Source organism: Coptis chinensis, chromosome 1, assembly GCF_015680905.1.
Source record: "Coptis chinensis isolate HL-2020 chromosome 1, ASM1568090v1, whole genome shotgun sequence".
Taxonomy (NCBI): Eukaryota; Viridiplantae; Streptophyta; class Magnoliopsida; order Ranunculales; family Ranunculaceae; genus Coptis; species Coptis chinensis.
In genome coordinates this window covers 11,387,801-11,531,979 of record NC_141456.1, presented here as the reverse complement: position 1 = coordinate 11,531,979, position 144,179 = coordinate 11,387,801, and the positions used below count along the sequence as shown (strand labels likewise).

Genomic DNA, 144,179 nt, shown 5'->3' with positions numbered 1-144,179 from the left:
GACCAATAGAGAAGTGTTGTTGATGCATTGGGCAAGGCCATTGGGATCATATTCAAAACAAATGGTTGACAAAGTTAAGTTATGTTAATTCTTGATATCATTATTGTCTTCCCAGTTTATATTTGTTTAGTTCTAAATAAAAGTATCAATACATAATATATTCTTATTGTTTTCCATTTAATTTTATCTAATTTTCATGTCATTTTGTGGTGCTTAGGTTGTCAGTATAGAAATAAAATCTTTAGCATTTTAGATGGTTGCAGTCTAAATTTATTCACACTTCTTTTATTCTTTTAGTGCCTCATATTGGTTGGCATTGTAAACACTTGGAGAGCCTACTAGGATTTTTGAGAGAATTCAATTTCAATTGTCAATCTCATGACAAAGAAGACCAATTTTGGGTGAATTTGAGGGTTTATTGTCCTACCACTGTTGGACTCTTTGGCACTTGCATTTGCTCTTTGGAAATTGCAAAGCATAATATATTTTTTTCTCTTTTAATGGCACAGATGATATCATCAAGATGATCAAGAAATCTACTGCAAAAGTGCCAAAAAACACCTCCGGTTAGTGTGGTTTTAACGTAAGTAGTCATAATCCCTTTCGACTCAATTTTGTTTCTAATTCATTCATCACAAAAATATTCCAGGTATAATATTTCACCCGCTTTTGTCCAGTTACATATCTATCATTATATTGATTGTTTGTTATTTACGGGAATCGAAATGTCATTTGAATATTGTCTATCATGAAAATCAATCTATTACAACATTGTTTGAACTTAATTTGATTTTTTGTTCAGGAGGATATTCATAAGCTTCTCTTGAGTTTCACATAAGTTGGTTAGAAATCCCCTAAACCAATATTTCAGGTATAATATTTAACCCGCTTTTGTTCTCAGAACTCCCCTTATTAAACCATCATTTCAATTATTATACCATTTAACTTTCTGCATAATTTCCTTCCTAGGCAATCATGGTGAAAGAGCGAATTCAAGCTGTGCAAGAGCGAATTGCAACAGTATGAAATACTATTATATGTGATTTCACTTTGTCTATCACACACATATATTTGTTCACACATATATATTTGTCCAGTTACATATCTATCATTATATTGATTGTTTGTTATTTACGAGTACAACTATATCAACATATTAACGGGTGTATCTTAGGTCGCTAACTTCATTACCACAACCGGAGAAATGAAAAGAGGGGAAAGGAGTCGTTAATTCACATAGTCAATTCCACAGCACGACATCCTGTTACGCCTCCCAATCCGATATATGTGCCTCCCCATCGAAGATATGCTACGCCCCCCAATTTAGTATATGTGCCTCCTAATCGAAGATCTACTCCTTCTCCATCTGATGTGCCTCATAATCGAAGATATACTCCTTCTCCATCGGTTGTGCCTCATAATCGAAGATCTACTCCTTCTCCATCGGTTGTGCCTCATAATCGAAGATCTAATGCAGCTCCTAATAGACTATCTGTTGTGCCTCCTAATCGAAAAATTTATCGCAGCTCCCAATAGGCTATCTGTTGTGCCTCCTAATCGAAGATCCACTGCAGTTCTCACTAGGCTATATGTTATGCCTCCTAATCGAAGTTTTATTACGGTTCCCAATATGTTATCTGTTGTGCCTCCCAGCCAAAGATCTATTGCACCTCCTAATCGGAGATCTGTTGCACAACGCCTCTTGAAGAGAAAGGGAAATGCAAGTGCCTCTAAATCACGATCAAATTACTATAGCACAACAAAATCGGAGACAGAGAGAAAAAGATGTTATGTCTGATTACATTGCAGATTCCTTTAAGAAGACGAGGTCAACGTACGAAGTTGGGTCATCTTCATCAATGTATGATATCTCTTACGAGAAAGCCACCTCGATCCACAAAAGATGTAACAATGCAAAGTTGTGAGAGAATAACATGTATGTTAAGCGGCTTAAATTCTCACTCTTATGTTAGGTTTCAACATATCGTGAAAACGTGATATATCATAGGTCTATTTTTGCAAAGTGATCATGATATGACTAGATTTGTGAAAGTGAAGAAGAAATTTTAATTCTCATAGAGGTCATGCGCTTCCAGTTCCAAATCGCCGTCACTTTTTGGGAAAGATGGATGTTCTTTGTCCATTTTGTTCGGCCCTTCATTGGAAAGATGAAGCGGTTATCGAAATCAAGGCGTAACCGACCTTTATTTGGAACTTGCTGTTTACAAGGAAAAGTTAAGCTACCGCTTCTTTCTCCACTGCCTCCGGCACTTAAATCTTTATTCGAAGGATCTAATAAACGTGCAAGATTATTCCGTGAGCAGATTCGGCAATACAATGTGTGTAATGCCTTTACCAGTCTTGGTTGTAAATTTAACGATCGTGTGTTACATGGACGTGGTCCTACCTCATTCATCGTTGTTCATGGAGAGTTCGCGGCATCAAATCGGTTCATTGTTGCCTGATCCAGGGATGGAACCTAAGTTTTCACAACTTTATATTTATGATCCCCTAGCTGCTTTGGATCACCGCCACAATCGTAATCCGAATTTGTCAAGGGAAGTGTTGAAAACTGTACAAGAAACTCTTTTGCGACCCACAAGTTTTGTGATATCTATAAGCAAGCATTTGAGGTTTTAACTGAAAATGCTTCGAGAATAACAATGTTCGGTCCATCTACACTATGATCCGCGTTGGATAGGCGAAGGTACAACCTTCCGGACAAACCGATGAGATTGCGGTGATATTGCACGGAGATGGGAGTAAGGTTGATGCCATGCGTGATATTGTACTTTCGGCTTGAGAGGAGGGCATGAGTTGGAACGGATAAGCGAATGTCATCCCGCTTTATTTGCCTTTGCATTATGTTCTTCGTTTCCTTATGGGGATTTGGGTTGGTCACCGATTTAAAGTTGTGGGACGTCAAGAGAAATGCTCCAAGCAATGCAAGACTCACCCAATTATTGTATTACGCCTACCGTTTGTTTGAGCGACCTACCGAGTACTCATCTATCTTCTTTGGGGTGTAAATTGTTGCATGAATTTTTGGTTGATGCTTGGGCTGCATATGAACGTAACCGCTCTGCGATACATTAGACTAAATCAAGACACCATCCGTTCGGATGTGTACAAGTGCTTGACAGATGTTGCACTTGAGGGATTAAGTCCGATCAAATTGGCCAACGGTTCATTTTGCCTTCCTCGCATGTTGGAAGTCCAAGGCACATGTCACGAGATTTTTCAGGATTCAATGGCTATCACCCGGCACTATAAGCACCAGATATTTTTCTTACGGTGAACGCAAACCCTAATTGGCGGAAATTAAAGATGCGCCAAGGAACACCAAACCGACTTCGCCCTGAAATAGTTGCACGGGTATTGTGAAACGAAAAGCAATTATGAAAGAAATCTTGAAGAATGATATCTTCGGTCGGTGGTTGCATATGTCTATACCATTGAATTTCAAAAGCGCTGGTCTTCCACACATGCATTGCCTTTTATTTCTTAGCATGATGACAAGATCCGAAACAGTGAGCAAGTTGATAAATTTGTATGTCTTTGAATTCCCTGACTCGACACCCACCCCGCATTGTTTGAAGCGGTGAAGAAGTGCATGGTTCATGGCCCCCATGGTGATCGAGATCCGAAAGTGCTTCATGTATGGAAAATGGTCGATGCACTAAAAGCTATCCAAAAGAGTTTGTGGAGGAAACAATTATGGATAAAAAGGGTACTCCATTTACCGATTATTAATCGGGCAAGAAATATTTTGTGAAGAGGAAGAATAAAATGGTTAAAGTTGATAATGGAGATGTTGTTCCCTACAATGCATATCATGCGAAATGTTTGATTTGCCATATCAATGTTGAAGTTTGTGCATCGTGTCAAAGTTGTTAAATATATTAACAAGTACATCTACAAAGGTTATGACAAAGCAACAGCGGTGGTGGCGGAGGGAACAAATGATGAGATCCAAAGAATATATCGATGCAAGGTACATTGGACCAGAGGGTTTGCATGGCATCTATTTCAAAATCCAATGCATAAAGAGTTTCCAAGTGTCCAACGATTGGGCTTCATTTGGAAGGTATGCATAGGGTTGTTTTCAATAAGCAAAGAGCCCATGGATGCAATTCTTGCCCGAACAAGAGACCAAACTTCAACAACACCGTGACTTTCTTTAAAGCGTTGGTGAAGATCCGATCTGCATGCATATACCTATCAAGAGTTTCCACGACACTATGTTTTCCACAAAGACTCTCAAGAGTGGACTCCTAGGACTCGGGGACATTCCATTGGTAGGATGTATTTTTGCAAGCCCCCCAATGCCGGGAGAGGTTTTATCTACGTTTGCTACTTCATCGTTGTAAAAGGGCCTACCTCCTTTGCATATCTTTATAAAGTCGGTGATACCGTACAGCACATACAAAGAAGCATGTATTGCCCGTGGGTCATTTGGAAGTCGATGATGAGTGGATACAATGCCTAGAAAGGGCGATAATGAAAACGGATATCAACTCACGGAGGTTGTTTTGTGTAATTCTTTTAGAGTGTCATCCGTTACGACCAGATCTACTTTGGAGCAAATTTGCATCGAGTATATGTGATGATCTTGGACACTGGCTTCGAACAAAGCACGACATCCCAGATCCAACTGATGAGCAAATAACAGATTACGGCTTATATCCGGTGGAACAAATCCTTTTAGAATCTGGGGAAGACATTGGAAGATTTCCCGCCCATGCCAAAGCAAAAGGAGGATTGGAGCAAAATTGTTGGCAATAGGCTCATTTGGGAGCAACGCCAACTTCAGCATGAAGGCATAGGAGAAGAGGCTGCAGTTGATGTGAGTCGTCTTAATGCCGAACAACTTCATGCTTTATATTTGTGGTGATTCGATTTATATGGTGACAAGGGCAAACTTTTCTTTTTGAATGGAGCAACCGTGCGAGGGAAAACTTTTTGTATAATACAATTGCAAAGGCACCGCCGAAAGACGGGTCTTATTGTCATCATGGTGGCATCATCAGGAATTGCATCTCTATTATTGTCGGGTGGACGCACTGCTCATTCTACATTTAAAATTCCAATTGATGTGATGGATACCACTTTTTGCGGCTTCACTAAACATTCCGACCTTGCTGACCTATTTAAAGAAACAAAACTAATTGTTTGGGACGAGGTGCCCATGCAACATAGATACTGTGTTGAGGCTGTGGATAGAACACTTCAAGATATTTGTGGAAACAAGAAGATATTTGGTGGTATCACTACAGTTCTTGGTGGTGATTTTCGACAAAACTTTGTTATACCGTTAGGCAGAGAGCAATTTGTTGGTGCATCACTTCGGCTTCTTTCCTTTGGAGTTATTTAGAAGTTTTGCACTTGGTACAGAACATGCGGCTTGAAATGGCAGAGTCCGAGAATGTCGAATTCGCCGATTTTTTGTTGGAGGTGTGCTACTAATGCCTTCTAATTAGAATATTTTTTTCTCCATTAGCTCCATATATAAACGAACTATTTTAGAAACTAATGAATTCATTTTTTGCTTTGATTCATTTAGATTGGTTCAAATCCCAAAGAATGCGTACAATTGCCGAATGGAATACGCAAGTGTACCAATATCCAAGAACTCATCTTCTCTGTCTATCCCCAATTGGATGTTATGGACACACCGTCTCCAAATTTCTTAACTGATCGCACTATTCTTGCTGCCCGTAATGATGATGTGAGTGCAATTAATGAGGTTGCACTGAATTTGTTTCCTGGTGAAGCGCTTGAGTATTTGGCGGCAGATAAAATCATCGAAGATGATATTGATAATCCAAGTGGGGCTCACTATCCCACCGAAGTTTTCGAACTCCTCGACCCTTCTAGCTTACCACCTTTCAATCTCAAGTTAAAACCTGGATGCCCTATAATGTTGCTTTCGGGGAACATAGCACCTAAAGATGGGCTTTGCAATGGGACACGACTTATGGTGCTTCAATGTGCGAAGTAAAGTCCTTCAAGCCAAAATTTTGACCGAGAGAAATGGAAATCGGTACTCATCCCAAGAATATCTCGGCTCCTCAAATGCGAGTTGCCTTTCAAACTATCAAGGCGACAATTCCTGTTCGACTAGCTTATGCCATGACAATTAATAAGTCGAAGGCCGGTCGATTGAAATATGTTGGCATTGATTTGAGGACACCGGTTTTCAGTCATGGGCAACTCTATGTGGCCATGTCCGGATGTACTTCTTCAAAAGAATATCGTCTTTTTTCTTCCACCTAATGCAAGAAATTGTACTACAAATGTCGATACCCGTAAGTTCTTCTCTAAGGACATCGATACCAATGAGAAAAGGCAAGTGAGAAATTAAAGAATGTTATTTTTATTGATTTAGAAAATAAAGAATATATTGTATCCATATATATGCTATGTAAGTTTTTATGATAGTTTTTTTTTGTTGATGATAGCGTGGATACTTAAAAATAAGAATAGAGATTATTTTATTTTGAAAACCATCTCTTTTGTAAACAATATGCTAAATGTATCAAGTCTAAAAAAATCATGTGTATGTGGTTTGTTTGCAGGTACCAAGTTAAATTGCCATAATTTTTCAGCGACATGATTGTAGTCTTTGCTCCATGGCGGATTTATCCATATGGTAGCAGAATGGTGTGAACAGTATGCATAGAGAGGAGAATGAGAGAAATGAGGAACTCGATAAGTGGGCGTGGAGTATTTATTTTATTTTATTTTTTCCTTTCGTTACTAGAATTAGCCCCATGTGAAAAATTATGCAAAGTCTTCTTTACTGTTTAATGAGTTGTCTTTTAGTTTTAGAAGTAATTTGTGTTATGTATAAATATGAAATTATATATTTTGGTATGGTTGATCTATGAGAATTGTATTGTTTGATTTTCAGGTTATGACAGGATTTAGGTTTTTGAAATGTTGAAAATACAAAGGAGACTCTGCTGGATTTTTTTATTTTTTTAAAAAAAAAATGATGATGCTCTTAATTGAAGACTCTCTCCCTTTATTTTCATCATTCTCATTCTGATATGTATTAAATTAATGAATGTATAAGAGTATGTGTAATGAGTTATTGGTTTGTGAGAAATGAAATGCATAGAATTGCAATAATTAAACTCACTTGAGTATGCGTATGAAATGATTATGAAGTATAAAACTGTTGGAAATGGTTATATCATCGATACAATGCTACCATAGAGATGGTCTCTCTTGGGGTGTTGTTCAAAAGCAATGTGTCTAGAGTGCCGACTGGCACGGGCATTCACTAATACGTATACATGCTATAGCATTCGATATGGACATGGTCACGAACATGCTATACGTATAGTTGCATCCATGGTCACGAACACTGTTGGTTTGCTGTTACATATACTGATCGATCAAGTTCGCTGGGCAATAAATCTCAATCCAGTTTATTTGTTAAATACATAGAACAATAAAGAAAACGGCTTTCTCTTCTCTTTCTATTCACCTCAATATATATAGATACAATAACAAAGATCTAGCTAATCTAGGAAACTACCAAACTAACTCCTAAACTTATGCTAAGAATATTTCCACAATATACAAGAATATCCTATTACTCCCCCTCAAGTTGGAGCATGCAAATCACAAATGCCCAACTTGCGTAACAAATAACCAAACTGCTGACGCCTAAGGGACTTTGTCAAAATATCAGCCACCTGATGACCAGTAGGAACATATGCTATGGAAATATTCCTAGCTTGCAACTCATCACGAACAAAATGACAATCTGCCTCAATATGCTTTCAGTGCGGCTCATGAAAGGCGGGGTTCTTCGTGTAATGCGGGGCGATGATTATCACAAAATAACCGTGATAGACTGAGAATGAAGAACACCAAGAGAACGTAACAATGACTTTAACCATTTAAGCTCACAGGTTGTGACAGCCATAGCACGATACTCTGCTTCGGCAGACGAGCGGGACACCGTATGTTGTTTCTTGGTTTTCCAAGAAACAGGAGACCTACCAAGAAGTACAAAGTAACCAGACAATGACCGACGGTTCAAGGGACAAGTCGCCCAGTCACTATCACAAAAGCATGCAACTGCATATCACTAGGACGCAATAAAATTCCCTGACCAGGGTGTCCTTTCATATACCATAAAACACGAATAGCAGCATCCCAATGAGCTATCTATGGGTTGCTCATAAACTAAGCGAGAGTATGAACAGAATAACTCAACTCAGGGCGAGTAACAGATAAATATACCAAACGCCCCACCAAACGCTGATACTGGCCCGGATGCTCGTAGGGATCACCTGTCGCAGACGCAAGACGATGATTCTGCTCCATCGGAGTATCAATAGGTTTACAACCCAACATATCTGCTTCCGTCAAAATATCTAAAGCATACTTGCGTTGGGAAAGAAATAATCCCTCATTACCACGAGCCACTTCAATACCCATAAAATATTTTAACACACCAAGATCCTTCATATGAAAACAAGAACTTAAATATTTCTTGAACCGTAAAACCACGTCATGAGTGGAACCGGCAATTATCAAAACAAGAACATGCAGAGAGACATTACCCCGCTGATAACTGAACAAGGAGTAATCTGCATACAACTGTACGAACCCAAATCTTCTCAAAGCATCAGACAACTTAGCAAACCACTATCGAGGCGCCTGTCTTAAGCCATATAAAGACTTACGTAACCGGCACACCTTCCCTAGAATAGGACTACTGTACCCTAGAGGGAGCTGCATATATACTTCCTCCACCAAATCCCCATGAAGAAAGGCATTGCAAACATCCATCTGATGCAACTCCCAATTTTTGGTGACAGCAACAACAAGAAAAAGACGAATTGTTCCCATTTTAGCAACAGGAGCAAAGGTTTTATTATAATCAATACCGGCTACCTGATGATTACCAAAAACAACGAGACGTCCCTTAAGGCGTTCAACATCACCATTTGCATGATATTTAATTTTATACACCCAACCACTACCAATCGCCTTCTTACCAGGAGGTAAGTGGTCCAGAGTCCACGTACCACTATTTTCAAAGGCATCAATCTCCTCTTTCATAGCCTGACGCTAACCGGAATCTTGAACTGCTTCTTTGAAGGAAGTAGGCACTTTACGCTTAGTAATTGCTGCCAAAAAATGTTTATGTCTTACAGAAAATTTATTATAATCCACATAACAAGCTATATTGAACTGTTTACCTGAGGAACGAGACGAAGCAGTAGATGATTCAGGGGGTCTATCTTTCGAACAACAGTGTTGGTAACAAAACTACGAAGGCGTGTAGAAGGTTCTTTAACCCAATGACCCCTACCAATTTCCTCATTATTTGGCAATGGAACAGTAGTCTAGCTCCAGCTTCAAGAATTTTTGGACTCCCCCTTAAATACAAAAATGTCGTAGTGTCACATGGTACCTCACCAACCATCACCGTACTTGGACTCGGTGGAGCCATCAAACCATCACGATATGTCACAGCACCCCCAAGAACCTACACTAGCAGACACCATACTCCCTGACGGAGCACCACCCATGTCTACAACACCGTCACCACTTACTCCAACACCACCCACGTCTTCAGCACCACCTAACTCACTCACGGCATCAATCCAAGTATTAGGTGACAAATATTTTTTAAGCTGTACAGGAGTAAAATTATGTGCAGGTTCAAGTTTGGAAAAAGGAAAAACATGTTCCACGAACTTCACATCTTTACTAACAAAATACTCATGGGTATCTAAATCATACAATCTCCAACATATTTTACCAAATGGATATCCCACAAACACACACCTCCTAGAACGGGGTCCGAATTTATCTTTAACACAAGGCCTATTGGCAGCATAACATAAACACCCAAATACCTTTAAAGCAGTAAAAGGAGTTGGACTCCCAAAAAGAATCTCATAAGGGGTTTTACCATCCAAAACAGGGGTTGGTGTCCGATTAATAAGATGACAAGCAATCACAACACATTCACCCCAAAAATCAATAGACAACTGAGCTTGAAAACGCAAATCACGAGCAACATTAAGAAGATGTTTATGTTTCCGCTCCACTCGACCATTTTGTTGTGGAGTATCCACACAAGAAGTGTGATGCAAAACTCCCATTTGAGCAAAAAAATCTTGTAAACATAAAAGTTCTTGCCCATTATCACTCTGTAATACCTTAACATTCTTACTAAATTGAGTGTTGACCATTGCACAAATTTTTTTAATCAATTGGCCAACTTCATACTTTCCAACCATCAAATACACCCATGTAGCTCGAGAACAATCATCAACAATGGTCAAAAAATAATGAGCACCACAACTAGAAACAACACGATACGGCCCCCAAATATCGCAATGTATCAAATCAAACAAATCAGAAGCTTTATTCGTACTTAAAGGAAAAGAGTTACGAGGCTGCTTAGCTAAAAAACATACTTGACAATCGTCATCAGAAAACTTAGTAAAACTACTAATACTTAGTACTCCAGGTAAAGACCGCACAACCTTCATAGATGGATGACCCAAACGCTTATGTCATACCAAAGCGGAGTCTGCAACTGTTGAATGATTTGCTTGAACACAATGAACTGGACGAAAAAGATAGACCCCATTACACTGCTCCCCCGCTCCAATTAGGTTCCTCAAACTCCGGTCCTGAATAGTACATATATAGCTTGTCAGTGAAAAGGAATATAAATTTATGTTTTTCTAAAAATTGAGACATAGACAGCAAATTACAATTTAGAGCTGGAACATATAACACATTGTCTAGAATGAGGTGTTCACTTAGTTTAATACGACCTTCTTTAGTTGGAGTAGTATGTTTACCATTTGGAAGGCCAACAGGTTCTGAAGAAATATCGTGCACATCAAAAAATAAATCGAGGTTACCGGACATATGGTTTGTTGCACCTGAATCAATAATCCATTGGTCTAGATATTTCTTACCATGCAACTGTGGAGTTGAAGTCGAGACTTTAGAAGAAGTTAAAGCAGCTACCAATTGCTGTAGTTGGACATCAGATAAGGTAGGCACACTTCCACAATCCACCCCACTAGCACCACTGTCCATAGCAGCAGCAAAACCACCTCGCCCACGGCTTCCTCCACGACCATAATTTCCTCAGCCTCCTTGGCCACTCGACCTACCACCACACTACGACCACCATTACCAGCCCACTCGGCCACCCAATCAATTGAAAACACTTGTCTTTCTCATGACCTTTGCGGCCACAATGAGAGCACAGACGAACATCAACACTACCCTGCACCCTACTTTGCACCACACCATCAATCACAAACCCTACCACATCATTGCGAGAATCTTGAGCAGCAGTGATAGATTGATGTCTCTCTGCAGAGAGCACCTTACCATGCGCATAGGAGAGCGAAGGCAAAGGATCAAGCATCAATAGACCAGAAGCAACGTCATGATATTTTTTAGAATCAAGACCCATTAGAAACTGATGAAATTTTTCATTTTCTAGAAGAATACGGTACTCACCAGCAGCGAAACACGTACAAGAAGGCAACTTTATGGCACTCGCCAATTCTTCCCACAAAGTACGCAATTCACCATAATACTCAGCAATAGATCTACCCCGTTGTTTGCAATCAGCAATTAGATTTTTGAGTTCCTGAATACGAGGACCATTACGAAGAGAGTATCTATCACGCAGATCATCCCACAATACTTTAACTTGATCAGGAAAAGGAACAGTTTTCCTAATTGAAGCATCAAGAGTGTTAAAAATTCAAGCCACAAGCATAGAATTAACGATTCCCCATTGACCAGAATCCGGAGAATTTGCATCCGGTGCAGGAATAGTTCCATCGACAAACCCTAATTTATTTTTAGCACACAAATTATTACGAAGGGAACGTACCCACTCATCATAATTATTCCCTTGCAATAAAATAGGACTAATCACATACCCCGTACCTTCCGATGGATGAAGATAATAAGGGGTAAACGGTTCATATCGAGAGACAGGCGTTGGAGATTTATCAGTACCAGACATGATATGGTATCACAACAAAAAGGAAAAACGAATTGAAAAAATAATTACCCACCCTCACAGGATTGAATATAGCTCCGATACCATATTAAATACAGAGAACAACAGAGAACAATAGAGAAAAGGGCTTTCTCTTCTCTTTCTATTCACCTCAATATATATAGATACAATAACAAAGACCTAGCTAATCTAGGAAACTACCAAACTAACTCCTAAACTTATGCTAAGAATCTTTTCACAATATACAAGATTTCCACAATCTACAAGAATATCCTATTATTACTCGCCTTAAACAGTTAAACCACACACATTGAGTTGAACTGTATTGAATTTAGTTGGGTTAGACTTTACATAGACATAATGTAAGCCGTTTCTGGTTTTCAGTTCCAGCGGGCAGGAAAGGATTGAATTCTCGTTGATTTGCAGTTTTGCACATAGCCGAGTCATGAACCACCCTGGTTAAAGCCATGGTCTATGTACCCAGGAGTACTTCATACCCTCCATACTCTATTTCTAAGATTGGACTCAGCTTACCTTCAATAGCCTACTGTTTGGCCATGGCATTATTAGCAAGTTAAACTTGGTAACGAACTTTTACTTCTAGGTCGGTTATGGCCTGTAAGGGAGTGATATCCTCCTTCAAGAATATCAGGTGCGTACTCAGCATGATGGAAATACCACACCGACCTGTGGAACCAGATTGCGTCTACAAGCTAAAAGAACGCTCCAGCACAGTTCGTGCCAGCACGCGAATCAGGCTATAACGTGATTCAGCTTACCTTCTAGAAGCAATCATGAACAGAGATGCACATGCACAAATCACTGCCGCCAACTACTAACCACTGTCGCAAGCTACTAAGCCAGGCTACTAATCCCCATCATTACAGCAGACCTATAAACACAGTTATCACACGCCTTCACAATCTTGACCCTACATTTGTGCTGTCCTTTACACATGTCGGGTGAGGATACACTGGGATCACCTATAAATACTCTCCATACGAACTACGCCAGACCTGATTCTTCTCTCCCCTCAGAATCTAGAGAAAATACGTAGGCAGTTCACTCCTCAACGAACTCGGTCTCAACTATAATTTAAACCGTTCTCCCCCTCCCTTTGTATGTAAAGGAAATACCAAAACGCACCTTTACATTGGCGCCGTCTATGGTCTCGATTTCTTAAGAAACCACCTAACAAATCCAAACTCCAAAAACCAAAAGTCTCAAGCCCACGAAGCATGGCAAGCCTCGAAGCTCAAATCCAGAGTTTAGTTGGTCAGCTAGGAACGATGAACGAACAAATCACCCTGCTTAGGCAGGAGAACGTTCAGCTGCGCACGCAAGTCGACACTCAAACTCCACCTCCTCTCCTAGCAGAGGACGACATCAATGAAGTTAATCAACAGATTAACGAGTTGTCACAACGGATCGACCAGAGTGTTGTCAAGAAAGACGCCACCTAGATTGTCCAAACAGTGCTAAAAACATACAGCACGTCTCCGTTTACTGCCGAAGTACTAAGCAGAGCTTCTCCTCCCGATTTCATACAGCCACGCTTTCCAATGTATGATGGCAAGTGTGTCCTAGCCAGCATGTAGCCCGCTACATACAAAGCTTGGCACTCTACAATGCACCTGAGTATGACCACCTTCACTGTCGTCTGTTTCCCGCCAGTCTCAAAGATGGCGCACTCGATTGGTTCTTTTCACTTGAGTCTAACTCAATAAAGACTTTCGAGCAACTCACTGACTTGTTCGCTAGTCAGTACGTCCACAACCGACGTAAAAAAGCTGATCTCGATTCATTGTTCCGGCTCTCACTAGGTGAAGACGAAACCATTCGGGAGTTTCTGGACCGATTCAAAGCAGAACTACTATGCATGGAAGCCGGCCTGAAAGAATCATTTGCCACCTTGGCATTCTCCAACGCTTGTCGCGAGCGCAACACGGCACTTGCCAGATCGTTGATGAAGGAACGCCTCGAAACCCCGCCTTGATCGCCACAACGATCAAACTCGGTCTCGTAGCAGAGGACATCCCAGAGACCGTTCTCGTCACGAGCGCCGCCTGCACTCATCAGATCGCGAAAATGAAAGAACTATTCATATGATCACTTTCCCTGAAGACTCAGTTAGTTCATCCAGAGAAAAAAGAAGGCGCGTGGGTGCCCTTCAAGAAGTTTACCATTTCTCCTCACAAGCAGCACCGGCCCCCCCGAAGTTCAACACGCAGCACTAGAGACATCATTTTCACAGCAACCGACTTCAACAAAGTCTGTCTCCCCCATAATAACGCGCTTGTAGTCCACGTCAAGATCAGTGATTGGACAATTAAGCGTGTTCTGATCAACCCTGGTAGCTCATGTGATATTTTGTTCTACCACACGGTCCAGGAGATGAACTTCCCCAAGTCAGTCTTCATAGATCTTATTGCTCCTCTTTATGGGTTCAATGGCTCCAAAGCCAACCCAATCGATGATATCATACTCCCAGTTTTAGTGGGATCACGAGAGGATAAAGTCAGCTTCAATACGCGCTTCAGCGTTTTAGATATCAAGTCGTCCTACAACGCCATCCTAGGACGACGTTGGATTCATCAAATGCAGGTCGTACCGTCCACACTACATCAAGTCCTTCGCTTTCCAGGCCCTAGGGGCATGATGGAGCTTCGCAGCAACCAGCTCGAGGCCTATCATTGTAATCAAATCATTTCAGCGAACAAAACAGCTGAACCCCCTGTCAGCATAAGAAATGAGCCCACCAGCTATACTATGGCCAAAGACTTGGTCGCTGAGGTCGATAACGCAATCAAACTCGAACTGGGGGCTCCAAAGAAGAAGGTCTATTTATCCGCATTGGACCCGAAAGTCGCTAAAGCAGTTATTGATTCAGTCATCAGGACCCCAGAGGTCGCTCCTGCAGTTAGTGCTCCACTCGGTCAGGCCCCAGAGGTCGCCCCTCCATATCACATACAACCAATACAGCTTCAAACAAGTACTCCAGCCTCTGTTGTTATGACCACAGAAGTCGTCCCAGACCCTGTTGTCGTTACCATAGAAGACGCTCCGGTTCCTGCAACAACTCCTATCACTCATCAGACCGACAAAGCAACTACCGAAAGCAGTCCCCCACAGGACGTTCACACACCACATGCCACAGTACAAGCTGAAGAGAGGTAGAAAGTGAACTTAGGAACAGACGATGATCTTAAGTTCGTCTATATAGGGGCTAACCTCAACCCCACACTCAAAGCCCAGCTTGTAAACTTTTTATCTATGAATAAAGATGTTTTCGCTTGGTCGTATATTGATGTGCCGGGTATAGATCCTAGTGTTGCATGTCATAGATTAAATGTTAATCCTAATGCTCGACCAATTCGACAGCGACCTAGGAGACTATCATTACGGTTTCAGAAAGCAATCAATGACGAGGTCGACAAGCTCAAGCAAGTCGGTTTCATCCGCAAGGTCGACTACCCCGATTGGATCGCTAACATAGTGGCAGTCCCAAAGAAGAATGGCACAGTTCGCCTTTGTGTTGACTTCACCAATGTCAACCAAGAAACACCTAAAGACAGCTTCCCCTTGCCTAGAATCGACCGACTTGTGGACCAGACCTGTGGCCACGAGCTCCTCTCCTTCATGGAGGCCTATAGTGGATACAATCAAATACCACTTGCTGAGGAAGACCAAGAGAAGACGTCTTTCATTACAGAACAGGGCATTTATTGCTACAACGTCCTCCCGTTCGGTCTCAAGAACACTGGAGCGACGTATCAACGACTAGTAACTGACATGTTCTAGGACATGTTAGGAACCACCATGGAAGTTTATATTGATGACATGGTCGTCAAGAGTAAGAAAGCAGGCGACCACCTCACTCACCTTAAGCAAGCGTTCTCCAGGTTACGCCGCACTCGAATGAAGCTCAATCCTGAGAAATGCCTGTTTGGAGCGTCCTCCGGGAAATTTCTGGGCTATCAAGTCTCACAACGTGGAATCGAAGCTAATCCAGACCAAATCAGGGCGTTCTTGGATATGCCCGACTCGCAGACAAAGAAGCAGATACAGAAACTGTCAGGCATGGTCGCGGCACTCAACCGGTTCATATCCAGAGCATCAGACAAGTGTCGACCATTCCTACAACTTCTCAAAAAAGGCGAGCAGTTCTCATGGAACGATCAATGTCACCAAGCGTTCTCCACCCTCAAAGAGTATCTCACAACACCTCCTGTCCTAGCTAAACCAACAGATGGCGAAACGCTGAGGCTTTATCTCGCAATCTCAGACTTTGCTATCAGTTTGGTTCTCTTCAAAGAGGATCACAACTCCGAGAAACCTATTTACTTCACAAGTAAGACGCTAACTTTGGCCGAAAAGAACTACTCTTACATCGAAAGAGCAGTACTCGCATTGTTATACTCTGCAAGAAAGTTTCGACTTTATTTCCAAGCGCACCCTATCAAAGTACTCACCGACCTCCAGTTGAAGAAGATCCTCCATAAGGAAAACAAGACAACTCGCATAGCTGTATGGGTCGAAGAACTCGGGAAACATCACATCGAGTTCGTCCCCCGTACCTCGCAAAAAGGACAAGCCGTGATAGACTTCCTTGCTAACTTCCCTGTCGACGACCTGCATTGGGAACCAGAGGCGGACATCTTACCCTCAAAGCAAAGCGACAAGATCGTCTGGTCTCTCTTTGTGGATGGCTCTAGCAACCCCGGAGGGAGTGGAATAGGAGTTGTCTTAGTGTCGCCAGATGGAGCAATGGTGGAGAAATCCGTTCGCATCGACTTTGCGACCTCCAACAATGAGGCGGAGTAGGAGGTATTAATCATGGGGCTCAAAATGGTGCTACAGCTCGGTGTACAAGATTTGCAGGTCTTTAGTGACTCGCAACTGGTCGTTCGCCAGATTGCTAAAGAGTACACTACCCATGAAGGTAACCTTTCTAAATACCTTCAAGTTGTTAATCAGTTACTTCCTTCTTTCAAGAGAGCCACCATACACCACTTTTTGCATGATGAGAACCATTACGCAGACAGTTTAGCTTACTTGGCCACTCAAACACCGAACTGCACCCCGAGACAACTATTGATTGAGGTAGTTAACCGACCTGCATACCAAAAGGACTATGTTTTAGAAGTCAGCGACCTATGCCCACTCTCTGAGACTCAGATGAGGCAGACATGGATGTAGCCCATCATAGAGTACCTCCAGCACGGTACACTCCCAGAAGAGCGTGCCAAAGCCAAACAAGTTCCATATATGGCTCACCGTTATTGCCTGGTTAATAGGAAGTTATTCCGCAAATCATCTGGCGGACCTCTTTTGAGGTGCATAAGTCCAGAACAAGGTCAGTTAATTTTTGCAGAAATTCATGAAGAAGAGTGTGGCAACCATGCTGGCGGTCACTCTTTAGCTCATAAAGCGATCTCCCAATGATACTTTTGGCCTCGCATGCAGATCGACACCAAAACTTATGTCCTCAAGTGCCTCAAATGCCAGACCTTCGGCCATAACATCATCCAACCAGCTCGCGACCTGATCAGCATTGCGAACCCTTGGCTATTTCACATGTGGGGTATGGACATCATGGGACCATTCATCCCACAGAAAACCGGTTTCCGCTTCGTCTTAGCTGCAACCGATTACTTCACTAAGTGGGTCGAAGCAATTCCATTAGCACATGTCAAAGAGTCACATGTCAGAAACTTCATCTGGACTTACATTATCACCAGATTTGGTCTGCCGCACACCCTGGTGATGGACAATGGTTCCCAGTTTAAGGACAAAACAGTCAAAGAGTTTCTAGCCAAGTGGAAGATAGTTCATGCATTCTCCATTCCCCAGTACGCTCAGAGAAATGGCCAAGTAGAAGCCAGCAACAAAGCAATCTTAGAAAACTTAAAGAAAAAGATTGAAAAGAACAAGAGCCAATGGCCAAACCAGTTAGAGAACATACGTGGGTCGATCGCACTTCGCTCCGCTTCCAAAGATCGGGCGAAGTCACCATTCTCCCTATGCTATGGCACCGAAGTCATTATTCCCACCAAGCTGACAGTCACCACGACTCGCTCAGAACTCGTCGAATCGGGACGCAACGACTCCGTTCTGGCTCGTGAGGTCGATTTACTGGAGGAGCGCCGCGACCTGGCAGCTATCAGAGTGGCATCGTATCAACAGATTCTAAAGAGGTCCTACAACAAACGAGTGCATCCTCGATCCTTTCAACCTGGTGATCTAGTTCTAAAAAAGACTCAGGATGACTCCAAACTAGCACCAACATGGGAAGGACCATTCATAGCAGACCGAGTTGTGGGCAACGGGGCTTACTGGATCAAGACGCAAGAAGGGAAACCACTACCAAAACCCTGGAACATTTATTTGTTAAAGAGATTTTATCAATAAAGATGCAGTCTTGTACAAGTCATGTTTTTTAATCCTTGTCAATTCAGGTAGTTTAAATTATATTTGTATTGTCAACCACTCTGTTCAAATACATCTACGACAAACGCACACCTGCCCCAAGTATACCACCGGTACAGGCGCACTTCCAGCACTCCCATAGCCTCTCCGAATCTCGCTAAGTTAAGGACCTATACTTCTAGGATCAACTCCGTGAGAACGCTCTCAGTGAGCAGTATGCCTTTAGAGGCTAAATACGCTCTCCACGAGCAGAACGCTATCAGGAGCTTACAGGCTCATAGCCTCTCCGAATCTCGCTAAGTTGAGGACCTATACTTCTAGGATCAACTCCGTGAGAACGCTCTCAGTGAGCAGTACGCCTTCAGAGGCTAAATACGCTCTCCACAAGCAGAACGCTCTCAGGAGCTTATAGGCTCATAGCCTCTCCAAATCTCGCTAAGTTGAGGACCTATACTTCTAGGATCAACCTCGAGAGAACGCTCTCAGTGAGCAATACGCCTTCAGAGGCTAAATACGCTCTCCACGAGCAGAACGCTCTCAGAAGCTTACAGGCTCATAGCCTCTCCAAATCTCGCTAAGTTGAGGACCTATATACTTCTAGGATTCTAGGATCAACTTTGAGAGAACGCCTCGATGAGCAACACGCCGAGGAGGCTAAACACGCTCCGCGAAAGCGTAACGCTCTCGATTGAGCAAGACGCCCGAGGCTAAATGCACTCTCAGTGAGCAGTCCGACTTCTTAGGCTCAAAACACTCTCAGTGCGCTATACGCTGTCACAAGTTAAATACGCTCTCCACGAGCTAGCAGGCTTCATGGCCTCCCTAATTCTCACTAGTCGATGACCTATACTTCTAGGTTCAGCTCAGTGAGATCGCTCTCTTGAGCAATACTTAACAAGCATAACGCTTTCTTAAACTAAATCTCAGGATACACAAACACTATATACAACAAGCATCACAAACGAAGCACTCACTACAAGAAATCAAGCATAAGCAAAAGCATGTATTCCATACACATTCATCAATCCAACCGCTGGCCCAAAGCCCGGAAACTAATTCGCGCAATCAACGATCTGCTGGGTTTACCCAGGAAATCCAGATCGGTAGCTCTTACAATTGTTGAAAAACATCGAGTTGCCACTTTCGTGGAAACCAGCTCGTCAAGTATATAAACAGAAAGACGAACTGCCCAGGTTACCCTAGGAAACCAGCTCTATTGTTTCAGGCCAAAGGCCACATACAAACACCGGTTTATATAACCATTTTTTAAACAACGTGGTCAAAACTTTCACTGACAAGAGCATCCAAAACTTGCAACGAGCCCGGGTCACCAGAGGTCGCTCCAGCTGCATTAGTCACGATCGTATCTAGTTCATGTAATACTGGAGGCTGTTCAATCACCACATCAGTAGACGAAGGAAGCACATCTGTAGGAACAGTACTCGCATCTTCGAGCGCTTCACCCTCATGACCGCCCAGTGTCCCGCGTTCCTGCTCCTCTTGAAGATCATAATATTTCTTCTCTAGCTCCTTTATCTCAACGCGGATAGTAAGATAAGCGTCCTTCGCCTGCAACGCGGTAGTTTTACACCTTTCAGCATAAGCATTTGCGGTCACTACCTTCTTCTTCAGGTCGTCCACCTCATGTTTCAGCCTGACCGCCTCATTGATAGCTGATGTCTTCTCTAACGACAGCGTTATCAGTTTCGTCTTCACAGCATCCAGCTCTTTCTTCTCCGACTGCGCCATTGCTCGAAGAGTCAAGAGCTTGTCCCTCAGCGACTCGACCTCTGTTTTTTCTAACTCAACGATCTGGGCAGCCGTCTTCAATTTCTGATACCCAGCAATCAGCTGCGACAACTCGCACAATATATCACGTTAGCATCAAACAATAGCATACAACACAATAAGTCAGACAAATAATAGCACAAGAGTTACTCACCATGCACATCGCCTTATCCATCCCCCTCAGATTCGACTCCAGCTCCTTCGAATCCAGGTCTTTCCTATCACCGTCTAGCGTCATCCCCTCCAGCAAACAAGCAGCTATCGGTGCGGACTTGTAGCTACAATCCGACCTCCTCACATAGCACTTTTTACCAGTTACTTCATCTACATACATTAGGTTGTGCTCCAGCTCATCTTTCCCAGCACTGGAGTGCACTTTACCAATCTCTTTCATACCAGCCTTCCCCTTCATCTTGCTGGAAGTATCTCCAGCAACCCTGGTCGGAGCAACCTCCGTGGCCTCCTCACCCAGAACGCTGAAGTCGGGCATCGGCCTCGCCCTCGAGCTACGAGCCACCCTTCCCCCGGTTCGCCCTTCCCCACCCCCCAGTGCGGTCTCGGCTACCCTTGCAATCTTGGAAGGTCGAGACTCTGGGTCGTTACCCTTCCTTGTTGGCACGCGAGGCTCAGGGATTTCAAAGAGAACGTCCTCCAAGTCGAACGAAGCGTCCTCTTGACCCTTCCCAACTCCAGACCCAGACGCACCAGCTCCTCCGGCGGGTCGCTTCACCCCAGTACGGCCTCGGTTCTTATCTTCCCTCGTCACCAGATCACTCCTATGTTTATCCATCATAGACTTTCTCGATGCTTTCCCACTCACCTTACCCTGCGCCCTGCTCTTTTGCACTTCCCTCTTCTCTCTAATTGCAGGTCCTCCCCGTTCTTTAAAGAAATGCGCGACTTCCGAAAGCTTCGCTTGTTTCTCAACTCGAGTCAACCTAGCGAACTTCTCAATCACCTTTCGGCTCGTCTCCCTTTCTAGAGCGAGATCTGCACAAACAAAGCAATAGTAATATCAGTACAAAATCAGCCAACGCAAGATCAATATTCTCAGAGAGTGTACTGGTACCCACCAGTAAAGTCGCATATTTTATTTTCCACACTGAACCCACTCGCACAGTAGTTTCCAACAAGCAGCAACGGTCTTTTATCCCAAGACTCATTACTCACACCATCCAGAATGCTCGACAGCTTAGCTCGGGTTTGCAAGCTAAAGTTAAGCGACCGAGATCGCTTTAATGAGAAATGCTCAATAATATCAGCGACTTCTATCCGGTATTCACCGCTGGCGTTCAACAGGTCAAACACCTTGAACAACCGCCACGTGTTACCCACAAACTAAACAGGCGCTTTGCCACAGCAGTTTAAGAACTCACAAACCAGCTTCGAGAATGATATCATCATATACGCCCTCAGCTGCCCCTCACAGATGATAACCCCATAGTTCGGTGGGGTATACCTATCACTATAGACCAGAGCATTCTGATCGGGCTCATGGATCTCCAGACCGCTTACGGTTATCCCATATTTTTCTCTTAAATAGGGGAACGCCCTCAAAGCGTGTCTATCCACGGCCCTAGGCGGTAGCCCACTAGAAGACAACCTCTCACAGCGACCTGAAGTGCTCGCTTCAGCAACCACAGACGCAGATCGAGCCTCATCTTCCCCACTTCCAGCCTCCTCAACTGCCTCATCTTCATCACCACCCTCAATCACCCCACACACCGACTCATCTTTCTCTTCCTCATCATCATCCCAACCAAGAGAAACTTCGCGAACCTCATGAGATCGCGTATCATCTGAGTCAAACATCTCTCCTTTAGCCCTAACAGTTCTAGCCACTAGTAACTAATCGAATGTCCTAACAACTCTAGAACAAAGACTAAGCACGAAGCAAGAAGCAGGAGTTCAACAATGGTAGAAAACTAACCTAAAAGTTGTTGCTGTAGTGAAGTGTTTTCTACAAGGCGAAGCAACAAAATGATGTTTCAAGGAGCCAGCGTAATCTTTGAACAACCACCCCTCCAGTTTCCAAGGCATCATGATTACACCCTAACCCTAGCCGCACACGACTTCCAACAAACTGTCCTGTCTTTTCAAATCCCAAAAAACGGGGCGGCACGTTTTCTCTGCAACTGCTCAAATCCTCTCACGTGTCAAACACGTGTCAAACATCTACGCCCACCAGCTCACAGGACAACACAGATCGCTCTCCCCAACTCGTTGGATATTTTCACATCTAACATGCTCCACACGCGCTACTGTTTTCTCTCAGCAAGTCGCTTCCATGACCGGCACACCCTACTGAGATGGGGCTGTGTAAGGGAGTGATATTCTCCTTCATGAATATCAGGCGCGTACTCAGCATGATAGAAATACCACACCGACCTGTGGAACCAGATCGCGTCTACAAGCTAAGAGAATGCTCCAGCACAGTTCACGCCAACATGCGAATCAGGCTATAACGTGACTCAGCTTACCTTCTAGAAGCAATCATGAACAGAGATGCACATACACAAATCACTACCGCCAGCTACTGACCACTGCCACAAGCTACTAAGCCAGGCTACTAATCCCCATCATTACAACAGACCTATAAACACAGCTCTCACACGCCTCCACAATCTTGACCCTACATATGTGTTGTCCTTTACACATGTCGGGTGAGGATACACTGGGATCACCTATAAATACTCTCCATATGAACTACGCCAGACCTGATTCTTCTCTCCCCCCATAATCTAGAGAAGATACGTAGGCAGTTCGCTCCTCGACGAACTCGGTCTCAAGCATAATTTAAACCGTTCTCCCCCCTCCCTTTGTATGTAAAGGAAATACCAAAACGCACCTTTACAAGGCCTCCAGCAGGTGGCTCAATGGACCAGCAACATCAAAATAAACCAAAAAATTCTACAGCCACAGATGACAGATCTCATGGTTTCTTAATTTCGGTCAGCTTGAATAATATTAATTCAAAGAAATATCTATCCGAATGTCAAATATCTATTCTAGCGCTTCTTGGATTGTAAATTAATTTGTGACAACACACACAGTCAGAACACACACACACAGTCACAGATAACAAAATAAGACTTATAATGACATCTGCTGGAAAAATAGAAAGCAAATATATAAGATAATAAAGTAGATACATCGCAAGGATCTTGTTGAAAAGGGGGCATGCACTCTTGCGAAAAAAAAAGAGAGATCTTATTGATAAGCAAAATAACACACATACAGATTAATGCTTCTGTCAAATATCTTTATTTATTCAACTTGCTGCATGACTGCATCTAGCTGTACGTCGGGACATAACGGACAGGTCTTACTCTTTCCTAAACATCTTCTGTGGAAAAGATGTTTGCAAGGCATGCGTTCAATGCGTTTCTCCTTCAACAGTCCATTATAACATAATGGACACTTGACTTCCACCAACTCTTCTTTTTCGAATTTTTTCCCCATAGATTTATGCAGCGGTCTTGATGCTTCCTGTTTACCATCATATCGTACTGCCAGTACTCTCTTCAGAGCCTTCAACTCTAAAATCAATTTGATCTTGTCAGGCTTAAACTTGTCTTCCAATGCCTTCACTGCAATCCTGTGAGAGCGACCTGTTATATAATCGCGAGAATCATCCCAATCCTTTTCACAGATGTCGTGTCTAATTACAAACTCATGGAGTTTATCCTGCAGCTGAGTTTTACAACCCTCAAGCGTCAACATATCGTTAAAGTCCAAAGAAAACTCATCGGTTTTTTCACTTTTTTGTGAACCAAGTGTCACCCAAGAATGATCTTTGGTCGTCGTCATCCATCTTATATCCTCAATAATGTGAACCTCCACAAGGAATATTATGTCTTTGGACTTCTCTTTGCTGTGAGAATATAGAACGTGTATTTTCTTTGTAAAAACAGGATAGAATGTACGAATTATTGCACTATCACGTTCTGTTCCATGAGGGGGAGGAACGATAGTGATTTTGACGCTTGGTGGTGAACAGTACTCATCCATCTTCTTTGTAGATATCATGAAGTTGAACTAGCAGACTAGTAGCTCTACTTGGAAGTTTGAATATCAGTACCAAGCAAGGTGTTGAGAATGGTGTAATATGTGCAATTGTGTATATATAATAGCAAGTAGCAACCATGTGGTTTCCAATTTGGATTAGAATACTCTTTGGGTTATCAGTTGATGTCCAAGTTGGACTTGGATTTCGTTTGGTTATCTGAATTGGATTTATTCAGAAAGACCAAACTTGGAAGTGGATCGGAAAAGAATATTGATGTCCAAATGAGAACATGTCCAATCCAAAGTCTTCAAAAAAACCAAGCCCAAGCCCAAGCCCAAGCCCAAGCCCAAGCCCAAACCCAACTTGGAAAGTAACTAACAAAACAATTTAAAACCAAATAGGTCTCTAACCAAAAAAACTTGGAGCTGAAGATGGTGGTTCAAAAGGTCAACTAGTGCACCCTCATTAGAAACCAGCCTCCGATATATGTTTTAACTAGATTTTGGACCCGGGCATATGCTCGGGATCTATTAAATATTTTGTGTGCTTAAAAGGCTTTACAAAATGTCACATACAAATTTTCGAATCAGAATATATTTTTATTGAAAATAAACCAAAATACGTTAATGAGCAGCGATTATGGTGCATAAGTACTTGGGAACTAAGGGATCAAATTGAGATAGCCTATTCACTTTGTGGTTTAGGATATTAATCCATAATTTTCAAATAAAATTATCTCAAACTTGATCTAGCTTGTATAATAGTTTTCTTAGATTTATAGTAATTTAGTGGCAAATTTTCGAATCAGAATAGATTTTTATTAAAAATAAACGAAATACGTTAATGAGCAGCGATTATGGTGCATAAGTACTTGGAAATTAAGGGATTGAATTGAGATAGCCTTTTCACTTTGTGGTTTAGGATATTAATCCGTAATTTTCAAATATAATTATCTTAAACTCGATCTAACTTGTATAATAGTTTTCTTAGATTTATGGTGAGTTAGCGGCAAATTTTGAATCGGGATATATTTTTATTGAAAATAAGCGAAATCGTAAATGAGCAAGCGATTATGGTGTATAAGTACTTGGAAACTAAGGGATCAAATTGAGATAGCCTCTTCACTTTGTGGTTTAGGATATTAATCCGTAATTTTCAGATGGAATTATCTTAAACTCGATTTAGCTTGTATAATAGTTTTATTAGATTTATGGTGATTTAGCGGTAAATCATCACCGCATTAAACTTACGATTAATGTGTACAAATCTCTAAAACAGATTGATTGTTTCCATATCTTCAAAGAATACACTACTCCCACTTGAAAAGATTTATCACATGAACGTGTCCTACGAACGGGTGCCGTTATATTAAATTATTCTAAAAATTATATTAATTACTCATTTAAATTTCTTGCACCACTTTCTATAAAAATGAAGCATCAAACATTGATAAAATTCGTCGACTTTTTTTTATTACTAGGTTTAACAATAGAAGTTTTGTGAGAATATCCATTGTGGCGAAGATAATATTGAAGCTACTTGAATAGCAAGACATTCCCAATCACAATAAAAGAATTAAGATAAACACTACTTAAAATGCAAAACTATATTTGTCGAGACATTTATTTCCCCTACATATAATATAAATATGTTTTAGGGTTATTAGTTCAATACATTTGCATCAAGTTTTTATTTTCCATTAATTATTCTTTGAGGTTAGTTTAATGTAATAATACGTTGCATCCAGTTTTCAATTTCTCATTAATTATTCTTTGAGGTTAATTCAATGCAGGTTGCATCAAGTTTTCGATTTCCGTTAATTATTATTTGAGGTTAGTTGGTGCAATTGCATCCACTTTATGATTTTTAGTTAGTTATTCATTAAAGTTAATTGATCTGATTGCATCCAGTTTTCAATGTTTAGTTAATTAGTATTTGAGATTAGTTCATTGCATTTGCATCCGGGTTCAATTTCCGTTAATTACTCTTTAAGGTTAGTTCAATACATCGCATCCGGTTTACGATTTCATCAATTATTTTTTAGGATAGTTCGATAGTTTACAATTTCTATACAGTTTGCATACATGTAAGAGTCCTGTTTTTTATAAACTCACATTCATTTTGGGTTCCTAATTACTCGTATTTATGCTTTGAGGTCGGTCGCGATGCGAGTTACATCCGACTTTTCGATTTCAGTTAACTATTTTTGAGGTTATTTCAATGCATTTGCATCCAATTTTTGATTTCCCATTAGTTAATCTCGATTTTAGTTTAATGCGGTTGCATTCAGTTTTTGGTTTTCCGTTAATTATTTTTTGAGGTTAGTTCAATGCAATTTCATCCAATTTCTGATTTTTTTTGTTAATTGTTCTTTGAGGTTAGTTCAATGTATTTACATCAAGTTTTCGATTTCCCGTTAATTATTTTTTGAGGTTAGTTCAATGCAGTTACATCAAATTTATAATTTCTCGTTAATTATTCATTTAGGTTAGTTCAATGCAGTTTCATCCATTTTTCAATGTTTTGTTAATTAGTCTTTGAGATTAATTAGTTCATTGCATTTGGGTCCATTTTCCGATTTCCCATTAATAACTCTTTAAGGTTAGTTTAATACATCTGCATCTATTTTCTGATTATTTATGCTTTGAGGTTAGTTTGATGCAATTATATTTGGTTTCTGATTTCCGCTAATTATTCTTTGAGATTATTTCAATGCATTTGCATTTAGTTTCCGATTTCCCACCAATTATTCTATGAGGTTAGTTCAATGCAATTGCATTCGGTTTTTGATGTTATGTTAATTATTTTTTGAGTTTAGTTCAATGCATTTGCATCTAGCTTTCGATTTCTCATTAATTATTATATGAGGTTTGTTTGATGTATTTGCATACCGTTTCCGATTTCCCGTTAGTTATCTGACGTTAGTTTAATACAATTGCATCAAGTTTCCGATTTTTAGTTAATTACTTTTTGAGTTTAGTTTATTGCATTTGCATAAAGTTTTCGATTTTCCGTTAATTACTCTTTGAGCTCAGTTATGTATTTGAATCTAGATTCCAATTTCATTTTAATTATCCAATGTGGTGTGTAATACCAACTTCTACTGAACTATCTGTAGTGCACAAACATGATATAAAAAGTAAATTATGCTTGATTTACTATGTGAGATCATCGAAGATTATCCAGTTCTCGATTTCCCATTAATTATTCTTTAAATTATGCATGACTCACTATGTGAAATCTTCAAAGATTATCTACGAACGGGTGTTGTTATATTAATTATTCTAAAAAAATATTTGCAAATATGCATAACTATTATATATTAATATTATATTTATCACTATACCAAATTTCTTATAACGTGAAAACCTCACTCTCCATTAAAAAAAAAGAACACACTTTTGATAAACCTTTCAACTTCATTTTGTTGTTTATAATTAATAAAATAAGTTTGATTGAAGTTTTCTGAGATTGCCTAATAAGGTAAAATTCATATATATTGAAGCTACTTGAATAGCAATGAGTTCTCAATCATACGGAAAGAGATAAGATAAACACCATTTTAAATGCAAAACTATACTTATTGAAATATTCCCACAACATATAACCCAACTATATTTTGAGGTTAGTTCAATGCATTTGCATCCAGTTTATTTTTTGAGATTAGTTCAGTGCAGTTGCATCCGGTTTCCGATTTCCTATTAATTATTTTTTAAGATTAGTCCCACGCATTTGTATCATATTTCCAATTTATAATTAATTTTTCTTTGAGGTTAGTTCAATGCAGTTGCATCCAGTTTCTGATTTTTCCGTTAATTTAATCTTTGAGGGTTAGCTCAATGTATTTGCATCAGTTTCCGATTTTTCGACAATTATTTTTTTTTATGTTAGTTTGATATATTTGCATCCAAGTTTTGATTTTCCTTAAATTATTATTTGAGGTTAGTTTAATGCAGTTGTATCCATATTCCATTTTTCTATTAATTACTTTTTAAGATTAGTTTAATGCTTGCATTTGCATCCAATTTCCAATTTCCCGTTAAATATTATTTGAGGTTAGTTCGATGCATTTACATCCAGTTTTCGGTTCTCCATTAATTGTTTTTTGACGTTAGTTTCATTCAGTATTATATATTTTTTAAAATATTTATATTTGTCATTATTGCTTTGTTTTTTTTTTTTTTTTGTTTTCATTTTCTATTATATATTTTGTGATGTTATTTTTTGTATAATTGTTTTTAACTATGTTTTGAGACTATGTTAAGGATATATTTGAAATAAGTTGTTGTTTTATCATAGACACTAAAATTGTATGATTTGTAATAGGGAATTAGTTTCTACAAATCACATATTTTTTAGCAATTTTTTTATTTGATTAAATATATAAGAATTGGAGCACTAAAAATGTTTGATTCGTAATAGGAAATTAACTTTTACAAATCACCTATTTTTTAGCAATTTTTTTTATTTTATCAATTATATAAAAATTAGAAATACACTTAAACTCTCCAAATATAAGAATTAGAAATATAATCAAACTCTCCAAACTCCAAAGAGGTTCTATGTATGTGGGATTGTACACTATTAAAAAAGATTATCTTTCATATTATAGTGCCATATAGGAGAGAGCAAAAAACTAACTCTCATATTAGAGTGCCACATAGGAGAGAGAAAATCCTCCATTAGAGGTCTTTGCTTTAGTATATAGATAGTAGATTTGTCTCGAGGTGCATGATTTTTAACTTTTTAAGTGAACATAAATAGGAGAGACATGTAAATAAAGAAGAAGAGACGTGAACTTGAAGGAATAGTTATAGCAAACGTAGAAGTGCTTTTTGAATTTTGATAGAATGCACGCACCAAAATTTAGTTGGTTCCAAATGTGAGGCAGTTGGCGTTTTTTCTCACTAGACCCCATCAATACTCCTCAATAATGCATTTAATGAAACATCAAATTTTTTTAATCATCTTATACATTTTTTTTTTTTTGGGTAATCAACATTTATATATATATATATATAGATTTTGATGGGGTCTAGTGAAAAAAAAGCCAACTGCCTCACATTTGGAACCAACTAAATTTTGGTGCGTGCATTCTATCAAAATTCAAAAGCATATATATATATATATATATATATATATATATATATATATATATATATATATATATATATATATATATATATATATATATATATATATTAGATATATATTATAGTTATACCCTCTTTGCTCTATTTTTCAAGGCCACGGAGTCTCTAATTTTTTGTAAACTCTAATACTAATTACGAAAAAAAAAATCCAAATTCTTAGATATATATTATAGATTTATAGTTGTACCCTCAAAGCTAGTATATATCTATATAATAAAACAGCTTGGTCTTTAAGCTCTTTGTGTGAAGCCTACATCGGACTGCTAGCAGGTTAATCTGATCAATTACATCGACACTCATAGATAGTGGTACATCTGACGACTCATAGATAGTTAATACAGTCAGTACATCTGACGGCTCATAGATATATATATTAAATTATATCTCATATCTTCATTCCGATATATATCTACAGGATTATATCTCATATCTTCATTCGGATATATATCCACGGGAAGGCTATATAAATCTATCCAGACTGACATAAAATCTATCCAATTACCACAAAGCACAAGCCCTGCGTAAGTAAAATGAAGCCTACATCGGACGGCTAACAGTTAATACAGTCAGTACATCTGACGGCTCATAGATAGTGGTACATCCGACGGCTCATAGATAGTTAATACAGTCAGTACATCTGACGGCTCATAGATATATATATTAAATTATATCTCATATCTTCATTCTGATATATATCCACAGGATTATATCTCATATCTTCATTCGGATATATATCCACGGGAAGGCTATATAAATCTATCCAGACTGACGTAAAATCTATCCAATTACCACAAAGCACAAGCCCTTCGTAAGTAAAATCGGAAATCATAAAAAACAACATCCTAGAATCTTAGGATAATGGTCTTTAAGCTCTTTGTGTGAAGCCTACATCGGACGGCTAACAGTTAATACAGTCAGTACATCTGACGGCTCATAGATAGTGGTACATCTGACGGCTCATAGATAGTTAATATAGTCAGTACATCTGACGGCTCATAGATATTTATATATATATATATATATATATATATATATATATATATATATATATATATATATATTATATTAAATTATATCTCATATCTTCATTCCGATATATATCCACAGGATTATATCTCATATCTTCATTCGGATATATATCCATGGGAAGGCTATATAAATCTATCCAGACTGACGTAAAATCTATCCAATTACATACCACAAAGCACAAGCCCTGCGTAAGTAAAATCGGAAATCATAAAAAACAACATCCTAGAATCTTAGGATAATAGAGAGTCCTAGAGAAATTCTAGGTAATATATTAATACTTGAAATAGAGAGTCGGAAGAGTCCTAGGATAATAGAGAGTCCCAGGAAATAGAGAGTCCCGCACTCATCTTCTATATAGATAAAACAGCTTGGTCTTTAAGCTCTTTGTGTGAAGCCTACATCGGACGGCTAACAGTTAATACAGCCAGTACATCTGACGGCTCATAGATAGTGGTACATCTGACGGCTCATAGATAGTTAATACAGTCAGTACATCTGACGGCTCATAGATATATATATTAAATTATATCTCATATCTCCATTCCGATATATATCCACAGGATTATATCTCATATCTTCATTCGGATATATATCCACGGGAAGGCTATATAAATCTATCTAGACTGTGTGAAGCCTACATCGGACGGCTAACAGTTAATACAGTCAGTACATCTGACGGCTCATAGATAGTTAATACAGTCCGTACATCTGACAGCTCATAGATATATATATTAAATTATATCTCATATCTTCATTCCGATATATATCCACAGGATTATATCTCATATCTTCATTCGGATATATATCCACGGGAAGGCTATATAAATCTATCCAGACTGACGTAAAATCTATCCAATTACCACAAAGCACAAGCCCTGCGTAAGTAAAATCGGAAATCATAAAAAACAACATCCTAGAATCTTAGGATAATAGAGAGTCCTAGAGAAAATCTAGGTAATATATTAATACTTGAAATAGAGAGTCGGAAGAGTCCTAGGATAATAGAGAGTCCCAGGAAATAGAGAGTCCCGCACTCATCTCCTATATAGATAAAACAGCTTGGTCTTTAAGCTCTTTGTGTGAAGCCTACATCGGACGGCTAACAATTAATACAGTCAGTACATCTGATGGCTCATAGATATATATATTAAATTATATCTCATATCTTCATTCCGATATATATCCACAGGATTATATCTCATATCTTCATTCGGATATATATCCACGGGAAGGCTATATAAATCTATCCAGACTGTGCAAAGCCTACATCGAACGGCTAACAGTTAATACAGTCAGTACATCTGACGGCTCATAGATAGTTAATACAGTCCGTACATCTGACAGCTCATAGATATATATATTAAATTATATCTCATATCTTCATTCCGATATATATCCACAGGATTATATCTCATATCTTCATTGGGATATATATCCACGGGAAGGCTATATAAATCTATCCAGACTGACGTAAAATCTATCCAATTACCACAAAGCACAAGCCCTGCGTAAGTAAAATCGGAAATCATAAAAAACAACATCCTAGAATCTTAGGATAATAGAGAGTCCTAGAGAAAATCTAGGTAATATATTAATACTTGAAATAGAGAGTCGGAAGAGTCCTAGGATAATAGAGAGTCCCAGGAAATAGAGAGTCCCGCACTCATCTTCTATATAGATAAAACAGCTTGGTCTTTAAGCTCTTTGTGTGAAGCCTACATCGGACGGCTAACAGTTAATACAGTCAGTACATCTGACGTCTCATAGATATATATATTAAATTATATCTCATATCTTCATTCCGATATATATCCACAGGATTATATCTCATATCTTCATTCGGATATATATCCACGGGAAGGCTATATAAATCTATCCAGACTGACGTAAAATCTATCCAATTACCACAAAGCACAAGCCCTGCGTAAGTAAAATCGGAAATCATAAAAAACAACATCCTAGAATCTTAGGATAATAGAGAGTCCTAGAGAAAATCTAGGTAATATATTAATACTTGAAATAGAGAGTCGGAAGAGTCCTAGGATAATAGAGAGTCCCAGGAAATATAGAGTCCCGCACTCATCTTCTATATAGACCTCCAAATGTCCACGCACATTCATCAACTTTAGTTGCTAATGTTAGTACTACTGCTATTGGTGTTGCTGCTTCGTCTCTATTTATTTTAAAGCTTCCTGCCTCTCTTTCTTTACTGCCCGATCGAAATATTTTCTAGGTCTCTGCGCCTGCCCCATCGAAATATCCACGCACATTCATCAACTTTAGCTGCTACTGTTAGTACTACTTCTCCTGCTATTGGTGTTCTTTTCGCCGTCTGTTTATTTTGAAGCTTGCTGCCTCTTTTTCTTTACTACTGACCTCTGCGCTGCCCATCGAAATTTGCTTCATCTCGTTTATTTTGAAGCTTGCTGCCTCTCTTTCTTTTCTGCTCTCCTCGTACTGCCCCATCGAGGTATTTGCACTTTTAATTTGTGTATACAATTCCGATTATATTGATGTAAAGTTGGCGTCCACAATGTAACATAGAGAGTGTTTCCGTTTGGTGTCCGAAGGGTCTCTTTGGTATACTACGAAGACCAAGCTTGCTACCTCTCTTTCTTTCTTTGCGGTCTCTGCGCTTGCCCCATCGAGGTATTTGCACTTTACTGATTATATTGAAAGAATCAGGCCTGAGTCTGAAAGCCCTGGGCCAATATTCCCATGGGTAAGTCTTCTTACTTTTCATATTGTTACGTTATCTTGAATGAAACTTTTATGCATATGCATTATTAGTATCTAATGAATACATGAGATATCACACCAATCAATGAATATATTTGAAGTGAGAATCATGTCCTGTGAATAAACTTAATCACGGACACTTCACATTGAAAGGTTGAGACTTGGGAGTGGGTAGGCATGAATTTTGCGTTGGATTACTGATGATTAATTTTATTTCACTAGCTATTCAATTGTCAGTGTCCTAAGAAATAAAAATTGTCACACCTTTTTATCATTTTTCAACTGCAAGTTGGTTCAGTACATCGACTCTTGTGATCCACCACTAAAAGGATTGCAGGAGGACCTTAATTTTGTCAGCCCACGTCTTGGAGACCGAGCTTTGTCATCTTTGCAGCCATTAATGTATGTATTCTATGTTAATGACTAAGTTACACATAACTTTGAAACAGATAGAGTTGCTAAAAGTAGAGGTGAAGATTTGCAGATGGAGTGCTTGCTCGAGCTTTATGGACTTAAGGTAAGTTTATGAAGCCTATAATAAACATAATAACATTAATAAGCCATTTTATTCCCATATATGATATAGTTTTACTCATGAGATAAATGGAAGTTTGTGAGTAAGGTATGGCTGATTATATCACTTTTTTATCGTTAACTCTTAGTCTGGGGTTATTGATGTTCAACTGAAGCAAAATGTTGAGCTTATGGACCAAGTTGCATAGAGCCACATTGTCCTTTATACTGCTGTTTGAGACTTAAATTTGATCCTCTCTCTTAGCTAATGGACAGGGCTTGAGTTCGAGATATCTTACAACACTGCACAAGAAATTCTTGATTTTTTTTTATCAAGTATCCTTCTCCTTCCACTCGGCACTACTTTCTTTTAGTCAGCATTTTTAGGTTTTTTATATCCATTGTATATGTTTGGTATCTGTGAATCTGCAATACATTTAATTAAGTATGATTATGACTTCAAATAAAATAACTCTTTATTACTAAGCTTGGTCGCTAACATGACAAGATGAGTCTAGATTTACAATACACCCTTTGAGGTTGAAAAGGCGATTAATATATATGTGGTGATTAAAGGATGAAGGTTGGTAATATAGACATCTCCCGTATATACTCATTTTCTTAGCTCATATAGGAAGGATACTTATAGGTCATAAGTCACAATGGTAGATGAAGTCTTGAATTGATAGACAAATACCTCATCACCTATAACGACATTTTACTGCTGCCTAAACTAAATTAGAAAGTTTCATTATTCTGTTCATCTCACATGGTCCCTATTACTTACCGTTTAACTTAGCATGGTATGAATGATGATTCCCATGGATTCTTTGCATTCCGTAAACATAGGAGTGAAGGTTGACAATGAGTGTATTTCTATTCAGTTTGTTATTTTCCAAAACTTCTAGCCTTCATTTGGCTGAGTAGAAAACTAATATTTCTTGGTTTAAGTTGTTCATTGATCTTTAACATTCAGTTATCTTCTACCAGTGAAAGTGTCTTCTTTAACTCTTTGCAGTCATATTTATTTTGTTTTTTGCTCAACAAGTTATTAATTATCAATATTTTGTAGTATGTCATGTTCTCATAAATATTTTATTGTTTTCCATTTTCTCCTCAGCATGGATAAGACACAAACTATTTCTACCAAATTGAGCGTCTTTGCATTTCTTGAGGTATTTTTTCAAGTTTTTTTTTTATCTTCTTTTATTCTTTCATGTTTTTTTTTTCTTTTATTCTTACATGAATTGTAAAACTCCACAATCTATACAATGTTTGTTTTATGCTTACGTTAATATTGTTAATTTTAAATGTATTTAACCTTCCACCAATTACAAAATAAAAGTTATGAACAAACAGCTACATGAAAACCATCAAGTCCAATCAGCTTATGAGGTTGTCGAGATACCTCCACGGTCAACTCTACTTAGTGTTACTCCTTCTAAGCGCAAGTTGGCTCAACGCACAAGAAGGAGAGAGAGCGCATAAGTGCTAATTCGTCAACCTCAGAAATACCTTCACATCAAGTCCAATCAGCTCATGAGGTAGTAGTCACACCTCATCCACAGTCAACTATTACAGTTATTCCAACCAATCCTAATGCTAAGGTATATATGTATTATATTGATATATACAATATTTGTTTTCTGTCGTACGCTAATTTTGTTATGTACAGGTTATTAGGTTATTAAAAAACAATTGCATGAGAACCACCAAGTCCAATTAGCTCAAGAGATTGTCGTGACACCTTCACAGTTAACTCTTGGAGTCAGTCCCACCAATGCTTTCTTACCTTCGCAACTTTCTAGGCGCAAGTTGGCCCAACACACAAGAAGAGAGAGAGAGCGCATAAGTGCTAATACGTCAACCTTAGAAAAATGTTCGCATCAAGTCCAATCAGCTCATGGGGAGGTGGTGACACCTCCACAGTCAACTATTACTGTTAGTCCGACCAATGCTAAGGTATGTATTATATTTTCACAATATATGCAATATTTGTTACGTTCATTTGTGATGTCTTTATTGTTTTATCAAATACAAAATACAGGTTGTCAACAAACAGTTGCAAGAGAACCATCAAGTCCAATCCGCTCAAGAGGTTGTCGTCACACCTCCACAGTTAACTCTTGAATTCAGTCCAACCAATGTTTTCATACCTTCCCAGCTTTCTAACCGCAAGTTAGCCCAATGCACACGAAGAGATATAGAACGCAAAAGTGCTAATTCGTCAGCCTCAAGCTTGAGGAAACACACTCAAAAAGTGCCTTCCGATCGAACATTGGCACAATGGACAAGAAGAGAAAGACAACGAGCTCAAAATGTGGCATTAAATGTCACTACTCCACTTCCTATTAGTGTTTCTGAATCAAGAGAATTCCCCTTAGTAACAAGTTTTAGGGTGAGGAGCAAAAGAAAGCAAAGGGTCAATGATGATTTGACTATAATTAAAAAGAAGCGGACTAGGAGAAACTTAGCATCAAACTTTCAGAATATTCCAGCGGTGTCTCACACGTAAATTCATTTATCTGTCTATTTTTTTTTAGTTTGTTTTTTTTTCTCGATCAAAAATATTATCTCGACATACTTTTTATTTCTTTCCGACTTAACAATTTTTAGCAATGTTACGACTCATCTAGAGGAATCTTTCTCGATATGCATATTCACTCCCGACATTATCTTGGAAAGATGGATGTGGCATGTCCCTTCCGTAAAAGCAGCGACCTTTGGATGGATGAAAGACTTGCAAATTCATCGCTTAGTAGACCTCTTTTTGGGACGTGTTGCAAACAAGGAAAAGTCAGTCTTCCTTTACTTAGTCCATTGCCTCATGCGATTCAAGATCTATATGATGGTAGTGACGCCAAAGCCAGGTCTTTTAGACAACATCTTCGTCAGTATAACTTGGCTAATGCATTTACCAGTCTCGGTTGTCAACCGGATGACCGAATATTCAGCGGTAGCGGTCCTATTCCATTCACCGTTCATGGTGAGTTACGCCATCAAATTGGATCGTTACTACCCGAACCTGAGAAAGATCCGACTTATGCTCAACTCTATGTTTATAACCCAGCCAACCCTTGATGTGCGTCATCGCCGAAATCCAGAATTGAGACGTGATGTTTTAGATGTCATTCGAGTAGTATAATCGCCGGATTGTAATAGATTTGCTGAAAAATTTCGTCAGGCATATGATATATTGAGTGCTCGCACAACTGAGGAAAATGACATGGCAGCTTATCTCCATTATAATACATCTACTGACCGACGTCGATACAATCTTCCTTCAGCAAATGAAATTGCAGTTGTTATACCTGGGGATGGAACTAAATCAGAAGCACAAAAGATATCATTCTTCATTATAGATCAGGCAATGCACTGAAGCAGATTGATGAATGTAATCCCGCTTATCTACCCCTGCATTATCCTTTGTTTTTTCCTCGGGGTGAGCTTGGATGGTCAACCGAAATGAAACTTTATGATGTCAATGATGACGATTCGAGGCGATTGACTCAAATGGCGTTTTATGCATATCGTTTGTTTGAACGTCATACTGAATATTCAGCAATACTCCGTGGTGGAAAATTATTTCAGGAGCTTCTGTGTGATGCTTGGGCTTCTACTGAGCAAAATCGGCTATACTATCATTATACCCACCAAAAGGATCTTCGTGCTGAAGTGTACATGAGTTTGACAGATTTAGCTGAGGATACGGATCCTGATCAGGTTGGTCAGCGGTTTATTTTGCCATCATCGTTCATTGGAAGTCCAAGGTACATGTATGAGATCTTTCAAGACTCAATGGCTATAACACGTTACAATAAGCATCCAGATATATTCATTACGATGACAGCTAATCCTCACTGGCCAGAAGTGCAAGAACCCCTTTTAGAGAACCAAAATGCATTTGATCGACCTGATGTTCTTGCCCGTGTTTTCGAACTGAAGAGAAGAGCTTTAATGAAATTTATCAAGAAGAAAAATGTGTTTGGCCGTGAAGTAGCTCATGTGTACACCATTGAATTTCAGAAGCGTGGCCTCCCGCACATACATGCACTCTTTTTCCTCAAGCATGAAGATAAAATTCGTACCGCAACCCAAATTGATCGAATTATATCTGCAGAATTTCCCGACCCAGATAAGGATCCCTTGCTCTTGATACAATAAAAAGTTGTATGATCCATGGACCGTGTGGTGTTAAAAATATGAACTCACCGTGTATGGAAAATGGCAAGTGCACAAAGCATTTTCCACATGAGTTTAAAGATGCGACAACCATACAAAAAGACGGTTATCCACTTTATATGCGTCGCAACACGGGACGTGTCTATATGATGAAAGACAAAGAGGTTGACAATAGGAACGTTGTCCCATATAATCCACAGTTGGTGAGGATGTTTAATTGTCACATTAATGTCGAAGTATGTGCGGGATTGCAATGTGTTAAGTACATCCACAAGTACATCTACAAGGGCAATGACAGAACAATAATGGTGTTGGACGGCGGAAATGAGATTAAACAGTACATTGATGCCAGATATATTGGACCACCAGAAGTAGCTTGGCGGCTATTTGGGTTTTCCTTACATGAAGAGTTTCCAACTGTTGTAAGGTTATCTCTTCACTTGCCAGGTATTTAACACCTAATTAAACAAATTTCATCAATATACTATTAAGTTATCTTTGGAATGCCATACTATTAAGTTATGATTTGTTGCGGTATGCATCATGTTGTGTTCAACCCTAAGGAACCGATGGAGAATATTCTTGAGAGGCTTAAACAACAAAAGTCGAAGTCTCATGCATTCTTATTTGTTGTGCTTCAAATCCAGATGCTCGGCCCTATACTTACCAAGAATTTCCCGAGCATTTTGTTTGGCACAAAACAGATATGGTATGGACTAAAAGAAGTAGTGGTTATGCTATTGGCAGGATGTATTTTGCCAAGCCCAACGAGGGAGAGAGGTTTTACTTGCGTCTACTATTGACCATTGTAAAGGACCCAACATCATTTGAGGATCTACGCAAATTTAAAGGTATTCCTCATCTAACATTCAAGGCTGCATGTGTTGCATGTGGACTTCTTGAAGATGATGGAGAGTGGATACATTGTTTAGAAGAAACGGCGATAATGAATACTGGATATCAGCTAAGGAGATTGTTCGGCATTATTCTATTGGAATGAAATCCAGTGCAACCACATTTGTTGTGGGATAGATTTTCAACAAGTATATGCGACGACTTGGCGCACAAATTACGAACTATCTTCAACATTCCTAATCCATCAAAAGAGCAGGTGACAGATATTATATTAATGCCTCCTTCATGTAGCCTATATTATATTATTAATACACAATTTTCCTGCAGGTGACAGATTACGGGTTGCATCTATTGGAGCAGTTTCTCATGGAATCTAAAAACAAAACTCTAGAAAACTTTCCTCCAATGCCCTGACCACTCAAAAAATGGAACAAATGGATTGGAAATAGACTAATTTGGGAGCAACGCCAACTCCAGTTTGATTTACAAGATGAACAAATCAACCGTAACATTGATCGTCTTAACAATGAGCAACGCCATGCGTTTGATACCATGGTTGATTCAGTCATGCAAAATGCAGGGGGAATTTTCTTCTTAAATGGAGCTGCAGGTACAGGAAAGACATTTGTGTATAATACGATTGCAGCTAAATGTCGTCATCTAGGACATATTGTGATTGTAGTTGCTTCATCTGGTATTGCGTCGCTTTTATTAGATGGTGGTAGAACAGCTCATTCAACTTTTTCTATTCCTTTTGATGTATTGGAGAACTCTATGTGCGGCTTCAAAAAGGATTCGCTCCAAGCAGGTCTGTTTAAAGAAACAAAATTGATAATTTGGGATGAAGTCTCGATGCAGCATAGGTTTTGTATTGAAGCAGTCGACCGTTTACTCTGGGATGTTTATAACAATGAAAGACCATTTGATGGAATCACTGTTGTTCTAGGCGGTGACTTCCGACAAATTCTGCCAGTTGTACCACAAGGTGAACGTGAGGATATTGTAGGTGCATCACTGAAAAGGTCTTTGCTCTGGAAACACGTCAATGTTTTATCTTTGGTGCAAAATATGAGATTAGACAGTGACTTGCTAGAGAACGTGTTGTTCTCTAATTTCTTGATCGAGGTATTACTTAATTTCTTGAAAAAAATAATGTTTTTTGCTGACCATTTTAAATTATACACAATCACTCATCTCATATGCTCTCATTTGAAATTTTCAGGTTGGAATAAAACCAGAAGAAAGTGTTCAATTGCCGCCGGAGATTCAAAATTGTAGCAATCTTCATGACTTGCTAAATAATGTATATCCCGATCTAAGTGAGCAGTATGAAGCTGACCCAAACTATTTGACCAAGCGGACTATCCTTTCAGCACGCAACGATGATGTTAACACTATAAATGCTAATGCACTAGATACGTTTCCGGGAAGAAATTGTTTGCTTAGGTGTCGACAAAGTTAGGCCGGTGTTGTTGTTAGTAGTAACGCAAATAGCTATCCAACAGAGTACTTGAACTCACTCGATCCTTCTAGGTTGCCTCCATTCAAGCTTATGCTCAAGAAGGGATGCCCAGTAATGTTGCTGAGAAATATAGCGCCAACAGATGGACTTTGTAACAAAGACTACCGATGATTGTGTGCACAAAGCCACACGTGGTGCAAGTTCTAATCTTAACTGGAGAAAAAGCAGGGAATGTACGCTTTATCCCGAGAATATCATTAACGCCTTCAACCAATGAAATACTATTTCAAATGACCAGACGACAGTTTTCGATTCGATTGTCGTTTCCAATGACGATAAACAAATCACAAGGACAGTCTGTTAAGTACGTTGGTATTGATTTGTGAAACCCGGTGTTTAGCCATGGTCAATTATATGTGGCGTTATCAAGATGCACTTCTTCAAAACGAATCAGTGTCATCCTCCCTCCTAATTCTTCAAACCACACAACTAATATCGTGTATCCTGAAGTCCTGCTTTAGTTTGAGAGAAGGTATATTTCGTAACTTTTGAGCTTTAAAATTTATACAAAATTACTTCTAAAGTTATTAATATTTTTCTTGCGGTGGAATTATCTTATTATGCCGCATCATTAGCGACTTTGAAGGTAATTAACATACTACGACAAGCATAACTATTTACATTCATTCTTTGTTCAAGGTTTTCAGTGACATCCTTTTCTTTGAGGCCAAACTCTTCAATAAACTTCTTCATATTGTCGTTTTAGTTTGAATAGAGGCCAAACTCATGCAAAGCAACTGGAAATGTGGCCTACTATATATGGAGAAAACTGCGCAGACAAGTGGGGAAGCATAGAATGGGTGATGAGTGGCATGAGAAGTGGTGGGAACATTCACGATGCCTGCCTCGGCCAAGCTGAGAACATTACTATACATTCGTATTGTAAAAATGTCATTCAAGTTAGATAAATTCTGTACGATTATTTGGAAACATATGCAATTTTTTATCGCCTCCACGAAGACTAGATGTAATTTTTACATCCATTATGACTTGAGTGGCATAGCCACGGGTTAAATTCTAGTATATATATATATATATATATATATATATATATAAAACTGGTTTAGGAGTTACAACTGAACGATCCTCCTCCAAAGCGTCCATCAACCAAAATGGTGGCAATGTAATCCACTCCGAACGTGGAGGGAGAGTTTGCCCATGTATGGCTAACATATGGACTACTCTATTTGTTGTTCTTGGTACCCAATTTATTACATATATAGTCAAAACAGAAAAATAGTTCAATTGCATCAAAGAGCATAATCTCTGACTTCCAGGAAATATTTACTCTCTTTTTGTTCAAAAAGTTGCATATGTTTCTTGCATCTACTTCCACTTCAAGATTGGCCGTCGTGAATTTTCTGCTCCATTCAATAGCCCTGAGTAATAATCCTTGGCTTTCTGCCTCTTCTGCTGTATTCACATTTCCTCGATCTATTCCTACAGTCACAAAAAAACATTTTGAGTCTCGTAATGCATATCCTAATCCACTGAATTTACCTTGTTCTTTAAAGCTAGCATCAATGTTTAACTTCATGCTATTTATTTTTGGTGGCATCCAGTATATATTTTGCTTCTGTTTTAGAGTGTTAACTTGATTTCCAAATTTAGTCTGTTTGCTGAAAAAGCCTTGAATATGATTAGATAAATGGTACCAGTTTGGAGCAGAGTTATTATGTAGAATGTTGCACCTTTCTAACCAAATGATCCAATATATGAACAAACAAAAGCTTGTCCATAGATTGGTTTCAACTAGCCAGTTTGACGATGGTTTGTACCATAAATCAATCCAATCCTTTACCTGCAAATTCTCAAACTCATTTAGTCTAAAGTTCCAAGGGGTGGAGAACCAGAGTGACCTAGTCAAAGGACAAACTAAGAGAATATGGTGCACAGATTCCATGCAGGAGTTACATAACATGCATTTTTTGATAGGCACATACAATATAGTACTAAGGTGATCTCTTGTAGGGACGACAATACTATTATAGCATTTCCAAGCAAATAAAGAAGCCCTTGGATTCAAATCATTATGCCAAAAAGCCAAATTATTAGTTTTGTTTAAAACAACAGATGCATTTTTGGAACTGAGTTCATTGTGCGTAGATTTAACTGAATGTTGTCCATTTTTATTGAGTTTCCACTTTAATTTATCTACTTGGTTGAATCTAGGTAAGTAAATTTTTTGGATTTTAAGAGAGGTGTCCATATCAAAGAGAGAGTTAAGAGCATTTATATAACACCCCGGCTTTTTCTTTTGTTTTCCTAGTATAAAATAATAATAATAATAATAATAATTAAAACAAAAAATAGGATAAACTCTATTAAGGATAGGAAACCCCGTAGGTTAGGAGATAAACCTTCCTTCCTTGTTTTTCGCGGGGGTTTAAAACAAAAAGGAGTTTGCACGGAGAGTTAGGAAAACACAGAGAGTTTTAAACAGAAAAAGGGAGAATTTTACTGAGAGAGGAAAAGGAAGTTTTTATAGAAATCTACGGATAGCTAGCTGACAGCGGGAGCTAATCACGGGTGAGTAGATATTTTTGTTTAACTCATGGATTTTCTTCGTTACTATTGTCTTTCTAAATTTTTATAAACTTCCGTCATCTGCTGGTTCTGTGCCGTTCTATGCATGCTCTGTAAACTTGTCTGCGCGATATGTCTACGCAGTGATTGAACAACAGAAAAACTTGTCTGCTATATGTTTATGCAGTGATTTTAACAACAGAAAAATTGTCTGCAATCAATTTGTTTGCGCACTGATTGAACAAAGTGTGTTTATAATAATTCGAAGTATTAACTCTAATCACATGATTACATACTGTCGAAAATTGTTAGATTATAGTGATTTAGTTTTCCACATGTTTTATACTGCCGGTTGTTTTGGTTGTGAGAACCAACCCTTTTTGGTTGGTTGAAGGGGGTGGTCAGTTGATATCGAGTGATGGGTAGAGGTTGGTGGTTTGTTTGGAGTACTGTGAAGCAGTCGGACGGTGGTTAATGGCGTTAATGGAGGCGCGATCTGGAATCGATACTATTTAATTTTGTTGTGTGTTTTGATGGGTTGTACTGTGGTTTTAGTATAGAACTGTGTTGGTGAAATGAGAATTGATTTCATAGGGGGTTGGGGGCTGTTGAAGCTCAAGAGAAGCCATTAATGGCGTAGAACGCGATTTTCGCAGTATAATGGAATTGAGATTTGAGGGTATCGGTGGATTGGGTTTTTTGTGATGAATCCAACCGTGGGATTTAAATTGGAGATGGGTTGGTGGGTTGTGGTGGTCGGCTGGTGGAAGTTTTGGTGAGGAAGGAGATGAACAGTGCCTTCCGATTTGGGCTTGGGCCAAATCGGGATGGGCTTTTATCTTTTTACTTTTGGATTTTAGTTTTTGGGCTTAAGTTAGCCTATGGGCTTTAGACTTTGGGCTTTTGAGTTAGAAGAGTTTGTGGACTCTGACTTTGACTGTTGACCAGAGTGGACTCTGACTTTGACCAGAGTTGACTTTGACTTTGACCAGAGTTGACTTTGACCAGTTGACCCGAAAATTTGACTTTTCCTAAAATTATGATTCAGTCTAATAGGATAAGTCTAGGACTATTAACGTGCTTGGCTTTAGGCTAAGACCTTTCTATATATACGTGTGTACGTGTATTAACTAATATGTGATTGTGCAGTATTTTATGATATACAACGTTGACACTTAGACATTCATGAAATTAATAACGCGCGTAAAACCTAAAATCGTGAATCAAGATATTTCGTGGATTCTCGAAATAATAAATACAATAAATTTCAATAATCGTAAAACAATTTACCTCACTCTTTTAGAACTCTCCACGCCTAAAATTTTGGATATTGAGTTTTACGACCGTTGATGTCATATGTTAGGTGGGCATTTATTGAATGTGCCATAAATGGCCCGTTAAGCGTTATATATGGGTATTCATTGAATGTGTCATGAATGACCGGGTATTATTCGAATGAATGCCATGAATGCCCGGATTGTTTGGGCCTGCTAGAGAGGAACTAAGGTATTAGCCTTGTGGGTTAGTTGTATTATTTGATTATGCGAAAGTGTTTGGGTTACTTTTTGAATACATAGGATATCTACATATGTTATATGCAAGTTCTAACTTTCTTTTGCGAGGAGGGTAGGACTTAATAACATTTTGTCTTGAGGACGCCGGTCCTACCCTTAAACAAAGAACGAATATCGGTAAGTTTTAATTCGGTATTTAGATATTAAAACGAGTTATTATAATGAGTTATATAATGGAAGTTTTGTTTTGGGAAGAAGTTATGCGGTTGAAATGGCCGGAACTACCATCTTCCAAGTTGTGAATGATTAGGATTATGATAGAGTTAAAGTGTTAGTGGGATAAGAAAAGTTTTGAATGTTTATATGTGTTTAGTCTACTCATACCAAGCCAAATTCAATTTGCTGACCCATGTTTGCTTTGTTTTGGCAACGTGGGTGTGTTCTTGGGAACATAGGTGGAAGGCAGTGGAACCGCGGCGTGTGATTTGGATTCTTGCCTGGAGCAGTCCGGGAGTTTATTTTTATTAGGTCTGTTTTATTGGACGGATGTAATAACGTAGGTTACATTTTTATATGACATGAGAATATGATGTTGAGGACCTGTTATTCTTAGAATGTTATAGTGATGATTTTTGGATGGGAAATAAACTTTCATAAAGTAATAAAGAGAATTTTGGAGATTTTTGTTGTTGAGTTGATCCTGTTGTGATGTGGGTTTTAGGGTTTGACATGTGTTGTATCCCCCCGTCATAGCCTGGGTTTTTAGACAATTGAACCAAGTGATGGTTGAGATATTTATATTTCAATTATTCATTTTTTTAATTGTTTAGAAATTCGGGCTGTGACAATTTATATTCCATGTTATAGTAGTAATATTTATAAGATCAGAAACTTTAGTAAATAGAGGATTATATACAATATAAGAAGCAATCCTGCCATTAGGACATTCAGAGAGCCAAGCATCATCCCATATGTTTATATTCTTACTTGAACCTACCTGCCATATTGAGTTGTCTTTGATGATAGGGCCTTTTGCATTCCTTGCCAAAACCATGATGTCCCTTGTTTTAGTCTAGAGTGAAGAGCATTACTATTAGGGTGGTACTTACCTTTCAATTGTTTGGATAGTAAGGAATATGGTTTAGTTATAATATGCCATAAAATTCTGGTAAGGTGAGATAAATAATTTGTTTCCATATATCTTATCCCTAGTCCTCCATTCCTTTTTTATTTACAAATGAATCCCTAATTCTTCAAATATAGAGCTGAGGATGGCTTTTACCAGTATTTGTTCCCCACGAAAAGTCTCTTTGCAAAGCATTTAGGGTAGATGTTACAGCTAGAGGTAAAAGGAAAGTGCTCATAAGAAACACTGGAATAGCTGATGATACTGATTTAATTAGGACCGTTATTGCTGCTTGAGAAAACAATTTACCTTTCCAACCTGCAATTTTTGAGTTAACCTTGTCAATTATTAGATGGTTGAAGATCTCAAATTTTGGTTGTCCAAGGAAGAGGGTTGAACCTAAATATTTTTCTCCAATTTGTATAGTTTTCATTTTTAACAATGGCTGGATACCTATTGCTTCATTTGATGGCATATTATGACTAAAATGGATTCCAGACTTTTCATAATTTATTTCTTGACCAGTAATGTCGCAAAAAAGATTTAATGCATCAAGAAGTTCTTTAGCTTCCTTAATATTTGCTCTACATAAAATGAAAGCATTATCTGCAAAAAGAATGTGAGCTATAGGACAACTATTCTATGAGATTTTTATTCCATGTAGTTTATTTTTTTGAATTTTTTCATTTAATATTCTTGTCAAGACTTCCATACAAAGGATGAACAGAAGAGGGGACAGGGCCCTTGTGTAAGGCCTTTTTTGGATTTGAAAAACCCATGAGGAGACCCATTGACCATGATAGAAAATTGAGGAGATGATATACATTGAGTTACCAAATTTACATATGATGCATTAAAACCTAAGGAGCTAAGGATGGTGGTAATAGTGTTCCAGTTAACTCTATCAAAAGCTTTTGACATGTCAAGTTTGATTGCCATTAAACCTGATATGCCTTTCTTGTGTTTCAAAGTGTGCATAATCTCATGAGCTAAAATTATATTGTTAGTGATTTGCCTCTTTGGAACAAAGGCACTTTGAAAAGGTGAGATTCATGGAGCAATGATATTTTTTAGTTTGTTGGAAAGAAGCTTTGAGATGACTTTGTATGAGATGTTGCAAAGGCTTATGGGCCTAAATTCAGAACAAGTTTTTGGATTTGTACATTTTGGTATGAGAGCTATATTTGTATGATTGATATTTATGAGTGTGTGGCCTGTTCTGAAGAATTCAGACACCATCTGATAGACTTCCAATCCTAGTAAATCCCAAGAACTATGATAAAAGAGGGCAGGGAACCCATCAAGGCTAGGAGACTTTAGACCTCCAATACTAAACATGACATCTTTTACTTCATCTTGAGTTACAGCTCTCAAAATGTCACAATTATCCCCTACAGATATAGCTTTACGAAAAAGGGATGTTATAGGAATCAGGTTCACATGCTTGTCATCATTTAAAAGGTTTGAGAAGTGATCAACTAAAGCCTGTCCTATGTCTTTAGGGGAAGAAATCCATTGATCAGTTGAAGTTTTAAGCCATTCAATCCTATTATATTTCCTATGTCTTAAAGTTTTTATGTGAAAAAACTTTGTGTTTCTATCTCCTTCAACTATTTCTTTATCTCTCGATTTTTGTTTCCACATCTTTCCCTCACAGGCCAGAAGGTAATCAAGTTGATCCATGGCTTTTTTTTTGAAAGATAAATTATATTTAAAAGGAACAAGATTATTAAAACTTTCAATGGTTTTGTGAGATGCAAATATTTGTCTCTGTATGTTTCCAAAAGTGGTTATGTTCCAAGTTCTCAAAGCTTTTTTGGTTGAGGAGAGGTGGAAAGGAAGAAGATGTATAGGCTTAGAAGAGGAGTTTGGTGATTTGAGTTTTGGCCAAGCTAAATGGACAGTTTTGTAGTAAGAGGGATGATCCAGCCACATTGAATGAAACATGAAAGGTTTTGGTTAATGATGGATGGATGGTTGTGTGTTGAGAAGAAGAGCACAATGGTCAGAGGATATTGCTTGTAGGTGTTGCAGATTAGAATCAGGGAACAGGAGGTTCCAATCAGAATTTGTTAAGGCCCTGTCTAATCTTTTTTGGATGTTGTCTTGTCCAACCCTCTTGTTAGACCAAGTGTATGGGTACCCTTTGAAACCAAAATCTATGAGCGCAAGATCTCTAATAATATCATGAGCCGGTTGTCCATCATTAAATTCATAATCTTTTCCTCCAATAGATTCATCAGGTGCAAGAGTGACATTTAGATCACCAATGATCAAGATAGGGGAGGTTTTGTTGTGAAGGTTACGGATTGGATTCCAACTTGTATCTCTAGTGTTAGGATAAGGACTACCATAAAAGAAACAACCAGTCCAAGGAAAAGAATTAGGACCCCAAGAAAATGGAAGAAGTGATGTGATGAAAAGAAGATGAAGTTATTTGTACATTTATACCAGCTTTCCACATTAGGCAAAGGCCCCCTGCAGTATTGATAGCTGGTATTTCAAAATGATGTGGATAATTAAGAATTTTGACAAGTAAGTTAATATGGTTTTGTGAAGCTTTAGTTTCTGATATGAATGATATGTCTAAATTGTTACTGTTGATCAAGTATTGTAAGTGTCTAACTGTGGATGCGTTTCCACATCCCCGACAGTTCCAACTAAGAATCCTCATATTATCACTATCTATATCTCTACTATATATCATCAACCCCCAAAAAGACAAAAGTACTTTCAACAGATTTTGGGCCCAAATTCATACAAAGAAACACATACATAGACACCACATAGGAATGTCTCCTTTTAGATGGTATAGTTAAAATGACTAGCATATAAAAATCATCATTTGACATGTGTGGATAATGGATTATACGATGCAAGGAAAAAGGATGGTATGCGGTGGAGTAGCGGATGTGAGATGAGTAACAGTTTTCTAGATTAAAAAAACATGTATTCAGCATGAAGCATACTAGAGAAGGGTTGTAAGAGAGAATCTTATACATACATACACCCTAAAACTAGTATACTGCATTGCAGTGGGGGCGTGAGCGGAGAAAGGGTGGAGAAGAGAGGGAGATATGGGTATTGGTGAAGAAGGACAAATCTTTAAACAAAAGGAAGAAAGAACCAACTTATCTATCCAAGTACCACCTCAAAGAACATCACTCTCAAATGAGACTATGGTGCCATCCGATGGATGTAAGAATAGTAGAATACTGATACTCTCCCCTATATACTGAACACCCAATGCACGTACTACTCCCACAAAAGGATTCTTCCGATTAACTTGCGCATATAAGTAATTCACTAAAAAATAGTTCCTCTGATCTACACACTCTTCTAAACAACATTCAAAACAATGGATAGTGAAGAAAAAACACTTTAATAGAGGTACAAACAACAATGTCGACCCAAAACCACCAACCCACAATTAATTGAGTTATGCTTCCTTCATTCTTAGTTTCGATACCATTTTTCATCTCTTGTGATAAACTAACAAAAAAAATATTCAATAAAATCCAAAAGTGAGATTTATTTCAAAGAAAACCCATAATCAAGTATAAATCACAAAGCACAACTGAGATACAATCAAAAGGAAAACTAAAAACTTTATGAACAGATGAAATAGAAAAGGTAGAACTTTGGAACTTGCCTTCTTTAATCGCATACCTTGCTGTCGGGACTGTTGAGAAAGTTACCCTGCTGCGGTTGTGCCAATAGTTGCACAGAAAGTAATGAAACCTGATTCCCCACCAATTTTCCAACGAGAAAGAGAAATATTGTGGGGTGTTATGAAGAAGAGATAGAGAGTGTGTGTGTGTCAGGGAGTGATGGATTTCGGCAATCGAGAGTTTTGGGCGAAGAAGATACAGAGAGGAGCTAAGGGAGTTTCTGGCGCGAGAGATCGAGTGAGGAGAAATTAGCAAAGTTTGTGCGAGAATGAGGACAGACAGACGGATAGAAACCAACCAAATCACCTTTTGGGCCACATACCCCACCCCGCCGTAACATTCGCTCCACTCGATTATTTTCTAGTTCCGCCACCGCATTACCCATCATCATCTTGCATACTTCATACTACCTAGGGTATGCATACACGTCCTTAAATACATACTCTAGGTATATATGCATACAAGGCCAGCCCTGTATTTGAATGGGCCCAATGTAAGGTCCGCAAAATGAGTCTTTTATTTCCTTTTCTTTTTGAGAGAATGGGCTTTTTGTATTGATTTTAAAAACTATAGTGGGTTTTTTCCAAATTTAATGGCCCTTTTGTTTTGGTTGGGGTCATATGCAAGGCTTTAGGCAACATTGGCCTAGGGCCAGTATGCATACTACCTAGGTATGAATAGTTGCATATTTGTCTTTATCAATAATCACATTTAAAAACCTAGGTTTTTTAGTAGCTAAAACCTACTGGCTGACCTTATTAGAAAATTGAAAATTGAACTGTATTTTGTTTAGGTAATTAAAGCTTGTCTTTTCGATCGACCATTTTCTTGTAAAACATATTCTCAGTTAGTGTTCACGATTCCAAACGGAATATCATAATTCCATTCGATATTTCGGTTTTTTTTTTTAAAATAGAAAAAACAACATAGGGTCTGGTCGAAATAATAATGATTCCGAAATTATTATAAATCAAAATATAACATGGGTTGAAATATTGTGAATTTCGATTTTCCAAATTTTTGGAATTCCAAAATCCCAAACTATGCTCTCAGTATACAAGTTTTTGGCGATTATCTTAATGCACGTACAGTACCTCCTGATAGCCTAATACTGAATTGCAAGTTGAAAATAAAAATTATAGTAAATACTAAAATACTACCTGCTGATAGCCTAATACTGAATTGCAAGCTGAAAATAAAAATTATAATAGTAAATACTAAAATACTAATTCGCACCAAATTATCTGATTAAACAGAAGAACAAAGAGATATAATCATATAATTTCTTCAAATACCTTCACCTATGAACTTTGCATATATCTCATAGCGACACATCGGGAAGGTGTTCTTTGAGTTCTTTTGGAACCATGTGTAAATTGCATCTTCTATGAAACACATGTTTGCAAGGCATACGTTCACATCCCATTTCCATCAACAATTCATTATAACATATTGGACACTCAACTTTCAACATATCTATTGTTTCGAATTTCCTTTTTCTAGACATATGATTTGTTGATATTGATGCTGATGACCGTCCTTGAATAATCCACTGCTCAACTTCGTATTCATCATCATACTTTACCTCTATTTTTACAACAACCCCTAAGAATAAAATCAATGTTATCTTCTCAGGCTTGAACTTATCTTTTAATGCCATTGCTGCAATCAGGTTAGAGGAAGTTGATAACTCACCGCGAATAGCTTCCCAAGTTTTGCTATAGATATCATGGCTGCATGTAGTACTCACCGAGTTTTTCTTGGACTTCAAGTTGACAACCATCAGGATTCAACATTTTGTTCAAGTGAACCTTCATGATATCATCCATTTAAATTCCCAAATAACCAACCATAATTATTATTTGTCGCAACAAAGTGAACCTTCGTGATGAACGTCATGTCCTTGGACTTATCTTTGTTGTGAGAGTATAGAACGCGCATCTGTCTGCGAAAACTAGGTCTTGCGGTATAAGGGATGTTCCTGCTTGGTCGTGAGGGTAATTCATCCATGTTTTGACTTAGTAACTAAAGGATGAAATTGAACTAGCAGACTAGCAACTTTTTTTTAGAAGATCAGAGTATCAAGACTAGCAACTTAATGTACTTGATCGCGTGTTGATAATGGTACAGGCCTACAAACTTGCAAAGTGACTAATAAGTATTGTGTTTTTTTTGGTAACCAAACTAATATTATTAATTACACCAAACGGTATCTACAAACGGATGATATTCTACTTAAATAAATGTAGTTGCTGAAAACAGTGAGAGAAAGACTGAGTTTGAATATTTACCAAGGCATAAGGTATGTAGGTGATGTAGTTGTTGTTGAAACCGAATAGCACGTGCAAAAGGGCATTGCAAGAATATATGGTAATGAGAATCATCACTGCGATTATACAATGAACACGAGCTATTTACTACAAAACCCTTGGATGCAAGTAACTCGGAAGTAGGAACAAGTCCTTTAAAACACTGCTAGGGAAAAAACCTAATTTTGAAGGGAAAATTTATTTTCTAAATCATTTTTGTCAACGGAAATTCATTTGTATCATGCTAATGTGTTTTTGCGTGCTCTATATAATGACCGACTGTTCTTTGTCGACTTGGTTTTGGTTTGTTAGTTTTAGAAAGGATTCAACATTATATTGGGCCCCTACTTGAAGTATAATTGGGCCTTGTTTATCAAGGAACTGTTTATACCGACTAAAAATTAAAGCATTAGAGCATTTCCAATAGGTGGTGTAAACCGTAATACCGTATATATAGAGTGTAAAATTTACACCCTAAGTGTCAAAAAACTCTTTTAAATGGGGGTGATATATTATAGATAATAGCTAATTAGTTAATAGAGGGGGTGGGGAATTCTCCATCTCGCTATTAGTTAATAAAAAACTCTGGCAATACTTGAACACACGTCTGAACAAAAAAAACGTTCGGATCACAATTTGAAAATTTTAAAATCAGACGACACTTAAAGTGACGTCCTAATTTAAATTATAGAGAGACGTCACTTTAAGTGTCGTTTGAGTTTAAAATCAATTTTTTTTTACACTTCTCTGTTAAGAACAATAGAGAGTGGATATTTATAGGCTATACAATAATTTATAATTGGAGTTATAAAATCCTAATAGCACCTAGGCGGAACCTATGTGGAGGTGTAATTTTACACTCCTATTGAAGATACCCTTACCAAAAAACTGTTTTACTAGTAAAATAGTGACAAAGGGATTAACCAAAAAAGATAGTAACCAAGGAAACCTATTTTTACCGCTAACACCTTAATTATCTTGACTACTTGAGAGAATATAATCTTGGTCTTCTTATACATTTACGTCAAAATTCCAAATATACAAAATTGTTGTTTACATTTTGAAGTTCATAAGTAGTCCGGTGCCCTTGTGCCCTTGGGTTTTGCTCTTTAGTACTAGTTAGATTCTCCTCAAGCTCACTAGCGAGGAAGTACCCGGTCGAATTTATAACTATGTCCTTGGGATTTGTTGAGGTGCGCGTAAGCTGCCCAGACACCAGTTAGCCCCAAAAAAAAAACTACTATTTTCTAAAATCTGCCTGTTATATGAACTCTACTTATACGAACTCCAAAAAAGCTCCACTATGAAAACATTGAATTAGAAGCTGATTTTTGGTGGAGATGTTCTCCTCACAATATAGATCATTCTTAGAAAAAACCAGTACATTTGAAGATATCTAGACATATCAAAATTTGCTTACAATGTCATAAAATTATCCAGCGGTCAAAAAAATTCAAATTTCAAAACAACTTTTGATAATGTTAAACATTTTTGTTTTGGTTGATTTTTTGTAGGAAGATTATTCATTATGAGAAAACTATCTTCACCAAAAATCAGCCCTCAATTCATCTTATAAATCTACTTTTTGTGATAGAGTTCATATAACGGGCTCGTTTCTAAAAATACAAAATTGTCTCCACAAATGGGATTAAGCTTTGGGTTTGTATGCTTGCAACTCTCTAAACACCCTAATATAGGACAAGGCCCAAAATATCGAATTCGGTGAATATTTCGGTGTACCTAAAAACCGATATATATCGGATATATCTATTTTTTTTTTGTAACCTATCCAAACTATCTAAAATATCGGAAATATCATATATTTATATTAAAAAATGGTCAAAAAGTCAAATGATATATATCGTAAATATCGCACATATCGGTTATATCGATGATATAAAGTTATATATCGGAAATTCCAATATATATCAGGAAAAAAAGAATTCAATATTCGGTAGATATATATGGATGTCGGCACCAAAAAATATATATATCGATAATATATCAGATATATCGGCGATATTTTGGGCTTGATATAGAAGCAAGGCCCAAAATATCGATATCGATGAATATATCGGTATACTCAAAAACCGATATATATCGGATATATCCATTTTTTTGGTGATCAGTCCAAACTATTTAAAATATCGGAAATATAATATCGGGAATATCAAAAATATATCGGAAACATATTGGAAATATCGGATTTATATTAAAAAATGGTCAAAAAGTCAACTGACATATATCGTAAATATCGATTATATCGGCGATATAAAGTTTTATATCGAAAATTCCGATATATAAAAAAAAAAAAAAAAAAAAAAGGTTCTATATTCGGTGGATATATATTGGAAATATCGATATCGGTGTACCAAAATACCGATATATATCGGCAATATATCAAATATATCGGTGATATTTTAGTCCATGTATAGGAGTACAAAATTCAAACTTACAGAAATTCCCCTACACTTTTTATGTATTTTAATTCTGTATAACGAACAAAATACCCTTTAGTGACTCTTACATGAGAAGACGGCAAGTGTATCACTCTGACTGAACTGAACTCACCTCGTTGATTCCTAGGAGATTGTACTGCGTTGGACATATCTTAATCCTGCTGAAATGACCAAAATACCCTCATTAACTGAAAATGTTGGAATCAACTGCAATTGGGAATTTGTTCCTAAAATGCCCTTATTCCCACTTGCTCCACAGTTAAGTAGTTCACAACCTTTTGATGACTTAAGATATTTTTTTGTCCTGATAAGGACTTAACTAAATGCCAAGCTTTCTCAGTATTTTTCCACTTTGGATAAAGCAATTGCAAGTGCTCAGGCCAGCTACACTAGTGCAGCAAGTAAGCAACTGAACTGCAAGAAACCAAAATTCAAGAAAGAAAAGATGGTTCCTATCTCACTTTAGTAGCCAGGTCTAACAAGATGAGGTGAGGCTTGTGGTTCCTACCTTGGCTTACCTAATAAAAGAGATGTTATATTAAATTCACTATCACTAGAAGAATGGAAGTTATGAATTGAATTGTAATTAAGGACCATAATGCATTTCTTTGTGGTTGTTTGTTGTCATTGATCTAGCATTCCGAAAGACCTTAAGCGTGAGGCTTGGTTCGTGACTATGCATTTTTAGGAGCTCTATTTGATTTTAATGGTTGAAGACTTGAAGTACACCATCAAAGCGGCCTTTGCTGAATTTGAGTCTAAGCGTATAACTCACTTCATCACTTGCACAGCAACTTCTCTGCTACTCTGAGTAGCGTTACACACTTACACCTCGACTAAGATTAGGTGGGCTTTGGTTCGTGCTGGTGCGCCCTACCGCAGATCTGACTTCAACTAGTTGTACTTTAACCATACTTCTTCCATGTCTATGTGCCATTGGAGCATTTAGACTTGAAAATAAAGAATCTATGAGTACACTTACTCTATCAAGTTAAAGAAAAGAAAGGCAAAGGCAAGAAAGAGACATCAACATTAGAAGTGAGATGGGTTGTCATGTTTTATGGTAGGTGACTAAACAACCACCTTGAGCTCACATGCCATCTTGTATATTTATATAATGTATAGAGAGGGTCATTACCTTTGTTTCCTCATGACTTCACATAGCCATCATTTCGATTCAATCTTCAAAGTCCAGACATGAAAGTAGTCCAACCACTTAGTAATGTCTCTTTAGTCACAAGAAAAATGTACTAACCTCTATTGTATTTTAAACTTTAACAAGATTGGTGCATCCCCTTTTTCACTCAACTAGCTAAACCACTGCTAGAACAGACAAAGAGGATATACTACTTAACAATTAATAAGTAAAGAAAAACAATGTGAACTAATTGAACACACTAAACATCAACCAGTACCAAGAAATCTGAGATCTGAGGTTTTTTCTGAGTTCATCCATATATGTTGATTAACAAAAAAAATAAAAAAAATTCACTACAGATTTGAGTTCACATTGATAGGTTTGAACTTTGAACATACAAAGATGAAATGCAAGTAGAAACATCAAACTAAGTTAATAGTATCAATGTTTCTAAATGAAACATACCAATGACCTGTAAAAGTTTGCAGCAATTGAGATTTATTCTCAGGATATGAAAGGAAACAATAACAAGAAAAAAAATCCAGAGCTTAAAGAGGAAACTGCTACCTAGAGACGGTAAGCACTAAGCAGCAATGAAACTTTTTACCTCTTTAGCTCATATTCTTCAAGTCTGTAAAGAATTAATCAAATAATAGCCACCAATATGTCTGTACACTCCTGCACCTTCAAGGTAACCACAGCAAGACTCGGGTTCTTCAGTTAAAGATCAGACCCACTGCTTGCTCATGCTTGTGATTATTTCCAGCCCACCATGGCTTGAACCCAATGTGTGCACTGGTGTCTTCTTCGACCGGAGCAGGGAGATTAAGATCGAGAAAATCGCGTATCTCAGGAAGTTGTTGCTGAATGACAATTGTGTGGTTGCCTCTGGCTTCAGAAGCTTCAAGCACATGAGACCTTTTGTGACCACCTAGAGCTTGTCCTGATGTAAAAACTTTGGAGCAAATTGGGCACTCATGCTTATTCTTCTTTGAACCATAGCTAGTTTCAGTCCAGCTAGCCGCCTCTTTCTCAATTGGGATCCCATTGTTGAACGATTTCATGAGCTTACCATCAGTTTTAGAATCAGCATTGAGCTCAATGATGGTTTCACTGCTTTCGGTGCTAGGTGCGCAACAACCTTTAATCTTCTTGTGGCTCGCCCGATGACCACCAAGTGCTTGGTAAGAGTGAAAGATCTTGTTGCAGGCAGCGCATTGATACTTGCTTTTGCTTGGGGAATCAGTAGCATCAAATTTCATTTTCTTCGAACACTCTTCCACAATTTTGGAATCAGAAGCATTGTGACGACGAGCTCTCTTGCCTGGACTACTATACTTGCCACATTCTGAATCAGTTTGGTCATCTCCTTCCTTAACCAAATCCTTCCTTAGTTCAGCTTCAGCACACTTCACTCTACTTTTAGTATACACACCTTTCCCCAATTTGGCATTGGACACTTCAAATCCCTCTTCATTGTCACTCTTTGGCTTCTTAAACCTGCATTCCCCAATAGACCCATTGACAGAATCTTCTGCTGATTCAAGCTTCTTAACTCCATTTCTCGACATCCCATAGTTAGAATTACCAAATTCAGATCCTTTAGGCTCGAATAGAGCATTATCCGAGTCCAAAAGAACACATTTTAACTTCTTATCTTTCAGTTTCTTAGTCTTCACAATTTGATTAACATTGCTATCTTCTTTCTCAGAAATTCCCTTTACTAAACTTGATGATTTAACTTCAACAACAACAGAATTATTATCCGAAGATTCAGTCAATCCACCCCAGTGTCCTACATCTCTAGATAACATCATCAAACACATAGCTACTTCTTCTTGTTCATGCTCAATTTCAGAAACAGAACTAGAACCATTATTTGCTAAAGACAAAGACGAAGAAGCAGTAATAGTAGTACTAGTGGTAGTGTAATTCTTGTACCTTGTTCTTTTCGATCTCCTTCTACGCCTTGGTGCTGCAGTTTCAGTATCAGATTGACTATCCATGATCCATGAATCATTTTCCAAGCTATCAGAAACTCTTTCCTTTTCAGAATGGCATTTCATATGACCAAACAAAGCTTTCCAAGATTGAAATTCTTTACCACATTCTTTACAAATTTTCTCCTGCTTCAAACTACCATCATCATCAATTGAATCAGAAATCCTCCAAGTCTTCTTAGGGTTCTCTCTAAGACCATAACCAACATGACCATTCACATCAAATTCCACCAAGTAAATGTTATTAGTATTACTACTACTTCCACCATTAATGGAACAAGAAGTTTTCTTTTTTTCAAGCTTGTCTTTTTTCTCAATGTTTCTCATATGAGACCTCATATGTCCACCTAATGATCTTCCACATGGGAAATCTTTCTTACAAAACTTGCACACATGCCTCTGTTCTCGATCTTCTTTCATTGCTCACTAAACACAAAACCCGGATCAAAATCACAAAAACAAGCTCAAATCACTCAATCACTCAATCACTTCCAACACTCTAATGCTATAAAAAAAAATAGACCCCAATGCTAGAAGAAGAAAAAAACAGAGGACCCAAGATCAGATATTCTAGTAAAAACAAGTAACAAACTCGAATCTAACAAGAAACCAATTCAGATCATGGTGTTTGAACTAAATGAAACAACAGCCCAAGTTAGATTTCAGTGTTTTAAAGCAAGGACAAGATCTAAAACAGTAGAAAAGAAGACTAAAAATTTGGTTACTCTTCTTTCACTCTTTCTTGGGTAGTTGAAGAAACTTTTACACACACACACATACAAATAAAAATGAAGTGGGTGTATAAGAGTATAAGACCTTTTGAGTTACTAATGATAGCATGTATGAACTAGCCAAAGATGCAAAAAATGAGAGAAAGACTCAAAGAGAGAATTTTTCTCTCATACTAACACACACAACACATACTGTTTATTTCTCTCTCCTTCCTTCTTTGGAGCTATATTTGGAGGAGAAATCCATGCATGGAAGCAAAGATAAAAAAGTAGGAAACAAAAGATAGCAGCACGTGTACTCAACTGAGAATGCTACGCTACTCTATCGAACGGTTGTGATTTGTTTTTTGTTGTTATGATCTCGAGGTGTTAAGATTGTCTACTTGGACTGAACTCTTTTCCGAACTATTCCTTCCTTTGTCTTGCTCCAAAGCAAAGCCCCACTCATAAGTTGAAAGGTTCGAATCTCCAACCGTTATTCATATGGACTTTTTTATCCTGTTTCTTTTCGTTATTCTTTTTTTTTTTTTTTTTTTTTTTTTGTGAAAATTTATTTACAACCTATAATTAAGCAATAAGAATTGGCTAATACATGGTTAATTTAAGGTTAAGGAACATGGGAAAAAGCTCAAATTTGCCACATGGAATTACACTTTTTGGGTCCACTGACTTGGCCCACTTATTGATGAATTCTATGCTTGAGATTTGGATATTTATTTTTGAATTTATGGTGTTTTTATTTTTTAGCCAATGGCAGTTCAGATTTCAGATTTGTTTGTTAGGTATCATTTTTCACATTACATTTTGGTGTTTGTGATATATTCACCATTTAATTGGATTGTTTGTATTAGTGAGCTACTGAGCTTTTTTGGTTGAAGTGTTCTTGGTGATCTTGGAAGAGAAATAATATCCAAAGAATTTTTGAGAGTTACACACATTACCATATATATATTGTGCATAGGTTTCAGAATAAAGCTTGCTCTTAAATTTAGTTTTAGAAATCAAATCAGAAAACCGATCTCCAATAACTGGCCATTATGTCCTCCTAATTAAGTGGTGTAGCCTGGCCAAGAGCGAACCACACAAGTGACGACTGACGAGTACCTTTTTAGTTTAATGTATACCTGTACTATTCATTATTTATTGGTACGTTTTCAATTTTCATACCATCTTTGACATGAAAGAATGAAATAAAGAAGAATACAGGGAGTCAAAATGCAACTTCCCGTGGCACGTTAGCTAGCTTAATTAGTAGCCATTGTCCATTTGGATCTGTAGATGTCCACCTAAACCAAATATTCATTGAATTAAGATGGACCAGCTAGCTCATAACCATGTCACAACTTTGTCAAGTGTTGATTGTTCCGTTAAAATCATTATTGTAATAATGTAATACTCATGTAGGTAACATGTTGATTTAAGAAATTCTGAAAGTTGAACCACAAGGTCCATGCTTCATGGCTTCATGCTGATAGTTTAGGTAATTGATACTGTCAAGCATATGCTTGTTACATGGTCAGTTACTATAAAAGCATAGAAAGGGAATGGTTAGGAGAAATTCACTTTTATACTCGCACCTAGCAAGTTGCTAATAGCCTAGTACCATGTAATCACTAGCATTTCCTTACTTAATTCTATGGAGATATCTAGGGATGAGTAGTCTACCTAGGGGTTATGGAATGCTTTAAAGTATTTAATTGCGGTTAGTGTTTGGATGCTAGTTCATGTTCACTATAAGCTTGTCACAGGTTGGATCATATCCGAGTGAGGTGCCGGCCTTGCTCTACATGAAGCCGGCTCTCATCGCAGTGACCGTAATGGTAGTGTCGTATTAACAACTGTTGTTACACTGATCGAAATTATGCCAGTACGTAATTCCCTTCTATGCCATTTTTCGCCGGCAAAATTGAGCATTGCATGTACAAATGTTATATTTTTTTACATCTCCTAGTGTGTGCATGCATGATTGCTGTGTATTAGATTCGATGCTTCGAAATCGACGAGTTTGATCTTATATTATATTGTAATATTGTAATTTTTAATATGGAGAAGTGTGGGAGGATCCCTATGGGGAAGCAAAATGATTAAATGAAGAATGCTATGTTCATATATGTGAATTCATTAATCTTTCTAGATTCTATTGTGATTTGGCAATATCTGTCCAAATTTTTGCATTATATGTAGTATTAATACGTACACTGGACAAATTTGGATCATATATTCTTTCGAACCAAACATTAGATATATTGGAGATGACCTTTTTGTTACATCAAGACAATCTTTTTGAATGGGAAATAAAGTAATCCTTGTAGCTTTTTACATAAAAATGATTCTACAAGATAGAAATGAGATCTTGACCTGTGCAAACTGCTATGGATCCCTGTTTAATTTGGTTGCTTATTATTTCACTAATTAAAATAATTAAGATTAACCAACCAAATTGTTGATTCGATCCGGCCACTATATATAGAATTCACACGTTTTTCCTTGCAAGTTGCAACACGGAGCATAAACTTAAACCTGGGTGCTGAAACCATGACCGCCTAGTCAAAACAGCATTTTCCCATCGGAAAAGGACCTCGTATTGGTGGTCGCGGTACTCAAAACGAGTTTGGTGCTATTAGACTGCGCATACAACTTGGAACTCGAATACTCGATCTTTTATTTAACTTGTACTCTGATCATCAGTTTACCCTGAGATTCGTGTAATGATAGACCTGTGCAAGGTTAACATGAAAGTACTTCTTTATATGCGTACATTGCACATTTGCTGATCATCCAAACACTAGTGGACCATCAGTTAGGCTTGTTAGATACATCCCAAGTTCCCAACCATACAGCAATCTTTGCTAAATGGTGGACCATATTTTTGACTATCCAAAAGAATGCCAACAAACAATTTAGATGTAGACTTGAGCAAATCTGAACAGTGATTTTTCAATGGGACAGCCAAACAATTGGGAGGCCCACAATTGCAGACCAAGCATGCCAAGTGGCAAACACCCCCTCTCACTTTTTCCTCAGTGTGTGCTACTGTGCTAGAGCATAACCTAACATCCAATAAAAACTTTACTCAAGCTTTACCGAAAAAAAAAACTGTACTTGAGAATTAAACCCTCTGAAGAAAGAGGTGCTTAAATTGACAACTTGACTCCTTACAAGGTAAGGTTGGCCACTCCTCTCCTTTGTCCTCTACCAGGCTCTTTAACATCAATACTACTAATATTAGAAGATGCCCAAGCTTGGCTTCTGGATAGCAAGTCCTATTTTTTGGCTAGGTAGCAAGTCCTACATAGGCCTTCTCGACCTAATCTTAGAAGCACCAGGGAGCACATGGGTTGCTCTATAATGAACGAATCTTAACCGTCCCTATAGTTGCGCCCACTACCATTACCCAAATAGTATATTATTTTTTGCTTTCTACCCTCCTCTTGTTAGCAAAAATATAACATTATAACCACCTGCCTAACTTAAAATCATTAATTGTCAAATTGTTACACTTTTCTTCCTTGCTACATTAGGGTCCCGAAAACATATCTCAAAGTCTAGCTAGAAGGTTAACTAGTATCGCATTCTTTCTGTGCGGAGTTCAAAATCTGTTTTTACCAACAATAGTCCATTTAGCTTGCAATTTCAATCAACCATTTCGAATACAATTAGGCTTACACAGCGAAATTTGATCATCTATGCAGGAGTAGATTTGACATTCTATTAATCATGACTCACGCAAATCACACTTAATGGTAGGCGTGGAATGGAGTAGTGTTTCCAGTGCAGTGTGCAACAATATAATGTTCCAATACGTCATTGTTGTCAATATGATTTTGCCTAACCTACCAAATCAAGAAAGGAAATCTATGATGGTACTGCAAATATAATTCAATGGCATGGTTTGCACAAATATAGGATTGGAATTGAATGAGAAGATGTGTGGGAAAAAAAGTGATTAACCATTGTACCAGGGTATATTCTATCTATTGTCTTCGCATCTTGCATTCATTAAAAGAATTCAACTTTAATGTGATCACCACTCACCAATGTTGTAAGGGACATCTTATCAAGCAGGTGATGTATACACAGTCCACACACAACGATTCCACAAGATCAATTCTAAGAACACGAGCACTCACTCACTTGTCAAAGTATCAACGACTTGATCGATATCAGATAACATCGATGATTCGTTACTCGACTCCATCTCGTGACATCATCACCTACTACTCTCATCATTGCTAGCATTAGCATTAGGCTTCCATCCGCCGTAATACTCAAATCATTACAGCCATTTGTTAGGAACCATAACTCAAATATACTTACTCTTTACCAATTACCAACAATAGTACAAATCTTTATCTATTTTGTACCAAATACGAAAATTGCAATCCGAACCTAGTGAAGATTCACTATGTCCTTAAGACAGATTTTCCCTCTCATGGTGCTTCAAGGTTGGATGAAAAACTTTCTCCCAAAATAGAACGGATTTTTCCTTCTATGGAAAGCAGTATTTCAATTCCACATAATTAGTAAACTCAACATTGTGTTTTGATTAAGAACAGAGAGGAGAAGAAATGTTGAAAGAGTTGTCTCTTCATGCAACAACGTCTGAAATATGAGAGTGGTGCATTTTAGAAACAACACAGTGACTGTTCAAATAGTCACACTTTTCGAAAGGACGCATCTTTTTGGTATAATGCAACGTTTCGAACCATTGTACCATTTCGGAAAGGTTTTCTCTTTTTAATGTTAAGCCTTATGGGCCCAAACGGATTGGGCCTTGTTAAAAATTGGTTGTCCAATGATTTGGACAAATTCTTGTCGTTTAGAACCTGCAAATCAATAAATATATTTCTAAAAAACCTGCAACAATTAAAAGAACAGTGGCAAGTTAGAGTCGAACCACATCTTGAAAGAAAAAAATTAGATATAAAAAATTTGATGAACCAATTACTAACTAGAATGATTTTAAAACAGTTTGTTGGATTTTACGTAACGAATTTAAACTAAGAATGAAAATTTAATTCTAAATATTTTAACTAATTGAACTAAATAATTATTTTTCAATAAATTAATGAATGAAGAAATCATAATAGTGAAAGACTTCAACCCTAATTAACGAAAAGATGACTTTTATATTTCTAAATGTTCATTCTCCAATATTAAAATTACATCAAACTACATACAACGCTAGCCAAAAGTTCGATGAATAATTTTCAATTAATTAAAACAACATTTATAGACGCTAGTCTCATTTTAATTTCTAAGATGTATATGTCCTCCAATTCTTCTAGCACTGATATTTTCGCTATCTAAGCATGGAAAATCACTTCTTAAAAAAAATGCATTAACCATCAAGGACAGTGAATTAAACAATAATGAATCATGTTCTAATTAATATAAAGAAATAAATGAACTATGAGAAATACCCCAAAGTGGTGATAGAATTCATGAAAACTTATGTCTCAATATATTAAATAAGAAGAACATCATTGGAACGCATTAAGCACAAAAGAAGTATGGGAGAATTGAAACATATATATAGAAATATAAAAATTAATCTAAATTTTCATGTTGGGGTATTCATCTTCCACCACTATGATGGAGATTTTAGCCCGACATGTTTAAAGAATGCATAAAGGAATAAAATAAAGTAACCATTGAAGCTTGAACCGATTCCTTTATTGAATTGTACATCAAGAGCAAATTGTACACACTCCAAACTCTTCCTCACTAATTAAATGAACTAAAACTACAAAGCAAAATTTATACTAATTGAATACTAGAATGGAGATAGAATGGATGTCTCTTCAATGCTAATTCTCTTCTATATTTATAGCTTCCACAAACAAGATCTTGGTGCATATAATATCTTCACACAAAATATAAATGATATTTAGGATATGGGAAGAAAATATAAGATAAAAGAATTTAGGAAATTGAATATGGAAGAGATATTATCAAAGCATGAGGAATGAATGAAATATAAATTGGTAATCAAATAAAGGATAAAATATAATGATATGGTTTTGAATTAGGAATGAAGTGTGTAAAGGTTATATTTCGTTTAACCTTACTGGAGTAGGCAATTTGGGGGAGATGGGTTGATTGATCGATGGGGTTATTTGACCGAGTTCATTTGGACGAACTGCCTACGTATCAAGTTCTCTTTGCTGGGGAGAGACTTGAATCAGATCAGACATAGTTCCTCATCCTCTTTATATAGGCAAGGTGCCCACGCTTACTGCTTTCCCGCGTCAGGTTAGATCAGGTTTTGCGAGCCATGATGCGAGTTAAGGGCATTTACTGTGATGCGTACCTGAAGCTTCGGTCTTGATGGCAGTCATAAAGGCATGTGTTACTAGCCATTGTGGGATGGGGAGAGTGTGTTCTGGGGAGATCGTCTACTCTACTGAGTCGTTTTGAAGCGAGCTCTCTGGACGAGTGTCTGAGATCGATTGGTGGTGACATTGCTCTTGGGAATTGCATAGGTTGCTTGCCTGAGTCGAGTCGCTATGAAGCGAGCTCTAAGGACAAGAATATGAGGTTGGTTGTTAACTCTACTGTGTTGGACACGTGTTTGATATTCATTGGATTGTGAATATTACTCCCTCACAGAGTGATTAGCAAGAATATGGAGGATATGGGAGTATATATGGTGGAAAAAATATAAGGTATTAATGAATGATTTGATATAATAAAATCAAGAAAATAGATAATTAATGAAAATGAGGATATTTAATGTGGTGAAAATGGTAAGAATATATGGTGATAGTTGCAATTATCCTTTTTTTATTTTCTTCTATAATTATCAATTCTCTAACATTTTCTTCCATTCTTGAGAGTACAATTTATTCCATGAGCTCTCATTTATTCTTTAAATGATCCTCTTTGGCTCATAGGCTCGGGCTTTGATTGAGCTTTGACCAACATCTTATTTTTACAAAATATTAAACCAAATTAATAAAACATATTTTGCATGAGATTTTTATAAAGACATGCACATATATGCAAATAAACATTTATGACCAAAAAATGTGCATAATGTCATGGAATAAAGCAAATATATGGTGTTTACGTCAAAAATAGGTAATTAAGCATAAATGATATTATAAAGTGTCTATAAAACTATATATAAAATATACAATTTTAGGCACTTATCATCCAAAAAGAATATACACTACACACCACCTAACCATGCCCAATCCCAGCCCAGCCCAATTGAGCTGGCTGGACCGACTGACCAACCGATCTGCCGCGGCGTGCGCGTGTGTGTTTCTTGTTGAGCTTGATTGTGTTCTATCTCTACGGAAAATTAGTCGTACCCCTTGGGGCCCAACCCAAGTAGCCACAATTAGGCCTTATAAACTCAACAACTCTTTGATGTTCTTCCTATGTGGGACTAAGTATAACAACCCCAATTTTTAAACAACATAAATTACATTATTTGAATTGAAAATAACTATTATATTATGAAGTCTAGCTTGTTCTAGAATTTATTTGGTTGTTGTTGATTTTTCAAAATTATTTTTACATGAATTGTTTGTTAGAACTTGTGTGGGTATTTTAGAATCATTTTTGGGCTTGAAAACATTATTAAAATATACCCATTCATATAGGTATGGACCTTGGGTGTTTTTAGACCCATTTGAGGCCCATAGGTTAACTTAAACAGACTTAAAACATTGAATAAACAATACCTGCGAATTTCCTCTGTAAAAATCTCATTATTCAAAAATAAAACCCTAGCCTCCATTAAAAAGAATATTTTTGATTGAAAGAAATAAAGAGAAGGGGAAGAAGAAGATAATGGATTGGAGAAAATGGAGCATATATGGGTATTCTTTTGCAAATTCAATTTCGGGTGAGTAGTCTAAACCTTATTTTCATATAATTGATTTATTACTATAGTTTAAATTAGTTGTGTATTTAATTCTCTATAATGATATAGAACTTTGAGATCGAAATTATTTGTTTAATCAGAAACTTTCGGTATATTGAGTTATTGACACCAAAAGTTTAGCTTTGATATATATGTGTTGTTGTGTTCAGGAGTACTTGTATATGGTAATGAGTAAACCATGTGTTTATTGATTGATTGGTAGTATTATATAGGCCTGCAACTGTTTTGAATTATGTGAAGTCATTGGATTCATGTTATATGGTTTTGATTTTCAAAATTTCAGAACTGTTATTAGTAATTTAATCATAGAAAATTCTTTTTTCATCTTTTTGATATGAATCTAACGCCTTTCTACTGTAGACACGCATATCTACAACTTTCGTGTTTTGTAAAATTTCATATCTAGTCGTTTTGCATACTGAAATTTAAGTTGAAGTCTGACGCAGAAACTGGGACTAAAACTGAGCAGTCTGCAGTAATAAAATCATATAAAATAAAATATTTACTTTTTTGTGTTGATTCCAAAACCATTAGAATCTAGACTTACAGAGGTAAAACCTCATACTTTGACCCAAGTTCATACTTGTGTTTAAGATTATGAAAACTGACTTCAATATATGATAACTGTTTGTGCACATATTCTGGATATGTTGCATTATAGGAAGTGTATAGGACACTATACTTTGTAGATTTGTGCGAAACCAAAACCTAATGAAACCTTAGAGAGTCGTTTATCCGACGCAGTGAACCTTACTTAATTTGGATGAGTGATGGAAAAGATATGACCTCGACAATTATATGCGTCAGAAATTCTATTCGTCAGAAAACAGTTTTCTACATAGGATTTGATCACAAATTGCATAAAGCTAGGGGGAGAGTTAGAGTTTTTGTAAAACATGAAAAGGTGAGTTTTATAAGTCTTCTTTCTAAATCAATTGGCCTCATCATATTCTGAGGTCTGTGGAGGTAAATATGATGTTTGGAAGTTTGACTGGCAGAAAACAGTGCGTCAAAAATCAGTTTCTGTGCACTGTGTTCTAACCTAGTTTTTGTATACTTAGAATGAGATTGAGTATATTTGTAAAACATAAAAAAAAAAATAAGTTCCGTGTGTTAGCTTTTCAAAAAAAAAAGCCTCGATGTATTTGGACACCTATGGAAAGAGTTGTTCCATTCGGAAGATAGTCCGTTAGAAATCCAATTTGGTAAAATTAGGATTTTTACCGTTTTCAACCTAAGTTTTCTTTTAGATGGGCTGAGGTTGGGACTTCAAGTTATGCATGAAAAAGTATGTCTACATATCCTAGTTTCTAAATAATTAAGTTACATGTCATTTGGATGAATGTAGGAAAAACTATAGCATTGACTATGTGGCTGATAAGAACTACGAAAGCTTGATTCCAATCTTGAAAGATTTGGATACGTAGGCAGCTTTGAGCAAAAGTGCAGCCACTACATTACACTATATTATATATTATATATTAGTTATTAGTTATTGTGATAACTATATGTGAACAATGTTAGTACTTAATTGTGGTTGTTTAAAATGTATTCACGAGACATTTAACTAATACGTTATTCCTGATTGAACCTTTTTATATCTATGATTTATATAATTGATAATGAGGGGAGTTGATTATTTATTGTGTTTGGAATCTTTAGTAATTATTCTATTATTTTAGATGATGTTTGTTTTGTAATGAAAATATTATAATAAATGAGAACTCTTGAGTGTTAAAAATCCAGTGTAAAAGTGTCCGATGAAAATTTAATGTGTTGCCCACATCTTTAGATCTCTCCACGCCTCTGTGATGAAAATAAATAAAAATAAATGTTTATGACTAATGATGTCATGTGAAAAGCCGCCTTAGAGAGGAACTAAGGCATTCGCCTTGCGGGTGGGCTGTATTCCTTAAATGTACGGGAATGTAGGTGGGTATTCCTTGAATGTGGCGGGAACAAGGTATTCATTGAATGTGTCATGAATGACTTGTTAGTATTATGATGGGAATTCCTTGAATGTGGCGAGAATGACCCAAGGTATTCATTGAGTGTGCCATGAATGATCTAATATTTTGTTATGCCCAAAGGAGGCTTTGTAATTATGTGTATGGAAGCCCAGAGATGACTGCATGTGACTCACAAGTTACGAGTTTACAAGATGAAAGTATGTTTCCTGGAGGCGATATCCCGCTTGGGACATATGTCTTGTAGTGGTACTCAGTGTGAGTGAGGCACACGGATATGTCTGATTTGGCAAATGTATGTAGTGCAAATCGTGGAGTAGGAACTAAAGGTTGGGCTGTGTCTTTTAATAAAATAGTCAACGAGATAATTAATAAGCAAATTAAAATATTAATTTTACTTGTGATGGAGTTATTGCATATGAATATTTATATATTATGATGTACATGATTTCTTATGAGAAATGTTTATGTGGTTTGTGTGAGTTGATACTCACGAGGGATAAATGTACTCCCTGGTTGTGATTCTTCTCGTTCTCATAAATAGACAAGTGGTTTTAAAGAAAAATATTGGCTTTATGTATGAGCGAGTTATTGGATATGATTGGTTGTGTATTATGATATGATACATATGATTTCTTACGAAGGAATGTAAATATTGTTAACGTGATATAATTGATACGGTGGGGTGATATATTATGTCAGATTGTATATTCTCATGGTTATGGTGAGAGAAATAGATGTACGAATTAAATGTTTAGGTTTGGGAAACCTAACTTTGTTTTGTAGGAGGGTAGGACTTAATGATATTTTGTGTAGGGACGTTGTCCTACCCTTATACAACAATGGATATCGGTAAGATTTAATTCAATTACTAAGTTATTATAATGAGTTAATATAATGGATGACTTGCTTGGAAAAAAACTATGCCGATTGAAATGACGGAACTACCTGTCTTCCAAGCTGAGAATGGTTAAGTTATGGGTACATATAAAGTGTTGTTTAAATAATTAAAGTATGAAACTATTTTATATTTTTAGTCTTACTCATACCAACAAATTCAATTTGCTGACCCATGTTTGCTTTGTTTTGCAACGTGGGTGTGTTCTTGGGAACATAGATGGTGGAATGCAGCGGATGAAGACGCTTGATTGGGATTCGCTCTTGGAGTCTTACTGGTTTAAGTTTTATGAAGTATAAAGTCTTGATTTGAAATAGATGTAATAGAGTGGTTTAGTAAATTCTTGAATTTGTACATTAAGAGTTGTTCGTTTGGTTTTAATTTGATCTCATATTTTAATATCGTGGTTGATAATGGGTTATTAGAATTTTGTTTCATCCTGAATTTTCAGAAGATGGAATAGGGTGTGGATAATTCCCTATTTTTAATTTTCTGTAAATTTGGGGTGTGACACTAAGTGTTTTTCACACTCATTTTCCAACAATTTCATCTCAAGTGGGGTAATTTGGAAGACAAATTACTCGTTCATTTCTTAATGGATTTGTGCAAATCAAAGTTCTATGTGTTCACTACACTAGTACACTTTGAACTTTCAATTGCACATCCATTTTTCTAACACCATTTACCATCATTACGCCCTATACCAGCTCAAACAACCTAACACCTATAGCTATTGCATACATGCTCATCTTAACCACACATCTGTCCAGACCACCACACGTGTCCTACTAGATGTACACCTCAATTCCTATAAAAACCACATTTAGAACTACGTTGGCCCTATTCCAGCACTCTTGATTCTACTCTCACACATAGTGCTCGATACGTAGACATCTTCTTACTCACGAAGAGCAGCCATTTCCATCAACCAAAAACATCCCCTTCCTTCACCAAAACTAGAGCTAAGTCTTAAATCATTGGTGTAATGTCATATTAATCCCACGGGATAAAATTAGACATTTACATTTCTATTTCTTGTTGGAACAATCAAGGTTTAAGTGTTTAACGAACTAACACTTGGGATTAAGAAAATAAGCAAGTTCCAAAGTGTCACACACCAAATTTCTAGACAATATTTAAAACAATTATATTCAATTATCTGGAAACCCGGGGTGAAACAAAACCCAAAACCTTGTTATCAAACACGATATATACAAAACTGAAATCAAAAGAAAACTAAAGGAACAATCCTTAAATCACATTATTAAACTACAAAGAAACTAACCAACTCTATTACATCTGTCTCAAAACAAAACCGTACCCTTCAGAAAATCTCAAACCAGAAGAATCCAAGAGCAACTCCAAATCACGTGTTCTTATCCACTGCACTCCACCATCTATGTTCCCAAGAACACACCCACGTTGCAAAACAAAACAAACATGGGTCAGCAAATTGAATTTGCTGGTATGAGTAGACTAACAACAAAATATATATAATAATCTTTCAAATTAATAAATATAACATTACCAACCATTTCAACTTAGAAGACAATATAGTTCCGTTTTCCAAAATGGCGTGTAGTTTCTTCCTAAATAAGATTTCACCCCCAATATACAAATTCCAAGAATCTCATATAACAGTACTCATCATTCTCACTTTCCAAAATAACTCACAACATAAATACCACTTACATTCGATTTATTAAATGCACATATGATAACCTAATTAAATATGAGTTTGGTATACCTTACCTTTAAGCCAACACGTCGTCTTAGGGTAGGATATTTACGTCCCTGCAGAAAAGATTAATAGATCCCACCCTCCTGCAAAATAGAGTTAGACATCACAATAAAATGATTTATCTCAGCCAGTCCAATTTCCATTCATAACCAAACCTCATTTAAGACATTTAAGTCTAATTGATATAACCTGGTTCGTCGCGCATATTCAGGGAATACCACTTATCATAATACATATATCAAGGGTAGTCATTCATATGACATCATTACGTCATAAAGTTTCTGCGTGCATAACCATAGATCTCAGACTATCACAAGTCATTAATATTTTCATAATAACATATCAAGTTATAGTCATTTCGCAGTCACATAGAAATCACAATCATTTACTAATATTATTCACAGTCACACTTCACATCCATAACATCACACAATTCATATATTTTTACTTAAAACCACTCGTCTACTTATGAGAACGGGGAAATATCACACCCAAGGAGTATATTCATCCCTTGTGAGTATCAACTCATACAAACCACGTATATATTTCTCATAAGAAATCATATACGTCATAATATATAAATATTCGTATGCAATAACTCAGTCACACCTAAAAATCAATATTTCACTTTAATATCACTCGTCTACTTATGAGAACGAGGAAAAGTCACAACTAAGGAGTACATTCATCCCTTGTGAGTATCAACTCATACAAACCACGTATATATTTCTCACAATAAATCATATACATCATATGCAATAACTCCATCACACGTAAAATCAATATTTTTACTATGCTTATTAATTATCTTGTTGACTCATTTATTCAAAGACACAGCCCAACCTTTAGTTCCTACTCCATACTCCATGATTTGCACTACACACATTTGCCAAATCACACATATCCGTGTGCCTCACTCACACCGAGTACCACTACAAGACATATGTCCCAAGCGGGATATCACCTCTAGGAAACATACTTTCATCTTGTAAACTCGTAACTTGTGAGTCACAGCCATCTCTGGGCTTTCCATACACATAATCACAAAGCCTTCTTTGGGCATAACAAAATATCAGGTCATTCATGGCACATTCAATGAATACCTTGGGTCATTCCCGCCACATTCAAGGAATACCCATCATAATACTAACAGGTCATTCATGACACATTCAATTAATGAATACCTTAGGTCATTCCCGCCACATTCAAGGAATACCTATCATAACACTAACAGGTCATTCATGGCACATTCAATGAATACCTTGGGTAATTCCTGCCACATTCAAGAAATACCCACCTACATTCCCGTACATTCAAAGAATACAGCCAACCCGCAAGGCGAATGCATTAGTTCCTCTCTAAGGCGGCTTTTCATATGACATCATTAGTCATAAACATTTCATTTATTTTCTTTTCATCAAAGAGGCGTGGAGAGATCTAAAGATGTGGGCGACACATTAAATTTTCACCGGACACTTTTACACCGGATTTTAACACTCGATCAAGAGTTCTCAGTTATTATAATATTTTCATTACAAAACAAACATCGTTTTAAACAAAAATTCATTACTAAAGATTCCAAACACAATAACTAATCCACTCACCTCATTATCAATTAAATAAATCTTAGATATCAAAAAGTTCAATCAGAAATAACGCATTAGTTAAATGTCTCGTGAATACATTTTAAACAACCACAATCACATACACAATTAAGTACTAACATTGTACACATATAGTTATCACAAAAACTAATATATAATATATAATATGTAATATAGTGACTGCACCTGTACATAAAGCTGCCTACATATCCAATCTTTAATATTAGAATCAAGCCTTACGTAGCTCTTAACCAATAAATATCAACATCTTTGTATGTACTTTTAAGGAAAACAACAATTTATACTATATAGAATCACATACAATAAGTTTCAAATACTCCCACAATCATATACGTAAAGTTTCATATCCAGAGATACACTATGAACCTTTAAATCCAAAAACTCACAAATGGATATTTCTCTACTTTTGATTCTAAAAAAATGATCTTATGAACCATGTCGGTTCCAAATAAAGCCACAGTCTAAAAGTTTGCTACAAACACTATATAAAATACCCAAGAAGAGTTTAAGAGACTCTTAGTTCATTACTAGACATATTTTCCAAAATAGGTTCATATACATAAAAGATAACACGGTAGGTTTTCTAGCCAACTTGTCAATACTATAGTTTTTCCTACATTCATCCAAATGACATGTAACTTAATTATTTAGAAACTAGGGTATGTAGACATACTTTTTCATGTATAACTCGAAGTCCTAACCTCAGCCCATCTAAAAGAAAACTTAGGTTGAAAACGGTAAAAATCTTAATTTCAGCAAACTAGATTTCTGACGGACTATCTTCCGAATGACACAACTCTTTCCACAGGTATCCAAATACATCAAGGCTTTTTGTGTCGAATTTTGAAAAGCTAACACACAGAACTTACTTTTTTATGTTTTACAAAAATACTCAATCTCATTCTAAGTATACGAAAACTAGGTTAGAACACAGTGCACATAAACTGATTTCTGATGCACTATTTTTTGCCAGTCAAACTTCCAGATATCATATCTACCTCCACAGACTTCGGAATATGACGAGACCAATTGATTTAGAAAGAAGACTTATAAAACTCACATTTTCATGTTTTACAAAAACTCTAACTATCCCCCTAACTTTATGCAATTTGTGATCAAACCCTATGCAGAAAACTGTTTTCTGACGAATATAATTTCATATGCATAGAATTGTCGAGGTCACATCTTTTCCGTCACTCATCCAAATTAAGTCAGGCTCACTACGTCGGATAAAAGACTCTCTAAGGTTTCATTAGGTTTTGGTTTCCCACAAATCTACAAAGCATAGTGTCCTATACACTTTCTACAATGCAACATATCTATAATATGTACATAAACAATTATCATATATTGAAGCCAGTTTTCATAATCTTAAACACGGGTATGAACTCGGGTCAAAGTATGAGGTTGTACCTCTGTAAGTCTAGATTCTAATTTTTTGGAATCAACACAAAATAGTAAATATTTTATTTTATATGATTTTATTACTTCAGACTGCTCAGTTTCCGTCCCAGTTTATGCGTCAGACTTCAACTTAAATTTCAGTATGCAAAACGACTAGATATGAAATTTTACAAAACACAAAAGTTGTAGATATGTGTGTCTACAGTAGACAGGCGTTGGATTCATATCAAAAAGATCAAAAACGAATTTTCTATGCTTAAATTACTAAGAACAGTTCTGAAATTCTGAAAATCAAAACCATATAACATAAATCCAATGACTTCACATCATTCAAAACAGTTGTAGGCCTATATAATACTACCAATCAATCAATAAACACATGGTTTACTCACTACCATATACAAGTACTCCTGAACACAACAACACCTATATATCAAAGCTAAACTTTTGGTGTCAATAACTTAATATACCGAAAGTCTCTGATTAAACAAATAATTTCGATCTCAAAGTTCTATATCATTATAGAGAATTAAATACGCAACTAATCTAAACTATAGTAATAAATCAATTATATGAAAATAAGGTTTAGACTACTCACTCGTGATACGCTCCTGTTGTCAGCAAATCCCCAACAAAAAACCTCCCTTTTCTTCTTTGAGTAAAACTCTTTCTCTCTCTCCACTGTTTAAAACTCACTACACCATAATAGCCATTTTCTAACGGGCCTAATAGTAACGGTTATAATGGATATATTCGTTAGTAATGGAAGCAATCGTTAGAAAATATCAATAATAATATTTTTAATATTTTTTAGTAGCTTGGTCACGGTTATTCTAACGTTTACATCTGTGAGATAAATACCAAAAAATAAAATAAATTAAATTAACAAAAAAGAAAAAGAAAGAATGACAAATAAATGAAGCAGGCAACATTGGCTTAAGCTCAAGTTCTATTTTCATTCTCTCTCTCTCTTTGTAAAACCTTTGTAAAACCCTAACTAGTTGAATCAATGAATTTTCGTCTCTCCTCGCAAACCCTTTCAATTCCCTCTCTCTGTTTAAACGAATTCAGAGTTAAGTCTAACCCTTTCAATTCCAACTCTCCATGTAATCGGTTGGAGGAGGAAGACAAACATCTCGATATGCTCACTTACTGTAAAAACCCTAACTTGATTGGAGGAGAAAGGCGACAAATCGAGCTTGGACAAGCGGGTTAACGAGAGCTTGACGAAGGAAGACGAACTAGGTAAACTCGATCTTAGACAAATTTGTGTCTCCTCTAATTCTTTGCACGACCTAATTAATTGCTTTTCTTTTTGGGTTTTTAATTTGGGGATTAGTGTATCTGACCCCTTGCTAAAAGGAGGTATCTTTGAAATTTGAGGTATGTAACGTACGTTATCTGTCATTTTTCTTTTGTTGCAACAACTCTGGAATAATTAAACCAAGACTTGAAGAAGAACTGAAGAACTATATGTATGTATATTGAAAACAAAATGATGTGTTTGTGTTGAAGGGTGGATTTTTTCATGCTGTGACACGATAGGGGTCTCAAAACACGACTAAAAAGTGTCTGAATTACTTAACTTTTATACAAGCTAAGGTTTTATTTTGATGTAGTAGTGTGAAGAATAGGTGTGAAATTATGTGAAGTTTCCTGGAATATTGTGAACGTAATTGTTTGTCCTTAATTTTTTGTTTGGGTGTTAAACCTGCTTACTCAACTAGTATTCTATATTAAACCAATGAGCTTAGTGTCAACCTAGTAGGATGAATTCTATATATGAGGAAGGTTTGATCAATACTGGATGACGCACACATCTGTAGAAATATATGCATTTATGTGAGATACATATTTGTATCACTAAGTTAGCTTCCTTGTATTTAAGGTTGTAGAGCAGATGACAACTTGGGTATAAATGAAGGTGACTTGGAGCAACTAGTAGTCAACCGGCCCTGGTTAGTTTTTCTCTTTTATCGATTTTAAATTAAACTTTTCATTTTCGTTTATGTCACTAACAATGTGTATTTGTTTGATGATTGCAAGGTTCACAAAATTATATTGAAACTTTATTGTTGCTATCTATCGCTATTTGTGATTACGAGAACTCTGGTACATACTATCTATCCTTTTTGCATTTTTTCTTATTTGACCAATATGGAGTCATGCATGGTATCCTTTTGTTTTCGATTCGATTGAGTGCTTTGCTTGTTGTATTGTGTTTGTATCCGATCATGTGTAGAACAACCACCCCCTTCTTCAACTTGAGTTACTTTCTCGCTATGTGCCCATGAAATTGCTGTCAAAATCGTGTAACAATCTCAACATTAATTTTATTTGCATGTTACGGGTCCTTTGTTCAGTGCTTGTTCCCACGACAACATAACAGGATATTTGGCAGATTCATATTTGATTGGGGTTACAACATCATATCTTTTGACATATTTTGCTTAATGAAATTTTGATTGGGGATACTTGTTTAAATTTATTTGTGTATTTTTCTCCCTTTGCATCTACAATGTGTTAATTATTCAACACAAACGTGCTTTCTAAGTGCTTGATTTGTGCCAGATAGTATGTTTCACACTTGTTTATGGCGTAATTACTTTTGTGATTCGTCTAGTTAATTCCTTATGAAAGTTAACACTTGTAGGGAGTTGGTTAATTTATGGAGTAATGGAGAAGATGGTGAATAGGGTAGCCAATAGGGTGTTATGTAATCTTTGTAGTTGGAAGGGATCCATTTGAATGAAACCGTAGCATTGTACAGTGGCTGAATTTAGACATTAAGTCATGCCAAAGTAAGTGTTTTCATATTTTTTTCCCCTTCACTTAGTCAAGTATTAATTCATGGCTGGCGTAGTTAGATCTAACTCTTTTTTCTGTTTTCCTAGAGGTGGATGGAGTTTCTGGGAAAACAATTCCCACCCCAAAACCGTTTCCATTGAAATTCCATGTTGAAGAATTATGTTAGTTTCTTAAGGAAAGGTGCAATCATACACAACAGTCTTGACCGAAAGTATGTTAAAATTGGTGCTAGAGATATTTTGACCATTCCCAAAGGGGACTTAGTTGCAGTTATGGTTTGCCATCATTTTTGATAAGTAATGAGTTTGCTCACAATCATTCCCTTGGAGGATGAGGTTAAGTGCAAGGCTTGAGCCTGTCATTTGTTAAAGGTACCGAGTTTTCCTTTTAATTTTTATCAGTTCAGTTCTTCACTTTCCATGTTCCTACTTACATTGGTTTTAGACTTGCTTATTCTTCGACATATACTCTTCTTATGGTTATTCCAAAGCTAACCGTCATTTTTTCTTTATCGAGTACAGTTTAATCAAATATCATACTTCGATATCAGAGAAATGAGAAGAGGCCTAAAATTATTAACAAGCCACCTAAGTCTCTCTCTCCCAAATTATTCATTACATGAAAGGATAGGTGTATATACATACTTTAATTTACTAAATTCATTTCTCTTGATGGGGTTGCTTTGGAGCCAAACATGGTTGTTCGAGGGTTGAGTAACATAGTTCTTGGTTGTGTACATGCCCCCGCTGGAAGTTAAAATTTCATAGAGATATTTTAGAAGTTCTCTACTTAATATATTATCATTTGTAGGCGTAATTATATTAAATATATGTGGGGTTGCTGAATTGGAAGTGGGTAGTTTGTTGTTGAAAGGGATTCTCTTGTTGGGGTTGGATTGGATATTAAATTATTGAATTGATCTTTGGTGCAGATATAATGATAGTACTGATTTTCTTTGATCCTTTTTGTCTTTCTCTATTCTTGCTTATACATTTATTGTTGTGCGCATTGTTTGATACACTTGCCAAGATTATCTAATATGCCCCATATGCTGTTTAATCGTCTTTGTTTTTCTGCGTTGGTATTTTGGTTGTGTTGTGCTTGTTAGGTTGGGGGTTTGTTTCAGGCTTGCTTCTTCATCAGGAACTACAGTGCAAGTACAGATGGGTTAGGGTACAATAATCACAGTATGCCGAGGCTTTAGATATGATGCAGAAATTTCCTCACTTACGTAATGATTGCTTAAGGGTAGGTAAGTGGCTACTTTCATCAAATTTTTACCAGCTATAAAACAAATGACAAGCTTGGGTTTCCTTTAGGTTTCTTAAATAAGTGGTCGGCAATTCTGAGATTCAGTTTCGTGTTACTAAAGACAAATGCAAGGTTCTTGGGTTTGTGAGAAATTCTTGTTATATTGTTTCTTTGTTTCAATGTCAAGGATGGAAAACATTTGGTAAGTCTTAAATATCGTTTCACTTTTTCTTTGGCCCAAGTTGCATTGCTTATTAAAGGTTGTTGCTTTGCTGCAAAAAAATTCTTAAATTTTTTATGCCAAACTATCGATTTCAGTGGTGGTTGCAATTGTGGAGCAACCCCTTCTTTTACACGTGAACAAATCAATCTCTAGTTGAGGATAATATGGAAGACTGTTGAAAAGCTAGACTATGCAATTTGATTTTAGTTGTTAATGTTTGTTGATATGTCTATTTTGTATATGGTTGAAATGAATTAAGGAAAGAAGTAGAAATCATTAAGAGTAGGATTTGTTTATATGTATGTAAATTGGGATTTGGATTGGAAGCTTTGTTTCTATGTAAATTGAGATTTGGATTGGTGGCTATATTTTTATAATAATGTTTAATTGATTGGTGGTTTTGTTTATTGTTATTCATTTATTGATCAAGTTTGTACAATGTGATCTTTATAAGTGAATAATCATATGTGCTAGTGCTAGAGCTAGATGTGCAGGGAGGAAAACAATTTTACCCAGGAAAATAAAAATATTATTTTTTAGTTGGCTATACTTTACTAACAGATATTTCCATTACAAAAACAGTTACTAACAAAGTGGCACATATATTACTAATGGATATATCTGTGACATAGCAAGTAACTAAAGCACGCTAAACTTACTAACACTTACATCTGTTAGAAATTACAAATTTAAACAAGCTATCAATAGTTGGCTATCCGTTACAAAGAATTATAGTAACGGATATAACTGTTACTAAAATTAATTTCAGTAACAGTTGTATCTGTTACTAAATTTGGCCTAAGTGACAGTGACACCCCAGAGCTAACGGATATAACCGTTAGTAAAAATATAAGTAACGGATATAACTGTTAGTAAGTGCCCTTTCTGGTGTAGTGACTCTCCGTGTAAACTCCTGTGTAAACACCATTTTTTTCAAAAACACCTTAAAAATAGGGAATGGGGTTTATCCTCTTTACCTTATTTTTTCTAATATTTATCCTTTTATTTTATTTTATCTCTTATTATTATTTTTATTTATTGTACTAGGAAAATATTAAATAAAAACACGGGGTGTTATACAAAGATTAAGCCAATTCTTATTAAGCAAATTGTAAAATATATGCAGATAGACATAGAGTTATATACTTGTGTCAAACTGAGGTCGATCTTTCCTCCTACTGAACTTCTACGTAGAAAAAGATCAGATCTCTTGTTGGTTTATTTTGTGGGCCGGTTTAAGAATAGTACGCCACTTTGAGTGACTGCATTGAGCATAATAGATAGAATTTTCCCTCATCTCTCACTGATATCTTGGGTATACTAGCTTGGAGTTGAGATCTCACAACTTCAACAACCTAATGACGAATGTAAGGATGAGTTAGTTTGGATGCACACACCAACTGTAAACATCTCATTTGCTTCAGCTCACGAGGAAATAAGGAGTAAAAGGGATAAGCCTTATTGGGCGAGTTTTCTCTGGGAAACAAAGCTACATCTAAGAACTGTGGCAATTTGATAGAAAATTTTGTCGGGTGCAGTTAATACTGATGATAGGATGCAAATCATGAAATTCATATTGGCCTTGAGATGTATAACATGTAAGGACAACATGGATACTCAGTCACACACTTTCTATAAGTGTGGCTTTGCTAGGCAATGTTGGAATTATGCTACACACACATTTGCGATGCAACAGATTCCAGGTAGTCACACTGAGCTTGTAAAGGTTGGGGCTAACCTTGATCCGCAAGCTAAGGCTCTTTGGGGAGCAGATGTTATCTCATGTCTAATGGCTATCTGGAGATATATGAATAAAATTATTTATGAAGAGGAGAAACCTAACTTCCCATATGTTTGTCAAGCAGTTTGAAGAGGCATCAATTTTGCAATAAAAGAGAAAAGGAATAACCTAATTCAAAGTCAGCGCCCATCTATTCCTTTAACTCTAGAGTGTTATTGGCTTCTACCACCCATTGGAGTGTTAGAGGTTAGGGCAGCTGGAAGTACAGGAGGTAGTTTTGGCATCATAGGATGGGGATTTTTTTGTAGAGATCATACTGGGAGGGTTCATGGTGTTGGGGCTGGAGGAATGGGTGTCGATACAACCCATAATGTTAACTGCCAAGCTATTCTTGAAGGAGTTACGCAAGCCACCAGTATGGGATAGAGGAATATATGGGTTGAATCCCAATCAAAAGTAGCAGTTAATGTTTTTCAATTGGATGAAGTCCACTGGATAATCAAAAGTGCATGACACAAAACAAAGAGTAAAGTGGAATGGTTGAGCATCACTCATACTTGGAAAGAGATTAATTTCTCAATGGAGACAAATGCTCGACAAAGATGCATGCTGACAATAGAGACTAAAGCTTGGTGGCATGACAAACCACTCTTCCTGACGTGAACAAAAGACGCGGCGGCAGCCTACTACAAACAAGTTTAATAGCTTAAGTGTAGTAGCTCATGGAAATCCATTCTAAAGACCTAAAATACAAACTTTAACTCTTTCCTTTTTTATTTTTTTTTAACATCTCTCTTTGTACAATTTTCCAGTTATAATCAAAATTATCCCTTCAGCAAAAATATATATATATATTTTGTGGGCCGGTGAAATGAGAAAAAAAATGGAGGAAGAGTTAAATTTTGGATTGTACTGTAAATGCATATACCAGAAATTCCTGTTTCTGCTTACCCGGATTGCTAGGTGAGCTAAAAATGAAAAATAACTACATTTACCAAAAAAAAGTACTGTTTAAGAGAATAAATATTCACAAGGGTACGAAAAGTACATTGGTCATTGTGGAATGTGATGTATGTATGAACATTGCGATAAATGTAGTCGAAGTCTAGAAGATGTAAACAAATATAAACACAAGTCTCTTTCTCTCTCTCATTGCCCCTTGACAATTTCACGAGCCATGGCATCATTATCTACATTCTAGCTTAGGGGCAGACACTCGGCAAATGTTTTTCGCTATTTTTAGTGCGCGCTTTAGAATGGAAGCTTGTGAGCAAGAGAAGTGGAACTTATAGAACACCGATATTAGCATGGAGAAAAATAGCTAGTGGACAGCCCCAAAAGATATAAAATCTCTGTGTGCAAGCAACTACAAGTCCACAAACATATATAATATGTGATCTAATCATAAAGATGCATGTGTTCCTTTCCATAGGTAATAATGTTGCATGTGTTAGTGAGCAAAGTTCCACCAGCCATGCTTGAGGAATACTCAAATGAAATAGAAGCGAAGATCAAGTCCTTGTTGTGTGACATCATGGGCCCATTTCTTACCTAGTCTTTTGGATGGATGAGGTGGATTGGGTGAGCATGCATGCTACCACTTTCACTCTATATTTTTGTTTATTCGCTCTTTTAGTCATCTAGAACTACATTGAACCATTCATAATTCAAACTCCTGAAGCATGTGGTCTCAGAATCCAATATCGTCTTACATAAGACAGAGCTTATTTCCATCTCACTAGGGAGCAAAATCGCAGGAAACCCATGACTTCATTTGTTAGTGGCAGTTTTTCCGAAAAGAAGGTAACAAAATTTTCAATATCGAGTCCGGACTTTGCTTTTTTGCATTTAAGCAGCCTTTTGTAAGAGTCCGGCCCGCGACTATTTAACTTTACCTATGGTCCAGATCATTACTGTTTGGGCTTATTGCTTATTAGGTTATACAAGTATCCAGATTGTTGTGAACAAGTAAAAAACAGCTAAACTTTGTAATGTTCTGAAATTCACTGATCGATTTCAGGATAATAATCCGTGAGTGGAAGCGAACTCTTGGGTTGGGTTTGCACTATAAAACAAAATGGCAAAGGCGATAAAGACTGAAATTAGGTCGAGACTTTATGAAGGAAGAGAAAAATAAGAAGAAAGGAAGTGAAGGAGAATTAAAATGAAAGGTATGCAAAGTTTTGGTGGTTAGTTGAGAGAAAAGTGAAGAAGAAGAAAAAAAAAATGTGTGGGGGCAATTTTGATGGTTTTGGTTGAGAGAAATATAGGAGATTTTGAGGGAGAATAGAATGAAGAAGAAAGTGTTACACTCACGTTTGTGGCATTGAAATTTTGATGAGCCCGTAGACCCAAAAGACCTCCGGTAAAAAAGGGTGGCTAATTGTAACTTGGTTACTCTCACACTATCATATCCCCTCTCTCTCTCCTTCCTCACCCCATACCTACCTAAGGCTGTCAATGGGTTTTGTTAACTTGATAATGGACCTGAACCAAACTGAAACAAAAAAATAAAATAAAAAAATAAAAAAAAAAAAAACGGTTTGGATTTTGGTAATTTGGTTTGCCCTCCACCGACACAAAACCGAACCGAATCGATAAAATATTGGTTTGATTTTGGGTTTGCCCTCCACTGAACCGATATGAACCCGGACCAATAAAATGACATATTAGTAATAATTATGATTAATTTTATATATGTTTATCAATTGTGTGGTTGAAATTAATTGATTTAATTTAGGATTTAATTGATTTTATAGTTTTCGATTCAAGTCAGTTCGGTTTTGGTTTGCAATATATTTTATCGGTTTGGTTTCAAATGAAATATAATATTATCGGTTCAATTTCGGGTTTCCAATTTTCTTATCGATTCGAATTCGAATTTTTCATAACCCAACCCAAACTGATCCATCCGCCTACCCATACCCACCTCTCTCTCATTCCCTCTCTTCTTGCTATGGGCAGTAATTCTTGTTTTGTAGACTCTCAATGGTGGATCATTGGATCTATGCCAGAAAAGAAAACAGGAATTAGAGCATTTCCAATGCAAGTTACTATGAGGGGAAATTGAGAGTTTTTACATTTGTGGACCAGAAAACACTTGCCCAATGCAAGGGGTGACAATGACATTGACTTGTAACTAAGTCACAATGAGGGTAGCAATTGCTATCGAGATTGTTACTGAGTTGTGAGCTTCAGACGGAACATTTTATTCCGTCTCGTGTGTTTTTTTTTATATTTTTTCGATTTTTTTATTCCGTCCCGCGTGTTTTGTTTATTTTTTTTTTTTTTTTTTATTTTATTATTATTTTATTTTTTATTTTTTCATACGGGATGTTTTATTTCCATCCGCCCATTTTTTGATTTTTACATTCAAACAAAATCAAACATTATGTTCGAAGTTTAAAGTCACCTCTGCATTGGGCAATCTTTTATTGATTTTCACCACAAAGGTAACAAAGAGGGAAAATAGTCCTACATAGGGGTGTCAAAATGGCCCTCAAACCCTCAGCCCACCCGCCCCCGCCCATGGGTCGAAAAAGCCCTCAAAATGAGGCCCTCACACATTCGTGGGTTGGGCCTACCCAGCCCTCAAGCCTTTGAGGGGAGGGTAAGGGCCTAGATTTTGAAACTTAAGCCCTCTCTTAAGCCCGACCCTCATTAGGCCCTTAATATTTATTACATATATTTTAATAAATTTTTTTAGAATATATTTCATTTTAGCATTAATATGCTAAAAATCACTTAAAATAACGTTTATCTATTAAGTTTGTCAACCTTATAATTTCATTATAATATTTTATAAAATGAATTTAATTGATCTTAATTGACTAATACAACTTTAACAAGTTTTTTTTAGTAGTTTGAAGGTTTAATTGTGAAGTGCATTCGATTTTATCATTTTTAACTAATGTTTATAAATTTATTTTGTAAATCAAATGTATAACACAGTATCCGCCCTTCATTTGCCCCTCAAGCTTGGCCCTTCAAGCCCTCTCGAGAGGGTTGAAGGGCGGATAAAGACTTCGAGATTTAAGTATTGGCCCGACCCGACCCATCCCTCGAGGTAAATGAGGGTAGGGCTGGCCCGACCCTCAAAGCATGAGAGTTTCATTGTTTGAGGGTCGGACCAGCCCGACCCATTTGACACCACTACTCCTACATGGAGGTGAAAAAAGTGACTTGCATTGGGAATGCTATTGCAGGTGAAAAAGAGGGAGATGTGAAAATTTTCACCTCCTTTTGGTGCAAAACTAGTGCCCAATGCAGAAGTGAAAAAGATGGTGACTATTTTCCCAAGTCATTTCCAAGGTGAAACCTTCAACCGAGATAGTGGCTGCCTTGTGAATTTCGGACAGAATGTTGGATTCCGTCTCGTGTGTTTTTTAAGAAAAAACCGATTTTTTTTCGGGGGGAATGTTTCATTCTGTCTCATGTGTTTTTTCAATTTTTTCCAGTTTTATTTTAACTTCAGACGAAATACTAGACGGGATGTTACATTATGTCTCGATCAAAAAGCCTCAAGACGGAATCAACATCCCATCCGATTTTTTTTTTTCACCTTTGCATTGCGCAGCTTCACCTTGCTTTTCACCAAAACGGTGATGAGAAGGGGAAAAACTGCCTACGTGGAGATAATAAAAGGGGAAAAATTCACTTGCATTGGGAATGCTCTTAGGCTGAGTCCAATGGCTCCCTATCCCTTTAAAAATAGTGTTAAAGTCAATAAAGTAGAGCTAAAGTCAACAAAATAGAGCTAAATCATTATTTTTCTATGTATATATAGAAATGATTTTACTCTCTATATAGAGAGTAAAATAGAGATAGAGAGTAGAATCTTTTGTATATATAAAGAGGAAATTAATGATAGAAGTAAAATATGTTGATTTTAGCTCTACTTTTAAAAGGATAGAGAGCCATTGGACTCAGCCTTAAGCAACCATTGAAAAACTTTTGGTTCAATACATATGGATAGGATTAAAATTAAAATTAATTGAATTGGACCCATGGGCCAGGGTCCATAGACTTGGGTCGGTTTATTTTAGAACAACCCACACACTCTCTCCCTCTGCTTCTTTTTTTTTTTTGTTTGCTCCTTCCTCTTTTCTCTTCTCTTTAACAGACATTTAAAAAAAAAACATACTCCCAACTCAAATCCCCATTTCAGTTTATGCATATCAAAATATTTGTTTACTGAGGTTAATGTACGCGTGGCATTTTGTTTTGTGCCAAAAAAAATGGCTGAAGATAGAGAATTAAAGACATGGGTATCTGATAAATTAATGTCATTGTTGGGTTACTCACAACCCACACTTGTTCAGTTCGTTATTCGTTTGGGTTAGTATTTTTTTTTTATATATGTTGCATTGGTTTAACTAACTTTTAAAATAATGAATGTTGTGTGGTGTGTTCTGTAGCTAAAGAAGGGCTTCACCTGCCAATGTTGCAGAGAAGCTTGTGGAAAGTGGGTTGCCTTCTTCGACTGAAACACGGTCTTTTGCTAAAGAAGTTTTCACTAGAGTCCCTCGTAAATCAGCTGATTTAAGTAGTTATCAAAGAGAAGAAAGAGAAGCGGCTATGTTAGTAAAGAAGCAAAGGACTTATCAGATGTTAGAAGCTTCTGATGATGAAGAAGAAGTATCGTCACCCAAGAAAGAGGATTATTCTCGCAAAAACATTTCAGAAGAAAGGAAGAGAATCAAGAGGATGTGGATGTGGATGATGAGGCATGATGGTTTAGTTTTATTAATAGATTTTACATATGTGTTAATTTGACTTGATTTTACACTGCAGGTAAGTGTACATGTAGAAAAAGAGAGAAGAGTTCGAAGACGTGTCACTGAGGATGAAGATGACATAGAGGTACTTGATAATGAACAGTGACTTACCTTGTTTGTTGTCACATTACTGATTTACTATTTTTAATGAAACATTTGCCTTATTGTTAAAAATAAAGAAAAATATATTGAAATGTAAGTGTGTCTGTACAGAGACTTTCTACTCTGTGTATATATAAATTTTTGTTGGATCACCAAAACTTAGGATTCGTAGGAAGAAATGTGAGTGATGATTTTCTATTAAGAACATAGTACCTGTATATGATCCATTTACTAAATCACAATTTTTCCTGCATGAATCGGCAATAGGGTATCGGAATTTATAAATATTCTTTCTTCGCATCTGAATACTTTCTGAACTTTTAAATATTCTTCATGCGCATCAGAATACAAATTATCCAATTTTATGTTCGCAGTATGTATCTAAAAGTGTCTTCAAACACTTCTCTTTATGTGATTGTTTAGAGTGTTTATGTGTGTCAAAAATCATATAATAGATGATTTGAGCTACTGGAATTGCTTATTATGACTTTTTTATTATGTTATGCATGTCAGTGGAAGATCCTATTTATTGCATTAAATATTTCATTTCACTGGACCTGGTCTACTGGGAAAGAGATCTGTTGTTCGGTATATATGCTGATTTTGGGTTCCCTCTTTCTACCTCTATGCAGTCGGAGGAGAGGTTACGTGATCAGGAAGAGAGAGAACAACTGGAGCGGAACCTAAGAGAAAAGGATGCTGCAGCAACACGAAAGGTACACCCTTGAAATCAAGATGGACATCACTGAAATCACACACTTTTTTACACTCAACCAGAGGTCATGTGCCAATACTGTAAATTAACATGCTTGTTAATTGGTAACTGATATAATGAAAATAATCTTATCGAGGAATTTGATTGTCCGTGATGATTCTTCGATACCCCCTCCCAAACCAAAAAATAAATGACTGCAAAACCCTCCCAATGAGCAGGGATAAAAAATGACCTTCAGTGATTCGACGGTGCCAAGTGATAAGAAGAAGAAAATAAATAACATTAATGATTAGTCATTGGTTCTAATACTTCTTTAATACATTAACTCAGTACTTTTAGTTGAATTAACCTCATGGTTTTTTCTTGTTGGCAGTTGACGGAACCAAAGTTGTCAAAGAAGGAGCAAGGTATTGATCATTACTAACTGATATCCTTAGGTATTTCGATTATTATTCCCTTGTTTAATCTATTGTGCTTAATCTGATAAGCTGTTGTACACCAGAGGAAGCAATCCGAAGGTCTAATGCCGTCGATCAAAATGATAGACAGACTCTAAGGTTTGACATTTTACTTGAAACAATTTAGTTCTTTGTTAAATCTACAGTGAATTCTGATTTTTTGCTTATGGTAGTTCACCTGATCTGATTATTTCAAAGAGATTTAGTCAGTAACTATGTATGTGTATAAGATCTGATTGTTTGGTGCTTGCTTTTAGCCTTTTACTATTCTTAAATGATCGGAAACCTATGTTACATGGGCACACCATATTTTGAAAACAATCCGTGTCGGATACGTATCTATATATCCAATACCGGACACATATTGTATGAAATATACCTCAATTTTTGATATTTTGCCATATCAGACACTTCGTATCCGTGTCGGATACGGACACACCTAGCCGTGTCAATGTAACTTAGTCGGAAACTATTTGTGGGATTTGGGAAATGCGTCCCTTGAGATCTGGTAGGAAAGAATAAAACGGCATAAGCCCATAACTGAAATTGTGTAGTGGATGTCAAATAGTTTGAACTTTGGAGATCTTCTTTGGTGGGGATGACTGTCCTTAAAGGAGGATGGTAATTGATAGAAGAAAAAAAACAATTTTATTAGGAGTAGCTTAGGGCTGGGTTCACTAAAAATAAGTTATGAAAAGAAGCTGTGGGAGATGCGTTGCTTAAATTTTGAACATAAAGAAAAGAAAAAATTGTGATTAATAACTTAGAGTCTTTACTGACCTTTTATTGTATGATTTTAAGTGAACTAAAAACCATGGTCATTGGTTTGCGTATAAGCAGTTAGAAGATTAAGATTACTTTCTGAGTGAAAGGAAGAAATCTTTTTGTAGCGCAAATCAGTTCATTTTTCAGTAAGATCATTTAAACTTCTAAACTTTTTTTTTTTTTTGTTTTGTGGCTCTGTTATTATTGTTTGTTATTATTAAGATGGAGAATATGCAGTTATATTTTGAGACATTTAATGCACCAAAGACCACAAGGACTGAAGATTATTGGAACTTGTGTAGGTTGCTTAGTTACTGGCAGTTTACTGATATTCTGCTGTGTGTTACTTTTCAGGAAGGTTTCAAGACAAGAATATCTTAAGAAAAGGGAGGTAAAGAAGTTGGAGGAAATAAGGTATAACAGAACTTGTCGTACTTTACTGAACTCCTAGAATTGTTATCGTTTTCTGTCATGATGCTATTTGCTATGTGGTGTATGAGTTTAAAAATAAATGCTATGTCAATACCAGGGATGACATAGAAGATGAGCAGTACCTCTTCGATGGAGTCAAGTTGACTGAAGCTGAATATCGGGAGCTCAGGTAATAAGGTTTTTTCTCAGTCCATGGCACGCCTGTTTTTGTCATAGATGTAATAGTCTAGTGCAGTATCTCATCTTGTTTACTAATTGATTTGGATACTAAATACGATTGTATTAGGATATACATAGCAGATGCACAGGCATGTGTCTTGCAGGGCATAATCACCTATTCTGATACATAGACAAGTATCGTCTATGCCTATAACCAGCTTCTGTAAAATGCTCTAATTATCTTGAAAGTTGAAACCCTTAAGTTAAAGATGGAGATCTAGGTTTCTAGCCAGGTATCGTCCCAAGTCATAGTGAACTCTCTCCATTTTGGTACATCTTTCCTTTCAGTATCTGAATTTATCCTCACCATCATTTAACTTATGTCAGTTGATCCTTCCATTATAGGAATTGAGACTTATCTACATATGTGTGGCGGAGAAGAGTCTCCCGTTTTACCCATCAGTTTGTCAAACTGACTATTCATAACTATATAGACATATACTTTAATCCGTATAATTGAAATGCTGACAAATGCCCAAGCCGGTTGTCTGACTTGAAGGAAAGTTTGACCTTGTAACTCTACTTAGTTGTGCTTCTTAAAGGTGCTGTCTCTAATTATCAAACTCTTCAAGCTACATCCTTTTCTGCTATTGAAGCATATGTTTCCGGTTTCCTTAAACAAATTGCTTATTTTCCATCAGTGGGTAACAGGTTTTACTTAAATTAAGAAGGGTGCTTCATCTCGACATGAGGACGCTGAAATCTTGTCTCTCTTGCCAAAATGTTAACGTTTAACGGTTGTCAAATCTAACACTTAAGTTTATACATCCTGATGATAGGATTTATTTTATTTTATTTACTTATTTATTTATTTTTCCCTAAAGATAATGCAAGTGGTATAGGAGTGACAAATCATTTAGCCAAGAATCTAGTTTGGTGTTGTAGACCACCAGCCTTGTTAGTGCTGTGGTTTTTTCTCGTGGTGCGTGTTGCTATTTAATTCAAGTAAATAAGTAATCACGTCATTGAATTCTGATAGGTATTATGCACTCTTGTTTGCAGGTATAAGAGAGAAATTTACGATCTTGCCAAGAAGAGGTCTGAAGATGTAGATGACATTAATGAGGTAAGCTAACTCATAAGTAATGACACTGGTTCTGGTTATTTGTAGTTAAATAACTGTTAACCCCTTGATGGAACGACGTCATTAAATAAGCATGTGCAAGGTACATGTTTTGTTATTCCAGCTGATGGTTGCCCCTTCGATTGTTATATGAGCTAGGTGCCCTTTCTGAGTTTCCGTTATCTTGTTTCTATTTTTTGTAGTTGCTTGTTTAGAGTTAGGGACTTTTAATTATTGGTTTTCTAAATTTCATGAGAAATTGTTTATCCATATAAGAAATTGAACCTTAAGATTTTCAGTTTATTTACGAGAGCCGATTTTAACGTCCCTTAATAAAGAAAAAAATATTGGTGTAATATGATGACATGCTGAATGTTGAATATCGTGGAGGATAATTCATGATGAGGTGATCACTCTCCAGGTGGGCTAATAATTCGAGCTCAAAACTTTGTATGAAGAATGAGTGTTACAGTAGCATGTCCGGTTTTCATAACCGTATATATATGGGCAGGGATAGAGCCACATTCTCTTACGGCCACATTGTGTACACATTCAAGGAAAATGTGGACTTAAAAGATGAATTAAAAGCTGATCTTTTGTGTACATTATCTCGTCAGTATGGAGAGCATGCTTCCCAAATATCAGCTCATTCTAAGAAGTCTAACCTTGTCAAAACTTGTTATAAAATCATAAAATTGTGGACTGTTAGATAAAAGTTCAAAATTAGGCACAATGTTTTGCATGGTTAAACAAATTCAAATGAGATGATTCTTTATGAGGACATATCCACAAAAAAATAGCCCTTAATTCATTCTGGAACTCATAGATGTGGGCACAATGTGGGCGTAAAGAGATACTACACTTTTCCCATTGCACCCGTGTCCACTGGGTATGATACTGGTACTGGTTCAGGATACTCTGCAGATACTGCTGAAACATGTTTCCTCACATAGCCATGAATAATATGGGTAGGTGGGTGAGGGTGTGGGGGGATGAACACACAAAACAGAGTATGAAGAGGAACTCGTACTTACTTTGTTGCTAATCTGTAATCACAACACCAAAATCTTATTAAAATGCCAGTTTTTCTTAAAATATGTATTACTTATATTCCTGTCATAGATTTTCAAAAATTCCGCATCATACGTCTTACGCCTGTATCCGTATCCGTGCATCGTTTGTATATAGATATATATATACACGCACGTATAATAAAAGATGATCCTAACTATATTATAAGTATTCTGTAGATCTATGTAACATGGACACTTCATATTCTTAAAAAAATCCGTGCGCGATACACGGACACATTATGCATACTCTTTCAAGCTAAGGTTTCTCTTAAACCTGAAAGACTAAGAACGGAACCTATTAACAGAGTTACAACTCCATATACGTCACTTATTTGTAAGGAGGCGCTTTGTAAGTTCTCGAGTCCTAGAGTATTTTATGTAACTAAAGAATAGTAGCTGTTTTCTTTTTTATTAGCAGTGTCCCTGTGTCCTACATCATATAGGTCACCATACCCGTGTCAATGTGACTTGGCTTATATATATATATATATAAGCCAAGTCACATTGACCCGGGTATGATACTGTATTCACGCAATAGTAATATTCTGGAGGAATACTAGAAGGCAACTCATTTTCTGAGTTTCACACATGCCAACTCAAAAAAGACACTTTTATGTCCTTGGAATCTGAGGCATTAGCTTGACTATGTGTCATCGACACTCCATAGTTAGAAGCAAATCCGTGTTGAATACCACACTTGATCCATGTCACTGTCACTTTGGCTTCTTATGGGTATATATTATGGTATTAGTCTAACCCACTAGCTTCTTGCTAGTGGGCTTGGTGTTAATGTACTAAAACATTTGGCACCAAAAGTAATAAAAACTCACTGTCTTGGGTCTAAGTCACTGTCATGGTTATATTTATACTGAACGTATCATACCAGTTTTTGAAGATATTGTAATATTAGTCCTATTGGGCCTATACTTGGGCCCAACCTATGTCGGTAATCTGTTATTATAAATAGAAGATGGGTCTTACTTTGAGACCTAACTTTTCTTGTCTTTTACAAAAAAAAACAGAAGAGAAGTAAGAGATCAAACCCTAGTCACCACCCTTAGCCACCACCCTAGCCGCCACCCCTTCCTTCTTCCTCGCTCTGGGCAAATGACGATATCATACCGACAGGTGCCCTTGAGTCGCCTTCATCCGGGTGACTTCAATCGCTTTTCCCAGTGGGTTTCGGGCGTTTATCACGGTTTTCCCAGGTAGGTTTCCGTTTATCACATTTTTCCGGGTTTTCTTCCGATTATAACTTTTTTTTCTCACATCAAGGTACTATTCTTTGCACTATATCCCTTATCATGACGGATAACGACTCTAAAGGTACGGATGATGTCTCCTTGTTGAATAATTTCTCTTCTTCAAGAAAATTACTACTTCTTCTTAATGGGCGGAATTTCCACTGGGCTCGCTCGTGCTTATTTTTGGGGGCCAAAGGGAAGATGGATTGGCTTGTTCCCAACAAGATGATTTGTCCAATTAATCTGCACCTACCTACAATAGTTGGTCCATGACCAACCAGATGATTCTAAGTTGGTTGTTCAACATCTAGCCCGAAACATGAGATGTTTACCTTTTATGAGACCGTTGATGGTTTGTGGGGTCGCTTTTCTCCGAAATGTATGCTACTACGAACAATGAGGTTCGAATTTATGAGCTCTACCGTGAGTTGGGAACTGTGGGGGCTCTTTTCGCCTTAGCTTACTTTGGGTACTTGAAGTCACGGGAGGAGCTTTCTACTTACACTTCCCTATCCAAGATATTGCGGTATGACACCTACTATTATGGCCGCTCTTGAGCGTGAGGAGAAAAGAGAGTTCATCGGGCCTTATTGGTCTTCACTCGATTTTGAAGTTATTCGCGACTCAAGTTCTCAATATCGCACCTCTTCCATCTCTTGGTGAAAATATGCCAGCCGCGGTGGTTCGGATCTTTTCTCGGTGGTTTCGAAATCGATGGCGTTTGTTGCTACTTACTTTCGACCCCGTGGGTCTTCGGTTGCTTTCGTTCTCATTGTTCCATCCGAACACTCGTGGACGCTTTTTGCGATCATTGCAAGCGGGTGGCCACCTTATTGATAGTTGCTATCGGCCAGATCGTCGAGCTTTCGTCCCAAGAGGGGGTCGAGGGGCTTAGAGGCAAAGAAACCTCGATTGCGACTATTGGCGATATTTCGGTAGTCATCATTCATTGGGGAGTTTCGAGGATTTCGGGACTTTTACCCAAAGATGATTGATCGCCTTATGCATGCTATGTCTCTGGGGGGACATCTAGTACTTCGCCATGCTGTATTACCTATCGCTGCGTTCCATATTCGTTCCCGCTTCCATCCGGTTGGGTCCTTGATTAGGGGCAAATGATCATAAGTCTAGATTATTGTCCGATAGCACACTGGATGGCTCATACACCACTATTACCCGTAGCGGTACCTTGTTCGCTTATCCCCCCGCTATCTCTTTAGAGTCGGGCCTTTACATGTTCCTCACTTAGCACTTAGCATTTATCCGTTAGTCGCCTTGCTAAAGATTATCAACGCTCGTTGTTTTCTTACCCCATTCTTGTTATCTTTTAACCCGAAAAACGGCAGATTTTTGGGGCTATGAGCATCATGCGGACTATACTACTTTGGAGATCCCCCTTGTCCCAAAGCACTGCTCCACCAAGATCGAAGTTTGCATGCTAAGTGTGTTGCCCGTGTCGCCGTTATTTGAAAGTCTTTGAAAAGTTGGCATGCTTTCGGTTGGGCCATGTCAACTTCAAGTATCTATGTACTTTATTTCTCGAATTAATAAAAGCATGCAAAAATACTCTTTTTTCATTGGATACTTGTTCTTTGTCTAAACATGCGCGTAATTTTATATTCCTCGCGCCTTTCTAGATCTCCTTGTATGTTTGATGTGATTCATACGGATGTTTGGGGCCCTTCTCCGTGACTACCCTCTCGCCCATAGTACTACGTGACCTTTATAGATGACCATACTTCGGTGTACTTGGATCTATTTACTTCGAAAGAAATCAAGTTCTCCCTATTTTCACTCGGTTTCCAACTCATTAAAACTCGGTTCAATATCGTGGTTTGGACTTTGGCCCGATAACGCGAAGGAGTATGTTTCCAACGAATTTGTCGCCCGCCTTAACCAACGTGGTATCCTTCAAAGAATCGAATTCGCCCTTATACACCGGAAAGCAAAATGGTGTTCACGAACGAAAAATCGGAGTCTTATGGATGTAGTTCGGTGTTTGTTGCAAGGTATGCATGTTCCACCCCATCGGCATTATCGCGGTTCTTACTGCTCTACTTCAAAACCCGACACCCAGTAGAGTTCTTAATGGTAAGGCCCTCTGCAAGTCAGATATATTATGGTGTTGTTTCCCATTATTCCCCGGTGTTTGGTGGTTTGCTATGTTCATGATAAAAGGCCTACGCGAACCAAATTGGATGATAAATCCATTCGGTGTGTCTTTCTAGGGTATTCCCTATGTCAAGGGGTATCGTTGTTATCATCCACCTAGTCGTCGTTTCTATCATACCTTGGATGTCACATTTGTCGAAAGCATAGTGCATATTTTGGTCCTTATACATCCGCGGTGAATCTTTGTCTTCCCCAGGTTTTGTTTATCCTATTCCCGCCTTTAATACTCCTTTGGTGGTCCTCCTACTAAAAGTGTATAAAAGGTAACATTCCTTCACCTTCTAGTGATCTACCCATCGTTTTGACTCCCCTATGTTTGATTCTCCGTTGTTGAGCCCCTCGATTTCCTTCCAGACTGTGCATCCCCGCACAAATACGGTTTTCCCACTAACCATCCTATTATGCGCAGCTTTGTCTCTTATCGTGTACCGCTTCTATCGACATATCCGACTTCGGTTTCCTATTCGGTTAGAAGTTCGAGAGGCTCTGTTGGATCCACAAGCCTTATTATCGCAGTGAGATGATGACTTCGAAAGCAGAATCGGACTTGGGAAATGGTTGCTTTTACCTCCCAAGACTTCGCCTGTTGATGCAAATGGGTTTTTGGTGAAGTACTTGGGCGGATGGTACGGTTGAACGATATAAGGCCCGCTTTGGTTGCTAAGGATTTACTGTGCACCGGACGTGACTTTGGTGCGACCTTTGTAGCTGTTAAAATCTGTTCGACTTCTTATTTCCCGGGTCGCCTCTTATGATTGGCCTCTTCATCGGTTGGATGTGAAGAATGCCTTCCTTGAGACGATTTACATGGATCCCCCACCCGTGCTTTCGTGGTAGGGGAGTATGCTAGGAAAGTTTGTCGACCCGTAAGTCCTTATATGGGCTTAAGCAGTCACCACGAGCCCGGTTCAAGATGGATTCACCGAGGTTTTCTCTGAGATGGATTTACCAGGGTGCCACTGCGGACCATACATTGTTTGTTCGGTGAACTCGGGGCCGTGACTTATCCGCTTGTATATGTGGACGACATTATTATTACAGAGAGACGACATGCATCGCATTGTACAAATTAAGGAATCCCGGGAAGTCTTTTGAGGTTAAAAACTTGGGTCCTCAGACGTTACTTTTCTTGGCATTGAGATTGCACGTAGTCCCAAGGGAATCTCTTTATCTCAACGAAAGTATGTTCTAGATCTTCCGACCGATCTGAGGGATGCCGGGTTGTCGAAGATTTCTCCTATGGTGCCTAATGGCCCGTTAGTTGCGCACGATGGACCATTATTGTCGATCCATCGCCTTATCGCTTTGTTGGACGCCTTATTTATCTAGTTAATACTAGACCGGACATTGCCTATGCTTTGAAAGCAGAGTTAGTCGGGTTCATGCATGCTCCACGCCAATCTCATATGGATGCAAATGGAGCATATTTCAAGTACCCAAAGACCGGTTCCGTGGTCCCTTAGAATGCTACTAATCGATTTCGATTATGGAGGTTCTATTGACAATCGCTCCACTACCGCTTTATGTTTTCGTGGGAATCACCTTATCTCATGGAAAAGCCGGAAGCAATCTGTTGTCTCCGGATCATCCGGCCGAAGTCGAAGTATGCCCCGGCTTTGGGCACTTGTGAGATTATGTGGTTGCGATCTATTTTGGGAGAGCTTGGTTTTGCACCGACCGGATCATCCGTGACTTCACCGCGGACAATCAAGCTGCCATCCATTTAGTTTCGATTCACCCTACATGAGCGGACTAAGCACATAGAGATTGATGTGCATTTTTCAGGGAGAAAGTTCGTCTTTGGGATTGTCTCCCCGCCCTTTGTTAGGACTAAGGCACGATTGCCGATACTCTTACCAAACCCGGTGGGACCTCGGGCGATCTTCGCTCTTCCATTGGCAAGTCGGGTCTATTGGATATCTTATTCAAACTTGAGGGGAGTATTGTAATATTAGTCCTATTGGGCCTATATACTTGGGCCCAACCTATGTACTGTTGTAACTCCTGTTATTATAAATAGAAGATGGGTCTTACTTTGAGACCTAATTTTTTTTTTAAAGTATCCCTGCTAATGTTGAGGAGATCACCCTAAGCCTTAATGCGACAATTCAGTCTCAAACACTTATGTGAATAGTTGGGATTTAGTTGTAGTTTTTATGGTAAACATTGTCAGGTGGGTTTAGAGGTTTTCTATTGTTGTTTAGAGTTTGTGAGAGCCTTTCAATATCTTGTGCACTTCAGTATTATGCTCTTTCTATAAAAATATGCTTTTAGTTTTGGTCCTGCGGACTATTTTTCACAACAACACCCCTGTGGTTCATAACTATGGCATTGAATCAGGGATTAACAACCTGAGTTCACTTTCACTTGCAGTATAGAATGCCTGAAGCCTATGATCAGGATGGGGTTGTAAATCAAGAAAAGCGGTTTGCAGCAGCAATGCAGAGATACAGGTCAGTTTGCTTTTGACAAGTATAACCATAATTTCACATAGAAACTTTCTCTGAGAATTGTTTCAGTCTTTATTGGGATACCAATAGAATATTTTTAGATGGGTGTTTATTACTTAAGCTTCTTTGCTTTGTGTAGGGACCCAAATTCTGGAGAGAAAATGAACCCTTTTGCTGAACAGGAGGCATGGGAAGAACATCAAATCGGTAATTTGTTTTAATATTTAATGTCATGTATTATGGTCTATATTAAGGATACACAATCGCATTAATAACCAAGTCTAACTTGAAAATTACTCACTTGTAGGAAAAGCAACTCTGAAATATGGTTCAAAAAACAAAAAGCAGACAACAGATGATTATCAGTAAGCAACCATAACCGTCTTATTCAATATATGTTCATATTCTACTTCTACTATTAATACATATTGCAGACATCAGGCTGTTGAAAAAAATAAGATCATCTGTCCTTACATATTACTTTCATGTTCTCCATATATGCTCATTATCAGATATATTCAATCTCTAGGTATGTCTTTGAGGACCAGATTGAGTTCATTACGGCATCGGTTATGGATGGGGATAAGGTATCTAGAAACAATCATTCTCAACATTTTTGTTTTCTAGGATCATCTGAAGATACTGTTGTCTTATTCTCATGGATTTTAATTGGATTACTTTGTTTTTTCATTTGTTTTGGTTTGTGTTTTTTTTCCTATTTTACTGGATAGCGTGAAGAACTGACCAATGCGCCACCAGTTAACAACTCTGGGGACAAATCCGCTGAACAGAAACTTCAGGTAACCATTTACAGTATTACATTAATTACTACCGAATGATTTTTTGATCAATTCTTTGCTGATATACTGTAAATGATTTTTAATTACAGTATTACATTAATATACTGATGCTTGGAGACAAGCAATGATCAAATAACAAGATCCCAGTATAGTGGGAAGAACTTAGGCAAAGAACTAGAAACTTCATTTGCTTGCATGATGATCTCTTCCAGTCTCCCCATTTGGACATGAAATTATCAACTATTCTGTTCCATTAGTCCTAATGTACTTTTGTTATACACTTATACCTATTAGTGGTGCTATGCAGAGTACAAAGGTGGGCCTTTGTGAGTGACTTGAAGTATCATTGGAAAATTAAAATCTGTTAATAGTCTGTTTGTTTTTTGTTTTTAATTTTTTTTTATTGGATTTAAATCGGTATCAAATTACTCACTTACTGACTATACTGTCTTATGGCTTTATGGGTAATAGCATAACAGTAGCTCTACATGAGTGCATTTCCATTATAATTGCTTTCAGTAATGATGCTGATTCTTTTGAAATCACATAACTTTACATTCCATTTGGAATTTGTATAATTATGGATATCCATCTAACTCTTTGTTAATTGTTATTCACGCAGGACGACAGGAAAACTCTTCCCATATATCCTTATCGAGAAGAGCTACTCCAAGCCATTCATGAACACCAGGTTTTTAAGTTAGCTTCTTATTTGCATGAATCATTTTGCATATTCCTTAACCAAATCCTTACTTAATATATTTATTTCCTGAAAATGGCATTTGTAAACCTTTTTCTTTGGTTTTCTAGGTTATTGTTATAATTGGAGAAACTGGTTCTGGGAAAACTACTCAAATTCCCCAATATCTTCATGAAGCTGGGTACACAAAACGTGGAATGGTACACCTGTTTTTTTTAATATAATATTGTATACGTGAATAAGGGCAAATATTCAGGAAACACACCGTCAAACTAAGTTATCCATTTCATCATTCATGTCCTTATGCGCTTTCAGAAATTCAATTGCTAAATTGCTCTGTTACATGGGCATGCCATATTTTAAAAACTATCCATGTCGGGTACTGGTCCACATAACCGTGTTGGACACAGACACACACATATTGTATGTGATATATCTTCTTTTTTGGTACTTCACCGTGTCGGATACAGACACACGTACCAGTGTCGATATAACGTAGCTAAATTGTGGGTCAAGCAATTTAGTACAATCCCAGAGGACTTCTGTAGTTTATTCAAATGGATATTTGTGAAAATTATGAGTCAAGAATCAGTAAAGGAAGCTTCCAGATTATGAAAGATAAAGATTTTTACGCCTAACCTATTAAATAAGACATAATAGTTGGGCAGTGAGCTAGATGCCCCTTTGGACGAATATTAAGTTCTAAATGACCTATCTGCATCATCAATGATATAAATAACGAGAACCTATTCTGGAAGTGAGATACACAGTCTAAATTTATTTTGTTTTAGGCATTTTATTTACCCAGAAGATGAAAAATATAGAACAGTTGAAGTTCTAATTTACCTTCTAAAAAACTTCATTAATATTATTAAGTGGATAAATTCAGTTAAGCATATATTTGAAAAAGAAAGGGTAAGCATGGAGCAGTTTCTTGACACTTGGGTCCTATTTCTTTTTGGTGCGTGCGTGCGTGTGTGTATGTGCATGTTATATCAGTCATGGCGTAATTTTTATTTTAATATATTTAGATTTTGGATTTTGAGGCAGAAAACTAGAAAAGTAGACATGTCTGAAAATTTGTTATTAGTGCAAAGTTCGTTAATTAACAAGATTCAGAGTTTGTAGCGAACAATATGTGTACTGAAAAGGTTCGAAAATCATCTTTATCCAACTGCCATCATGGAAAGGTTGTCTCACTTACTCAAGCTGTTAAGTACTAACCCAACGTACATTTTATTTGCTCTAGAACAACCGTAGGTCTGTTCTTCCAAAATTTAGACAATGTTTCTGTTTGTTTAGATTGTTTTGGTCTTGCTAGTGTCCTAAACAACAAAATAAGGGGCAAGCTTTCTACTTTTATAACACTAGCAAAATGGTGTTAATTTAAAGTGTAAAGTGGTGCTATATAACTGAGTCCAATACGACGATATTAAAGATTGGTGTCTAGGAAAGTGTTTTAAATTTGAAAAGTGAATTCAAAATTAAAGTTTGTCGCTTGAGTGTGAAACTCTCTTTTTGAAATAACGGTAATGTCTGTTATAATATTCTATAATATCCTTGACCAGAACACCGTTTTTTTGTTAAATAGATTGGATGCACTCAGCCACGCCGTGTTGCTGCCATGAGTGTTTCTGCACGTGTTTCCCAAGAGATGGGTGTTAAACTTGGCCATGAGGTATATTCCCTTTCACTGGATATTGTATCATTTTATTCTCTGCTTGATTGTTTTCTAATAATAGTTTTGTATTGGCATCACTGATAGCTCTTAGTGATTGAAAAACAAACAGAGAGTTCTTTTCAAACTGGACACTGTTGTTTTAGATGATTGTAAAGCATGGCTACTATTGAGAAGTGTATCTTAAACGACTTAAAGATATTAACCTACTTGTCCAATACTTAGAAATTGTAATAAGCTGATAACCTCCGTAACACACCCCATATAGTTCACCATCTGGATAACAATTTAAGCTTATGGCCATCTCATAGCTCTGACATGTTTGAGCAGAAATCTGTTTGGTATTACATGTGCAGTATTTTTTATATTATTCTGGCTTTTCCATGTACACCATCACAAATTTCATGTCAGGATATGACATTTAAATGTCAATCATCGTTTACCCTAATCAGGTTATTATTAGTTTTAACACACTACTGCAGTAATCTTATTCATGACAAACCTTATCTTTTCATTTCAGGTTGGTTATTCCATTCGTTTTGAAGATTGTACTTCTGAAAAGACAGTTTTAAAATATATGACAGATGGAATGCTGTTGCGAGAATTCCTTGGGGAACCTGATTTAGCAAGCTACAGGTTGCCAGAGTCTTAACTCTTAACAGAATGATGTTTCTCTGCTGATTGTTTAGGTCTGACTTTCTACTTCTTAATTTCAGTGTGGTGATGGTGGATGAGGCTCATGAAAGAACACTTTCTACAGATATCTTATTTGGACTCGTCAAGGTACACCTTCCCTCAGCTTATATATGTTTCTAGTTATGTTTACTTTACCTTTCTGGTTGTTGTTCAGTAAGATTCTTGCCAAGCAAAGGACAAGAAACAATGGTTATCATTTATAGTAACAAAGGTCTACCAAGAAGCATTAGTAGTGTACTATACAGGACATGCATGGACTGAGAATTAATTGCTTATAAGCAACATAGTGCCCTGGGCCCTGTGTGAATAAATTTGTGCACTAATTGTGCCTGACCTGGAATTTTGTTTGTTCGTATATTAAAGAATTCTAATAGGGATCTCCACGGTTCATCTAGTTGTTTTGGTTAGATATCTCTTGAATCTGATCTAACACTGCTCTTTCTTATGTTCTACAAGACTACAAGTACTAAATAATAGCGGCAGTTGATTCTTAGCTTCTTTTCTAGATATTTAATTATTATCATTGCATCTCATTTTATCAATGGCTTGGCTCTACTGATGTTTCTGGTAGGATGTTGCACGATTCCGCCCTGATTTGAAACTGCTTATTTCTAGTGCAACTCTTGATGCTGAGAAGTTCAGTGATTACTTTGATTCTGCTCCAATTTTCAAAATACCAGGAAGGAGATTCCCTGTTGAGATACACTACACAAAAGCACCGGAAGCTGATTACTTAGATGCTGCAATTGTCACTGTCCTGCAAATCCATGTTACCCAACCACCTGGTGATATCTTGGTCTTCTTCACTGGACAAGAGGAAATCGAAACGGCTGAAGAGGTTCTCAGACATAGAACACGTGGATTGGGAACAAAAATTGCTGAACTCATAATCTGTCCTATATATGCTAATTTACCGACGGAGTTACAGGCTAAGATCTTTGAGCCTACACCTGAAGGGGCTAGGAAGGTGGTTTTGGCAACAAACATAGCAGAGACATCCTTAACGATAGACGGTATAAGCTATGTTGTTGATCCAGGTTTCTGTAAGATGAAGTCCTACAACCCGAGGACCGGCATGGAGTCCTTGCTCGTGAATCCAGTTTCTAAAGCATCTGCAGATCAGAGAGCTGGACGATCTGGACGCACAGGCCCTGGGAAATGCTTTCGGTTGTTTACCGCCTATAATTTTCAAAATGATTTGGATGCTAATACAGTGCCAGAGATACAAAGGACTAACCTTGCAAATGTTGTGCTTACTCTTAAGAGTCTGGGCATTCATGACTTGTTGAGCTTCGATTTCATGGACCCTCCACCAGCTGAAGCTTTACTTAAAGCCCTGGAGTTGCTCTTTGCTCTTAATGCACTGAATAAAGTTGGAGAACTTACCAAGATGGGTAGAAGGATGGCAGAGTTTCCTCTTGACCCCATGCTTTCAAAAATGATAGTTGCATCAGAGAAGTATAAATGCTCTGAAGAGATCATATCAATTGCAGCTATGTTGTCTGTTGGAAATTCAATTTTTTACCGTCCAAAAGACAAACAAGTCCATGCTGATAATGCAAGGATGAACTTTCATACTGGAAATGTTGGGGACCATATTGCATTGCTTAAGGTGAGTTACAAATAGCAATATATCCTATCTAGATTCTCATACTACAGGGGGTTATCTGTTTTGCACGTATTCTACTTGTTTATTGGTTAAACTCTTGAACAATTTCTTTTTTGGTGACCCTGTCTGTCTTCCATTCGATAAATATTTCTTGCAAGTGCTTGCTAAAGATATTATTGGCCATTTCCTTTAAAAAGTATATCATTTGTTTGATGGATCTTTTGTCTGCTGGAATGCATGTCTTGATGGCCCCTAGTTCCAACCATTTGATCACTGCGTGATATTATCATCTATGGTCTTGTAGTCCTAATTAGGCAATGATTCCATCCGCAGACCAGCATTTCCCCTGCTTATTCATTTAAAGCAGTAAATCAGTGGTAATATTACTGCTGCCGCTGGTACATACCCATGATAAAAATTGGTCAGGCCTCATGTGCATCATCATAATTCGAATAGAGTATCAGTTAGGCTGATTTTGAACGCGTTCATCATAATGTAGTCTTTGCATTGGAGGAAAATGGGCTTAATGTGTGCTTTTATATAGGATGTGAATTTTCAATGTTGTTTTACGAATTTTATTTTATTGTGTTGCCTCTATATGATTTTCTGCTAACCTTCTGTTGTACTTCCTGAACTTTGATTCATTATGCAATGGAACCGTGACATACCATAATCATTGTTTTCAGGTCTATGATTCATGGAAAGAGACCAATTTTAATACACAGTGGTGCTATGAAAATTACATTCAGGTATCTTGTTCTCATATTATCTTTCACTTCTTAGCTATTTAATGGAGCTTTTCTTCTGGTATATGTTGCTTAAAATAACTAGATTTAAATACCCTTTGAAATTCTAGGTGAGGAGTATGAAGCGCGCAAGAGACATTCGAGATCAGCTGGAGGGCTTATTAGAAAGAGTGGAGATTGAAGCTAGTTCTAACCCAAATGAACTGGACGCAATAAAGAAGGCAATTACATCAGGTCTACTTGATACTCTTTTTCTTTAATCCAGCTTAAGAAAAACTTTACATTTTGCATTTTAATTGGTTATTTTTTTTTCAGGGTTCTTTCACCACTCTGCACGACTGCAGAAGAGTGGAGCTTACAAGACAGTAAAAAATCCACAGACAGTCCACATGCATCCAACCTCTGGTTTAGCACAGGTATATTATTGTCAACCCTTCCTACTTCGTCCAGAAAATCTAAGCCTTCAGTTGTTTCAATATCATACTATAGTTGATGTGTGATTTTAAGGAAACTCTGTACTTTCCTGCTTTGAAAACAAATTCCCCCTCATTGGACACACTTCTGCATTGCTGAAGTACAAAGAGCACCCTAAAAAAGTGGACACTCCAGGGACCAGCCAATTCCGTGTCTGAATAAATTCCCTTAGTTGAGTATAGGATGAATATAAGGATGGTGACCTTGCTTCTTTCATGCCATTTTCAGTGTTGGGTTCTCTCAACATTCCTTTTTGAGTAAACCATCATTTGTGAAAGATAGCTATTAAAAACAATTTGGGTACTAGCTGAAGTTTTGTCCACAACTTGGGTACTAGCTGAAGTCGCTGTCAATTGTGTTTGTAGTTTGTTATTGATAAAAAAAACAAGTTATGAAGGATTCGTGAGTTTAATTCTGCCCTTATGGGCAGATGGCTTTGGAGATTTGGGGAAGAAAGTGAGAGGCTTTAGAGGCGTGTGGTCAAATCCAGATTTGGTGAGACCAATCTAGGCTGGTATAGTGGGGAATTCAGGTCCTTACGGGTGTGGGGCTTGGAAGAGTATTTAGAGAGGTCTCGTGGAGTTTTAGAGAGAAATCACGTACATCTTAGGTGATTGGGGTAGAATTAGATTTTGGGAGGATAGATGGGTAGCAGAGAGACCGTTATTCTTGTTTTTCCCAAGACTTTATGTCATCCCAGTTTTTAAAAATCTCCCCTTTGGTGTTTTCATGCGTCTAAATAATTGTAATCTTGGGTGGGATTTGGGGATTCATGTTCACTTGATTGATCAGAATATTGCAAGCATTGCCACCCCCTCGCTTATGCTGGAGGCGATTCCTGCTGTGAGACCGGATAGGGATCGTCGGCACTGGACTATAGAAAAGAATGGAAAATTCTCAGCTAAGTCTTTCTACTTTTCTTTGTGTTCTCATCTACCGGCTAATACTCGAGGGGTCATGATTCCAGACTTTCCTAATTTTTTTATTTGGTCAGCAAAGATCCCTTGTTTTGTTTCTTTTTTCAATTGGTGTGTGACCCATAATAAGATTTTGACTATAGACAATCTCATTAGGAGAAAAAAAATAATCATTAACTTTTGTCCCTTGTGTATGACTAATGGGAGTCAGTGAGTCATACTCTCATTCATTGTCTTTTTTCTTAGGCGATATGAAGTTACTTTGTGGGCCGCTCTGTGGTGTATTGGGTTGTTCTTCGGTTAGTGAAAAATTTGTTGAGCTCTTGGGTGCTTAGTGTTTATTCCCCAAAGGGATGCAGAGTGTGGAGCATCTTACCTTTTGCTATCATGTGGGCTTTGTAGCTGGAAAGGAACAGGAGACACTTTGATAGATGTGCAATGATCATGGCATAGATGATTGTAGCAATCAAGGGATTCGTTTTCTCTGGTCGAAGTTTTGGGAGGAGTGGACATATACATCTTTTGGGGATATTATATTATTATGTTCAGATGGGTTTCTTTTTTCTAGTATCGATATTGTATCTGTCTTTCCCTTTGTTGTATCTGAGTGGAATATCTCATCCTACAAAGTTGACTTATGATTATATATATATATATATACACACATCAGATTTTACCGATAAAAAAAAAAAAACAAGTTGTGTTCGTAGTTTGTTGATAATCTTAATACCACTAACGCCTTTTTTCTTTTTCTTTTTTCTTATAGGTGCTCCCGAGGTGGGTAGTTTACCATGAGCTTGTGCTGACGACAAAGGAATACATGAGACAGGTAGGTTATCTTGCTAAATTGACATTATCGTGCTATTTCCTTTGGTCCATGGAGTGACAAAGAATGTTTAGTTCTAAAAGATGATGATGAACATGCAGATAACAGAATTGAAGCCCGAGTGGCTGGTGGAGATCGCACCTCATTATTACCAGCTAAAGGACGTGGAAGATGGTAAGCTCTCTTCTCTGTCATGGTCTTACCCGGACTCCCACATACACACTATGAATCTGCAAACTATTTACTTCTCATTTTCCCAGCACACATTTCTTGCCAAGGAAGACCATTGATGTGGCCCACCTAGTAATTACACTCAACTCATCTGGATTAAATGGTACTATTCATGCCAGCACACTTTCGTTAACTGGATTCAGTTTTGGATGGAATATCGAAAAACAAAAGATTGTCAATTGGTTATGGGATGATGTTGTGAATCAATGCAATTGGCTGAGATTAAGCCCCCCTAACATGTTAATTAGTATGGTTAATGAGAGCATTTATGAGAAGGAACTTCCTTGAGAAGTCTTTTGCACGTTCACAACAACAGCGCAGCAGCGTTTATTGTTGCTGTACGATTGGCTACATGGCCACTCAAATGAATAACTCATGATGACTCACCTATTGGAATTGTCTGGAATTTTGTACAATTATCATTGTACTGTCATTGCATTCGCCTTGGAACGCCTGAACCTAGAAACTCCATTTAATTACGGTTGTATCATCAATGTAGTCATGCCACCTTGCTTCCATTTTAAGTCTTTTTGAGGGCATCTCAACTGATAAAATGGTCTCAATGACCTTTTGCCTCTGGCTAATCTTAGTTGGCCTAGCACTTGCGTATATAAGATGACAGCACCATTATATATGTATATTTTATGATTTTATCTTCTGTGTGTAAATAACTTAAGGTACTTGGTAAGTTGGTAGCCTTACAAGTTCGAACTTTTAATACTTCCAATGAAGGCTAGCCTCCATGTGTCAGGTTCAATTTTTGTGAGTAGCGTGCCTGTTAAAGGTGGTGGTTGTCTTTAATACGTAATTGGACTTGTCATGCAAAACTTTAGTTTGCTTGGAAGGAAAAAATTGAATACTGTTTGAAAAAGAATTACGGCTATGGCATAAAAGTAGTATTATGTCAACAATTTGGAAAGTGATAATGCAAACTGTTAGCTACTTTAATTGAGATGTTAACTTTTACCTTGTGGCATGAGCTCCTGGGAATTAGTATATTATTGTACCTTGAAGGACATAAAACTCAGTACAGAACTGCTACTTTTCAATTCATTTGAGGGTTTGTTATCTCAAAGCAACTCTCTATAATTTTATGAAGTGAAATTTGTAAGTTCTTTGAGATGTCGGCACCTAAAAATTTTATCTCGAGTTTTTTCAGTGAAAATTGGTCTTTATTATATCAAGTTTGGAGTTGTTTCAAAATAACGTGTTACTTTTGGGAAATTTAGTTTAATTAGGTATAGCATGTAATTTCTTGCTGTCTTTGTTGTATGACTTCTAAACTTCTATCATTTTACAGCTGCAGCTAAGAAACTGCCGCGAGGGCAAGGGCGAGCATCCATGGACTGAAACCTTGGCAGATCTTCAGAATTTTGAGATGTGAATACCTTTTTGTTGTAAAGAATTTGTACTGGTTGTAATGTAAATCTTACTTGCCGATCAGGAAAGAAGAACAGAGTGATAAAGTTCATCATTGTAGTGTTGCAGGAGAAGACGAATTGATCTTGTTGGTCGGGGACTCAGGTTGTATTATCTGAAACAGTTTTGTAAAGTGTTATAGACTTGGAACTGCCTTTTACGGAATACAGCAACTGAAGCTATTAAATGTTTTATTGGTGTTGTGACTGAGTATATTCTTCTGTTTTCTGCGAATGATCTGTCAAATATTGGTGACTTTGTATGAGACTTTCAGCGGTGACTGGTTCTTTGGTCAATAGCACTCTATGGACACCAAGAAGGTTCTCTCCATACACGGAAGATATTTCCAAAACAAATCCGTTCTTGCTAGAAAGTGAGATTCCAAAAACATATAATGCACACAGTTACAACATGGGCCATGGGCAACCACTGTTTCACTAGCTTTGGTTGAAGACATACATCTAGCCACAATGGCCATAGCACCGAGGTGCTCATGGTTGAAGACTTATTAGCATATAAATCTCTCCCTTCTGCTTAAGCAATTTTAACATTAATCAAACATCCATTTCTTAATTGAATGCCAAAATTGCCAACAAAATCACCCTACGGCCTACGCTAACTGTTGACATTGCGTCCTCAATTTGAACTAGTCACAAATATATATAGCAAAATAGAAGTTGCCGCCGGATTCCAAGTACTAACTCACTAGCAGCTATCTTCCTCCTTTATAGTTTTCTTTTCCTCCAAAATATTGCAATTTGCATGGATCCTAATTGGTTGGTGTTCGTTTGTCTGTCTCGTTTTTTCTTCGCCCACATTTGAAAATATTATAGACCAATATAATGGATAGGTGTCTAATATAGTTGGTGAGTTTTTTTTATTTGTGACATTTTTTAATGAATAATGTATTTAGTTGAGCCCTCCTATTATTTAGTTACATGGCAAAAAATTATGAAACTTTGCCTAGGAAGCTAGTATATATACGGACAGAATCATTACGAGAGGGGGTTCAAAGTAATTGAGTTTATTTACACATATTATATGGAAAATAATATTGAGTTTAATTTAAGAATTGAGAGTGAAAGAATGGAGAGAGAGCTCATTGATTGATAACGGAAAATATGAAAAAAAAAATGTAAGTAAACTCAAAAAATTACAATTCGGTCAAAATCAAAACCTCGAGTAAACCTCACTCCCAATGTTGTATCTATTCCTCTCTAAAACCGACTTCTACACCGGCCTTCTTATGGAGGATTCTAAGCTAGGGGGTGCGAGATTATATGCACACCCCACCCCCACTTAAACAATAAAGATCAACAAAATTATACATCTATTTCAATTCACAAAACTAGAGTGTGTTGACTACTAAGGATTTAATATAGATTGACGAAGTTAACTACTTAACACTTAAACAATTAATTAATACTACTATATCTATATATATCTACATAATATAGTCTACAAGTCCCAAACAATTTAACAAATTGTTAATTTCCTATAATAATATAAGCCTATATAATCCTACTATCATATGGAGAAAACTATAAAAGATTAACATTTGAAATTAAAAAATTATCTTGTTTTTTTTTTTTTTTTAAGTAAAAATTTTATTAATAATGATAACGAGTTTTACAAATAATTAGGATAAACATACAACAAACTGAGCCGCAAGTCTTTTCTGATTTTTATTTTTTTTTATTTTTTTTTATTTTTGAAGTCTAACACTTGTTTAAGAATTGAGAGTGAAAAAATGGAAAAGAGCTTATTGATTGATATAACTTTGACCCCAAGACTCTCGCCTCTACAACAAGGTAAACACTTATTGATTGATATAACTTTGTTTTCTTCCTCTATCTACTTGATATTTTCTATTTTTTTGTTTTTGTTTTTGCTAAATAAGTTAAAAATATATTTTAAAAAAAATGTTAACAGTCATTTGTGGATCATTTATTCATTATCTTGCTGGTTTACTCACTTCATGTTATATTTTTATTATTTAGACTAGTGGCAATGTGGAAGTTCGCGTTACAGGAAAGAAGGGCAAGAGGACCCAAAAGAGAAAGCACGTGTTTAATTTGTTGTATTGGTATATGAGATTTTTTTTCCCTTTAATATTGTTGGAATTGAGGTGAGTTTATGATTACTCACTAACAAACAAGAACAGACAGACTAGAAACTCTGATTTCTTAGAAACTTCACTGTATGGAAATGACAGACTTACATAGGCATATATAATCATGACTGACTCTTCGATTACTTAGGTACATTCATTTACTACTAGATACATGCACTCATTAATAATAGGCTCTAGAAACAACTATACACTGAATTTGGTTTATTTTTCAACAAATATAACTACTTGACTTTGTAAAGATTTTGTTAAGTTATTGTGTTTGTGTTGTCAGAGTTGGCTTCAATCTCATCCTTCCATTCCGGTTCCCAAAGGTCTAGACGTTGATCTATCTTTCCTCCCAATATGTCCCGATGTTGTTTTATTGTCCAAGCAGGTCGGACAAAGAAATGCTATTTTGTTATACTTGGACACCGGTACATTTACCTTTATTGAGCATAAAGAATGGGAGTACGCATCAATAGTGGCTTCTAGCACCAACTGATGGCTATTGATGGAAGAGTCTGGTGGATGGGGTTGCTCCTATTTTTTCTATATAGATGCACTGTCAGGAGTCGTTGTTGTTGTGCCCACACCTGTTGAAGATTTACTTTTATTCTCTGGTTGGTTTGGAGCCTTTTCGGGAATCCCAAGATCACCTCTTAATGTGCTTGTGCTCATTAAGAGTAGGTGTAATCAACAAGGTGAAAAGGAAGTAAGTTTAATTTTTGTAAATAAAGGACGAGACGGATATAAACAGTTCACTCTAGACTATGAAAATCGTCTTCGGGTGGATGGACTTCTTGTAGTTGAAAAAAACATTTTTTGGGTGAAAAATGGTGTTGAACTGGAGATGATGAATCTCAATGGGAAGCATAGGTCCGTGTTGGTTGAAAACTTTGAGGCAACAAATCACCCTATAACTACTGCCCACGAGGATCAGTTTCTATATTTGGCAAAATATGGAGAGACATTCACTCCAAGCATTCTAAGAGTCAACTTGAAGCGGACATAGACACAATTGTGATTTTTCAAGTTGTGGTGCCTTGTTGTCCTCTGAATCTGCTATGCTTGGATCGGTTCGAAGGGTGTTTGTTACCAGCTAGAGACCAATTCCTCATAAGAGCCATGACGTCCGTTTACCATGTTGTGTGTTAGAGAACAGTTGCATAACTATATGAATGAGTACCATTATTTCCTCATGTTCGTGTGCCAGACAATAGCCCTGATGACCTCGAAGACGTACTTGGTGATGATGCCGATGCAGATGCTCATGTTCAGTTGCCGGTTGGTAGCCCTGATTACCTTGAAGAGGTACTTGGCGATGATGCAGATGCTCATGTTCAGTTACCGAATGGTAGCCTTATTACCTTGAATACATACTTGGCGATGATGCCGATGTAGATGCTCATGTTTAGTCGCCGGCTGGTAGCCATGATTACCTTGAAGACATACTTGGTGATGACGCCGATGCATATGCTTATGTTCAGTTTCTGGCTGGTAGCCCTGATTACCTTGAAGACGTACTTGGTGATGATGTCGATGCAGATGCTCATGTTCAGCTGCCGACTAGTATCCCTGATTACCTTGAAGACGTACTTGGTGATGATGCCGATGCCGATGCTCATGCTCAGTTGCTGCTTGGTAGCCCTGATTACCCTGATGACATACTGAGTGATGCCGCTGCCACTGATGCTCCTGCCAATGCTCATGTTTAGTTACTGAAGTAAGTCTAGTGTTGAGTATTTCAAAGTTGTTGAGTATGATTCACTATAAATTGTTTAGAAATTGGATGAAAGAGAGTTTTAGAAGGATGGAAGGTAGACTTCTTTGCTTTAGGACTTGTTTTTCTAATTCTAGTTGAAGAACATTAGAAAATACTAGTTGATTGAAAGATTGATTGAAAGCACAACATTAAAAGAAATATTTTGATTGAAATGAAGAACAACTTGAAGGAAATAACTTGATTGAATGAAGAACAAAAACTTGAAGAAATAACTAGATTGAAAATGAAGAATAAAAAAAGTGAAAATGACTAGATGAATGTAAAATGACTACACACAAAAAAAATAAAACCCTAAAAGTAAATGACTTGAATGTAAAATGACTTGAAAAATAAAAATCTAACATGATATGATAAGTCTAGGTGCATTCTCTCATCCTACTTTGTAAAATTCTTATACCCCCTACTTTTACAAAGGTGCGATTTGTTCCTCTCCTTTTACATTTGAGACATTTGAGACACCTCACCAAGTTTGTTTTATGTTTTTGCTTTTTAATATATTCTTTATCAGGACAGGTTTTAGAGAAAGCCTTTTTTTGTATCAAAGATATCTATCTCTGGTCTTTTGAGTTAAGGACTTAATTTTCAGCTCTCTGGTTTGGAGTCTTTGACCTTTGAGCTTTGATTTTAATTTTTTCAGTACTTTTTCATAACAGTTTTGAGTCTTCATAATAAAGCGTAAATAAGGTTCATTTTAATGTTAAAACGCAATTTTTATGATAAGTGATCTGAATTGCTCTATAACCTGAAAAAGACAATAAAAACTATGAGTTGTCTTTCATTATACGTAAAAATTGATGTAATGCAGTAATATAAGGGTAATAAAACGCATTTGGAGCTGATCAGTTACCTTCTGATGACCTTAATGACGAACCGGGTGCAACCGTTGATACTCCTGAAATCTGTTTCTATCAACATGCATGGATACACTGATGATGTGAGTATCAAAGTCGAACATGTTGTACTCATTTTTTATACTTTCATTTCCCCTAGCGGGGGGGGGGATACCTCTTACATCCTTTGCTTTTCAGGTTCAGATATAGTTTTGTGCTTTAAGCCTGATAATAGTATACTTTTCAGAAAAAGATTCTTTTTCAATCTCTTATCTCTCAATCTAGTGAAGGACAATAGGATGAGAAAGGAAGAAGATGAAATTGAAGATGAAGAAGAAAAAAGTTAGTGGTATAGTGTTTGTTTTTAGAAATTCTGGTACTCACTCGCTAGCAAGTTTCTAATTGAAGTCAGTTTCTTTATAGCCATTGATTCATCAAAGTCGGTTCAATTTAAACCGTTAGATTCCAACATTTTATTGTGTCAACAAAATAATCACATGACCCTCGGTGGTATTTTGGATAAGTGGCCATGATATATTGCTCCATGTCAAAGCGAATAAGAGAGGGTTTTTTTTTTTTTTTTTTTTTTTCTTAATCAGAGAATGAGAGGTTTCAAAATTTGCCCGTATTAAAGTAAGATACACGTGTCCTAAACACAAAAAGTGATCGACCCGACCAATAACTAAAAGTCTAAAACATCATTGCCAACGTAGTACGAGTGTGCGACCATTTAAAGAAACTGATGCATCTCTATTCCGAGAATCGCACACTAGAAGAGCCCAAACCTCCACCCCAAAGGCCCAAACATAGCCAAGGTGGCTACAGTTAATAAATAGCAATCTAGGAACAACACTGGCCAAATCTCACTTACACCTTACAACGATAACTGAAGCATAATTGAAACATCTACAGAAGGACAGAGACATAAATAGGGAACAATGAATTTTCAGGTTTGCCTTGAGCTGCAAAGCAATGCCCAGATCTTCCGCTATTTTTTGCAAAACTTGATTTTATTTCTGGTACAGACATTCACTGACATGATTTTTACCACAATGCCATCTAAAAGGCAGTAAGTGCTATCTCAAGAACCTTTTAACAAACACATAATTTCTTAAGCCAGTTGATAATACATTACAAAAAAAGGTGGGCAATATAGTTAAAAAGAGTTGCACTTTTTTTAACAAACAAATGCAAAGCTATCTCTTTGGTTAAAAGAAGAAAAACGTTAAATCCATATCAACCTTCCCAGTAATTTGCTACCTCAGGGAGACCCTTGAATATGTGTCCTTTCCAACAAGGGACACCTCTGCAACATCTGCTCCAGACGCCTCACAAAAAGCTGATATGGCATTCACAGATGAGATCCTCTGAGCCACTAAGGCATTGGCAGCAAGCTTTACAAGTTCAGCACACCAGAGACTGGTGGAAATGTTTCAGTGTTTGGGCATCCAATGGGCATAAACACTTTTCAAGGCACAAGGGTTCCCCCTGCCTCCACTGGGCACTATCAAGAGCAAAGAGATCATCGATAGCAGTCCCTTCTGCAAAGAACTTGGGTTTGAGAGAATTTGATAGTTGATTCCCTTGTTGTTGTGTCAAAATCATTTCTATGACCTCAGCAGTTTCCACTAGAACCTTGGATTTCTCCACTACGATCTTGTCATGTTTTGAAACATCAGCAATCATGCGAGCTGCGCTCTCCCAGTAGGTTAGATCAGCAGCTTTGCCTGCGCCAAGCCCTCAAGTCTTGGTTGGGGTTTTAATCAAGACAAAGATAATATCAACCTCCTCTACATGCTTCTCTACGTCAGTGCTGAAGAAGAAATTCCTTCCCTGCACTGCTTCACCACATCATCTTGTCCTGGCTCATAGATTGGAAGCTTGTCGCTATCTAGGCTGTGATCCAAGGAACAGAGATGCCAATCACAACAACTTCAATATTTGGGCACTTTAGCGCAATGACAGCCAAGGTAGGACTGCCAAATATCCAGCTCCAATGCACAGATCTTCCCCATTTTTCTCATTTTCTAAAACCTGGGAGAAGGGAAACCCGAGTGTCAGAAGAATCCAACAATTTAAGAGAACCACATTTCCAGGTCTATGCATCTACGAATGAGAAATTACACCAGGTGTACAGATCTGATCATTTAAGACCAATGAATATTAAAATATTAACTTAACAAATTAACTTCAATTACTCTTCTCCTCAAAGGATCAAACAGATAATTAAGACTAAGTTGGATTCAAATGTAAAGAAACAGTAATTTCAACACTTAGTATAGATAAAGCAAAGCAAAGGGGTCAAGATAGGCGTAACTCAGGTCATTTAAGGCCTTAGTTATCTCTGTAGAACATCCACATAAACAATCAAACTCCCCGCGTTTCCGAATCTGAGCTACAAAAGGTTTGCCTTCCGGATGATCCGTTGAGAGATAAACAAGATATAGCCACAAAGCTGCCTTCTCAAACCCCAGGTTTTAGAAAACTCTGACCAGATTTGCAACACAAAACTGGTGTGTGAAAATTAGAGTTTCATGTCCTAATTCCCCATTTCAGTGGACTTTTAACTTTCTTTGAGACCCCTTTCTCCACTTGACATAAGTCACATAACTAAACCTGTGTTCAGTTTTTGTTCTACATATTTTTGCCTGTGTGCACTATGTAGTTTCCATACTGTGTATCATAAGTTGGGAGTTTTTCCATGTGAACGTGATTTCACTATAAACCATTCCCTATAAATTACCGCTACAAAATTTTCCAACAGTATCTTATTTACCCACTTATGCAACTAAAACATTCTACTGCCAACATCTAAATCATTCACTTTTCAGGGTTACAAAAAGTAGACCATTGGTATTTTTCTATTTATGTTCATTCATTCAATATAGTAAATATCAACCAACATGAATACATGAATCCACTTTGGAAGTGCCAACATACTAAGCCACGTTACTTTACTAATCGCAGACATATCTAAAGTCTAAACAACATAATGAACACAAGCACAGAACTGCAAACCCTCAAATCTCAGGCTTCCCATGATGAGCAAAGCTTCAAAGCACAAAGATCAGTCTATTAAGGACATCCCAAGGCAGGAAGAGGTAACCATGACACCACCAACCTACCTAAACTTTGACACCTATCGGGAAGGGCAGCTAACAATGACACCTAAAACCTATTCAGTGCATATCAAGGAGTTAAGCCCCTGGTTTGGATGTAAAGGTACCTCGCTTTATGTATGCATGAGCTCAAGGCCATGACCCAACATCTAAATCGTGTCTAGCAAGATTTTCATACTGCTCCATCACCTTATTCAAGTCATTCAGTAGTCCCCATCTATGCTTCGAAGGGAATTCTAGGCAGTGTTTTTAAGCAAGATGCAAGGACTCCAATGCAAATGACAGGTTCTCCATCGCTTGGTGGAATCCTTGAAAAAAAAAAAATATATATATAAAAAAAAATATATATATATATATATAGCCCCGCTCTTAAGCGGATGTACTTAAACGGACTTTATCTAAATATTGAAATTTCGCGAAATAAAATCCACGGTCCCTCAAAACCCAAAATCTCTCCCTCGATCTTTCTCTCTCTTATTCTCTCTATCTCTTTCGTCAGAACACTCCTCTCTCCCTCCTAACACTCTCTCTTTATATCTCCTGTTTTTCTGTTTCTCTCCTTCTCATCTTATAGCAAGTCCTAAACAAAAAAAGAGAGGCACAACACAAGTTTTGAGAATCTACGATTACACGTAAGTTTTTTTTACAATATCGAATGTTTCTTAATTCATATTTAGATTTCAACCAAAAACTAACTTCTCTTCTTCCATCTTCACTCCATCAGCCAAATAACAATTGAAGGTTTGGTTCTTTTTTGCATCTAAATTTTCTTGCCACTTAAATTCTTTCTGTTTTTGTCGTTACTGAAATTCTTTAAACTGATTCTCTCTTTCTTTCATCACATTCATTTTCCTGATTCAGCGTCACGGATTTAATATATTTGATTCAGGTAAATTGAATTTTCATTGCTTTATTTATCAGAATCAATGCATGTGTATATTGATGTCTAAAAAATTGTTAGAACAATCAAGAAAACTCGGTAGACTCTTTTCTAGGAACTACATTTTGGTCTATTTGCTATTTGCTCAAATTTTAAGTACTAAATGAGACCTTTATACATATTAAAATTGAACAAAAGAAACTTCGAGTGGTTCCACTCTGCTGACCGCCAATCAAGCACAGAAGCTTGTGTTTCTCCCGACTTAGGAGTGGTGTGCGTTGATGGAATGTGTTTTTGATCGTAAAAGTTTAACATTAGAGCACTACAATTATTTATGTTACACATAGACGTTCAAACTCTTAAGAAAAATAAAAAGCACAAAAAACAAACACAAAGTTGAAAAATTGAAGACAGATCCATAAACAAGACGATCAAGAACAAACTCTGACTCATGTAAGCCCTCAAGATCCTAATACTTAGTTGAATATGGATAATCTATTCATTAGAAAATTTGGCACTAATACAAAACACACTAAAACACTAGAGCATCTCTAATGATTATGCACACCAAAAAGTAGTGAACAAACAATTAGTGGTGTGGAAGGCCACAGAATGCCAAGTTACTCTGCCGCCGGAGGCCACACTATCATAAGGTGTCATGTGCCTCATCACCAAAACAAACGCTAGGCAGAGTCACACATAAGACACCACATGGATTGAGACCCATGTGGTCTACTTTGTGTGGTGTTAAAAGTGAATTTGGTCACGAGGATCAATGAGGTTCAGAAGTCCCGTGATAACCCACAATGTTAGTCAAGTTTTTAGCCACTAGCCTGTCAAAGCGATGGTTGTTCTATGTCTCATTCTTTTGAGAATGTGGAACCAGTTGCAGTTTGGTCCTGTAATTATTCTATTCCTACATTGTTTTCTGCGTTACTTGTCGATGTCGACAATTTTTTTTTATAATTTCAATTGTTCTGTTATTTAGAGTAAAATAGAATTTTAATTTTGAAGTACCTACTTCCATCTACTAGAATTTGTTTAACGTTGCATCCCGCTTATTCGAACTTGGGTTTGTTATATATTTTTTTTCCAGGTTACATTGAGATGGAAAATAAGGATTTCAAAATTGAGAGTGGGAGTGTAGGTGGGAAACCTAATCACATTTACAATCCCCTAGTATCAAATGATACCAAACCTAGAAAAGAACAGGAGTTTGAATCACTTGATGATGTCTACAGTTTCTACAATAATTATGCCAAAGCCGCTGGATTCAGTGTTCGTAATTGGTTTGAAAGGAAGAAAGATGGTGAATGTGTAAGAAAGGAATATGTGTGTTACAAGCAAGGAAAAAGTTCCGAAATAGTGGACGTTGATACAAAAAGGCGTCGGGGCAATGTAAAAGAAGATTGTAAAACAAAAGTTGTTGTGACGAAGTCAAACTCTGGTACATTTGTTGTTACTGTATTTGTTGAAGGGCCTTCTCACCCGTTGTCGACCCCACGAAGAGTACATCTTCTAAGATCTCACCATGGTGTTTCCAGTGTCCAAAAATGTTTAACACAACAATTTGGCATGGTAAACATACCACAACATAAGCAGTTCAGTCAGGAGGGATAGAAAATATTGGTTTCATACAGAAAGATTTAAATAACCAGGAAAGGGACAAGCGTAATAAGATGAAAGACCATGATAGAGATATGTTTTATGAGTTTTTAAAATTGGAACAAGGGAGGAACAAAAAATTGAGACAAACGATAAATAGAAAATTACACGTTTTTGGGCTGATGCAACCTCGAGACGAGCATACAAATTTTATGGTGATGTGGTTATCTTTGATTCTACCTACAACACTAATCGATATGGCTTGATTCTTGCACCGCTGTTTAGGGTTAATAATCATGGTCAGACAGTTGTTTTTGCTTGTTCATTTTTATGTGATGAGACCACAAAATCATTTATTTGGTTGTTCAACCAATTTTTAGAAGCTATACCAGGCAATCTCCCAAAAATGATTATTACAGATCAAGATCCAGCAATGACAAAAGTCATTTCTCAAACTCTTCCAACCACTTTTCACAGGTTTTTTTTATTTTTTCTTTTTTTTATTTTATTTTATTATTATTTATTTATTTATTTATTTTATAATTAATTTGCAGAAGTTATTTTTTTTTATTTGTTTTACATGCTGAAACTTTGGGTACTCTGTCAACAAGTACTGTAGTTGGCACATACTGATGAAATTTTCGATGAAAATAGATTCAGTTATATATAGTAAGTACTACACTGAGTTTTCAAACTGCATTTGGGGATTTGAGATGAAAGATGAATTTGACTTGAAGTGGAATGGTATTCTTCAAAGGAGTGGTTTACATGAGAACAAGTGGTTAGAGTCGATGTACGAAATCCGATCACAATGGGTGCCCGCACATGTAAATCACATTTTCTCTGCAGGTATGTCAAGTAGTCAACGAGCGGAAAGCGCTCATTCATTTTTCAAAATATATGTTTCAAAAGAAAATTCTTTGGTAGATTTTATGGTTCAATTTGGTAGGGGACTTGTGCGCCAACGTCATGAAGAATTAATGGCAGATAACAAAAATATGATTGAGAAACCAAAAATGAAAATGCCTCATAGCTTTTTGGTACACATGGTTGATGTTTATACACACGAGTTTTTCTTTAAATTTCAAGATGAGTTATGGGAAAGCTTGAATTATAGACTTGTACTTGTTAGTGAGAATGAGAAGTGTTGCGTTTATAAGGTTCATAGAAAAATAGCGGCCGGGAAATCTAGAGTGCGGAAAATTTCTTATAAAAAAGATCTAGATTTTGCTTTATGCACTTGTAAAAAGTTTGAGAGCTTAGGGGCCCCTTGTAGGCATATTTTAGTTTATTTGAATAAGATGCATGATTTTGATAGGTTGCCGAATCAATAAATTTTGAAGAGATGGTGTAAAACTGCAAAGTCAGGGGCAGTCATTGATGATGGTGGAATGGAGGTTCAAGATGATAAATTATACATCATGAAGCGGAATGAATTAATTCATACGTCAACATTTGTAGTTGATAAATCCCTCGAAAGTGAAGAAGCAACTAAAGTGTTTACAAATGTTTTAAGTGGTGCACTTGAAAAAATTAGTAAGTTGGTTGGTTGTGATACAAGTGTAGCAACACCACATGAGAAAAGTAGTCAAGCATTTGGTTGTGATACAAGTGTAGGAGTTTCTGGAGCAAAGAGTTCTAATTTGGCAATTAATTATCATGAACCAAGTCAAGCAAGACCAAAAAGATGTGAAAAAAGACTTAAAGGAGATAAAGAGAAAGCACTCAAAAAGGCACAAAAATATAAAAGGAGACGGTGCAATGGATGTAACAAGGTTAGAGTGTCACACAATAAAAAAAATTGTCCGGACCTTAAGAAGAAGGGTAAAGAAGAACTAAACAATGAAGAAGAGCTAAACAATGGGTAAGAAATGCAAAAAAATTTGCATTTCCTATTAGAGTATTCACAAATTCTTTTCTTATGTTAATTGACTTGCATTGAAAAAATTTGCTTGTACGACGAGGACGCAACTTTGGACTCTGCCACAGATGATGATTCTTATTCATCTTCGGGTAAATATACATTTTTAATTATTTTTTTATATGTATGTTTATTGTATTTTCATAGCTTTGAATATTCATATGTTTTTGCTGTAGGAATGTCGCTTGATTAAAAAAAGTTGCACATAATTAGATTTTGAAGGTCGCATTGCAAAGGTTACTGCCATTTCCTGGGTACTTTAGGTTTGGATTATATGGAGGGGTGTATGTCAGAGAACAGATGTGGAAATGTGGAATAGGGGAGGATCATAAGAGATCATGATGGCAGAGTAGTGTTAGCTTACACTGGAGCTAGTGGTCCAAGGTCTGTCATATATCAAGAACTTCTGGTCTGCAAGGGTGTCAAAAGCTACAACTACTGAAGGTGGAAGTGTCCTCGGATTCTATGAAGGATGTTAACATCTTGAAGAAACAAGAAAGGGAATTATGGGACTGCAGACTGCTCATATGCTACATATTGCTGTTAACATTTCTTTATTTTTTGTAATCCAATGTATTTACTACAAACATTTCAACCACTTTATACTTGTATAGTTGTTTTTCTCGAAAATATGAATTGAGAAAATGTATTTCGAGGAGCTTCATGTTTCCGTGTTTTTCTCAATTCATATTTAGACTTCAACCAAAAAGTTTTCAGGCGTCATGTTTTGATGAATTTAATTAATAGTCGGGCACTGTCGGCAACTTAATACTCATATTGCTTTGTGTCTTTGTTGCTTCTATTAACTATCTTGTCCAGGCTACTTCAATTCTGGTTTCAAAGAAGTCCGAGTCTCTGAACTGTTGACCTGTTGTTGACGAGTGAATTGCAGATTTGTTCAGCACCATAGCTGAAACCGATGGTCAATGAAGCGAAGTAAAGAGAGCCAGGAGCAGGGAAGGCAATGAGCATGTGGCCAATACAAGAAAAGGCTAGGACAATAGAGATCATAAGTGGACGAGGGACCTTCAATTTAACAAAAAGGATTTCTGAGACAAAACCAGCGAACACCCTTCCACAGTAGTTCCAAATGCTTACAAGTGATACAAAAGTTCCAATGGCAAGAGCTGGATAGCCTAATGATTCACCGATCTGACCCAGGTTATCAATTGTTGTAAGATTGGTACCGTATCCACAAAATGTCGAAAAGAATACAATTAGCATGTCAATACTTAGAAGTCCTTGAGTAATGGTGTAGTCTTCACCTCTTTCTGGGGGTTTGAAAATATTTGACAAGGAATTTTTAGGTTTCTCAAGTATTTGTAGGGGCTTTGAAGGTGGCACCACTGGTGTTTCTAAAGATGGTGGTTCTGGTTGTTGCTCAAATGATATTGTTGCTAAGGGGTTAGTAGGTCTCTTCTTTAGCTTCCAGAGCACAAGCTCTTCTCTAATCGCAATTGCCAGAGGAAGAAAAAGTAGTACAGAAACCACCGTAGTACTTGCAATGTACATGGCATGGGAGAAGGTCATTTGTTTCTGTATAATAATTATAACCATGACAAACAGAGCTAGTGCAACTGAAATGTAGAAATAATGATAGAAAACTCTAGTCTCGTTCACTTGTCGAACAGTCTTTATAATTCGAATTGTATAGAGCCACCCAATGAAAAGGATGAGGGATTTCAAGTCATTACCATAGACAACAAGATAGATCTGAATCATGATAGCTCCACTTAGACCAGCGAACCCCTTTAAAAGGCCTAACATTGTTCCTCGGCTCTCTGGAAAGTTTTTTACACAGGAGACGAGTACGCCTGTGTTGGAAAAAGACTGAGAATTCGCTCCCATACAAAATGTACACACATATGCCAGACTCTTGGCTTGGAGATTCTGACGAAGAGATGGGAGAGAGAATAATAGAGAAAGATCGAGGGAGAGAGGAGTGTTCTGACAAAAGAGATGGGAGAGAGAATAAGAGAGAAAAGATCGAGGGAGAGATTTTGGTTTTTGAGGGATCGTGGATTTTATTTCGCGAAATTTCAATATTTAGATAAAGTCCGTTTAAGTACATCCACTTGAGAGCGGGGATATATATATATATGGGGTAGGTTCCGTTTACAACACTTTTTATACAATGTTTTATACAATACCCCCCACCGGACTCTTCAAGATGTTTTAAAGGCTAATTTTTTGTAAATAAGATATTCTCACCATGGATATTACCTCCACTAAAAATTGGGTCATTTGAATATTTCTAAGTTTGCCAAAAAAGGGTTACAAAATCGATAGTTTTGGACCGTTGATAAAAATTCATAGGTTGAGAGCAATTTTTCTCATGATTAGGAGTTTTCAAATGAGTTAAATTTTTGTGAAGATGATCTCCATGGTGTGAAGATCATGTCTACAAGGAATCAAGACTTAATTCATATTTTCAAAGGGTATTGTATAAAACGTTGTATAAACAGTGTTGTAAACGGAACCTATCCCTATATATATATATAGCTTGTATGAATTTGGGTACGTCCAGATGTACAGAATATGCACCAACCATTAGATTTTCAAGGAACTATGGCACTACGCATGTTATAAACATAGAAAATACAATATGAAACCCAAAAATGAATGTGGGAGCGTGTCACCTCAAGAGATAATGCCATTTTTTGAAGAAGGGTGCACTTCTGGGAAGCAGCAATTACATGATTGGTTTCAGCACTCTCAAGCACGTCCGCAATTATGGCACCTCTTCTACATGAAGGCTTGTACGAACATATGCAAAATAAAAATACATTATACTATATACAACTTCATCAGTTTTGGGTGATATCCTTTAAAGCACAATATAATAAGGCACTTCAATGTCCTGAAGTACCAAGTGTGAGCCTCATGAAAAGTATTGTCTTTGATGTCTAACACTACACTTGCTGTTTGTCCAACTGACATAAGCCCTCTTTATCTCAGAAGCAATTATGCTCATAGACAGGTCTTAATACTAGAGATGAGAAAATTCACTTCTAGTATTCCTGGAATCAGTATGTGTGTGTGCAATATTGCGTGTGAGAGTGTGTGTGTGCCTGTGTGTATGAGAGAGACAGAGCCAGAGATTGAACCTGCCGATGATTTGATATGGTTAGTGTACAGAGTTGCTAGAACCACAGTTCTCCATCTAATTGAGCTGGAAATGCATCTGAGAGATGGATCTTAACTGATTCCAGTCTTCGAGCATGTGTAAGCCCAACCTGTTTTAATCAGACATCAGTATTTCAAAAACTAAACATCAGTATTTCAAAAACTTTGTGACGTTGAGAATCGAGACCCTTTTGTCCCAACACTTTAAATTTATATAAATCTCAATCTCGACTACCTCATTAGAGGTACTTCCTACGTCAACGTAAAAAAAATACTATCACTAGTTTTCGTTTGGACAAATAGTCATTCACATATTATGAGTTTAAGCTAACTGTTTTATAATCAGCCCATCCATATAATCATGATACAGCATTAACACCTATTTCAGATGCTCCATGGCTAACTGTGATCTTAGGTTCGATGTCTTACCATTTCGTATTGACTTCTTGAGCTCTTGCCTCTTGATTGGTTTCACTCATTTTATCAGTACACTGCTTTATAGATTTATAGTTAAAATGTAATATTATGAAGTCAACAAAAAATCTGATGAGACTATAACACAATGCATATTAGCAGCATACCAAACAGATTTACAGGTTGTCATAAGAATATATGCAAGTTTGCAACCCTCTCCATGTTTTCAGCAAACCGGGACTCATTCCATACCAATTTTAGATATCTGCATATTTTGGTTTCCAAGACAGAAGTAGTGCCATACTGCCATATAGGACGAACTTTGCTGGCAAACAACTCACTTACAGTTAGAGAAGGTCAGGAAGCTCATAAGGAATCCTCCTAGCTTAGTCAACCTTAGCCCTTAGGTCCAATTTAAAAATTTATGCAATGAAACGATTTTGTGATATTTGAGTACCCTCATATTCACAGTGTAACTTGATAAACTTTCATAAAACACCAGTTAAGTCACAAAAATGAATCTTACATATATGCATTCAATCTCAAGAACAGAAATATGTATCAGTTCCTATGTGCTCTCACTTCTCCCAAGCTTTAAGGCATATACCGTAAACACATTTTCTTGCTTGGTTTAGCAGTACAACCATAAACACATATACCGTAAACACCATAAACACATTTTCTTGCTTGGTTTAGCAGTACAACCTTAACAACTTACTTTATTACAGCTAAACAGAAGCAGAAAAAAGCCCAGAATACAAATTCCCATTGGTTGGTACGAAATCGCAAACAAGACAGTCTAAGAATTCTATAAGAATTTGTGACTTCAGGTCTTCAAACTTAAAATGCACGGTACTCTCACTTACCTGAAGCTTTCCAAGGTGCCACACCCCAGAAATGCTAACAACTTCTAGCATCTTGTCATCCATCGACTATAGATCAAAATTATCATCAGCATCATCTTTGTTTTGCACCTTCCACGTAACTTCCAATGTTAGCAACAAGTACACCTTCTGCGTCCTGCAGTTGTTTGTGAAACAAAACACATAGATTATGAATGTTGAAGAATATATTCAGTAGCAGATTGAAAGGATATAGATCAAAGAGACGGAATATAGGACTGATTCAGTCTCAATATTCTAAAATTTTAGTCTCAACTATTTATCAACAGGAAACAAACGTTTCTCTTCTTAAACGTTAGGAGCATCCAACTCAAAACCACTTAGTGATGAGTGGACAGGTCCAGGGGCTTCAATACTATACTGAAACTGCTCTGGAAGACTTTAAGCCTTTGCACATACAATGTGGGACTACACTAAACATCTCAACACGCCCCCTCATGTGTGGTATTGAGCCTAGAACGTGGACAGCACACTTGGGTGACGTGGAGTAAATGGTCCCTTTGGGCCAAACGCAATAGTCTACCCTGATATACGAGTGGAGAGGCCCAGGAACTTCTCTACACTGAAGGCTTAAACATCTCATATTGGACAATCCTAAACATTTTAACATCTTCATATATTTAACCAAAAACTTTCTCTTTTTTTCGTCATTTTCGTCAAAGAACCAGAGCTGATCTCATCTCCCTTCAGCTCAGGTAACAAACAAGGAGATCAGAGACAAACCGTGAAAGTATATTGTTCAACTATACTTGATGGTATAAAGTATCCAAATACCAAATAAACTTTATACTGAATTAGGCAACCATCAGCACAGTTCAGGACCAATAAAACAGAATAACTTTAAAAGTGAGCTAAGGGGTACATACCTCAGGGACCTTCACTTTACCGACCACAACTTCTACTTGTTCCGAGGAAACAGAAAATCTATGACTTGCCAAGGGAAGTCGCAAAGGTTCCATCCATAAAAAATTTGGCACACTCGCTTGCATATCAGACTGTTCATGAACCCCAAGTAAATTGCCAATTCTTCGGCTAAATGAAACTCCAGCTTCCGATATACAACTTAGATACTAGAATATCAATATATATTTCCTAATAGATTTCTGAACTTAGAGTAAAATAATGTAGTTATCTCCTGAACCAGAAAGGCCATCCAGAAAATAAGTAATGGTGAACAAAAATGAAATTATAACACAAGGTTTCTAATTTAAACAAACTGAGAAAGCTTATTAGGAGCTTGCTTGACTGACACTGTTCTCTAATGACATCCAAAACGGGTCTGTTGAGAACTATGAATTGTAACTCATCTGTGAACAAACTTGCTTGAATATACTACTTCCAATTATATTTTGGTAACAAGAAGAGGACAAGGGAATAGCTATTTAGCTAATTGACTACACTTAACACCTCAAGTTGTTCAAGTGTGTCAAAACCCATCCTCCCACATCCTTTGCATAAATTTAACTTACTATAAAACTTCAAAATTTTTCAAATCACCCACAGATTAAAACCCTCAGCTTTGCAATGATTTTTTTTTTTTTTTTTAAACTTATTTTAGGGTTAGACAGACCATGACCATCATTAAAATCTAACCTATATCTTGCCTTCTTTGTCCTCCATTACATATTGAGCACAAGACTAGCTAAAGCAACTCTGCTAGTCTCTCTATATACATGGGTAAACTGAATTTGGTAATGTCACTTAAGTTCAGACACACATTGATAGAAATGGGAGTGGACAACAAAATTCTGAATAGAAACACATTGGGGAGAGATATACAAAACAGGACAAAAAAACCCATCAAAGCTAGCTTGAAACAAAGATATGACCACTAGATCTACAATTCAGTAGAACATCAAAATTGCTAAATTATTTGAAACATCAATTTTTTTTATAAACACAGTATGAATCCTAACTTAACAAGGTCTAACCACGAAATCAGAATGGACGTAATAGTAGCACACTTATTGGATCCATAAAAAATTGCAAAATGCATTATATAAAAGACCTATTAGTAATTCACAGATCAAAACTAAGTAACCAAAGAAAAAACACAAACAAATGGCAGGAAAACATCAAAACTAACTAGCCCAAAAAAGGGCACAGTCTACGCTTTTTCGCAATGTAGAGTACAAACACTGTTACACACATAATCTAGCAAGATAGGGAGGGAAAACAAAAAAAAAAAACTCAAAGCAAGTGATTCATAGAAAAGAAAGATGATACATCTTTTATCTCATCTTATCATCTTCTTCTCTCCAATATAAATAATAATAATAATAAAAAAGAGAGGACAACAATAAAAATACTTCTTTACTCCATCAGAGGCATAACGCAGTGCTCTGGAAATCATCACCATCAACATCAACATCAGGCAGAGGTGGAAAGTTGAGATCAAATGGCAAAGGTTTACGAAACGAAGACGATGTAATATCCCCTCCATCAATAACTGAAGAAGATGAATCACAATCACTGTGACAATCATCATCTGGTAAAACAGGAGGTAAGTGGTGCCGCTGTGACAAAGTCTGCACCCTGGGTCCACTAAATGATTCGACCGTGCTACTCAAACTGCTTGATGTAGGCCTTTGAACTTGATATTCTTCAGCAGGAAAGCTAATTGGATGGGGGAGAGGAGGACATGGAAAATTTGTTTTGGCTTTAGGACCACGGAGATTTCGAGCGGCTGCATCATAAGCTCTAGCAGCATCTTCAGCTGAGTCAAACGTGCCGAGCCAGACACGTGTTTTTTTCCATGGATCTCTGATTTCTGCAGCGTATCTTCCCCATGGTCTCTTTCTCACACCTCTAAATTTCATTTCCTTTGATTCAATATTATTATTATTAGTCTCCTTTGCGGATCCTCTTCCTCTTGGAGGCATGATTGGAAAACAAATCAAATCTTTTTTTCTTTTGATAATAATTTAATTTAAGCGATGATTTCAAGTGAGAAAAAATTGAAGGAGAAGAGACAGGTGGAGAGGACTATTAAGGTTAGAAGATAGATTGAAATCGGTGCCCCTCAAATTTGGCCTCTTCGTCCTACCAAAATATTATATATTTTTTTTTTTCATTTCTTCTTTTCAATTTGCTATCGTTTGACAATCGATTGAAATGACCAAAAAACCGTCTATTTTAAGGGCTTTGGGCCTACGGATAATGCCCTGGCCCAATCCAGGTCCACTTAAATCCTAGACACAAGATATTGACGGTCAAACTTTACAAAAAGAGTGAAATTGAAATATTGGGATTTGGGACAGGTCCTGCATTACTCACCGTTGATCAAACAAGAGTATGATATTGATAGTTTAATACATCTCGATATTGTAGTGGTGACACGTCCATGTATGCCGGATATTTGAAGTTTGATAAAGTGATAAACTCCGTATTTAATATTTTTCCTCTTTCTCTTGTTCCAAGTTTCCAACTTCAAAAGTAGACAACCCCTCTGCAGACGAAGGTTCATTGGGAATTTGGAATTGGACAATGCGCACCGAGCTTAGAAGGTTTCAAGTTCTGAGTAGCCCAAAAATCAGAGTTATTACAAATTTACACAGACCCAAATGGGCTTTTATGGTTTGAAGGCTGGCCCGGCCATTTTATCACCCCTAGACCCAATGACCCAACCCGTTTTCTTTTCTCGCTCAACCCGTTCTAACACACTTACACGGTTACACCAAAAGTGTGAGCCGTGGGCTTATCTATTGATGAATAAATACTTAAATAGGCTATTCAATCACAAAAGCTCTGTTTGGCCGCATAAGATTTTGTATTGCTTAACACTGATTAGGTGTTCCAATTCTGCAAATGTATTGCATAATGATGATTAATCTGGAAATTGTTTGGTCCTCAATTATTATGTCACGGTTTTAACTTGTCCTGTATTTGGTAGACCCTGTATCCACACATTTGTAAGTTATAATACTCTGACACTTAATAAATCTCAATTGGAATACATTGGAAATAAATAAAAAATTGCATCTGGTTATATAAAACAATAATCATCACATCCAAAATAAATTGTAACTTCATTAAGTCATGAGTATCAAGTCCCCACAAGCACCTAATGAGTAATGATCATTAACAAAATTTACATTTTCATCAACATACAAAAAATGGATCATCGCTCTCGTCCCCACATTTTAAATCATACTCATAAAAAATTAAAACATCTAATAATCCCAACAAAATATATATTTTCAACACCATACAAAATAGATCACCACATTAGTCCCCATGTTCTAAATCTCACTTATAAAAATTAAAGCACCTAATGATCCCCAACAAAATACACATTATCAGCAACATACATAAAAATGGATGACCACTTTAGTTCCCACATCTTAAATTAGTTTTTCTGAAGATGAAATAGCAACCATTCCCTTCGCCTCTCCACCCTTAATCCCATGAACACCATTGTTTTTTTTTCTCATCCTCAAGGAGCTCTAAGGCTTGCATGAAAGCTAAGTTATCAAGCCCATGCACATTTTCTAATTCAGCAATCAACTTTGCTTTTTGTGTAAGTTCAACACTAGAATCAAAACTTATTTCTTCTTATTACTAGCCATTTCAATAATTGTAGTTGTCATGCCATGAATTGCCTCTACCATACCCTCTCTAGTGGATTTTTCATGGTTTTTTAAAATTATGAGAGCTTGATGGCGTTGTTGATCGACTTCTTTTGGGTGGTTTGGGAGTTTTAACTTCATTATCTAAGTCTATAGGTTCTTGAGTATCAAAACCTAGACCACCACCAATAATAATTAGACTTTAAGACCCTTCTCCATTCAAATTTTCCACATTCATCGTACTAGATTTTTCATTGGTCACATCTTTCTCTTCAAGTACACGACTATACTTCCCAGTGGCACCCCCATCACCAAAAACAATGCATAAGTCCTCATAGCCATACATAGATTTAGTTATCCACATATTAAATTTTGGGTGGGCCTGCATAGATTTATCATATTCATAATTCCATAAACCAAAATCAATTTGAGTATAAGATGCACGACGCGTCGATAAATGAGTGAACCGCCAATAAATTATAGTAGAATCAATAACTAAATAAACTATACACGAAGCAATAACACACACAAAAGTCAAGTGATAAGGTTCTAAACAATCTGCTAAAAAATAAGAATAATACTAGCTAACTCCATGTGAGACTAAGATAATATGTGATCACCAAAAGTCCAAAGCAATGTGACACAGTACCAAAATATTAATTTTCTTTGTCAATACAAAATGAGATAGCAGAGTGGCAGTTTTAATTACATACTGTCTTTAGTGAGTATTCTTTAGTTTTGACTATAATATGAAAAGATACGGTGATGAAAAGGTACGGTGTGATGTCCAAACCATATTTGATCCCCTACAACCTTAGCAACTTTGTGCAAGAGCATTTCTAGTGTCCACAAACAAAACATTTCAACAATATAGCACACTAAAAACCCCAAGGGTGGGCACAGACTTCACGGCGTATTCATCACTCATCATACTATTCATAGGTATTGTGACTTTGTGAGTCACTCTACGCAAACATGACATCAAAGAGAAAATATAGAATTATGATTTTGCTTGAGTAGTAGAACACATAAATAAAGGAACATCCAAACAGGGATTGAAAGAAGAAACACAATATCAAGATTCAGAGGTTGCATGTACTTGGTAATAGACAACATATTTTTTGTGATTACTGAGTAGTGCATATAATGTAATACCCATAATTAGGCAAATAATAGCTTTAAGGAAATATAATGATGGGAAAAGCTCCCAACCCCAAACAAACGGAGAGAACTGTACACCCAATCCACGTGGAGCACTTCACCCCAAGCATGCAAGATTGCTCGGCTTATATATATTATGAGGAAAAGATGATGAGTGTAGAAACAAAGGTTTACCTCAGAAGATAGAGTTGCAAAAGATGAGCAACTAGTTGGAAGTGTGGAAAAGACGACTAGAGGCAAGAGTTTCCACTTTCCAGCAAAAACCTTTCGTTTTTTTTTTCTTTTTTCGTTATTTTACTTTCTCTCTCCTAGTTAGGGAAACAAGATTAGTCGTATCTCTCATATCCCCTTTGATTCCTATATACTCGCTTTTGTGTTTGCGCAATCCACCGGATTATATACGGTATTCAAGTTTGTTACCAACCAAATACTAGATAATTAAAACATGTATACCACGTCACCTATTCATGGATAGGGACTCCTTGTCCACACTAGGGGTGGGAATTTGGCCCTAACGACCCTAACCCGGCCCTGACCGATCCGACCCTAAGCCCTATAAAACCCTTACAACTAAAACCCTCACAGAGTTTAGGGCAGGGCCGACCCGACCCTAAGGCCTTCTAGGGCAGGGCTAGGGCTAAGTATCTGAAACATAGGTCCGACCCTAATTCAGCCCTAACCAAGTCCTAGTTATAGTTTCACATTTTCACTATAAATACACGTACCATAATTGTCAACATTGTCCTTTGTAATTTATCACTTACACCCAAGGGTACTTTCAATAATTTGTCTTATATAACAAAAACTTGTCAACCTATCTAGCAGCCATGAAGAACAATGAGCACTAGCCTAATAAAAAAAAAAGACTTTATTTCTTTGATCATCAAATCAAAGTCTAAAACTTATTATTCTCAATTTATTTTCCCACTTACTTCTTATAAATTATATTTTTATTCATATTCAAGCCAAGTCTAGAACTAAAGGTTTCCGTTCACACCATTAAAGCGAAATAGAAAGCAGAAATTTGTAACACAGAAACCAAAAAAACAACATTTGTCTGAAAAATGCCATTTGTAAAACGAAGAAAATATATAGGCCAGGCCCTAAAACCCGACCCTAAAACCTTTAAAGAGGGTTTAGGATAGGGTCAGGGCTTGAGATTTAGACTTGTGACCTGGCCTGACCCGACCTTATGCTGACTTTAGAGCCAGGCCGACCCGACCTTAATATCTAAAGGGCTTTTAAATGTTTAGGGCCGGGCTAGCCCAACCCAGCCCATTGCCCACCCCTAGTCCACACTGCCAAACAGAGCCAAAGAGATTTTTAAAAATATTTGACCAGTTATGCTCTTTCACTCTGATTTCCTTCTCCTTTCTATACCTCTTCATCCGTTAGCTTTTCCCACCATTTCTCAGTTACATGTCACTGAGAGCAAGTCCAATGGAGAGCTACTAAATTGGGCTGCTAAAAGGTGCTACATAGGTTTTTTAGCTTGTCTAGCCAAATTTGGCACCCCCAAATCAAAAAACCAATCCAATCGCGTTTTCTGTTTTGAAGTGTTAAATGATACGGACGACATAGTTAAAACCGTTCATTATTTTGTAATTTAAGTTGAATTTTTTTTGGACGGACGACACAATTTCTGCCGTCCATCTCCCAAACTTATTATAGCATCTGTTAGTGAAGGTCTTAACTTTGGCTGGGTTTTTTGACACCTTCCAAATTTAAGACCCTTTTAGCAACCCATTGGAATAACATTTTTGTTTTCCCAAGTCCCAACTGCATGATAGCAAACTTAAAAAGCCCAAACTTATTCACCCCCAACATAGCCAGGTTGGCTGCCATTAATGAATAGCAACAGGAATAACCCTGGCCAAATCTCATAGCTTGCAACTAAATAAATTTACAAAACAGAAACACAACTGAATGACAGAGACAGGAAAATAGCTGACAATGTGTTTTCAGGTTTGCATGTGTTTTCAGGTTTGCCAACCACAATGCCCAGATCTAGTGCCCTTTTCACCAAAAAAATGAAATTATTTCTTATATACACATTCACAGACTTGATTTTAGGCACAAATGGTTTGTCTCAGGCATTAGACACAAAAGGGATTTCTAAAACGGCAAGAACAATTTAATTTAACGGATATCAATTATTAATCCAATTGAAAACACATACAGCAAAGCTGGAGATAAGGTTAAAAAGAAATACACTGTTTTAACGAAAAAATGCAGAGCCTGCAATCATACCCAAGACGGTACATATATCTATCTATTATGCAAAAAGAAGAAATACGACAGGTCCATATCTAAACCAAAGAGAATATGAATTTCAAAGAATCAAACCACCACTAATTTTTCCTTCTAGATTTACTCCACTCCAAACGTCCACGTATCTCTTTTATGCAACAGCAGGCATGTCCTTGAGCCATGGATCCAGGGGCTTGCCAATGGAGTAGACAATGAAGCCAATATTTCTCAGTTTCTCGCTGTCAACAATGTTGCGCCCATCAAATACGAAAGCAGGCTTCTGCATGTTATCAAAGATCCTCTGGTAATCAAGTGTCTTGAACTCGTCCCACTCGGTAAGAACGCAGATCCCATGGGCGTCCTTCGTAGCTTCATAAGCATCCCAAACCATGGTCACTTGCTTAACGGACGTGGGGCTCATAGGCTGTAGGTGAATAGGATGGTCCCAATCAAACTTGTTCATGGTGAGATCCCTCTGCATCTGGTCCTCATTCACCTGGGGATCATAGATGCTCAAGCGGGCATTGTCTCCTAGAAGACCTTTGCAGACATCGATTGCAGGGGTCTCCCTTGTGTCTCCAGTGTCCTTCTTGAAGGCAAATCCGAGCACAGCAATCTTCTTCCCAGATACTGTGTTGAACATGGAGGATACAACACGATTCACAAAGCGAGTCTTCTGATAGTCATTGATCTTAATAACTTGTTTCCAGTAGTTAGCTACCTCAGGGAGACCATTGCATTCACATATGTAGACAAGATTGAGGATATCCTTCTGAAAGCATGAACCTCCAAACCCAACACTAGCATTTAGAAACTTGTGTCCGATCCTTGTGTCCATTCCAACAGCATGGGACACCTCTGCAACATCTGCTCCAGTAGCCTCACAAAGAGCTGACATGGCATTCACAGATGAGATCCTCTGAGCCAAGAAGGCATTGGCGGCAAGCTTTGAAAGTTCAGCAGACCAGAGGTTGGTGGTTATGATTCGGTCTTCAGGCACCCAATGGGCATAAACACTTTTCAGGGCTTGAATAGCCTTCTGACCACCGGGGGTCTCCCGGCCTCCAATGAGAACTCTATCAGGAGCGAAGAGATCATCAATGGCAGTCCCTTCAGCAAGGAACTCGGGGTTCGAGAGAATTTGATAATTGATTCCCTTGCTGTTGTGGGTCAGAATCTTTTCAATGGCCTCAGCAGTTTTCACTGGAACAGTAGATTTCTCCACTACAATCTTGTCAGATTTTGAAACATCAGCAATCATGCGAGCTGCACTCTCCCAGTAGGTCAGATCAGCAGCTTTGCCTGCGCCAAGCCCTCGAGTCTTGGTTGGGGTGTTGACCGAGACAAAGATAATATCAGCCTCCGCCACATGCTTCTCTACGTCAGTGCTAAAGAAGAGGTTCCTTCCCCTGCACTGCTTCACCACATCATCGAGTCCTGGCTCATAGATTGGAAGCTGGTCACTATTCCAGGCTGTTATCCGAGGAACAGATATATCAACCACAACAACTTCAATTTTTGGGCATTTATGTGCAATGACAGCCATGGTAGGGCCGCCAACATACCCAGCTCCAATGCAACAGATCTTCACCATTTCTGTTGTTTTCTAAATACCTGAAAGAAGGGGGAAAACACACCTATCAGAAAATTCCAATAGATCTACGAATAAAACAATACATGAGGTGTACAGATCTGATCACTTATGAGCAATGGATATTAATTCAATTATTCTTTCCGATAAATCAACATTGCTAAATGGCAATTAACAATAAGACAAATACTAGATCTACAACTCACGAAAAGATCAAACTTTTCTACACCTTAATAGAACAGATCATATAACAAATAAAAACATAATTGTAAATGAATTACCTTTGTTTGTTCACTCAGGGACAAAGAGAAAAATAAGTAGATCTCTACTAATAATATGTGAAACTAAGGAAAGCCAAGACCACCTTTAAATACTATCAAATCTGAGATCCAACCTACTTCTCTCAGATTTAAAATTCAACACGTTTTCTAGTCCACCCTACACTTAACAAACATCACCCCATTTTTATTTTTTTACTTCACTTTTTTATTTACTGGGAAATAAACAAATACCAAATCTCAAAATCTAATTTTCAATTATTAAGTACTATTTTAATATGATATTTTTTTACTTTACCAAACAAGGTAAAAAAAAAAAAACGAGGACGCTTGAAAACCCGGAAACAAACAACGTGATTGATGATGGTGGAGCAATGTAGAAAGAGAAAGCTTTGAGTAAAACTGAAGCTATGGATTTAAAACCACACACAAATCAACAGATTAACATGGTATAATAATGCCTAGACTTGAAACACACTAAAAGTTAACATCAATCAGATTGATTAAGAGAGAATGAAAAAGAAAAAGAGAATCACCTTTTTTGAGATTGGGTCTAGAGTGAAACAGATTGTTTGTGAGATTGGAAATTTTTGGGTTTTTAATGTAACGTTTTTTTAGGGGGTCCGTTTTTTACTCACTTAAATTCAGCTGAAAGTTGAGAGAGTTAAATTTGCTTGTGACATCTGGCGTTTTGTTTATCTTTTACTAATTTAAAAATCCTGACCTTGATCTACAGTTGCTGCAATAGTGATTTATATTAAAAAAAGTGTGACTCTTATCACTTTTTTGGTGACTGTTTTTTCCCTATAATTTTGCTCTTTTATTATAACTACAAATTTATTTCTATACCGCAAACCAAAATCAAATAAGTAAAATACTAAATACAAAAAAGTTAAATGAATAATTCAATTTTTATTGATTATTTTATATATAGAATAGGCATCAGACTAGTTATGATAAGAGACACTGCTAACTGGCTTAGGAACAATTATAGTGCTACATGCTTACATAGTACGTTGGAGACATGTTACAACATTTGTAAATTGCAATGCTATCAAGATATTGTGTACATGCAATCGTTGATAAATCAATGATATTATTAAGGGTCGGTAATTTGAGACTTTTCATATGGTTGAATTGCAGGAAAACCTCGTGGGTAAATTGGTGGAAAATGTGGAACTTAAGCAAATTGACAACAGAGATATTAGTCATCCACCACGCAGTACGTTCCTCAACTCTTCATTTAGATCTATGAGGTAAGGCCTTGGGATGTCTAGGTCTAATCTGGAAATGTTGTGGTTTTTTTTTTCTTGGTAAGGTTGTGGTCCTATACAGTTTACACTAGTATCAAACAATTCGACCGACAAATGCTTAGACGGTTTACCAAAAATGCTCGTGTGCTTCAACAGTTCAATTTCATTTGCACTGTGTTGTGTCTACAACAGTACAACCACTGCTTTTCAAAAATAACCAAGTTCCACCTTAAAAATAACAAAATGGATCCACCCATTGAGATTTCCTTCTTTTGTGATTCTGGTATCCAACTTTCCTTGACTCACGTTCAATTTGACATTGGTCAATTTCAACAAGAAACGAAATTGATGGTTATTTACTGCTGTGATCTCACTGCAAAGTCATGCCATATGTTTTTTTTCTGTTAATCATAGGATATTTATATATATAACTTAGAAAAGGTTACATACAGAGTCTGTCTTCCTCCACTGCTTTTGAAAGCCATGGTGGAGGAATTGATAACCTTCTCACAGGGGCTAATTTACAAGCAAAAGAAGCTAGATGTGAGATGTCTGTATATACTTCAATTTATAGGTTGGACTGTATGTCTGTATACTTCAATTTATACCCAAGAATTAAATTCTTGGAGTTCTGTATACTTCAATGGGCCAGGGTTGGAGTCGGCATTTCTTAAATTTTTATTGGCCTTGCCTGATAACCCAATCCGATAAAAAAAAAGATAAACTCTTAATGGGCCTCGTGCTCATAGCCCTAAATATTACCTCTTGTAACGCAAAAAACTGGAGTTATTGACAAGATCATGAGCCCCGAGTAAGTTAGAGAGCTTTGGCCATTTAGTTAATGTTAGAGGCGACCATGTGCACTGGTGCACTACTACATGCTATTGGTGATGAGCTTCAAATTGATGCATAGAGTATGGCGTGGAATCCACTTTTTCACACGTTTTGGCATGATCATATGCCAGATATTCATGAAGTGTACAAAAATATATTCCATTTCAAGAATGGGGCACAATGTCTGAAACCAAAACCAAGGATATGCTTATAAATGAGTTGATGGGAATTATTCGTGCAAGCAAAGTCGTAAGTGGTTGACAACCTAATTGTACTATTTTAGAACCATACAGGTGCTTGTTTGCCCGAAGTTTCCTTGTCAGTTTGGTTTCATTGGTGGTATACCACTTGAGAAACCAAAGCATACCAAGAGAGTTGCTCACTTGCGCCTGTGCAACTCAACCTAACGTTCGTAAATACTTGAACGACAACAGATTACAAATAAGCAGCTCAGGTTCCCTCGATGAATGTTGCCACATGTTTCTAGCTTTGCGCCACCCAGTCTTTAGCGCAAAATTTAGCTTCGAAAGAGGATATATTGGGCTGTAACAAGTCCACTCTTTCAAGGCATAGGATGTGCGTCGGCGTCCAATTAAAAATCGAAATATATACCACTACGCACAGAGGATAGCTTGCTTACTAAGATAGACAAACTTCCGAATCACAGAAACTTTGCCCGATGATTCTTTGAGATACAAGTTAACAAGAAACCACTAGTGCTAGTCTACCTCCTCAAAGCCAAGGTTTTAGAAAAGTCTGACCAGATTTGCAATGCAATTAAGTCCTTATTTCCCACTTGAATGGACTTCAAACTTTCCTTGAGATCGCTTTCTCCACTTGAAAATTTGATATCACTAAACCCGCGTTCAGTTTTTGTTGTACAGACGGTTTATTGTAAGTTTAGAGTTTTTCCACTCTGCACTCTTTAGTTTGCAACTAAAAAGATTAGTCCCAAAAGATTATACTACCAGAAAAATTAACTCAAAATACTAGGCATCTATACCATCCACTTTACATGATCAGATAAAGTAGACAGCTCATTTTTCACTATTTCTCTTCACTCTTCTATTTTCATTTTAGTGCGGGAGTGTTGCATTATACCATACAACTTATAAGGTAATATTGTAATAGGCAGAGAGTAAGTTTTTCTTTGCCCTTTTTGGATAAAATTTATATAGAATTATAGGTGCATAATCAGATATAATATAAACAATCATGGGACAATGTAGTAAATTTCAACCACATGAATACAGGAATCCAGTTTGGAAGTGCCAATAATACAGTAGTGCGTCTTTGCTATCATGCATTTTTTTTGTTATTTTCTAAAAGATAGATGTATCATCGCACTCCCAAGTTTCCAACCTCCGTGTGAGGAAGATGCAGAAGTCGTGAGTAACTCAAATAGCATCCTGCCAATGTACTCAAAGCCACATTACTTAACTAATCACAAACATAACTAAACAACATAATAAACACAGGCACAAAAATGCAGACCTCAAATCTCAGGCTTCCCAACATGAGCAAAGCTTCAAAGCACAAAAATCGGTCTATTAAGAACATCTCAAGGCAGGATGAGGTAAACATGACATCACCAACCTACCTCAACTTTGAGATCTCTCGGGAAGGACAACTAACCATGACACCTAAAACCTACCTTAGCTTTCAGGATTCAGTGCATATCAAGAAGTTGAGTCCCTAGCATGGATGTAAAGGTACCTCGCTTTATGATGCACGAGCTCAAGCCATGACCCAACATCTAAATCGTGTCCTGCAAGATTCGCATGTGGCTTCATCACCTCATTCAAGTCATTCAATAGTCCCCATCTATGCTTCTAAGAGATGTCTAGCCTGTCTTTTTAAACAAAATGCGAGAACATCAATGCGAATGACAGGTTCTCCATTGGTTGGCGGGATCCTTGAACCAAAAGCTGACTACTGGTGTACAATGACTACAAATCTGTTAATAAGGCTACACAAGAAACTCAAGCGGACCGTGCTGAGAAGTAGCCAATGATTCGAGCCAGTACTCAAGATATGTCCATGGAGCTCCATGCAGAAAGGTAGCTTACACATAAAGAGATTCAGAGGGTTCCAGTAGAAATCGCATATCTAGGACATGAGTAATGCTGTTATCAGCTTCATGGTAAAAAAAAAAAAAAAAAAACAAAGACAGCATTTGTTTGTCTCCTTTTTTTTTCAACTTTTATTTTTTTGGATAAATAGCTTGCATGGCTTGTACGAATTTGGGTGTACGTCCAGATGTATAGAAGAAGTACAACGAGATTTCAAAGAGCTATGCCACTACGTATGTTATAACTTATAAGCATATAAAATACATTGTTAAAAATAGAAAAATAAAATTGTGGAAGCGCTAGGTCACCTCTAAGAGAGCCTTAATGCCATTTCTTGAAGAAGGGCACGCTTCTGGGAAGCAGTAATTACTTTATTGGTTTCAGCACTCTCAAGCACGTCTGTAATTATGGCAGCTGCGTGACCAAGAGGCTCCTCAGACGCCCTCTTCAACATGAATGCCTGCAAGAGATAATGCAAACTAAAAACACATTCTACTGTATACAACTTTATCATTTTTGGCTAATATACTTAAAAGCAAAATAGCATTAGGCACTTCATGATACTCATTCATGATGCTCATACACAAGTTTTAACACTAGGGATGAGTAAAATGCACATCTTGTATTCCTCTGTGTGTGTGTGTGTGTGTGTGTGTGTGTGTGTGAGAGAGAGAGAGAGAGAGAACGCCAGAGATAGAACCTGCCCATGATGTGAAATGGTTAGCGTACATGGTTGCTGAAACCACGGCTCTCCATCTACTTGAACTGGAAATGCAGCAAAGAGATGGATCTTAATTGATTGCCCTTGTGCCAGTCTTCGCGCACGCGAAAGCCCAACCTGTTCAATTCAAATATCAGTATTTCAAAAAAATTGAGAAGTTGAAAATCCGGACGCTTTTGTCAGAACACTTTATGTTTAAATGTAATCTTAATCTTGACTAGCTCATTAGAGGTACTTCCTAGATCATCACAAAATCAAGTACCACTAGTTTTTGTTTGGACAAACCGTCATTCCCATATTATGAGTACAAGCTACCTGTAGTATAATCAGCCCATCCATGTAAACATGATACAAGTCATACAACACCAAGACTTATTTTAGATACTCCATGGCTAACTGTTATCTAAGTTCAATGTCTTACTGGTACCTACTTGTGATGATTTTTGAGCTCTTGATTGGTTTCACTCATTTTATCAATACAAATTCTTTATAGCTAAAAGTCTAAAACGTTTAACCAAAAGTCAACAAGTAAATATGAGGATGCTATAACATAAAAACAATAAAAGAGTACTCTTATAAAATCTAGAACATAATGCATATTACCATCATACCGAATCGATTTACAGATAGTCACAAACTCACAATGACATGTGCAACATTATTTCAGCGAACAAGGACTCATATTGCATACCAATTTTCATATATCTGGCTACTCTGCTTTTCCAAAGAGCAGTAGTGCCATATTGCATGAGCTTTGCTGGCAAACAATCCGCTTAAAGTTAAAAAAGGTCAGGAAGCTCATAGAGCAATGATCCTAGCTTGCTCGGCCCTCTGTCCAATTTAAAAAACTTTTGCAATGAAAGAAGCTTCTAAAATTAAGTACCCTCATATTCACCATGTTACCTAAAAACACTTTCACAAAACACCACTTAAGTCACAAAAATGCATCTTACGTATTTGTGTTCAAGCCCACGAACATCAAATATGTAAAATAATCAATAAATAACCACTGTATATGTTCTCCCCAGCTTTGAGGCTTATACCCTCTCCACTTTATCTACTCAAGGTGTTCACAAAACCCCATCAACATATTTTCTTGCCTGTTTTAGTAATACAACCTTAGCGACCTACTTTAATATAGCTAATTTGGAAGGGCAAAAGAAAAAGAAATTCCAGAATAAAAGTTACCATTGGTTGGTAGGAATTGCATACAATACTGCCTAAGAATTCTATAAGAATTTGTGACTTCAGGTCTTAAAACTTAAAATGCACAGTACTCTCTTTACCTGAAGCTTTCCAAGGTGCCACGTCCCAGAAATGCTGACAACTTCTAGCATCTTGTCATGCATTGACTGAGGATCAAAGTTATCATCTGCATCATCTTCATTTTGCCACAAATCTACACCTCCCATGTAGCTTCCAATGTTAGCAACAAGCACACCTTCTGCATCCTGAATTTGTTTGTGAAACAAAATACCGGGATTAGTAATGCTGACGAATATAGTCAACCATTACTGCTTTTCTGGACCTATGAGACAGAATAACTATAGTTAGTCTATGGCAACGTACCTCAGGTACCTCTACTTCTAACCCATCCACCACAACTCTGACTTGCCAAGGGAAGTCTGCAAAGGTTTTATCCATTATATTTTTCGCACCTTCTCTTGCGTATAGGACTTTGTTCATGAACTGCAAGTAAACTGGCAGTTCTTCAGATAAATGAAACTTAAGCATCAAAAGTTGACCTTAACTTAGATACTGGAGTACGGAGTAACGATATATATTTCCCATATGATCCCTGGACTTAAAACAAAATTATGCAATTATCTCCTGAACCGGAAAGACCATCCAGAAAATGAGTTATCGTGACACAATATTTATATTTTAAACAAAACCGAGAAAGCTATTTGCAGGCTTACTTGGATGATACTGTTCTCTAATAACTCATCCAAAACTGGTCTGTTGAAAACTATAAGTCATACTCATTTACAAAAAAACTTGCTGGAAGATACTGCTTTTATATTGTGGTAACAAGAAGAGAACAAGGGAAAAACTAATTGACTACAATCAGTCAATATATGGTATTAGCACCTCAAGTTGTTCAAGTGTATCAAACCCATCCTCCTACATTCTTCTTTTAAAAAGCTTGATTACTACATAAACCACACACGCATATGGTGAGAATACTATAGAGAGTACCAGACAAGAACTAATAAATGAATCAAATAAAATGACCAAAAAGAGTTATTAAAGGCAAAATACTGTATAGAGATTTTCTGTCTTCTCTCATTTCTAATTTCTTTGTAAATGGAAGCTTATATCCAACCTCACATCCTCTCAATAAAGTAAAAAAATCAAAGAGTTGACTGTTTGTCGCACTTAATATTATAGTCTGTGGATAGTGAACTCGAAGCATAGAAAGGGTGGGAAGAGAAAGACAATCAATATGCACACATGGTGGGGGAGAGATATCTTTTTAACTTTTATCTTAGAAGTACATAAAGCCTTCATCCAATAAATCATTTCTTTTAAATATTGAGATTTATCATCCGAGTCTTTCCAAGGACCCCACAGAATAGTTCGTAATGCTTCTTGCAGATCAGTGTACACAGAAAGAAGTTCAATGTTCATATTTTCAGTGGTCTTTCAGAAATACCTGGTTATAGAACTTGTCTGGGTTCTCTTCCCGCAAATTGTGGATGTCCAAAGCCACCTTTGCATCACACCCTATTCCTGTAAAAATAATTAAATGACTTTTTAACCTCTCCCCCTCACGCATCATGAAATGATGAGCATTGAAGATAATAGATGGTCCTAGAAACACAACCTTCTATCTAGCTCCTATGCAGACAATAGGATATACTACTGTGGTCCAAGCAAGGTGTTTGCATCACAAGCTCTTACTGATTTATAACAAACAACATGATAAAGGTTTCACGTCGCTCAAGAGGTTTTGTGAATTAAAATAACACCCAAAACAGCTTCCATCATCAGCTTTGAACTTGTAACAACAATGATTACAACCTTTTTTTTTTTTTTTTATCAGATTACAACATTTTTCAGTTCATATCTTATCTTTCGTATATGCAATAAAAATCATACCACAGATTCAACAACAACAAACTATCAGTGCAAAGGCATAGATTGACCACTAACATTCCTGAAAATAAAAGCCAGACTTGAGAAGTAGCGTATGCACAGTGAAAATCTAGAAGTCAAGTGGAGTATCCCAAACATTTAGTTTGTGGAATACCCCACTCTTCTGTGACATGCTTTATTAAACAAATATATTTATGAAAAAGGTGCCTGTTAAGCTCAAAAGATTCCACGTGGTAATTATATTTTAATAACCCCTGAGGATAAATTATCAAAAAAAATAAAAATAAATAATGAATGTGGGTAACATAAGTTTGCATAAAGGCTGTGTTTGGTTCGCGAAAAATGAAGGAAAAGAAAATGCTTTCAAGGAATTTGAAAACTCAAGTGTGTTTGGTAATCTAAGGAAAGTGAAAATGGAAGAATCCAACTTCCTCTAAAATAAATAAGAAATTGTTTTCTCTTCTTCCCTTATCTCTTGATTATTTTGGTCGAAATATTCAGTGGATCCACTTTTGCCATTAACAGGTTACACTGTTAGACAATAGAGACGATGACTAATTACAATGGGTTGAAATTGAGGTTTTGATAGGGGTTTTGCAAGTTTTAATCCAGAGCTTTTCGGGATTAAGCTAACTTTGGGGTGTCTGGTACTGACGTACTGTGTTATTCCAGGTTTGATCCAATGCTCCACATAAGAGGTTATGGAAAAAGTTTTCCTGGTGAACCAAACAAGATGACATAAAATTCATGAAAAATGATTTCAAGCAAAATAAAATTCAGGAATGCATATCCTTCTTGAACGCGAAATCCATGAACCAAACGCAGCCAAATAGTATCTTGGCTATGCTGTACTATGGCAGGGTTTAATCCTACTAAGAGTAACATATATTATAGTTGTTGAAGACTTCACATACCAAGGTAATTGTTCATAAATTTTGGTGTTTGGATATGTTTTCCCTGTTGATCTCCTATCGTTATCTTCCACCGATCCAGAATGGTAACTGCAGCATGCTCTATGTGGCTTAACACTGTGCAAAGGCCTCCTTGTCTCTCAACTGAGCCCAAACCACCGCCCCAGGACAAAACCCTGGCTAAATCATTTCCAGTTCCAGCCGGAAGAATAGCAACTGGGGGAGGAGAGACAAAGTTTTGCTTGTCAATAGTGTCCAGAACCCACCCGACTGTGCCATCACCGCCACAGACAAGAACTCTAAAGTGGGGAACTCTTCTGAATAAATACAAGCCCACCTCTGGTCCCAGTGTTGCACTTAACTCAAAGACCTACAAGAAAAGAACCAATTAAATCCAAAATTGTGGACAGTGAAGAATAAGGTACCTCACCATGGTTCAAATTACAAATGGTTGGCCATGTAAAAAATAACTTCTAAGCAAGCTTTAATTCGATGCTACCACCTGAACAATTTGTACTTACTGCCTCAAGAAATTTAAATTTTACACAAGGTTTTATGATATTTACAAACCACTTATAACCTATAGTAAAAACAGGAAGACATGCGATTAATCTACTCTCACGATTGCAAAATGCCTTATAAAGAACTATTTTGAGAAAGCACTAGCCTGAACAGGATTCAAAAGAATGTTGAGCCGTAGCTTCAGTGAATCCCCTCGCTGTGCGCCACTCTTCTTGTTAATAAAAACCAGTAATGGTCTTATCTCTGGAGGTAAATCCATCAACTCGTATCTTTGTTTCGCAGCCAATTTCTGAACCTCATCATTCCAACTGAAAGAGGTACTCCTTTTGTAATTTGACTTCAAATCTACCTTGTTATTGACTTCATCACCATGGTCTGTACCTTTCTTGTCCAGGCTACCATTGCAATTTCCACTATTTCCGTGAGAACCCTTCGAAGTTTCAGGGGGATCTGCAGAGCACTCTGTTGATGAATCACAAGTACTATGGCTATTCCCTGAATCAATGGAGGTTTCGGCTCCATGTTTGTACTTTTTACTTTGACTTCTAATACGCCGAACAGAGGACGCCAGCTCATTTGCTCCATGTGTGATCGAGCTCAAAATCCCACCAGTGGTAGTTCGACTCAATTCCTTAACGAAGAGTGGAGATATGATCAGCCTTTTATATGGTCCCAGGTCGCAAATGTCACCCATTTCATTAGACAAGCTAGTGTGGCACTCAAAATGTACTAGTCGCTGACACCACATGCAAGATAAAATTGGTGAACCCCCAAGGAAGGACCCACTACAAGGCTCATCACAATGACTACAACAAGTTGTTTCGTCAGGTTGATCATTGATCTCAGTCCACCGAACAGCCCATTGATGTATCACCAGTTCATTCCCAATCATGGACACACATTTGCAATCTTTTTGTGAGTTTGAAGAGCAGAGCAAATGCGCTGCTGCACCACATATACCACAACGATGCATGAAGCTGTCAGAATCCATCACTGGCCCCAGAGGCTGAGGTGGACACACAGAATTCAAGCAAACACAACAGTTTAAGCTTTTTCCACGAGACATAGACTCTACGCTCCAAGTATGAGCAGCAAATGGTGTATTGTGCTTTGCTTTTGGACTTTTCTTGGACCTCGCCATGGCTTTCATCCAGGTCAGACTTATGTTTCTTTTCCACTGAAAGATGGTGTAAGCTATTGTCAGTATTCCAACTAAAGCAGCGGTAAAGTAAGCCATAATGACGAGAGGGGATTCTTCCATTCTGAATATCCCATTTTTGCCCCACTTTGGGAGCAAACCACCAAGACTTTCTCTATAGTCATCCATCTTTTAATAGTTATCCTTGGCTACACGTTATCAAGTAAGGATAACGAGTCCACATAATTCAAAAAGTTCCAAGTAAACTTCAATGACGAAATGTGAAGGAGAAGCCTAGCTTGCACAGGAGTTCTTCTTATACATATACCTTAACATTCTAGACATCCCTGTTCCATCCCATTCACATTGTACAAAATTTACTAGCGACTGTAACTTCTTCTGCCTTCCTGTTGAATTCAAATAACTCCCTAGTAGAGAATGACAAACACAGCATGAATTCTATTCCTATGCCTTAAAATGGAATAAGTATTATTTCTCATCAATAACAGGTTGCCCAAATGCATATACAAACAAGCTAAGATTGATGTGTCAAAAGGGACATAAGCACCTGGAAAACACAAAAAAGTTAATGAAAATACCATCGTTGCACTGAAACCATTACAAACTACAAATTTAATAGTACTATGCTTCAGTTTAACATTCATTATATAATTCAAAACAACAATGCAAGTAGCCAAGTACAAGCATCACATCATTAATATTCCACAAAACCTCAACACCCATGAAAAATAAACAACATCAAACATGCCCAATCACGTATTTAGCCCTTAATAACAAAAAAGCTTACAACTTGGTTTGTTTCTGAAGAGGAGACCAAGTAGACACCCTTTCACAGTTACAGCTTTTTTTCAATTGAAATGGCTTTTGCTTTTCCGATTTTATTTTATTATTTTACTTTCCAGTTTCTCCAATCTCGAGGATCTCAAGTGCTGTTTTGTTGACACGTGGTATATAGAAACATTGAGCTCAAGTGGGCTTTACTTTTCGAACCCGTCCTACAAACAGGTGTCGTTATATTAAATTATTCTAAAAAATATTAGCAACTATTCATAGCTATGAGATATGAAAATTATATTAATCACTTGTTTAAATTTCTTGCACCACTCTCTATCAAAAGAAAGCACCAAATCTTGGTAAAACTCATCGATTTATTTTTGTTGTTATGTTTAATAATATAAATTTGATTGAAATTTTGTGAGAATGCTCAATGTGGCGA

At 37.1% G+C, this 144,179-nt stretch overlaps 8 protein-coding genes, 3 long non-coding RNA genes and 1 pseudogene across 14 annotated transcripts in view; 4 read left to right on the top strand and 8 right to left on the bottom strand.

The window, feature by feature from the left end:
• Positions 1–7,139, top strand: part of LOC147522130 (uncharacterized) — a 7,723-nt gene extending 584 nt beyond the window's left edge. The window contains exons 1-5 of one of the 2 annotated variants that reach the window (XR_015194985.1): positions 18–73; positions 510–583; positions 803–871; positions 970–1,020; positions 6,579–7,139. This is a non-coding gene — a long non-coding RNA (uncharacterized LOC147522130). Of the gene's footprint in view, positions 1–17; positions 74–509; positions 584–802; positions 872–969; positions 1,021–6,578 lie in introns of those variants that run through there. The other variant, XR_015194984.1, reaches the window with a different exon arrangement.
• A 29,243-nt stretch (positions 7,140–36,382) lies between these two features.
• LOC147522129 (uncharacterized) lies at positions 36,383–36,778 on the top strand. Its single transcript, XM_086567215.1, has one exon. The coding sequence runs from the start codon at positions 36,383–36,385 to the stop codon at positions 36,776–36,778; it is 396 nt and encodes a 131-aa protein (XP_086423341.1).
• A 432-nt stretch (positions 36,779–37,210) lies between these two features.
• On the top strand, positions 37,211–37,861 carry LOC147522128 (uncharacterized). The gene has a single exon (XM_086567208.1). It carries the CDS (start codon positions 37,211–37,213, stop codon positions 37,859–37,861), a length of 651 nt encoding a protein of 216 aa, XP_086423334.1.
• A 12,426-nt stretch (positions 37,862–50,287) lies between these two features.
• Positions 50,288–51,587, bottom strand: LOC147522127 (uncharacterized). Its single transcript, XR_015194982.1, has 2 exons — positions 50,789–51,587; positions 50,288–50,698 (listed from the first exon to the last, which is right to left on the bottom strand). It is a non-coding gene; the product is annotated as an uncharacterized LOC147522127 (long non-coding RNA).
• Positions 51,588–55,273: 3,686 nt separating this feature from the next.
• Positions 55,274–57,989, bottom strand: LOC147522126 (C2H2-like zinc finger protein). Its single transcript, XM_086591319.1, has one exon. It carries the CDS (start codon positions 57,417–57,419, stop codon positions 55,716–55,718), a length of 1,704 nt encoding a protein of 567 aa, XP_086447445.1. The 5' UTR covers positions 57,420–57,989; the 3' UTR covers positions 55,274–55,715.
• A 26,390-nt stretch (positions 57,990–84,379) lies between these two features.
• On the top strand, positions 84,380–106,064 carry LOC147522125 (pre-mRNA-splicing factor ATP-dependent RNA helicase DEAH1-like). Its single transcript, XM_086591305.1, is given in 27 exon segments — positions 84,380–84,626; positions 84,709–84,946; positions 84,949–85,011; positions 85,079–85,147; positions 85,797–85,880; positions 86,253–86,286; positions 86,382–86,436; positions 87,457–87,516; positions 87,632–87,703; positions 88,756–88,819; positions 95,679–95,758; positions 95,895–95,962; positions 96,063–96,120; positions 96,285–96,342; positions 96,487–96,555; positions 97,178–97,246; positions 97,366–97,455; positions 98,847–98,933; positions 99,454–99,569; positions 99,650–99,716; positions 100,201–101,241; positions 101,925–101,987; positions 102,095–102,218; positions 102,300–102,400; positions 104,142–104,204; positions 104,303–104,375; positions 105,733–106,064. Coding segments are annotated over 27 exon segments (3,120 nt in total). The 5' UTR covers positions 84,380–84,522; the 3' UTR covers positions 105,783–106,064.
• A 2,483-nt stretch (positions 106,065–108,547) lies between these two features.
• LOC147522124 (uncharacterized) lies at positions 108,548–110,857 on the bottom strand. The gene is made up of 2 exons (XR_015194976.1): positions 110,595–110,857; positions 108,548–109,659 (listed from the first exon to the last, which is right to left on the bottom strand). It is a non-coding gene; the product is annotated as an uncharacterized LOC147522124 (long non-coding RNA).
• Positions 110,858–111,568: 711 nt separating this feature from the next.
• On the bottom strand, positions 111,569–112,683 carry LOC147522123 (UDP-glucose 6-dehydrogenase 5-like; annotated as a pseudogene).
• Positions 111,668–120,735, bottom strand: LOC147522122 (uncharacterized). The gene is made up of 2 exons (XM_086591294.1): positions 112,895–120,735; positions 111,668–112,611 (listed from the first exon to the last, which is right to left on the bottom strand). The coding sequence occupies exon 1, from the start codon at positions 119,948–119,950 to the stop codon at positions 118,940–118,942; it is 1,011 nt and encodes a 336-aa protein (XP_086447420.1). The 5' UTR covers positions 119,951–120,735; the 3' UTR covers positions 111,668–112,611; positions 112,895–118,939.
• A 3,871-nt stretch (positions 120,736–124,606) lies between these two features.
• Positions 124,607–125,715, bottom strand: ERF3 (ethylene responsive element binding factor 3). Its single transcript, XM_086591284.1, has one exon. It carries the CDS (start codon positions 125,424–125,426, stop codon positions 124,866–124,868), a length of 561 nt encoding a protein of 186 aa, XP_086447410.1. The 5' UTR covers positions 125,427–125,715; the 3' UTR covers positions 124,607–124,865.
• Positions 125,716–130,406: 4,691 nt separating this feature from the next.
• Positions 130,407–133,114, bottom strand: LOC147522120 (UDP-glucose 6-dehydrogenase 4). 2 transcript variants are annotated; one of them, XM_086591273.1, is made up of 2 exons: positions 132,929–133,114; positions 130,407–132,137 (listed from the first exon to the last, which is right to left on the bottom strand). In XM_086591273.1, exon 2 carries the CDS (start codon positions 132,115–132,117, stop codon positions 130,675–130,677), a length of 1,443 nt encoding a protein of 480 aa, XP_086447399.1. In that variant the 5' UTR covers positions 132,118–132,137; positions 132,929–133,114; the 3' UTR covers positions 130,407–130,674. The 2 variants fall into 2 exon arrangements, with proteins under 2 accessions (XP_086447399.1, XP_086447391.1); XM_086591265.1 differs by lacking the exon at positions 132,929–133,114 and adding an exon at positions 132,396–132,863.
• A 2,578-nt stretch (positions 133,115–135,692) lies between these two features.
• DGK1 (diacylglycerol kinase1) lies at positions 135,693–143,888 on the bottom strand. 2 transcript variants are annotated; one of them, XM_086591245.1, is made up of 9 exons: positions 143,751–143,888; positions 141,950–143,510; positions 141,286–141,652; positions 139,929–140,005; positions 138,842–138,961; positions 138,559–138,723; positions 137,252–137,389; positions 136,860–137,011; positions 135,693–136,588 (listed from the first exon to the last, which is right to left on the bottom strand). In XM_086591245.1, the coding sequence occupies exons 2-8, from the start codon at positions 143,129–143,131 to the stop codon at positions 136,862–136,864; spliced, it is 2,199 nt and encodes a 732-aa protein (XP_086447371.1). In that variant the 5' UTR covers positions 143,132–143,510; positions 143,751–143,888; the 3' UTR covers positions 135,693–136,588; positions 136,860–136,861. The 2 variants fall into 2 exon arrangements, with proteins under 2 accessions (XP_086447371.1, XP_086447380.1); XM_086591254.1 differs by lacking the exon at positions 135,693–136,588 and having other exon boundaries at positions 136,655–137,011.
• Between the last annotated feature and the right edge of the window lie 291 nt (positions 143,889–144,179).

Bases quoted from the DNA above. Each gene is read 5' to 3' on its own strand.
- LOC147522126 (XM_086591319.1), bottom strand. From the start codon at position 57,419: ATGAAAGAAGATCGAGAACAGAGGCATGTGTGCAAGTTTTGTAAGAAA.
- LOC147522129 (XM_086567215.1), top strand. From the start codon at position 36,383: ATGGATGTGGCATGTCCCTTCCGTAAAAGCAGCGACCTTTGGATGGAT.
- DGK1 (XM_086591245.1), bottom strand. From the start codon at position 143,131: ATGGATGACTATAGAGAAAGTCTTGGTGGTTTGCTCCCAAAGTGGGGC. The intron at 141,653-141,949 runs GCTAGTGCTTTC...CTTTTCTTGTAG, and splicing joins TTCTTTTGAATCCTGTTCAG to GTCTTTGAGTTAAGTGCAAC. The intron at 140,006-141,285 runs GTATGTGAAGTC...TTATTTTTACAG, and splicing joins ATTTATGAACAATTACCTTG to GAATAGGGTGTGATGCAAAG.
- ERF3 (XM_086591284.1), bottom strand. From the start codon at position 125,426: ATGCCTCCAAGAGGAAGAGGATCCGCAAAGGAGACTAATAATAATAAT.
- LOC147522120 (XM_086591273.1), bottom strand. From the start codon at position 132,117: ATGGTGAAGATCTGTTGCATTGGAGCTGGGTATGTTGGCGGCCCTACC.
- LOC147522122 (XM_086591294.1), bottom strand. From the start codon at position 119,950: ATGGGAGCGAATTCTCAGTCTTTTTCCAACACAGGCGTACTCGTCTCC.
- LOC147522128 (XM_086567208.1), top strand. From the start codon at position 37,211: ATGGCGTTTTATGCATATCGTTTGTTTGAACGTCATACTGAATATTCA.